General features: G+C 40.2%; 2 protein-coding genes and 1 pseudogene across 2 annotated transcripts in view; 1 reads left to right on the top strand and 2 right to left on the bottom strand.

Annotated features, from left to right (window-relative positions):
• Positions 1–30,618: 30,618 nt before the first annotated feature.
• LOC127213150 (solute carrier organic anion transporter family member 1B2) lies at positions 30,619–82,246 on the bottom strand. Its single transcript, XM_051173427.1, has 15 exons — positions 82,222–82,246; positions 78,139–78,291; positions 63,915–64,056; positions 61,030–61,162; positions 58,049–58,161; positions 56,390–56,536; positions 55,713–55,811; positions 48,435–48,677; positions 45,998–46,162; positions 44,686–44,881; positions 43,514–43,685; positions 41,968–42,149; positions 39,698–39,762; positions 33,580–33,697; positions 30,619–31,744 (listed from the first exon to the last, which is right to left on the bottom strand). The coding sequence occupies exons 2-15, from the start codon at positions 78,220–78,222 to the stop codon at positions 31,528–31,530; spliced, it is 2,076 nt and encodes a 691-aa protein (XP_051029384.1). The 5' UTR covers positions 78,223–78,291; positions 82,222–82,246; the 3' UTR covers positions 30,619–31,527.
• Positions 35,555–36,141, top strand: LOC127213151 (thioredoxin reductase-like selenoprotein T; annotated as a pseudogene).
• Positions 82,247–125,313: 43,067 nt separating the features above from the next.
• Slco1c1 (solute carrier organic anion transporter family member 1C1) overlaps positions 125,314–144,179 on the bottom strand; it is a 36,909-nt gene continuing 18,043 nt past the window's right edge. The window contains exons 9-16 of the mRNA XM_051173361.1: positions 142,283–142,528; positions 141,267–141,431; positions 139,061–139,256; positions 134,924–135,089; positions 131,713–131,897; positions 130,604–130,668; positions 127,395–127,512; positions 125,314–125,620 (exon numbers count right to left, since the gene is read on the bottom strand). Coding sequence (XP_051029318.1) covers positions 125,398–125,620; positions 127,395–127,512; positions 130,604–130,668; positions 131,713–131,897; positions 134,924–135,089; positions 139,061–139,256; positions 141,267–141,431; positions 142,283–142,528 — 1,364 coding nt within the window. The 3' untranslated portion in view covers positions 125,314–125,397. The remainder of the gene's footprint in view (positions 125,621–127,394; positions 127,513–130,603; positions 130,669–131,712; positions 131,898–134,923; positions 135,090–139,060; positions 139,257–141,266; positions 141,432–142,282; positions 142,529–144,179) is intronic.

Here is a 144,179-nt window from a genome sequence, read left to right as displayed (position 1 = left end):
ATTCTGCTTAGTTCCTCAGTCCGTTTTGTGTCTCGCTTCTCCTTTATCTCTTCCTTTTCCTTTCTGACTCTTCTTTCTCCTCCTGTATCTTTCTAAGCCTCTCCTCTTTTTCTTCAGGAGATTCTCTCTTATTGAAATTCCTTTCTGCCTCTCTCATCAGGTCCTGGAGGGTATAGTCTTGCAGCATTTTAACTCTGTCCTGATGTCAGGGGCCGAATGCCCTATTAAAGTCACAATGATCTCCCCTTGGCGTTCTGGACTTGCCTGGGTCAAAACAGTATACATGCAGTATGCCTCCTTCCATCTCTCTAGGTATGCTGCAGGTCCTTCTTCCCCTCCATGGGTAACTGCTCTTACCTTGGCCAAATTGGTTGGGCCTCTCCCGGCGCCTCTGAGACCTGCAAAGAGGACCTGGCCATAAAGACTGAGTTGTTCCCTAACAGCAGGAGTGGTGTAGTCCCAATCAGGTCTATTCAGTGGGAAAGGGGCGTCAATCTCCTTAGGGAGCTGGGTGGGGGGCCCCGTTTGGCCCTGCCACGTTTTTGCATGCCTGTGGGATAACTTTCTATTTCTCCTTCAGAGTAAGGAGAGTCTGGAGGAGCTGTCGGCAATCATCCCATGTTGGCTGATGGGTCATCAGAATGGACTCAATGAGCCCAGTCAAGGCCTGGGGGTCTTGGGAAAAGGAAGGGTTATGGGTTTTCCCGAGAATGGCCAGTATTGTGTTTGGTCACCTAGTGATCATAAAGGGAAAAGCTGAGATGTCCATGAGACGGCTTCCCCGGAGTTTTCCACTAGATCTCTTAGGAGACAAAGGCGGGTTTGCATGGGGGCTGGCTGAGACCCAGTGTCAGTCAGGGTCGTGGAATCCCGGGAAGAGGGATTCCAAGGATGTAGTGGAGGCTGGGGCGCTGTGAGAACATGGGCGGAGGAGGAGCTGGAAGATGAGGAAGAGGAGGATCAAAGGAAAGAAGGGAGAACAGGAGTCTTCTGTTGAGCCTCCTGAAGTCCCTCCAGGAGGTAATGGGAGGCTTTTGGTGGTGGTGGAGCTGAAGGGGGTAGTGTGAGAATGGGAGCTGCAGGAAAGGAAGTGGGGACTCTCCAGGGGGTGACTGAAGGGCAGGGGATTCTGGGTAAGGGTGGGCCAGACCCCCTGAGGTGGATTCTAGGCTAGATCCTCCCAGGGGACGATGTAGGTCACCTCGTCGGCATGCTCCTGAGGTCCAGTGTCATAAACTCTGTCCTTGAGCTGTAGAATTATATAGAGGTTAAAAGTACCATCCCGAGGCCACCCAACGTTGAAGGTGATCCGATCGGAACTGCAAAGTGTCTGCCATTCTTGCTTCTTGACACTGACAGACTGGTAAGTGGCTCGCTCCCTACCATCCTTCCAGTGATCTAAAGTGAGAGTCAAAGGAGTCCTTAGTTGCTGTCCCATAGCAGACTGATGGTATAAGACAAAGAACACGAATAGACTCCCAGTAGTAACAAGAAAAAGACTGACAATCAGGCCAGCAAACAGGCCATGTGGCTGCGAATTGGTGCCAAAAGGAAAGTTAAATGTCAGCTGTTCACGGGGATCGTAATCTGCTGCTCCCTTGGACTAGGGGCTGCCTGTTTGCCCTCAGCAACCAAGATCACTCTTAGAGCGTCCTTGAGGGCCGGATTCAGAGGGGCTTAGACTCCTCATTCTCCCTGAGAGTCTCTAACGAGCCAGATGGACAGACAAACATGAAACATGAATCTAAATGTGCCTGCTGGCCAGACTTACTTCCTTCTGGTTTTGGTAATGGGTCAGGAGGCTCCCTGACCTCCTGGCTGGCTCGCCAAATGTAAGACCCTAATTTCTGGGTCCTGATGCGCCATGGGAGAGCCCCTTTACACAAACACCAAACCAGGAGATGCAACAAGCAAGAGGCATTTATTGAGCGAGTGCACTCAGGTGTCAGCAATCTTGGGGAAAGCTGCACACCCCTCAAAGCTTTCAGGCTCCTTTTTATAGAGACAAACCACAAATCAGCATACATGCATGGAACACAAGGAGATTGATTAGAAAGCATGATCTCATGTTTGAGAGGTTTGTCTTCAAAGGGGGGGGGAACCACAGAGTGTTACTTTGAAAGACCCTAGAGTGTCCTTTGGACAGGAGTGACCCAGAAAGGGCTGCTCATCTGGAACCATTTGTTCCAGGGTTGGGGCCTTTTTCCTTGTTGTTGGCCAAGACCTGTGAGAAACTTTAGTTATTCCACAAAGGTTTGATGATTCAGTAACTACCCCTATTTAATTAATCAGCCGAGCATATAACCACTAGTCTCATCAGCATAGTAAACTTTCTTGTTCTCATATTTCCTGATATCCCCACATGTCAACGTCCATCCTTTGTGATTTTCTGTATTCTGCTCACAAGGACAATACTATTCTTCACCTCCCCATTTCCTTCATCTTTGTTCTGAAAACTAAAGTCATTCACTATGGCTGCCACCATGAGGAGGCATGGTGGCCACATTGTCCATTTTCTTTGAGAGCTGGGCTGTCGGCCTTCTCCAAGGACCCAGCTTTTGAGTCAGGACTCCTTTGGCGATGCCCCCATGCTCATCAACAAACAGGTCAAATGGTTTGGTCACATCTGGGAGTCCCAGCGCCGGGTTGGAACAGGGCTGTCTTAATTTGGTCAAATGCTTTCTGTTGTTCTTCTCCCCATCTGAATTCAGCCCCTTGTCTGGGTAGAGGATACAGTGGGGCAGCCATTTCAGCGAACCCTGGGATCCAGAGTCTGCAGAAGCCGGTGGTGCCCAGAAATTCCTGCATCTGGCAAGGGCTCAATGGCAGGGGAATAGGGCTACTGCCTGCTTTCTGGCCTCAGTTAGCCAACGTTGGCCATTTGGCAGTCCTGCAGCAAGTAGCCGTAATAGGTTAATTTTTGTTGTCAAATCTGTAACTTTTTAGCTGAGATGCAGTACCCCTGGGTTCCCAGTTTCTCCCCAAGGGCTCAGGTACATTGTTCATAGTCCTGTTCAGTAGGAGCCACCAGTAGGAGGTCGCCCACATATTGTAGAAGGATCACAGTAGGATGTTGCATCCAGAATTCAGCCAGGTCTGGGTGGGTGTAGTTCCTCATCAAAGAGGGTCGGGAATTCTTAAAACCCTGTGGCAGCCTGGTCCAGGTTAGCTGCTCCGACAGACCTGACTCAGGATCCTTATATTTGAACTTGAAGAGGGGCTGGCTCTGTGGGCTAAGCCTCAAGCAGAAAACGGTGTCCTTTACATCCAACACAGCATACCAAGTATGGGAGGGAGGTAATGAACTCAGGAGGTTATAGGAGTCGGGCACTGTGGGGTGAACGTACTCAGCCCTCTGTTTGACCTCCTGTAAGTCCTGTACTGGTCTATAATCCCCTGTCCCTGGTTTCTTGACAGGGAGCAAGGGGTGTTCCATGGTGAATGACAGGGCTTTAAAATGCCCAGTTTAAGCAGTCTCTGTATATGAGGTTGAATTCCTTTAAAGGTCTCAGCCAACATTGGATACTGTTTGATGGAGATGGGGGCAGCTGTAGGTTTTAAGTTACTAATGATGGGCAGCTGATTCTTGGCCAGTCCCATTCCCCTAGTTTCTGCCCAGGCTTGGGGGTATGCCTTAAGCCATTTTTGAATGTCCTGTTGGGGAGCCTTAGGTGTCTCTTCTAGTAGTTTATATTTGTCTTCTAGTCTTAAGGTTAGGACATGAAGGGGAGTCCCACGGGGCCGGTGACTGCAGCCCCTTGTGTATGGAACTGAGTCTGGGCTCCCAACTTAGAGAGCAAGTCCCTCCCTTATAGGGGTAGGGACAATCTGGTATATGTTAAAAGGAGTGGGTAATTCCACCTGTAGCCAAACGTCCTTTGCGTTCGGTGGTCCATCTATATAATTTTCCTCCCATGGCTCCTTGTACCCATGAAGTTCTGTAGCTCATAGGTCTGGGGGTTCTGGTCAGCACTGAATGTTGGGTTCCAGTGTCAACCAGAAAAGTCACGGGTTTCCCCTCATCTTGAGAGTTCACCATGGCTCAGAGGGGGTGGGGAGTCCTGGCCCTGATGCCCCTAGTCTTCCAGAGAGAAAACCTGAGTTGGGCGTCTTCTTTGATCTTTTGGTTTCTTTGGGCAATCTTTGACCCAATGGCCTTCTTCCTCACAGTAGGCACATTGGTTGTGATCTACCCGGGGGCGCCTTCAGTCTCCCGGGGGCCTTTCCTGCCTCCCTGTCCCTAGTCTGGCTGCACTATTTTGGCCAAGTTTCTGCTTAGTTCCTTAGTCCGTTTTGTGTCTCGCTTCTCCTTTATCTCTTCCTTTTCCTTTCTGACTCTTCTTTCTCCTCCTGTATCTTTCTAAGCCTCTCCTCTTTTTCTTCAGGAGTTTCTCTCTTATTGAAATTCCTTTCTGCCTCTCTCATCAGGTCCTGGAGGGTATAGTCTTGCAGCATTTTAACTCTGTCCTGATGTCAGGGGCCGAATGCCCTATGAAAGTCACAATGATCTCCCCCTGGCGTTCTGGACTTGCCTGGGTCAAAACAGTATACATGCAGTATGCCTCCTTCCATCTCTCTAGGTATGCTGCAGGTGCTTCTTCCCTTCCCCGGGTAACTGCTCTTACCTTGGCCAAATTGCTTGGGCCTCTCCCGGCGCCCCTGAGACCCGCAAAGGGGACCTGGCCATAAAGACTGAGTTGTTCCCTAACAGCAGGAGTGGTGTAGTCCCAATCAGGTCTATTCAGTGGGAAAGGGGCGTCAATCTCCTTAGGGAGCTGGGTGGGGGCCCCGTTTGGCCCTGCCACGTTTTTGCATGCCTGTGGGATAACTTTCTATTTCTCCTTCAGAGTAAGGAGAGTCTGTAGGAGCTGAGGGCAATCATCCCATGTTGGCTGATGGGTCATCAGAATGGACTCAATGAGCCCAGTCAAGGCCTGGGGGTCTTGGGAAAAGGAAGGGTTATGGGTTTTCCCGAGAATGGCCAGTATTGTGTTTGGTCACCTAGTGATCATAAAGGGAAAAGCTGAGATGTCCATGAACCCGCTTCCCCGGTGTTTTCCGCTGGTTCTCTTAGGAGGCAAAGGCGGGTTTGCATGGGGGCTGGCTGAGACCCAGTGTCAGTCAGGGTCGTGGAATCCCGGGAAGAGGGATTCCAAGGATGTAGTGGAGGCTGCGGCACTGTGAGAACCTGGGCGGAGGAGGAGCTGGAAGATGAGGAGGAGGAGGATCAAAGGAAAGAAGGGAGAACAGGAGTCTTCTGTTGAGCCTCCTGAAGTCCCTCCAGGGGGTAATGGGAGGCTTTTGGTGGTGGTGGAGCTGAAGGGGGTAGTGTGAGAATGGGAGCTGCAGGAAAGGAAGTGGGGACTGTCCGGGGGTGACTGAAGGGCAGGGGATTCTGGGTAAGGAAGGGCCAGACCCAGGGAGGTGGATTCTGGGCTAGATCTTCCCAGGGGCGATGTAGGTCACCTCGTCGGCATGCTCCTGAGGTCCAGTGTCAAAAACTCTGTCCTTGAGCTGTAGAATTATATAGAGGTTAAAAGTACCATCCCGAGGCCACCCAACGTTGAAGGTGATCCGATCGGAACTGCAAAGTGTCTGCCATTCTTGCTTCTTGACAGTGACAGACTGGTAAGTGGCTCGCTCCCTAACATCCTTCCAGTGATCTAAAGTGAGAGTCAAAGGAGTCCTTAGTTGCTGTCCCATAGCAGACTGATGGTATAAGACAAAGAACACGAATAGACTCACAGTAGTATCAACAAAAAGACTGACAATCAGGCCAGCAAACAGGCCGTGTGGCTGCGAATTGGTGCCAAATGGGAAGTAAAATGTCAGTTGGTCACTGGTTGTGTAATCTGCTGCTCCCTCGGACTAACCTGTTTGCCCTCGGCCTCCCAGATCACCCTTGGAGGGTCCTCCAGGGCTGGACTCAGAGGGGCTTAGACTCCTCAGTCTGCCTGAGAGTCTCAATCAAGCCTGTACAGGTATGGATGGACAGACAAACATGAAACACGAATCTAAATGTGCTGGCCGGACTTACCTCCTCCTGGTCTTGGTAATGGATCAGTGGGCTCCCCGACCTCCTGGCTGGTTCGACAATTGTCAGACCCTAATTTCCGGGTCCTTATCGGCCGATGGGAGAACCCCGTTACACAAACACCAAACCAGGAGATGCAACAAGCAAGAGGCATTTATTGAACGAGTGTGTACTCGGGTGTCAGCAATCTCGGGGAAAGCTGCACGCCTCCAAAGGGCTCAGGTTCTTTTTATAGAGAAAAACTGCAAATCAGCATACATGCATGGGACACAAGGTGATTGATTACAAAGTATGATCTCATGTTTGAGAGGTCACCCAGGTATGACCTGTTTTTCTTCAAAGGAAAATCTACCGAATGTACCTTGGAAAGTCCCTAGACTCCGTTGTCCAACTAAAGTCTTTTCAAACTAAAGTCTTTCATGTGAATTATGTTATAAATTTGGAATTAATAATATTGAAGGTACACATTAGTAACACAGTCAAGCTGTGGTGCTTTGGATTAGAAATGGCCTTCCTCGGATCAGCCTTTTGGACATTTGGATTCCAGTTGATAACTCTGCTTGAGGAGGATTTGGGGTTCATCTTCAGTTTATGTGAGTCACTAGGCTGGGCTTTGAGTGTTAAAAAGCCTCACCCCCAATTCCACTCCACTCTCTGCTTTGTGCTTTGGTTGAAGATGTGAAATGCTCAGCTTCACGCTCCAGACACTGTGCCTGCTGTTTGCTGTCAAGCTTCCTTGCCAGGAGGGACATCTGTCCCTCTGGAATCATGAGCAAAAGTGAACCCTTTTTGTAGGGTTTTTATCGCAGCAGTGAAAAGTAACTGATACAGAAATCATCTTATTTTTGTGACTGATAAGAATGAGGAGATTGGAAGGAACAAAGCGGGTCTGTTGTTTTAGAGCTGCGGTTCAAGGTAATAATATGGTCAAAACTATTTCTTTTCTGAAACAAAAATTAATAAAGGACCCAGGTTCAAGGTAATAAAATGGTCAAAACTATTTCTTTCCTGCAACAAAAATTAATAAAGGACCCAGAAATAATTGCTATTAGGGTTCAACTTTCAAACTGAACATCAGAACGTAAAGACCTGGCCACTACCTCTCACTTCTCTTTACCAAGCCTCAAACTGCTGCCTCTCCTCAGTGTGGCTGGAGAACAAATGTCCCTTTCTGAGACCTTGCTTCTGTCTTATGTATTTCCCTAATGTTGGGATTAAAGGTATTAACTATAATTCTCTTGTAGACTGATTTACTCTTGTGTAGATTTGGGTGGCCTTGAACTCACAGAGATCCGTCTGCCTCTTAATTCTGAGTCCTAGAATTAAAGGTATGTACCACTACCTCCTAGCTTCTGGATGCTGGAATTAAAGGTGTGTACCTGGCCTCTAAGGGTTGTGGCTGACTGCTTTTCTGAATCCTCCGTCAATTTTTTAATAAATCACAAACAATATATCACTACACTGTTTTTCATTTCTATTCCCTTCATAATGAAAGTCAATAATAGAAAAATGGCATAAATCCCTAAAGATGGGAAGGATGAAGGGATGGAAGGTGATGGGTGGGAGTCAATATACTGTGGTTTTCAATGCATAGTAAAGTCAGAAAACCTACAAGCTAGAGCTGAGTGAAGGCAGGCACAATCTTGGAAGCTCTTTGAGGGAACTGGATAGCTAAGTTGACAGCTCTCTGTTACTTGAACTGAGGCCAATCCACTCTCAAGAAGGAAAGGCTTGTTTTTTTTCATGCTTCCTGAGGTCTCAGGCCATGACCAACTCAGCCCTTCTGTTTCGGATCTGTGTCTGTGCAGCACATCAGGGAAGAATCCTATAGGAAGAAATTTGCTGAGCTCATATAGGCTGGGAATAAAAATGATGAGGATGGAAGATAGTAGGATAGGGGCCTAGGATCTCTTCCAGGGGCTTACCACCATGGACCCAACATCCTCCCTCTAGGCCCCATGTCTTAATGCTTCAACCACCTTTCAGTTGCATCTTCCGAAGACTGAGATTTTAACACATGGGCTATTGGGGACAGTCCAAACCTCAAACAACAGCCAAGAGAAAGTAGACAGCCTAACTGATGGGTTTGTTGTAATTATCTTCTTGTTATTATGATTGCCTGAGTTAGTGAGTATATCTTGTAAAGGAAAGTTTCATGGGGATGGAGAGAACTCAGGAGTTAAAAGCATGTGCTGCTTTTTCTCAGGATCTGACTTTGCTTCCTACCACCCACATCAAGAGACTCACAGCTTCCTGTGACCCCAGCTCTGGGTGGTCTGATGCCTCCGAGCTACTGAGTCCCTGGGAATCACCCCTTATTAAGGAGGTAATCATTCACTCTAAGAGCACAGGTGTTTTCTTGATTCTTCTTAGTGGAGAAAGCAGTCAGAAAACATAGGCATCCACATGCTTGGGTAATTCCTTGTGGTGGAAACCTGGGCGTATGGGTTATTATTCTAAATTTTATTCTCATCAGGTTTTGATTATAGCACAGCAGACAGGTGTGGAGGAGAGGAGTCAAGGAAGAGGCAGGTAGTCACGCAGGTAAATCGGTTTCCCATTTAGCACTGTTATGACTCTAAACGTAATAGAATACATAATAGTTTGTCACTGGTTTAGCTATAATTCCAATGTGACCTACGTTGCAAGAAGTTAAAAATTCAGCTTCAAAAAATACAGAAGCTGGAAAAATAAGTGGAAAAGAAAGGGAGAGGGAATAATTGTTTCTTGTATTTCATGGCTTGGCATTGAACTTGATAAGTTAATATTCCATAGTATGTGTCTGTTAGCTTGGTTGAGTACACTATTAAAGGATCCAAGGAAATGCTTACTAGCTCTGTTTTGAGGTCTTTTTTATTTGGGACAGATGGAGAGATGCTTTCTTGCTGGGTGTTTGGTCAAAAAGGAAGGTCAGCAGGCTGCTTCTCCACCTGTCTGAAATAGCAGCTTTTCACCCCAACTTCTGATTCTTGAATTTTTATTGGTAAATAGAATGGGAGTGACTTGGTTAAAAACTACGTTTGGAAACAGCAGAAGAACAGGCACTGGGGAGACCAGAAGTCTCACCAGGCTGCACCTGAGTGGAAAAGCACTGGCTGAAGGGTGGCAGTGTCACACCCGGTAGTTAAAACATCAGTGGATTCAGGTGCAGCCCCTCAGCGTACCAGGGACCAACAGTGCTTAGTAGCAATTGCTGCTCTAGGGCAGGGCTCAAGTCTGCCACCCAGTACCCATGTCAGTGACTCACATCCACCTGTAACCCCAGCTCCAGGGACCAAACATCATCTTCTGTATGCTTTGGACACACAGAGACACATAAGTAAAAATTATAAATAAACTTCAAAAGAAAATGCTTTCCATGAATACAATGGCAGGCCCATCTCACCCCACACCACCTCGTGTGGTTTCCCAGCTTATACAAGGTTTTTTGTTGTTTTTTTTTCTGATAATATTTTTATTTGATTTTGAAACAAGCTTATTTTACATGTCAATCCCAGTTCCCTCACCCTCCCTCTGCCCCTGGCCCCTGCCTCAACCTCAATCCCATCCCCTTTCTGCTCCCCAGGGAAGGTGAGGCCTTTCATGGGGATTTTCAAAGTCTGTCACATCATTTGAAGCAGGGACTAGGCCCGGCCCCATGTGTCTAGGCTGAGGGAGCATCCCTCTATGTGGAATGGGCTCCCAAAGTCCATTTGTATACTAGAGATAAATATTAATTCACTACCAGAGGTCCCATAGAGTGCCCAACCCTCCTAACTAACATTCTCATTCAGGGGGCTGGGTCAGTCCTATGCTGGTTTCCCAGCTATCAGACTGGGGTCCATGAGCTCCCCCTTGTTCAGGTCAGCTGCCTCTATGGTTTCTCCAATCTGTTCTTGACCCCTTTGCTCATCGCTCCTCCCTATCTGCAACTGGATTTCAGGAGTTCAGCTCAGTGTTTAGCGGTGGGTGTCTGCTTCTTCTTACATCAGCTACTGGATGAAGGAAGGCTCTAGAATGGCATATAAGGTAATCATCAATCTCATTATCAGGGAAGGACATTTAAGGTAGTCTCTTCACTATTGCTTAGATTGTCAGTTGGGGTCATCCTTGTGGGTCTCTGGACATTTCCCTAGTGCCAGCTTTCTCTTTAATCCTATAATGGCCCCCTCTGTTATGGTATCTCTTTTCTTGCTCTCCTCTATTCTTTCCCTGACTTAATCTACCTGCTCCCTCATGCCCTCCTCTCTCCTCCACCTCTTCCTTTCTCTTTCTCCTAATTCCCTCTCCCCTCCCCCATGCTCCCAATTTACTCAGGATATCTTGTCCTTTCTTTTCCAGGGGACAATGTGTCCCTTTCTCCTTTCCGGGGGACCATGTATGTCTTGCTATATGAGTGAGTACTTACCATGTTTGTCTTTTTGTGACTGGGTTACCTCACTCAGGATGGTTTCTTCTAGTTCCATCCATTTGCCTGTGAATTTCAAGATTCCATTGCCCCCCCACACACACACTGAGTAGTACTCCATTGTGCAAATGTACCACATTTTCTCTATCCACTCTTCAGTTGAGGGGCATCTAGGTTGCTTCCAGTTTATGACTATTACAAATAATGCTGCTACGAACATAGTCAAACAGATGTTCTTGTTATATGAATGTGCATGTTTTGGGTATATGCCTAAGAGTGGAATTGCTGGATCTTGAGGTAAACTGAGTCCCATTTTCCTGAGGAACCACCATACTGATTTCCAAAGTGTCTGTACGAGTTTGCACTCCCAGAAGCAGTGGAGGAGTGTACTCCATTCTCCACATCCTCTCCAGCACAAACTGTCTTTGGTGTTTTTGATTTTGGTCATTCTGACAGGAGTAAGATGGTATGTCAGAACTGTTTTGATTTGCATTTCCCAAATGGCTAAGGTTGTTGAGCCATTTCTTAAGTGTCTTTCAGCCATTTTAGATTCTTCTATTAGGAATATTTACTTCTGTACCCCACTTTTAAATTGGATTATTTGGTGTTTTGGTAACTAGCTTCTTGAGTGCTTTGTATATTTTGTAAATCAGCCTTCTATCAGATGTGGAGTTGGTGAAGATCTTTCCCATTCTGTGGGCTGCCATTTTGTCTTATTGACTATGTCCTTTGCCTTACAGAAGCTTCTCAGTTTCAGCAGGTTCCAGTCATTAATTGTTGATCTCAGTGTCTGTGTTACTGGTGTTGTGTTCAGGAAGTGGCCTCCTATACCAATTCGTTCAAGGGTACCTCCCACTTTCTCTTGTAAGAGGTTCAGTGGGGGCTGGATTTATGTTGGGGTCTTTGATCCATTTGGACTTAGGTTTTGTGTATGGTGATAGATATGGCTCTATCTGCAGTCTTCTACATGTCAGCATCCAGTAATGCCAGCACCATATGTTGAAGATTCTTTCTTTTTTCTATTGTATAATTTTAGCTTCTTTGTCAAAAGTCAGGTGCCTGTAGGTGTGTGGGTTAATTTTTCAATCTGATTCCATTGGTCTACCTGTCTATTTTTGTGCCAATACCAAGCTGTTTTCAGGACTATAGCTCTATAGTAGAGCTTGTAGTCAGGGATGGTGAGGCCTTCGGAAGTTTCTTTATTGTACAAGGTTGTTTTGGCTATCCTGGGGCTTTTGTTTTTCCACATAAAGTTTAGTATTGTCCTTTCAAGGTCAGTGAAGAATTATGCTGGGATTTTGATGAGGATTGCATTGAATCTGTAAATTGCTATTGACGTTTTTACTATGTTGATCCTACCTATCCAAGAGCATGGGAGATCTTTCCATTTTCTGATATCTTCGTTAATTTTTTTTCTTTAAAGACTCAAAGTTCTTATTATAGAACTTTGGTTAGCGTTACTTCAAGATAGGTTGTTTTACATTGTGGCTATTGTAAAGTGTGGCATTTCTCTGATTTCTTTCTCAGGCCCTTTATTGTCTGCATATAGTAGACCTACTGATTTTTTGTTTTGTTTTGGTTTGTTTTTTGGGTTAATCTTGTATCTTGTCTTCATACAAGGTTTTGATAAGCTATTTTTGACATCCAGTTCTGGTGATTCAGCCCACAGCCCCAGCTACAAAAAGGTAGCACTTTTCCACCCCCTACTGGTGGCTCTAAATACAAAACAGAAAAGGGATTTTTGGACTATGACAGGGAACTGACTATTCCTCGGTGATGCATGGAATTCTCTGTGTACCTGACATGTGTGACTGATGTACTTGATGCCATGTTCCTTCTCCACGAAGGTGATGCTAGAACGCCCTCTCTTTCAAAGGAAAGCCTTTTGCAGAAGACTGAGCTATAGGAAGAGAATGAGCGCAGCATCGTAATTGTCAACCTAAAAGATAAAATTATTTGATTATTAGAGCTTCTTTTATTGTCTTATTAAAAATAATAAATATTGGGATTCGGGTACTAGGGAATAAACCTGAAAGAGCCATGGAACAATGGAGAAATGATCACCTCATCCTCTTCTCCATCTGCCCTGATTCAAAAAAGCCATGCATGTCTTTTAGCCGTTCCTTTTGCCACCTGTGTGTCCCCCTATCTTCCTCTGAGTCTGCCAGAAAACTGTATGGTAGACTCCATCCAGCTCAATGTGGACTCTCCAAACCAATGTTCAACTCCACTGTCCATCTTGAAGCAGCATCAATGTTCATGAGGGATATTGGTCTGTAGTTTTCTTTCTTAGTTGTGTCTTTGTGTGGCTTCAGTACCAAGTGATTGTGGCCTCATAAAAAGAGTTTGGTAATTGGGAAAGTTTCCTTCATGATTTTGTTGAATATATTTTCTGCACCTTTTAGCTGTGTTTCTTCACCTTCCTCTATGCCTATTATTCTTAAGTTTGGCCTTTTCACAGTGTCCCACATTTTCTGAATATTTTGTGTTAAGAATTTGTTGGATTTAAGATTTTCTTTGGTCGATGAATATATTTCCTCTAGTTTATCTTCAACGCCTGAGATTCTCTCTTCCATCTCTTGTATTCTGTTGGTTATGCTTGTGTCTGTAGTTCCTGATCATTTGCCCAGTTTTTCTATTTCCAGTGAAAGACCTGCAGAGCGTGGACCTTCACACTCCCACGCAGGAAAGGCAACATCCCAAATCACTCACAAGAAGCCGTCTTGATGTAAAAGCATGAGGACTTTTAATTCCAAGTGCACTGGGGTCCACAGTCATACACCACGCAGGGGTAGAGGACTGAGGACCTCAAGGGCAGAATGAGACAGTTTTTATAGGGTTTATAGCAAAGCCCACACATAGGTCACTGGGGTGGGGGTTTCACAAGCAATTTATGAAGTCAGATAGCTCATTTTCCGTTACCTTAGTAGGCCAGGATTACGTATTCAAGGGCCTGTCTGTGTAAACAGCAAGGAGTATGACCTTGCCTATTTACTGACAGAGGACAGAGTCTGGAATTTGAGGTTTTTTAGAGCTTTTTAGATAGTATTTCTAAACTTTCAGTTTCCCGGGGTCATTGGAAAGTTAGGCTGTATTTTTCCATCCTTTCATTCCCTACTTCTTCTCTTGTTAATAGTTTTAATCTTAGAACTACGGAAATTAAGAGGCAGCCTCCTCTTGGCTCAGGAAGCTCCTGTACTGTTGTCTAAGTACCATAATCTGGACTGCATTCACTCGTTTTATTAAATAAAAGCAACATTTTACAACAGTAAGCAACAAGAGAGGAATACAAATGACTGTTAGAGCAGCTGTAAGAGGCTGTTCCTGGGTCCTATAACCTCGAGTGGCATGGGGGTGGGTCCAGGGGATGAGGAGGACATATTCTGGACCAGCCACAAAGTGGGCCTTTCTACCTGTGCAGTGATGTCTAATGTAGACCAAGTCCCCTACTTGGAAGCAATGTGGGACTTGCAAGTCTTCTTCTGAGTAGATCTCTTGGAGCTGCTTCTACAGTCACTGTCTCACCCACTCGAGCGCCTTGAGCTGGGAGAGCAATGCATTAGCACTATGCACAGAAACAATTTTCATCAGTGGAGGAGGCCCCCCATAGAGAAATTCATAGGGGAACAGCCCAAACAGTCCAAAGGGTGTTTCTAACCCCCAAAAGCACAAAGGGTAGGAGAGCTATCCAATCATCAATGCCAGTCTCTGCAGTCAATTTAGTGAGGGTCTCTTTAATGTTTCTCTTTATTTTCTCTACCTGCCCTGAGCTTTGGGGTTTATATGCACAATTCCAATCAATCCCCAACATCTTGGCCAGACCCTGACTTACCTGGGCAACAAAAGCTGGACCATTGTCTGATCCTAGTACCTTAGGTATTTCAAATCTTGGGAAAATTTTCTTCCCGTATCTTCTTAGCCACCACGATTGAGGTCTCTGTCTTGGTAGGGTAAGCCTGTTCCCATCCTGAAAAAAATGTCTACTTGTTACCATACTTGGCTGGCTTTACCTCTGTGAAGTCCAAGGCAGTATAATAGCCAGTCTTTTTGGCAAATGTAAGGCTTCCAGCAAGCTTAGAATTTCTTCTTTGTTTTTGACTTCCTTCCCTGCTGAAGTAAGCAGCTGCCTTAGTTTATAGATAGTCCCATGCACATGTGCAGTCACAAAAGCATACCTGCTATCCGTGTACATGTTTGTGGATAGGCTTCCGGGGAGACTGAACAGGAACCAGGATGCCTTGCTGGATCAATCTCTACTCATGGGGTCCTGTTTGACTGATGCTGGTGTAGCACTAGCTTTCAGCTGAATAACCTGGGGGGGCACTTGTTTTGCCAGACTCATTCCGGGTAGTTCAGCCCAAGCTAAGGGAGTTTGGGCCAACCACCAGTCCATATTTGAGGCTCCAGTTTCGTCTGAACGGTGTAGGTCAAGCCGGGGCTCCACATAGAGTCTACTCATCTTCTAGTCTGATAGTGAGGACTTGCAACTGATTTCCCTGTTTATCACTTACTGATGGCTGTTTATCTCTTCCTAACAGAGGGTAAGGGCATTCTGGGATAACCGGGAATGAGTGGGATACCTGGCCCACGCCAAGGTCCACTGTTCTTCGGGTACTCCATGAGTACTGCCATTGCCGTGCAGCACCCATTACCCAAGATATTTTGTCTTTTAATTTTCCTAGTGGCTGTATCAGCACGGAATGCGCTGCTCCAGTCTCCACCAAAAATTCGACTGCTTGCCCGTCTGCTTTCAAAGTTACCCTGGGTTAGGGGAGGGAGTCCGAACCCCGTCTCCCCTAATATTTATCTTTCCCCCAGGGCTAGGACCTTTGATCCCTTGTCCTCTTCTTTGGGGTAGTTTTGCCCAGTGTCCTTTCTTTTTATAATATGCACACTGGTCCTGGTCGAGTTGGGTCCTGTTGCCCAGGATCCCTGATTATCTAGGGCCTGTCCTACATTTTTTAACTTTTCTCCTTTTTTCTCTCTCTCTATTTTTTCCTTTAACCACTGCAGCCAAGATTTTAGACAAATTCTTTTCCTGTCTTCTGTCATGTTTTTCTCTTTCCTTCTATTCTCTCTCTCTCTCTCTCTCTCTCTCTCTCTCTCTCTCTCCTCTTTTCTCTGTCTTTTCTCTCCTTCTCTTCTCTGTCCTTTCAATACACTTTCTCTGCCTCTTTCACCAAATCACATAACTCAGCTTCCTGTAATCCTTCCAGTCTCTGGAGTTTCTTTCTAATATCCGGGACCGATTGCCCTATGAAGGCCAGAACCATCGAAGCTCTCTGGGCTTCTGAGATAGGGTCGAAAGGAGTGCTCTCTTTACCTTAGCCAAATTGGTGGGCCGTCACGTGACACCTTGGAGGAGACCCACCACCATAGCCTGGCGATAGACTGTCAAGCTCTCCCTACCTTCACCACTGTTGAAGTCCCAACTGGGGTGAGTCAAGGGGAATCCCAAGTCAATCTCGTTCTGCTGTGGGGCCCCAGGGACATTTTTTTCTAGCCTCTAGCAGCAGCTGTTGATAATCAAATAGGCTGGTGAGAGAACACAAGGGTCCCACATGGATAGGCAGGTCTAGTGTGCTTAGAGCAGCTCCAGGAAGTTCCCAGAAGGTGGCACGGTTGATGGATCAGCTCTCTGTCCCAGTGGGACAGTGGGCAGGGTAGGGCACAGGGTAGGGGGAGGGCAGGCTTTATGGGGGTGGGTGGGGGTGTATCAGAGCACCAGGAGCACTTTCGCTGGGGACAGGACACAGGGGCGTGAGATGAGGGGCTAATAATCCAGGGAGTGCCCAGGGAAGGGTGTGGGAGAATTCAACCCAAATTGGTCCCAGACTCACCTCTAGGAGAGGCCTGGCGATGAGGGTCAAAGATCTGGCAGGCAGGGACTCAGGATGGTCAGGGACTCAGGATGGTGGTGAGGGGGGTAGGGAGAGCTCTGCATATCTGCGAGGGGCCCAGAACTTCAGCAGAGGACCGACCGGCAGTGGGGGTCAGCCACCAGCCAGGCTGGGATTCTGGGTGGTCGGCGTGGATAGGAAGTTCTAGTGTCAGTTCTTTACTAGTGTTATATTAACAACTTATCAGAAGTCTATTGATCAATGTTAAAACTCTGAACTTTTGAGGTCTTAATATAATAAAGGGGGAAGGAATCTGAGACGTTTTTCAAAAATTTTGAATACCTGAAATCGGTCTCTCAGACCCTCACAATTTATATCGGCTTTCATATTCTTAGACCTTAGTAACTTTCATTTATATAACTTGCATTACTTTATTGAACTGTCATAACTTATTTGAGATATCCTTAGAACTTTGCACTTTGCACATTAACTCACCTTTCTAGGCTTCCGTAACCTTTCTAAACTCTAAGTTTTATCCAGTTACTTACTACGGGGCATAGGTGGTTGATTACTGGTTGAAACGCAAGTGTTTTAATTTTTAAGTAAAAGAATAGTAAAATTACATTTAAGCCTGTTTTGTGAGTTGATGTGTTAGTGTGAAGGCTGTCAGCAAGGTAAACAGTCTGAGTCTGACTTTTTTAGAATGAGATCTAGTAGCAGGTAGTAAAGCAAGGCCTGGTTTTTGCTTATGAAATGGATTTTCCAGGCAACTACAGCCATGGTACGGGGCGAGCTGGATACTTGCTGTTTTTAATCTAAAAAGGGCACAGTTAGTCAGAAACATCATCACAGATCTGAGAAAGATAAATTTGATACACGTACACACACATACACACACACACACACACACACACACACACACATCAAATGACCTCTATATCCACTAAAATGACAGATACTTGTTGTCTTGGGGACAGATGTCATCAGTCTTTGGTAGTCATACAAGATATCATTAACTCTTCTGCTGCCATGCATGGTAGCACTAGCCACAGACTTTTCTGTGGACAGGGAACTTGAGAGACTGACTTACCTTGGTGAGGAACAGAGGAGAAGTCAACTATCCATTGTCCTGCTTACCCAGATTTTGGGCTGCATCCTGGTGTGTGTGGGGGTGGGGTGGCAATGAGGCATGGTGGAGTTCTTCACCAAGTGGTTAGCATTACCATAATCCAGGTGTTGTAATTTGTGCCTCATCTTCTTTGAGGAGACCTTAGGACTCCCAATAGGGTCTGGAAATTCTGTCTATCATGAGCAGCTTTTATTACTAACAACTTTAGGTGCTATATTGAGCAGATCTCTGAGGAGTTTGAGGGACAGCATTTATTTTTTTAAGTATAGCTGATTTTAAATAAAACTTCTTATTTTTAGATACTTACTTTAGGCTTAACCTTGTAAGCATAGGTTTTCTGGCCCATCTGGGTCCCACCATCATTGAGAGCCCCAAATAAACACACAAAGACTTATATTAACTATGAAACTGTTGGCCTGTGGCTAGGGCTTCTTATGGGCTAGCCCTGTCTTAATTATTAACCCATTTCTAGTAATCTATGTATTTCCACGTGGTCTTAGCTTACTGGAGAATGTCTGGTGCATCCTTTTCTCCCAGTGGCTATATGGTGATCCCTCTCTGCCTACATTTCCCAGAATCCTCCTCCTCTGGTAGCCCCACCTGTCTCCCTGCCCCTGATGGCCACAGAGTTTTATTCATAAACCAATAAGAGAAACACATATACCCAAGGCCTTCCCCCATCATAACCTTGAAGACATATGCATGGGGTTAAATAAAGTCTGTCCCTGTCAAGGAATTGCATCTGTTCTTAAATGATTGCAAGCTGGGTTTTGAGCAGAGTGAAGAATTTGATCATGTATAAGGTAACTGAGAATTAACTTGAATATTTTAGGTATGCAAATTTTTTCAAGATTAGGACTTTATAGTTTTATCTCAGTTAAATTAAAAGTTAAAATTAAAATCCTCTAGTAGTATAACAAAACTTTGAACTATAAATACAGTCTATAGAGGTATTGAGGACATTTTAAAGCCCTAAATATAGCCCCAGAGAAACTGGAAACTTTATTTTCCTAGTTCTTTTATAGTACTCCATTAAAGAATTTCAGCTTTTTATATTCTCTGTTTATCCAAATAGCTAAAGCTTAACAAAGTTGGAAAATACAAAGGGGCTAGACATATATCCTTAACTTGGGATTTATAAACCTTATTTATCAAATATATTTTGTTTATTAAACATATGTCATTTTTATCTAAAATTTTCATTTTTAAGACAAAGATCACATAAAAATCCTTTGGGAGCATTTTCCCCATGGAGGGATACTCCCTTAACCTAGAGGCAGGTGGGAGGGAGGTCCTAGTCCCTACTCCAAATGACTTGACAGATTTAGATGACCTCTCCAGGAAGGCATCATCCTACATGTGGAGTTGAGGGGGGATGGGATGGGAGGGTGGTCAGGGGGCATGGGATGGTGGAAGAGTGGGAGGAAGGGAGGGAGAGGGAACTGCGATCAATAAGAAAAATAAATAAAGAAAGAAATAATCCATCCTAATCCAAAATCTCTTGGAGACCTGCTGTTGCCTCCCTAGTCTAAATGAGGAGACAATAAGAGACTGGATTTTAGGTTACTTATAAGCACACACTAGCAGACCAAGATTACCTCTGTATAGATTTTAATCATTAAACTATTTTAACAAATGCTAAGATGACTTTTTTTTTATAGTTTTAAAAGTCACCCTCTACCACACATTGGTCTTACAGATCCCCAAGAGAAAGAAAGTTTACATCTTAGCAAGAGTTTTGAACATTCACAACCTCGGATGGCTAAACATTTTTATAAACAAGAATCGAGAAAGGTGGAAGAAACTCTAGAGCTAGACATATGCTGGTTCCATTCAGCTACCCTAACTTTTCCATGAATTATTTTTGTTAAAAACATTTAAGCAATGCGAGGCACAATGGTAACAAATGCATTTCCATTTATTGTAGAAAAATTTACCTAAGAGATTGTTAGACACTATCTGAAGCCTTTACCCAGTATATACAACATTGAGGCATCATGCAAGTAGGCTGAATTGTGTACAACCAGCTGAGAGGGGTGACTGCGTACTTAGATTAAGGTCCAACAACTTTGCTTATCCCCCCTTCCAAGGGTTACTAACCTTTAACAAGACTAGCTCTGACTATTATGAACAGGCATATCTAGAGTTTACTGAGAGATTTTATAACCAGTCTGTGTGTGCCTGGAGATGGAGGCAGATGACCTGAAAAGCATAATAAGATTTTTTTTTCTTATAAAGTTACCAAGGTGCAGAATAATGTAAGTATCTGTAATGTAGAGGCCAATAAACAGAAAACTACAAAGACCAGACATGTACAGGAACTCATTATATGTTGCCATGGGATTGTTGTTGCTTTTGAATTGATTTTGAACCATATTCAATAACCTTATAAACCTGAAGGTACAGAGAGTTTATATTTTAGCCATTTTAAAGCACACAGTATTTTTTCTCTATTTTGTTTGTTTGTCTCTGTCCCACAACAGTGGGTCTCAATCTGCCCAATGCTGGATCTCTTTAACACAGTTCCTCATGTGATGGTCACCACCAACCATAAAATTATTTCATTGCTACTTCATAACTATAACTTTGATACTGTTATGAATCCTAATGTAAATATCTGGTATTCGAGATATCTGGTATGAGAACCCTGTGTGAGGGTCATTCAACTGGAAAAATGGGTTTAAACCACAGTTTGAGAACTGGGGTTCTGGAATCAGATTGCCTTCTGAACTAGAACGGAGATTTTGGAGGAGATTTTTAAATAAACCTGTGTTAGTCAGGAGAGCAGAGCCATAACCCAATGCCAAAGTCAGCTTTATAGTAAAGTAGGACAGCATAAAACAATACTCCAATATTATCCACAACTAACAGACACCTGGATCCTTGCAAAACTGAATGCAGTGATACGAGCAAGCCAAGAACAAGAAGGCTTAGAAATAATAAATTATGGGCATGGGCCAAATACGCAGGAGGAGGAGAAACAGGGCTTTCTGGTTCTTCAGAGGTCGGGGCACTGTGGGGAGCCTGCATCACTTGCTGGGAGATGGAGCAACAGGAACAGTGACCTCCTTCAGCAGCAGAGGATAGAAGACAGGGGGACTCAGAGGTGTCTGGTGTATCTGCAGGACTTAAACAGAAGGCCGAGTTGAGCCACTGAAAGAGACAGAGACAGAGCTGATGGGAGATGTCATTCTGTATATGAGGCAGCCAGGAGCAGTCCGCCTCAAAGAAAGCCTGAAATGTTTGTAGCATTCAGCTCAGTGGCAATATGGCTGTGCTCAGTCGGACTCGCATCTTCACCACAAAACTTGAAAGCACAAATGCGACAGACAACAGAGAACAACGCAGAAAACACAGTGCAACAATGCAATTGGGTAAGTCCAGATGAACTCAGACACGCAGTGGCTGACTTCACACACACACACCCAAATCAGGAGAGTATGATGTTTGCTCTGCCCCAGAGACTGGGTCAATGATTGCCTCTGATATCACCCTCGTCTCTCCAAATGTTCAGACTCCAAAACAGAAGAACACAACTCGTAACTCTGTCTGACCTTCAGAAACATGTAGGCAGGCAATTCTTGTTTTCATTTGGCTTTCCATTTGCAAATTTGGGGTGGTTGCTCCTGGGTTCCCAGGAGCATATCAAGCCTGCCTTGCACTTGCTCCATCTGGGGACTATCGCCTATTACTGACCTTTAATTTATGGTAGCTGTGGCTTTGGCCTCCCCTGACTTCCAAATCACCTGGCTTCCTGTCCTGGACCCCCTGCCCTGTATCTGGGGTCTCCTAGGGATCTCACTAGAGCCTCCACATGTTATAGAGTTTCTGACCTTTGGGAAAATACCATGGATTCCATCCAATTACAACTAAAAGGGCTATTGATTACAGCTGGCAGGACACCAGTGTCTGTGCCGAACTCGAGACTTCCATGAGAAAAAGGACTGAGGGAAGGGTTTTAAAGGTGAAAACCACAAGACCTTGCGTATCTGTACAAACAAGCCAAGAGCTGGTCTGCTCTGCCAAGACTGGGAAGTCAAAGAGATGTTTCTGTCTGCATAAGCAAGACTCGTAAGCCAAAAAGCAATTAGTCACTATAGCATAAGAAGTAGATGAGCCCGCCTCCACCCACAGGAGGAGCCCACCTTCCCGTGCCCTGCCTGGAGCCTCCTGTACACAGGTTAACCCCTCCCAGCAGACCAGGTCATCCAGAGTCTACCAACGTACTAGTATTGCCTCTACCCACTGGAACAGGAGAGCCATCAGAATACTGGACAACCTTCTTGTCCCCACTGGAAGAAAACCTTGCTTCTGTACACACCAAGAGAGGAGAGACCCTACCAGTACACACGGGAAGAAGGGATGGATAGATGACAGTATAAGAACACATTCAACAACAGGAAAATCAATCAATATGACACCATCAGAACCCAAATCAGGAAGGTATGATGTTTGCTCTGCCCCAGAGACTGGGTCAATGATTGCACCTGATACCACTCTTGTCTCTCCAAATGTTCATACTCCAAAACAGAAGAGCACAACTCACAACTCTGTCTGACCTTCAGAAACATGTAGGCAGAAACAAAAGACAAACCAAAAATTGCAAGAAACAATTCAAACAGTACAAGGTTTAAAAGCTGAAATAGAGACAAAACAAAACAAAACAAAAAAAACTATAGTCTGAGGAAATGCTGGAAATAGAAGATCTGGGTAAATGATCGGGAACTACAGATGCAAGCATAACCAACAGAATACAAGAGATGGAAGAGAGAATCTCACAGGTGTTGAAGATACACTAGGAGAAATAGATTCATGTATCAAAGAAAAATCTAAATTCCAACAAATACCTAACACAAAATATCCAGGAAATATGGGACACCTTGAAAAGACCAAACCCAAGAATAGTCAGTATAGAGAAAGGTGAAGAAATCCACCTCAAAGGTTCAGAAAACATATTCAACAAAATCAAAGAAGAAAACTTTCCCAACCTAAAGAAAGACATGCCAATAAAAATACAAGAAGCTTACAGAACACCGAATAGAGTGGACCAAAAAAAGTTCCCTCGCCACATAATACACAAAACATGAAACATACAGAATAAAGAAAGAATATTAAGAGCAGCAAAGGAAAAAGGCCAAGTAACATATAAAGGCAAACCTATTAGAATTATACCTATCTTCTCCATGGAAACTCTGATAGCAAGAAGGTCCTGGATAAATATTCTAAGAGATCATGGATGCCAGTAACATGGATGGGTGTAACAATCCTAATATCTAACAAATTAGACTCTAAGCTAAAATCAATAAAAAGAGATGAAGAAGGTTGCTCTTATTCATCGCAGGAGAAATCCATCAAGATAAAGTCTCAATTCCAATACAAAGCACCCATATTAGTAAAAGAAACATTACTAAAACTCAAAACACACATAAAAGCTCATACATTTACACTAGACAGGTCCACCAAACAGAAACTTAAAAAAAAAAAAAAAAAAAAAAAAAAAACAAAGGAACTAACAGAAGCTATGACCCAATTGGGTTTAACAGACATCTATAGAACATTCTACCCAAACACAAAAGATATAACTTCTTTTCATCGACACATGGAACCTTCTCTAAAATCGACCACATATTTGGCAATTTAGCAAAGCACAATAGGTACAAAAAATTGGAACAACTCCCTGTGTCTTATCAGCCACTATGCTTGAATGTTAGAATTCAACAACACAAACTGAAGAAACCCTACAAACTCATGGGAATTGAACAATGTGCAATTTACCATTCCTGGATCAAAGAAGAAATAAAGAAAGAAATTAAGGGCTTCCTAGAATTCAGTAAGAATAAAGACACAACATACCCAAACTTATGGGACACTTTGAAAGCAGTGCTAAGAGGAAAGTTCATTGCACTAAAGGGCCCACATGAAACTGGAGAATAGTCACACTAGAGAATTAACAGCACAATTGAAAGCTCTAGAGCAAAAAGAAGTAAAATCACCCCAAAGGTATAGACACCAGAAAATAAATAAATTGATGGCTGAAAGCACTAAAATAGAAACTATGAAAGCAATACAATGAATCAATGTAACAAAATCAACAAGAAAACCAATAAGATAAACTGTTATCCAAACGAACTAAAAGGCTTAGAGAAAACATGCAAATAGACAAAATCAGAAATGAAAAGGGAGATAACAATGGACACTGAGGAAATTCAGAGAATCTTTAGGTCATATTTTGAAAACAATACTCCACAAAATTTGAAAATTTAAAGGAAATGGACAGCTTTATGGATAGATATCACTTACCCATATTAAATCAAGAACAGATAAGCAGTTTAAATAGACCTATAACCCCCAATGAAATAGAAGCAGTCATCAAAAGTCTCCTCCCCCCCCCCCCAAAAAAAAAAAACAGGGCCAGATAGTTTTAGTGCAGAATTCTTTTTTGTAATTTTTTTTCTTATTTTACATATCTATCTGAGTTCCCTCCCCCTCACTCCCTCTCTACCTCCCATGACCCCCGACCCCCCTCCCATCCCACCACCCCCTCCACAGGGAGGGTGATGCCTTCCAGGAGGGATCAACAAAATCTGTCAAGTCATTTGGAGTAGGGACTAGGCTCTCCCTCCTGCCTCTAGGTCCTTTCCTGTGCCAGGGATACATCCTAGTTCCACTGTCAGAGGTCCCTTAGACTGCCCAAGCCTTCTAACTGAGACCCATGTTCAGTCTGAGTCAGTCCAATGCTGCTTTACCAGCTATCAGTCTGGGGGTCCATTAGCTCCCCCTTGTTCAGGTCAGCTGTCTCTGTGGGTTTCTGTAGCCTGGTCTTGTCCCCATTTTCTTATCACTCCTCCCTCTCTGCATCTGGATTCCAGGAGTGTGGCTCAGTGTTTAGCTGTGGGTGTCTGCTTCTGTTTCCATCAGCTTTAATGCAGAATTCTACCAGAAATTCAAAGAACAGCTAATACCAATACTCCTCAAATTGTTCCACACAACAGAAGCAGAAGGGTCACTGACAAACTCTTTTCATGAGGCTACAATTATCTTGATACCTAAGCTACACAAAGACACAACTAAGAAAGAGAATTACACATGACTATCCCACATGAATATTGATGCAAAACTTCCCAATAAAATACTGAAAAATAGAATCCAAGTATACATCAGAGAAATCATCCACCATGATCAAGTAGGTTTCATCCCAGAGATGCAGGGATGGTTCAATCTATGAAAATCTGTTGTAATTTACCATATAAACAAGCTGATAAAGAACAAACACATGATCATCTCAATAGATGCTGAAAAAGCCCTAGACGAAATCCAACACCACTACATAATAAAGGTCTTGAAGAGAACGAAAACAGGAACATACCTAATTATAATAAAAGCTATATACAGGAAACCAACAGCGAATGTAAAACTAAATGGAGAGAAACAATGTAATTCCTCAAAAATCAGGAACAAGACAAGGCAGTCCACTCCATATCTCTTCAATATTGTACTTGAAGTTCTAGCTATAGCAATAAGACAACAAAAGGAGATCAAGAGGGTACAAATTGTATAGGAAGAATTCAAATTTCACTACTTGCAGATTATGTTATCCTTTATACATGACCTGAAAAATTCTACCAACAAACTCCTGCAGCTGACAAATACCTTCAGCAAATTGGCAGGATACAAGATTAACTCAAAAAACCAGTGGCCCTATTATATGCATACGATACAGTGCCTGAGAAAGAAATCAGAGAAATACCACCCTTTACAATAGCCACAAACATCATAAAATATTGAAACACCTCTATAATAAAAATTTTGAGTCTTTAAAGAAAGAAAGTGAAGATAATAGAAAATGGAACCATCTCCCATGCTCTTAGATAGGTAGGATAAACAGTAAAAATGGCAATCTTGCCAAAAGCAATCCACAGATTCTTTTCAATCCAAATCCAAATTCCAGCATAATTCTTCACAGACCTTGAAAAAACAATACTCAACTTTATATGGGAAAACAAAAGACCCAGAATAACCAAAACAACCCTGTACAATAAAGGAACTTTCCGAGGCATTACCATCCCTGACTTCAAGCTATATTATAGAGCTATCATCCTGAAAACAGCTTGGTACTGGCACAAAAATAGACAGGTAGACCAATGGAATAGAATTGAAAACACTGATATTAACCCACACACCCATAAACACCTGATTTTTGACAAAGCAGCTAAAATTATACAATGGAAAAAAGAAAGCATCTTCAACAAACGGTGCTGGCATAACTGGATGCTGACTTGTAGAAGACTGCAAATAGAACCATATCTATCACCATGCACAAAACTTAAGTCCAAATGGATCAAAGATCTTAACATAAATCCAGCCACACTGAACCTCTTACGAGAGAAAGTTGGAGATACCCTTGAATGAATTGGTAAAGGAGACCACTTCCTGAACATAACACCAGTATCACAGACACTGAGATTGATAATTAATAAATGGGCTCTCCTGAAATTGAAAAGCTTCTGTAAGGCAAAGGACACAGTCAACAAAACCCCACATTTGACAGAGGGCTGAAATTGCTCAACAACCTTAGCCATCAAGGAAATGCAAATCAAAACAACTTTGAGATACCATCTTATTCCTGTCAGAATGGCTAAAATCAAAAACACCAAAGACAATTTATGCTGGAGAGGATGTGGAGAAAGGGGTACACTCCTCACTGCTGGTGGGAGTGCAAACTTGTACAGACACTTTGGAAATCAGTATAGTGGTTCCTCAGGAAAATGGGAATCAGTCTACCATAAGATCCAGCAAATTCCACTCTTAAGCATATACTCAAAGGATGAACATTCATATAACAAGGAAAGATGTTCAACTATGTTCATAGTAGCATAATTTGTAATAGACAGAACCTGAAAACAATGTAAATGCCACTCAACTGAAGAATGGATGGAGAAAATGTGGTACATTTACACAATGGAGTACTACTCAGAGGAAAATACCACTGGAATCTTGAAATATGCAGGCAAATGGATGGAACTAGAGGAAACCATCCTGAGTAAGATAACGCAGACACAAAAAGATAAACATGGTATGTACTCACTCATATCTGGATTTTAGACACAGAGCAAAAGATTACCAGCCTACAATCCGTACCACCAGAAAAGCCAGGAAACAAATAGGACCCTATGAGAGACATACATGGTCCCCCAGAAAGGAGAAAGGGACACATGGTCCCCTGGAAAAGGGGAAGGGACAAGATATCCTGAGTAAATTGGGAGCATGGGGGAGGGGAGAGGGAATTAAGAAAAAGAGAAGGGGAGAAGAGGAGGGGAGAAGAGGACATGAGGGAACAGGGAGACTGAGTCAAGGAAAGAATAGAGGAGAGCAAGAAAAGAGATGCCATAATAGAGGGAGCCATTATAGGATTAAAGAGAAATATGGCATTGGGAAATGGTCAGAGATCAACAATGATGACCCCCAACTAACAATCTAATCAATAGAGGAGAGGCTACCTTAAATACCCTTCCCAGATAATGAGATTGATGACTACCTTACATGCCATTCTAGAGTCCTCATCTAGTAGCTGATGGAAGCAGACATCCACAGCTAAACACTGAACCGAACTCCTGGAATCCAATTACAGATAGGGAGGAGTGATAAGAAAAAGGGTCAAGACCAGACTGGAGAAACTCCCAGAGACAGCTGATCTGAATAAGGGGGAGCTCATGGACCCCTGTCTGATAGCTGGGAAACCAGCATAGGGCTGACCCAGAACTCTTTAATGTGGGTTTTAGTAAGGAGGGCTGGGAAGTCTACGGGGCCTATGGTAATGGATCAGTATTTATCCCTAGTATATGAATGGACTTTGGGAGCCCATTCCACATAGAGGGACACTCTCTCAGCCTAGACACATAGAGGAAGGCCTAGGCCTTGTTTGAAATGATGTAACAGACTCTGAAGAACCCCAATGGAAGGCCTCACCTTCCTTGGTGATCAGAAAAGGGATAGGATTGGGGTTGGGGTGGGGTGGGGCAGAGGAGGAGGAGAGGGAGAGGGAACTGGGATTGACATGTAAAACAAACTTGTTTCAAATTTAAAAAATAAAAGATAAGAACAATGAAGTAGATGGCCACAGCTATACATTTATGGATAGAAGGATCCACTGAGTCAGCATTACTGGGACTTTTTCTTCCAGGGACTAGGGTCAGAGACAAGTGGCTAGCAGATACCAAGATGGATTCCTAGCATAAAACAGAGGGGTTAATTTTAGCATCACAGTATATTCTCAAATTCTTCAAATTGAGCTTCAAATTCATAATAATGGCAAGATGTCTGTTACAAAAGTGTAATAAAAGGAGACTTCTGCTTTTAGTGAGAATTTCTCAATCATGTCCTAGAACAGCAAAGTTGTTGGATAAATGCAAGTTTTAATTTGTCTTGATCATAGCAATGAGCAGATGTTACTGGGCAGGCAGCTAACTAAAATCTTGATATAGATACATAAGGCAACTAGAACCTCTGCTTAGTTGGGAAGTGCTGTATTTGGATGGAGATTGTGTGGGTGGGTGTCATATATGTTCATACCTTAATTTTCAAGGTTGTGCTGTGGAGAGCTGTGGCTTCATCAAGGTCACCGTGGTTGTTGTTCCTTTTTAGAGAACTGAGTTATTTCCAGGGAGACTGGGCTTGAGACAGATAGCAAGCCTGGCCCCTTGGTTGCTCTAGCTTCCTGACTCATCATGTGATCTCTCCCAAACGTAACCACACCCTTGTGGACTCTTAACAGACATCATACAGGGATAATTTTTCTGAGGCAATGTGGACAAATATCTATTTCCCCAAGATTGGACAACGATCCCACTGTCTATCTTGGTGAACCAACGAGATCAGTGGGCTTTCTTACCTTACGGGAGCATGGATAAAAGGTTGTCCGAACATGGGGTCCCTCAAAAGAACCATGTCATCAAAAGGTTCAGTTTAGAAAGATTGATGATTTCCCAGAGATGATGGATGGAATCTTTCCTTTAGGTAACATTACACCCACTATTGTAGTTCAGCATTTCCCAAGACATTTTGAAACTAAAGCAGAAGTGAAGACAGCTGTGGTAGGCAGGAGGGGCAGACGGAAATTCAAGTGAGAGTCTAATAACCGTCCTGTCCTTATTAGACTTCTGTCAATTGATATTAGCTGGCGATATCTTGCAGACAGAATCTCCATCAAGAAAATGACCCCATTCTTCAGTTGAGGGGCATCTAGGTTGCTTGTAGGTTCTTGCTATTACAAATAAAGCTGCTATAGACATAGTTGAACACATGTCTTTGTTGCATGGATGTGGATCATTTGGGTAGATACCTAAGAGGGGGATTGCCGAGTCCTGCGGTAAACTAATTCCCATTTTCCTGAGGAACCACCATACTGATCTCCAAAATGGCTGTACGAGTTTGCACACCCACCAGCAGTGGAGGAGTGTTCCCCTTTCTCCACATCCTCTCCAGCATAAGTTGTCATTGGTGTTTCTAATTTTAGCTATTCTGGCAGGAGTAAGATGGTATCTCAAAGTTGTTTTGATTTGCATTTCCCTGATAGCTAAGGATGTTGAGCATTTTCTTAAGTGTCTTTCAGCCTTTTTGATTTTCTCTTTTGAGAATTCTCTATTTAGTTCTGTATCCCATTTTTAAATAGGGTTATTTGGTGTTTTGTTGACTAGTTTTTTGAGTTCTTTGTATATTTTGAAGAGCAGCCCTTTGTCGGATGTAGGATTGGTGAAATCTTTTCCCAGTATGTGGGCTGCCATTTGGTCTTGTCCACTGTGTCCTTTGCCTTATAGAAGCTTCTAAGTTTGAAGAGGTCCCATTTATTAATTGTTAGTCCTAGTCCCTACTTCAATCTGTCCCTACTTGACAGATTTACATGACCCCACCTGGATGGCATTGCCCTACATGTGAAATTGGGATGGGGGGATGGGAGGGGAAGGTGAATGTGAGGGGGCAGAGAGGGTAAGAGGGAGGGAGGGGGAACTGGGATCGACATGTAAAATAAGAAAGAAAGGAAGGAAGGAAGGAAGGAAGAAAGAAAGAGACCCAATGAGATTGGACTGTAGGCTAGATGTAGAACACTCCTCTGATTAATGATTGCTATGGGAGGACCAAATCCATTGTGGGTGGTGCCCCAGCTGGGCATGTAGTCCTGCGGCATCCAAGAAAGTAGGGTGAACAAGCCATGGAGATCAAGACCGTTAATAGTGTTTTTCATGGTCTCTGTTTCAGTCCTTGCGTCTAGGTTCTGGCCTGGAGTCCCTGCCATGAATACCCTCAGCTATGGGCTACAGCTTAAAAGCTGAAACAAACTTCTTTTCCCAAGTTACTTTTGGTTAGTGTGTTATCACAGCAGCAGGAAGTGAACTATGGCAGTGTTGTTGTGAGTTCCATGTTCAAGGACAGGCTGGGCCATTTCTTCCTTCCTCTCTAAAGGTTCCCAACATCTCTTTGACCCCCATGTGGCTACTTTTAAACATCCTGTTTATCTCTTTTCCTCTCCCCCATCTTCCTTCTTCAGACAGACACTGAGGTTTACAGCTTTCCTGCCCTCGGTTTACTTTTTAAAACTCTAATAAAATTGTCCTTGACCTAAGAAAACAAATTAAAAAAAAAATTGTTTTTCCTGGAAGAGGGCAAAGCTCCCTGACCTAGCTGGTGGGTTTTCCCCCAAATTTCTGTGTGTGCTTAAGAAATCTGTTCTCGGCCCCACAGTGGAAGGATGAATTACCATGTTTAAAATCCAGTTCTCAGCTACTAGCAAGATTAATGTTGCATGACTTTGGTATACTGGCTTCTGTTAAAATCTCCTGTCACATAATGGATAGCAGACTATGTAAGAGATGTTTTAAATCAAAATCTCTGGAGTAGTATTATAGCTTATCTCATATGTATAAAATATGAGTATATATGCAAATAGTCATACAGTGTGTGTGACTATATGCACTATATGAGTATATATCTATAGAGCTATATATATGCATGCGTGACTGTTTGCTTAAACATTATTTCCCACACCTCATTTGTTTGAACATTTGTAATCCAGTGGTGGGTATTGTGCAGGATTTTGTGGAACTTTTGGAGTTGGGGACTTGCTGGAGGACGTATATCCCTGGGAGAAAACTTTAAGGTTCTATATTATGGCCCCAATTCAGGTTCAATGTGTCTCTTCTTCCCATATTGATGTAATTGTCAATTTTAATGCAAAAAGTGTTTTAACATTTTAAACAATAAAGCAAGTGCAACCTCTACCATCCATCACACTACATCCAATCTCATTTCAAAATTCAATATCACAAGTTGTTTGTCTTATTCAGTCTAGGGCATATCTTCATTTCAGTGATTATTTACATGAATATACATGTGTATGTATTACATCCAAAACAAGAAAACCAGGCAAATACAGCATTGGTAAATAGTAGAACTCTGATGTTCTCTGATACACATTTTGGCTGACATACACTCATCTCAGAGAGCTGACATGAGAAGTAAAGGCTCATTTATTCAATGGTCTTTCTTTCCTTTAGTCACTGTGGAATTTTCCAAACATTTCCATGGCTCTTAAAATGCATTCTGTGTTAGGTTTTCTGAATACCACGGTTTGTAATTTTTTAATATCTCCGTTTTGAAGATGAGTATGCTGTGAAATGCAATTACAAATTAATTATTCTGCAAAGTACACAAGTTAACATGGATAACAGAAGAGGTTATGTTGTGAAGTCCATCAGCGGGCTTCAGGCATGAATAGAACTATTCAGACTTTTATTTTCAAAGCTATCAGGTATTTCTCCTTATACTGTCAACCAGTTTATCTCCTTCCTTTACCCTTCTGCAAATCCTAGCCATTTGTTTTACGAGTTATGAATGTTTAAGCGAATACTTGCTTTTCTATTGTAAACTAACTCACTCTGATGCTTTAAATTTGTACAGATTATACATTCCAATCCTAGCCTCAAATACACAGCTTTGTCCAGAAAAGGATGCTCCTATTCATTTTGATTTATAGCTTCTTTTTATTACAAAGTCATAGATCATCCATTATTCATTGTATGTAAAGCGTGGATATCTTCAATGAAAGAACCAGGAAACTGTTTGGAAGATGTATGTTTTTCTTTCTTTAAAAAGGTGTTTCATTGTGTGATGTACCAAGAGGTACAGAATGGTATCCATTTTTATTTAAGGGTTCTTGGTTTCCTTCATCTGTAACTTTTCCATCATTTTCCAATGTCTTGCTATCTTTTCTTTCATATTTTTTCTTCATGACATAAATTAATACAAGATATAAAAGAAGTGCTGGAGTTTTTAAAGATGTGTTCAAACCCAAGTAGACAGTTCTAGGGAAAAATGGGACAAATATTATTTTATAGTATGTGATATAGCATTTATCTCCAATATGCAGACCTTGAATGCAACAAGTGAAATTATATATAAAAACAAAAAAATTATAAAAGCATAAAACAAATATTTCCAGGGAATTTTTTTCCATTGGGCCATAAAGAGTTTGAAACTATTTCTAAAGAATTTTCAAGACATAGAAAATAAACTCAAGCTGATTGAAGAGGGGAATATTCAGATCCCTCCCACAAGCCATCACATCCCACTCAATAAAAGGAGAAAGTACCAAGAAATACATTTGGGTTTCACAGTCCAGATATCCAGGACCACTGACACTGAGACTTAAGCATCGGATAACAGAAAAGCATACTCCCACCCTAAAAACTAGAGTAGTCTCTTTACCATAGAACTTCATGTCTAATTCTCAAGAAAAGAACAAGAAACACTTAACGTGAGAGGAAATACTAACCGTAGTTTGAAGAGAATGAATAGTCTTTAACCCTCGTCATTGGTGTGTCAGAATGTTGAGATTATCTGAATGGAGACATGATACTAGTACCATTCTTCTACTCACTGTGGCACCAACTCCATCATGACTCCAGGTCTACCTTGGCAACACCACCACCATGACACCAATACCATCATATATCAACACCATCATGATACCAACTCCACCCATGACACCAATACTATTGGCAATGATTTGCAACAGGAACTCTCATTTGTGGTTGGTGGCAAAAGGGTTTGGGAGACAAACTGATGGTGTCTTAGGAACTAGAATAAGGGAGACATACAATCCTCCAGTGTGCACCGTTTTAGATCCATTTGCAAGGGAAGGTAGCCTCTGTGGTTCTGCATCTTTAAAGTGTGCATTTGTATTTTGCTCTTTTGGGGAGCTCAATAGATCTAGAAAACTTCCTGGTGACTGTTAGATTCGGTTTCTTCTTTCAATTTGTAATTTGTCTTTAGGTGTTACCTAAATTAATTTTTTTTTGTTATGTAGAGTTCTAAAAGTACTTTAACATTTTCTCTTACTTTTGAGGAGTTGGGTCATTACACAAATATATTCACATATCCAAAATCGATTTTTAAAAAAAAATCTACTTTGAGTAATATCTATTTTACAATTAATCAATATTTAAATTTGCAACTTATTCTTTTCTAAAGAATATTGATTCAATTTGTTCTTTCAAATTATCATTAAGTTGTCTTCTCTCCCCATGAATAGAACATGAATATTCTCCCTTTTCACACTTTATGTCCTGCTTAAGAATGCAAAGCCAATGATATTTGGGGTATGAGCACAGGTTTTAGAAATAAAACCATAATTGAGCAAAAATATATCTCTTTTACTTCAAACTGCATGACTTTGGACACATCATTCATTATCCTTGAACCTTCCTATCTTTGTCCTTAAGGTAAAGGTATAAATATAAATTTATTATTGCTTCTACTAGCATTAAAATTAGATTGCCTGATACAATACTGAATGTGAAGTAAGGGTTGCTTAGTGATAACATTGTTAATTTATTATTGCAATGAAAATAATACTATGTGGGGCTAAAGAGATTACTTAGAGATCAAGAGCACTGACTACTCTGGCAGAGAACATACTGGAACATGCATGTGAATAGCATTCACATGCTGGCTCACAAACATCTACAATTTCAGTTCTAGAGAATCCAACTTCATGTAACCTCTACTGGCACTACACACAGGTAAACACAGGTTAAAGAAAACTAAAAATAAATAAATAAATAAAGTGACACCATTTATCAATTAGCATAGTCAAAAGATAAAAATCAATTAATGAAGTATATTTATGACAACTCACCCAAACAATGTAGAGTTATATACCCTACAAGCACCTCGTGTTCCACAGCTGGTGACAGACCACTTCATACATGTTTTGTCAATGAATGCCCCATAATAGATGGGAGCTAGAATTCCTCCTACAACATGAGAAGAAAAGCTATCAAGCCAAGATACATACTTCTATTTTATGTAGGAGGTGTATCACATTGATACAATATGAAATAAGTAACAGTTGTAAACCTTCTAGGACAAACTTGTTGTTTCTGTTTTGATACATGCAAGAATTAATATTAGTATATTTTTCAAAATATCATACTGGGTTATAATATCATAAACATCTTTTGTCTATCTCTACCCTTCCAACACACATAAGAAAGAAGGATGTCTAAATGTCTGTAAACTCTGCTCTTACAACACCAATTAGCTGAAATCTAGTTAGTGAAAAAGAGTATTGTATGGTCACATCATTTTTTTAAATCAGAATTATCTGCAACAATTAGAGTAGAATTTTAACTTTATGACTAGTGGAAATAGCACTTACCAAAATCCTATAGAGGCAGGAGCTTATTCATGTTTTTAAAAAACTAAAAGTCTGGAATGAGGGAGGCTGGAGAGATGGGTCAATGGTTTAGAGTGCTTACTGCTTTTGAAAGTATCTCTGTTCAGTTCCCAGCATCTACAGCAGGGAAGCCACTGCCTGTAATTCCAATTTCAGGGGATCTGATTCCCTCTTCTGAGCTCTACATGCAAGTGGTGCATATGCAAAAAACCATGCATGCACACTTGCACGTAAATAAAACTAATAAGCCAAACTAATAGGTAAAATTTAAAATGTTCAAAGGTGAAAAAATAAAACTAAAAGTGGAATTGTTGTACCAGGACCCTTTTGCCGGAGAAGTGGAGGTCCAACATTATGGACCACTCATCTCCTACCATGGGATGTTGAGCTTCTAGGTTCAGACTCTATCTGCTCTTTTTGCTGGCATCTGATTCCTTGATCTGGTATTTTCCCACTGGTTTTATACATGTTTAAATATCTTTTGAAGTTTTCTGAACAGTTCAATGTAGGCCATTGCAGATAAATTTTATTTTTGTGTCTTCTGATTGCAAGACTTTAGTAGTCGGATAGATGGGATCATTTAAGAAGAGCCAGGAAAGCTAAGGCTGGGCATTTATAAATGAGAATGAGCCTCTGGGTGTATTTATTTGGGAACTGGGTGGTGGCAGCTACCCAAAAGAGACAAAGAATAAAAAGAGTAAAACATACAACCAAAAACATTTTGGCATACCAGTGTGTGCTCAAATTTCCATGTAGGGACTAAGAAAGCTGACAGAAGAAAGGAAGGAAGGAAGGAAAGAAGGAAGGAAGGAAGGAAGGAAGGAAGGAAGGAAGGAAGGAAGGAAGAGGGGGAAGGAAGAGAAAATGGCTCCTTTAAGAGGTACTACTGTTCAGCTGCCAATGCTGAATAGAAACTAGAAATTACGAGCTAAGTAAAAACTGTTACTATCTTGCTTATACAAATAAAGCCTGTCTGAAGGTCAGAGGATGGAGCTTGCCATTAGCTAACCATAGAGGTCTGAAGGTCTGTACCGACCAACAGGAAGGAGAATGGCTGGGTGGAAGGATGTAAGCAGGCAGACAGGAACTCACTCTCTTGTCTGCTGGAGTGCTAAGGAGGTAAGGTGTGGCAGCGGCTCTGCTGGAGTGCTAAGGAGGTAAGGTGTGGCAGTGGCTCTGCTGGAGATGCTAAGGAGGTAAGGTGTGGCAGTGGCTTGCGCCTTCTTCCCTCTGATCTCTCAGCATTTGCCTCTATATCTGATTCTGGGTTTTTATTTATCAGGCCAATTTTAAGAACTCCATTTACATTTTGGTGCCCAATGTGGGGGATGAACCCATGTATCTGAGATTAAGAGTCTAATGCTCTACCTACTGAGTTAGGTGAGCCAGCTGTCAGCTTGGAGTGAAGGCAGCCAGAGCAGACATCTTGACTAAGATGAGGCTTCTACTGCTTCTTCTGGCACCAGCATTGGCAGTGGCCTACAGGAAGGATGTCACCACCCTGGGCAGCATGCCTAGCAAGATGTTAAAGATTCAGTACGCCATGGGACCACTGCTCAAGTTTCAGATTTATGTACCCTGAGGGTACAGGCAGGTGTTTGAGTACATGGGGTTATTAGCCAGTGGTATCCAGACATCCACATTGAAGGAGAGAATTACCTTCCTCAACCAATTTGTAGATGTGTGGCACCTTTCCTGTAAATCTTCAAACTACTCTCAACAGGCTTATTAATTGTTGGCAAGGGTCCTGTTTTTTTTTTTTTTTTTTTCTTTCTTTTTTGGCATCTGGCAATGGGGCCAAGAAAATGACATTTATGCATATATGATGGTTTCTTCTTGACCACCATGATTGAGAACCAGTGTATGTCAACAGGTACAGTTGAAATAATGTTAAATGATGTGCGGATATGGTATAAGCTGAAATCTGGTCATCTCCCATCCATGCAACAACTTGCTTAAATTCTTGGCAATGAATTGAAACTCAATATGCATATGGATTCAATCCCACATCACCAATCATAGCCCTACCTGTCAGTGCTGAATGTGACTGACATCATGAAGGCCTGTATTGAAGACAGCAAGCTGTTGGTACAGACCAGATGTTTTTGGGCAGGTTCCCCATACCTCTTGGAAAACCTCAGTCCTAGATGCTGTTGTGATTGCTGGCACAGCTGAATTTTGCACATATGTAGAGTGCAATGATACTGTGTAGCTTTTCTGAGCTTTCCCTTAATAGTTTTTTTCCTGTTGATGGGGCATTTCTCCTTGTAACTCTTTTCTTGGTCATGTTTGAGAAAGTACAGAATTTAATTACAACTTGAGTTTATTTTCAAGATGTTTGTTAAGCTTGCTGTGTCTTTATATGAATTTTCATATTTTATAGTTTAATGTCAGTTTTCTTTAGGGACCACCTGACATTCCCAAATAGTTTATAAAAAGTGTATCACATAGCTCTAATTTGGGCAGATTGTGAACAGTAAATTATACAGGATTATGGGAGAATCCAATATTCAGACTACTGGTGTGTGTGTGTGTGTGTGTGTGTGTGTGTGTGTGTGTGTGTGTAAGAGAGAGAGAGAGAGAGAGAGAGAGAGAGAGAGAGAGAGAGAGAATCAGGAACAACAAAACCAACTGCTTATAAAATCCTATTGTGTAATTCAAATGAACAAAATGACCAATCTAATGAATTGATTAATGGGCCTTTATACTAAACTAAACTAATAAAAACACTGAGCAGATGCAAGTTAAAGTTTATTGCGCAGTGTGTGCCTGTCATTATTTTTAATAACCATCTGCCTAATGTTTTGTTTTTGACTTAGAGATAATCTCATAACATATGTTTCTAATATTGTTCAATGTATTGCACCTATACAGCACATTTAATAATGTAATACTGATTTCTAATTCTTGAAAGTTATTATTATCAACTATATAGGATAATAAGGAAATATAGTTTAGTATTAAATCAACTGTTACATTAGAATCCATAGTCACATTAGGTATATTTATAAGGTCAAACATACTTTATAAAGACAGATCATCTTTAAACACTTCAGAGATCTATAGAATATGGCATTTAACATGTTTTAATAACATAGGTTCTATTTTTATGACAATGAGACATGTCTGCTCCTGGCAGTAACAATCTACATAGGAGAAGATGATGGGCATTAAAAAAAAAAAACCTCCACATGGAGTTTACTTTATTTATGGCAAAAGTAAGGCACCAGGCAAGAAAGTTACCTTGCCTCAACTGCTGACAGTATACTGTCCAAATGAACAAACAGGACACCAAAAAGGCGACTTCAAAACTTGCCAAGACAAAGCTGTCCAGTCCTTCAGAATATCCTAGTTCACAGACATGTCTGTCAGATATGCTAGGCCTATGGGCCAGTGATGGATGCACAACAATCTTGGGTGACTATCCAGGCAGTCAGCTGTTTCTGTCATTTTTCACATTTGGAAGTCCCTTGTTCAAAATTCCTGTTTCCTCAGTTAATATTATTTCTTTCTTAGGTCTCTGAGGAAGTTGAAGACTAGCTAGTGTAGTTATAATTTCCCATGTTTACAAGACTCAGTAAAGAGACTCAATAAAGATGTGCTAAGGGTAATAGGTTTGAAAGACAATAAGAGATAATTTGACAATGCAAATTAGAATAGAAAGTAAATTAGATACGAGACTTTGGATTCATCAAGAAGGAATAGATAATGGAGTATTTTCTCTGAATTTGTCAAATGCTAATGGAATAGACATTGTTAATGTACTTATTGCCTGTATATATTATATATACTTATTGCATATAGTTTTTCTGGTATTAGTTACAACCTTTTTATTTTTAGACAAAATGGGGAATATACGTTGTGATATCTTGCCTGTACAAATAAAGCTTTTCTGAAGGTCAGAAAATGGAGCTTGCTACCAGCTAACCATAAAGGTCTGGAGGTCCATACAGACAGAGAGGAAGGAGATGGCTGGATGGAGAGAGGATATAAGCAGGGAGCAACAGGGACTTGCTCTCTTGTCTGCTGAGGAGGAAAGGCTGATTGTGGCTTCTTCTTTCTTTTCTCCAATCTCTCGGCATTTTTCTCTATATCTGACTTTAGGTTTTTATTAACTAGACAAATGGCAAACTCCATTTACAAAAACAAAACGAGCAAAAATGAATGGTTGCAGCAACATAGGTACCAGCTTCCATAGTTAGGAAGGCTTAATGCACTTTTTGGTCATGAACCTCCTACCATCAGCAAGCTTTAGGCTTGGATTTCCTGACCTGAGCCCAAGCCAGCTACCAAAGCTGCAGGGGGGTCCTAGTCTCACTGCTTAACATGTTTTTTGCTCATGCAGACAAAAAGGCTAAAAGTAAGCAGAAAAAAAAATACAAACAGAAAAACCTGTAAACAGGTTCCAGTGCATTTCACAGTGTGTGTAGGCTTAAGGAAGAAAAGAAAATGGGTACAGAAACCCACAGAAAGAAATAAAAGTTTAAAAAGAAATTTCTTTAGAGACTGTAAAGATGGAAATACACAGGGATCCTATAGAGTGTTGTGTTGATTCTGATTTTTTTTAATGCTTTTGAGCAAAAGGCATTTGCTGAGAGACATGAGATTATGAACTGGACTTCAAAATTGAACCCATCAAGATAATTTAGAGCTATCATAGCTTTTTAAAAGAAGTAAAAAATGTATTTGTCAAGTGGAAGTTAAAAACACTTTGGAGTTTTGTTCACACAGGAGATAAGAGGCTGTGAATTACTTCAGGAATAATAAGGATTAGGATTAATCAAGGGAGACCTCCTGAAACTTGACAGGTTACCTCTGATCTTCACAAGACTTGGCCATCAGTTTTTCTCAGGGACCTTAAAAAATGCCTTTGTGTCCAGACAACAGAAAATAGTCTAGAGAAAATGGTGCCAACATTACCAAGAGTTGGGAGATTTGGGTGATCTTTGGTTATTTGATGGCTTATGGATGTTTGTTATCACTAAGGAGAATATAGTATATTGATGCAAAATTTAAAGTTTACGTATGTATCTGTGTGTGTGTGTGTGTGTGCATGCATGCGTGCGTGTGTGTTTCTACTCTTGTCTAAGGTATTACACCTATGCAGTTCATTTAAAAATGTAAGGTAAAATTCTAGATTTTGAAAGCTATTATTTTAAACTATTTAGGATAACCAAGAAATATAGGTTAATGGTCATTTATAACAAAGTTATAGAGATACTAGCTATGCTTTCAAGATCATATAGAGATATGTTTAGATAGATAAACGTCTTCAAACACTTCAAAGACCTTTAGAATATGCCATTTGAAATGTTTTGTTAACATCATTCTGCCTGCCCGAAAGAAGCACCCCTCAGTGCAATGGAAAGAACTCTATAGGAACTCCAATCCCTGTGCTAACATCCTACAGACAGGAAGAGTCCTTGCTCTTGCTTCAACTTTGCTGTTGCCTACTCAAATTCTAGAAATAGAAATTATTTTTAAATCTTTAAAGTTTCCTTGAAACAGGAACTTTTATGTTCAGTTTTTAAGCTTAGCATGAATATTTATTACCTAAAATTGACATTATTTACCATACCTAGTGCACGGATAACCAGTGAATGGAAACCCATTGCAAGTGATTTCAATTCAGGTTGGACAGTCCTGCAATAAGACAAAAGCAAAGAAACATTTAAATGTCTTCAAAATGCTGAGTCAAATTTAACCTTGAAATGCTTGTTGGTGTTATTTTTTTTTTTATTGTTAGATGAAAACCCCCAAAGGAATGACACATGTGTTATAAATGTATCATCCCAATCTTTAGGAGACACAACTAGCGCTATGATAATAATTACTCGAATTCACTGATTTACTGTGCTATGAGTCCAGTAAACATTTTACTTAATTAAAAAAATTATTTTTGAGACTTTGTAGCCCAGGCTGGTCTTGAACTCACAGCAACCCTCCTGCTTCAGCCTCTTAAAATACTGAAATTTCAGATGTGACTAACCAAACTAGGTTGCATTTTTATGTTTTATGTTGTAAAAATGCTGTGAGAATATCTGCAGTAAGGTTTATTATGTCTACAAAGACATTGATTTTTCTATGGACCATTCAGCCCAGGCTCTGGGAAAAGACCTGATGCATACATCTAGACATAGGTCTTAGCATACACTCTGCTTCCTTATTTCTGTTATTGATGCTAACAGAGAAGTTTACTAATGTGGTACCCAAATTGCTTAACATAGACAGGAGACTTGAGAAAGTTGTGTATTCTGGACTCTCCTGTGTAAATTGTTACATTAAAGGTAGAGAACATGTTATCACCATGCTCGGTAACACACTCATTCAGGGCTTAAGAAGTGACATAGAATTAAGAGTCCTTGCTCTTCCTGAGGAAGACCAGCTCTCAGTTCCCAGCATCCACACTGCATAGCTCACAACCACTTGTAATTTTAGCTTCAAGGAATGCAACACCCTCTTCTGACCTCTTCAGGCATCTTCATTCACACAAAGATATCTACACACAGAAACACAAATATACATAAGTAAAATGTAAAATAAATCTTAAACAACATGTTTATGAAAAAGAAATATGTTCTTATATCTACAAAGTCATTTCCATAATTCCAACTCTCTGTGTTTATTGAGCTTGTGACACTCCTACATCTGGTAAAATCTAATCCATATTGAGGACAATGAAATTACGTGGAACAATGTGTGTGTATAATGTAACTTCTGATTAAATATTTTTACTAAAATACTGAATCAATGATTGAGTTTTCCATTGCCTTATACTACTTGATGCTTATTTATTCAGAGGGCTAAGTAGGTATGTCATTCAGCCAAGTGGAAGAAACCGCTTAACTTATCTTGCCTCCATTTCCTTGTTTGCTAAGTGATTACAGGTCTTCACATGATGTGTTGTTAGGATCCAAAATGTATTATCACTTTGAACCCCAGCTTTCTTGATATGTGACTGATCCTTAATCTTTGTAGAACAGATACCAGTTATTGAGGTTTAAGAGCCCTATTCCAAAGACATGGTTGCTCTTTCTCAATCCCGGGGATTATGGAAACTCAGATAGGAAGATCACTTGAGCAGTAGGGTGTATAACAAGGCAGGGAAACATAGTGAAACTCTGTCTCAAAAATAAAGAAGTAAATGAAGTCTTCAAGACATCTTCTACAGTTAAAAGTGTTCTTTCATTAAGATCACTAAGTGATTCTTAGGACATAATGGAACTGAGCACAAAAGTTCTTGTGAAATCAAACACACACTCTTGCGATTGGGGCAATTGCCAGTAATTCTGTATTTTAAGTGTCAGCAAGATGAGAGTTCATGAAATCTAGATTTCGTAATGAAAGAAGCATATGAAACATTATTATTACATACAGTATTGAACTAATAAAATAATCATGAGAACATCTGCTCTTAGGTAGTTAAAGTAGGACAATATCTGAGCTTAGGTCTCAAATATAAGATCATAGACATCACTAAGCATATTTATAGTCCAACATACATGACTAATATAGATGCCATAACAATCCATTCTCAGACAGGAACAGAAGGCCCAGTCAGTAAATCTCTTGCCTTAAAAACGTAAGCATCTGAGTTTGGGTCCCCAGAACTCATCCTGTGTTCCCAACTGTGATAGGAGAGGTGGCCAGCAAGATCATGAAAGGTCAGAGGCAGTTTACCTGATCATCATGGTAGAAGTAAAAGGCACTTGAGGACAGATGCCAGAGATAATTATCTGAGCTATAAATTGACACACACACATATACCTCTAACATATGTGCACAAAAATAGAAATGCACACACACACACACACACACACACACACACAAATAACAAAGTATACTCACTTCAACACAATCATGATAAAAGAGGTGCTTCCCATTGCAACAAAGAAAGAACTCACAACTTGAAAAGTTATATAAAAGTAATATTTTTTTTGGCACTTGTTTTTCTGGCATTCACCCAAATGGGCTGAGTGATTGGTGGTCTGGAAACCGGAGTCTCTGATACAGCTGCAGTCATAGAATACCTAAAAGACAGATTTGAAATGTTACAGAATGTGTTTGAGAAACATGAAAATGTTATAAATATTTTTCACTATACTTTAAAAGGTTTCTTCCATTCTTGAAAAAAGTGTTTACAGTTTCAAAACTTCTGAAAGTACAGTTGTTTAATAACTGAAAGACAACATATTCTCTGTATTTATTTTTGAACAAGAAAATTTAATTTGCTCCTAATAATTCATTTCTAGTGTCAAAGTTATGTAAGAATTGAAGAAAAGTGTTTAAAACTGTTCGTAATTCCTGCTCCATAGTTGTCTTTCTCTGATTTTTATGTTCTGGGCTACATTTACTTACTCTATTTAAAACCTCTTGCTCCATGTCAGTCACATGTATTGTGGAAGGGTTGCCCAGAGACTAAAGGCATTTGACATTTTCAGGGTCAAACTCTGAAATGGGAGCTACCTATGCAAATGAGTTGAGCCTCAGGGTGTGGGAAGCAAAAATCATGCCAGATATGGCAGTGTATGTCTGTAATTCCAGCACTTAAGAAGTTGAGGAAAGAGGATCCTGTGTGTAATGGTAACCCTTGGCCAGATACCAAGATCCTGTCTCAAAAACATAAAACCATAACTGGTTGTGTAACCAATGTTTGAGTTGGAGAAGGGTAAAAGGACATAATTGCCCATCTTTCTAAGATATGGAATAGATTAGCAGTACCATAAATAATTTTAGTACTTGGGAGTCACTCATAGTTCATAGGAAATGGATGTTTTGAAGAAAAGAAAATATATGATGGTATGGGATACACTAAACATATGTGCAAAGGATGTTAGATTATCTGGGCAGAAATGCTAGCATGGAGGGAATTCAGAACTGACAGGTGGAACTCGGACAATCAGGTTAAGTCTGAAGCCAGCACTGTTTCTTAGAGAGTAAAAAGGGAAGAGAGCCCAGAGTTAGATTCATGAAAGTCTGCAAAACATTGTATGGTTTGTCTTTTTGTTGATTTAAGAGTCTTCCTTAGTATCTGAGGTTTAAGTAATTCCCACAGATGAGAATTAGACACTTGAGTCAGAAAAGTGCTTTCAGAAACCAGATATATATATATATATATATATATCCAGGTTCCAAAAAGGCAATGTTCTCACTTTTGAAAATGAAAAACTGAAAAATAATTAATCTCATATTAGAATTCAAGGAACAGAAACATCTGATGGTGTTCCAAGTAAGATTTCATGTGGAGATTTGCTAATCTCCCAGCTTTCACAACAGAAGATCATATAGGAACCTATTCTTCTTTCTATGGAGAGCTTAGCTCTAGACCAATTTGATAAGTAACTGTGAAATCTATAGTGTGGTTATACACAAGGAAATAAATACTGATACTCACTGTACCATTAAGGTTCTTATCAGCACTAGAAGATTTGCATCCTGCCAGACAAGGTGAAATGTATGTCACTCCATTTTTTCCACAGATGGGCTCCCATTGATTTTGATCACAACTGCAGTCTGAATTGCAATAGGAACGTGGTACATCTATGTGCGAGTCCACTGAGTTCATTCTGGAGATATATGACGAGAGACATTTCAGAGAGAGACAGAGATGGAGGGAGAAAGACAGAGGGAAGGAAGGAAGGAAAGAAAAAATACAATACAGAAGGGAAAGGGGGGAGGAAGAAGAAAGGGTATCAAGGGGAAAGGGTAGAAAATGCGGAAGCCAGCGCAGAGGGGAGGGAAATAAGATTAGGGTAAGGGAATGGAATACAGACGAAGAAAAAGGTTAACAAGTCTGAAAACTCCTACCCAAGAAGGAACTGATGAAAAATCTGTGAGTGTTACTGGTGTGTGAGACCACTTAGGCTGCTTGATAAAGTTAGATAATAAGCTACACACGAGACTCCAGGTCCTGCTCTTAGGGCAGCTAAAGTGCCAGGAAAACTTTTCATAATGTGGTAACAGTGGGGAAACATAGGTTTGGTTATGCTTGGAATATACAGATGTCTAATTCCAATGGGGACAGTAGTATATTGGCAGTTCATAGAACATGAAAATCCAGTTTGGTATGAGAAACCGGTCTCTTATATAGGTATCTGCTAAAATGAATGCTAGGTAAAATTTGTACAACCATGGCTATGAAAGTTACCTAAATCTACACTCACAACCTAACCAAGATGCACTGGGAAGACCAAGAATTTTGGGGTCTAAAACCATAACCCGAGGCCAAGAGAGACAGTGAGGCAATGTGCAAGCATTGCTGGCTGTATAAACTATACATCTGTTCAAGGGGAACAAAAGAACCTATGACACACTGCAAATACTCTAAAAATGTCATGATTACCACGACCTTGTCTTTCTTTAAAGGAGAAATAAAAACTGATTTTGTAAGATCTCAAAAATGATTGTTTCAGGAATTTGAAAATTGTTAATTCTTATTAACTTACTTTTAAACTAAATTCTTACTAGTTTTCTAAACAGTGGAACCTGTTTTCAACCCTATTTTTCTCACACACAGTCTTTCAAGTGGAGTCAACACAGTTTGTTGATAAAATGGAATATACAAACCCATCGTAGGTCAAGGTCAGGCCAGCATATGGGTTGTTTTCACAGATTAGAAGAAAATTTAATAGCAGAAAGACATAGGATATTGAGGAGGTGAATAACGCAAACTTGGCGATTCCAATCAGGGTCAATCTGAATCTTTTAATGATATATCCTCCTAAAAACATCCCAAGTGCCATAGTAGGTAAAGTTATAATTCCTATAAAAAAAAAAAGAAAGAAAAATGTTGTCATTATGTAAGGTTTACCTGTGGTCTTTACATATGAAATACAGTGTATCTATATAAACCCTTCAACTTCGTTGTTTCTTACACAGAAATGAATGATCAGAATGGAGAGGGAAGACCATGCCCTATGTAGAAAACTAAAAAAAAAAAAAAAAGTCTTCCTTCCTCATTTACTAGTAACAGAAGTCAGATGTTGTCTTTGTAAAGGTGAATTTTATGAGGGATACCCCACCCTAGAAATCAATAAGGACAATATTTTTAAACTTCACCATCTGAAATCTTTTGCGAAGTTTGTGATTATTTCATTATTTTTTTATAAAGTGTGTATATATGTGTGTCTGCATGGGTGGGGTGGATGTGGATACAGATGTCCAGGGGTCAGCTTCCTTCGTCACTGCACTACCTGTCAGGTCCAAAGGGAACTGTAATTCCCCATGCTCCAAACGACTTTCCAAATGTCCAGAAATAGGCTCAGCCTGGATTATAGGAGGTTTTCTATAGATAAAAGCGAGCAATCCGAAGAAACTTGTGCTGGCTCCCCTCTATGAAGAGGAGTCATTTCCTTTATCACTGACAGACATATGGGGGACATATCACTGAGGGACATATATGACTGGCTACATGAGGTGCTCATTAGCATACCAAGGTCTTACTAGCCTCCACGTTCCCCAGTATCACAGCCTTCCCTTATACATTCAAAGTCCATGCTAGTTAGTTCTAGCCGTTCTCACCCCATCCCCTACGCTAAACTTCTGGAGAGTGGTCTTGCGTCACAAAGCTACTCATGCTCCTTGTTTTTGATATAACCTTACCCCGTCCTTCTCCTTGCTTCCTCTTTGTGCTATTTCCCCATTTCTCTCCTTTCCCCCCTTTATTCTCTATCCCCTGGCATTTTTCACCTCTCCATAGATATCTCTGGCCAAGTCCAGTCACCTGGCTTTCTCTCTCTTCTCTGGACTCGGCCAGATGCCTCTGGCTGTTCTCTCCCACATCTAGAGTAAACACCTTCTGCTTAACTATACCATGGAGCAGTCATATCACCAGTTTCTATGTCGTCTATGACACAAACCAGGGAAAAGTCTGCCTTACCTAATGCAAAGTTGGCCTGTGATGCCGACTTGCTGAACTGTTGCTCTACAAACTTGAAGATGTAAGTAAAGGAGCCAATAAAGCTGCTGATTTGTAGCAATGTCAGCACCAAGAATATGACATATAGCTTGTTGGTAAGGATGCTTTTCAGAGAGTATAGGAAACCTTTAAGTAACAAGATTTAAGAAAACATTGTAATACAATTAAAACATTACTTACATCTCAATCTAGTTACCATAGGTGTGATTTAAAATTATAAATACATAGAACAGGAAGTTAGGGAGTGTCCTTAAGTCTTGTTCTAAACAAATTTGTGAATGTATTTCTTCAATAATTTCCATATTCATATCATGTATGTTGTAAGTTTTTTCTGTTGAAACTAATTTTTTGTCTCTTCTCTTTTGTGATTTGCTTTGTCCAATGGATATTTGACAGTTCTTCACATTTTTAGTCTTTCATGCCTTTCAATCAATTCAACTGTCCATTCAAAAAAATTTTGGTTTCGAATTGTGTTCCAGGACATATCCTGAAATATGAATCTCTTGTGTGATGTTTCCTATTTGTCAGCATGTCGTAATGTGATTTTTATGTAAATGAAGCAATTTGCTAAACAGAAAGTTAAGTAATCTGTGACCACAGGAATAAGAACACTGATGTTCAAAACTGTAAACCAAAAATTTACTATGTGGGTTCCGATAATTTGTTCCCTAGAATGCAACTTTTTCTGTAAGGCACTATCCCAACAAACAAGGTAGCATTGAAACCACATACCATAGAATAAAAATAACATGAAGCAGAGGATAGCAATGAGTACCAGGCCACATTAACACAGGAACATTAAGAAACTCACCTATACCTTCCGTATGCTGGGGTTTGAGCCATGTGTCACTATGCCTGGTTTAAAATTTCTTGATATACTTTAAAGAACAAAAAACAATTTTGCTTATGTATGCATATGTATATATGTTTATGTATGAAAGGGCATTGGAGCCCCTTGAGCTAGAGTTACAGATAGTTATGAACCAGAATGAAGGCGCTGAGAAGCTAATTTGGGACCTCTACAAGAGCAGCAAGTGCTCTAAGTCACTGAGCTGTCCCAGCAGTGCCCAGCAACATGCTCTTTTTAATATCTGTGCTAAGTGTCAAAACCTTTGGGCTTAGAACCCTTACCTAGCATGCACAAAAATATGAATTAAATTCTTTACCAAAAAATAACAACAAAACAATACCATTATTTTTGTTTTCTAACAACTTACTCTTGGAAAACCAATCAAACTTGGTTATCCAGTATTTCCCAATTTTCATAGCTAAAAAAAGAAAATGGTGATAATTCTCATATCATGGGCAGTATCAAGTCACATTTAATCTGAGTATCCAGAATCTAGTAGTAGGTGGTGGTGCACACCATTAATGCTAGAACTCAGGACTAAGATATAGACAGTTCTCTGTGATCCAAGGTCACCCAGATCTCCAAGGTCACCCAGATCTACACAAGAGTGAATCAATCAGTCAAAAAGAAAATTATAGCTCACACCTTTATCCCAACATTAGGGAAGTATATAAGACAGAAGCAAGGTCTCAATAGAGGCATTCATTCTCCAGCCATGTTGAGGAAAGGCAGCAGTTTGAGGCTTGGTGAAAAGTTCATGGGTGGATCAGCCCTTTCAGCCTGAGCTAGAGGTGAGAGCTAGTATTGGACTGCTTTGCTTTTTTTGATATTCAGCTTGAATTTTGAACCCAAATATTCTCTGGGTCTTTTACTTTATATGTTACAAATAGATAGGTACGTAGGTCGGTGGATGGATGGATGGATGGATGGATGGATGAGAGATCATTTGAAAGAAATACATACCTTTTTGTTTAAAGTCACATGAAAGAAATATATACCTTCTTGTGCATGCCTTTTATCCCAGCATTCAGGAAGCAGAGGCAGGTGGATCTCAGAGAGTTCAAGGCCACTCTGGTCTACAGAGAAAGTTCCAGGACAGCCAGGGATGTTATACATAGAAACCCTATCTCAAAATCAAAGTAAACGAAAAAGAAAAAAACAATAAATGTAATTGTTTCTGTGATTGTTTTCTTTTATTTATTTGGTGTGTGCCTGTGTGTTATATGAGTACACACACACACACACACACACACACACACACACACACACAAACACACACACCTGTGCAAAGGTTAGCATGACTGTTTTCTGCTCCGTGCTCAGGGAGACCAGGGGAAGACAAGAGTGAGTGTCTTTATCACTTCCCACATGGTGTCTATTCATAGCAATAGAAAAGTCAGGAAATATTAATTTTAATAGGAAATTTAGAATGAGTTAAGCAAAGTTTAGTGCAAAAGAAAGTGAGATAGATAATTTGGACACTTTGTTTTCAAATATTCTTAGCTTTCAGTGGGATTAACATCTTCACATTGATGGTGAAATCCTTACCGGTCATGTCGACAGCAGCTTTTTTCTCCTGTTTCACCAAATTAGTCATGTGATTCTTTCCTTCATCTGTCTTGAGTACATTCAGAGATGCTGAATTTTTCCTTTCTCTCTGTGATGTATTTGGAATTTTGGGTAGAAAAAAGAAGGGTATAGAAGAAATAATGGAAAATATTCCAGACACAATGAAACTGAGCCACCAGGCACCGACCCAACGAGCATCCAAGGGAGTTATTCTGATATTTCCTGGAATTAATAATTAGAACAGGGAAGTCATAAATCATACTAAAAGACAATATTGATAATGACTACTGGCATCCACATATGAAGAAAACAAACTATATTTCATCAATCTTAAAATCTCTTTTTAGTATTTTTTCAACTTAGAACCATTTGATGACATCTTACAGCTTCTGTTGCCAGGAACCTGCCAAAGTATTACAGCTTGTCACAATGCAGACTCAGTTGTAATTGGAGAATTAAGTGTTTAATCCCTTTTTTGTTTGTTTGTTTGTTTGGTTGGTTGGTTGGCTTGTTGTTGTTGTTTTCCTTTGTTTGATTTGGTTTGGTTTAGTTTGTTTTTTTCAAGACAGAGTTTCTCTGAGGTTTTGGAGGCTGTCCTGGAACTCCCACTGTAGACCAGGCTATCCTCAAACTCACAGAGATCTGTCTGCCTCTGCCTCCTCAGTGCTGGGATTTAAGGTGTGCGCCACCAACGCCTGGCTTCTGTTTTGCTCTTGTTAAGTATCTGATCTCAAAGATGACTTGAAAACAAAGGCAGGACGGCAGGGCATGAAAACAAATTGTCATCTGAAAACAGATGTTGGTACCATCTGCTGAGAACTGGATAGCACCAGAGAGCTTAATATTTCCAAGGAATGGAAGGCTCCGTTCTGGTATGTCTAATTGCTGCATATGCAGCCCTATTGACAACAAAAAAAAATGTGATGAGAAAGTAAGGCAGTGAAAAATCTGAGTTTCAGAAGAACCCAGAAAAGATGTATTACAAACATGAGGCACCATTTATCCATGTTATTTCAATTGTGCTTCTGTGCAGTGTGAAGTAGAGTGATGTGTTAATGCTAGTCATCGGCTGACACCCCTGTGAATGATGAATGTCAGTCAGCTGATGTCTTAGTTAGGGGCTTATTGCTGTAAAGACACACCACAAACATATAACCTCTTATTTAAAAAAAAATCATTGGGGCTGGCTAATAGCTTCTGACATTTAGTCACTGTCATAATGGTGGGAGCCTTACAGCATGCATGCAGACATGGCGCTGGAGAAGCTAAGAGTCCCACATCCCGGCCAGCAGGCAGCAGGAAAAAATGATGGTGAGCCACTAGGCCTGTTTTTGAGTTTCTGAGATCTCAAGGCCCATCCCCTACTGATGTACTTCCTCCAACAAAGCTACACCTACTCTAACAAGGCCACAACTCCCAACAGTGCCACTCCCAATGGGCTCATGGGAGCCATTTACTTTCAAATCACCACAGTTGATGTCATTAAGAGATGAGGAACCTAAAGACATACAACCTGCAAAAGCAGGATCTTGAGTCGATGGAAACTCTATAAACATTTGTGTGGCTAGGGAGAACATTGGAGCAAAGGCACAGGGAAAAGAAAAGAGCCCAGGGACAGAAGACTTCACTGGAGTACTCTAGCTCTCAGAAAAACTGAACTACTACTTCTCAAAATCTTTCTAAGCACTCATGAGGAGGAGATATCCCCAGACTCATTCAACATGACCAGCACTACACTACACTGGCACAGACACCAAGAAGCAATACTCTTGGTCACACTAGCTGTGGTGTCATTTTTGTTGTGAAGTTGTTATATACAAAGTTACAAGGAAAAAAAGCTTTCTATACTACCAAAGAACTACCAGAAAACAAAAGGATTAAAATAGTCTTACTTTTAATGCATCAAAAGTTAACCACAGAGGCAAAAACATGTAAAATTTATTTCTCTCATTACTGAAAGAATGGAGATGCAGGAATCTGAATTCATTTGTAGCCGTTTAATTCCCAAGAATTCTAATACAATACCTTGGGTTCTCTGTGTTGAGAGACATCTGTTGGGACCTGATGACTTGCCTAGTCCATACTAAGAGGGGGAATATGGATTGAGTAAAGAAACAGGCTAGAGACAGAAGGAGTTGGGAGGACATCCCAGTGAATACTGAAAACCACCTTAAGTTTATTGCTCAAAATGCTTATAAACCCCAACCCAAAGCAAGAGTAGGCATGGTATCTCATAATCATTTTGATTTGCATTTCCCTGATGATTAAGGATGTTGAGTACTTCCTTAAATGTCTTTTGACCATTTGAGATTCTTCTGGTAAGAATTCTCTGTTTAGTTCTGTACCCTATTTTTCAGTTTTGTTAGTTTTTATTTTGATGTCTACTTTCTTGAGTAATTGGTAAATTTTGGAGATCAACCCTCTGTCAAATGTGGAGTTGGTGAAGGTCTCTTCCCATTCTGTAGTCTGACATTTTGTCTTATTGACAGTGTCCTTTGACTTACAGAAGGTTTTCAGTTTCAGGAGGTCCCATTTATTGATTGCTGCTTTCAGTGTCTGTGCTACTAGTATTAAATTTAGGAAGTAGTCTCCTGTCCCAATGTATTCCAGTCTACTTTCAAAATTCTGTTCTATTAGGTCCAATGACACTAGTTTTATATTCAGGTCCTTAGATTTTACTTTTATGCATGATGATGCATATGAATCTATTTACAATCTTCTGCATGTTAAAATCCAGTTATACCAGCACCATTTGTTAAAGAGGTTTTTCTTTTTTCATTATACAATTTTTACTTCTTCATCAAAAATCAGGTGTTCTAGTAACTTTAGATCATGTACTCTGTGATCTAGGTAGATATTCACACCTTAGGGCAAACATCATTAAGTAGCCACACCTTATACCTTTCCATCTTAGGCCTTTACCCTTGAAAGAGCAAGGATAGTCTTTAATTCTTTGGCCTTAAGTTGGTATGGAATGGAGCCACCTCTATGGACCTGACAATTTCTCCTACTTAATTTAATTAATTAATGCTTGTCTTTCTGACACAGGATAGATTATATTATTTTATCTTTAAAAGAAAGATAGCTTACATGCTTTAAATGATTTTCAAAAATTATTGGGATATATTCAGTCAGTTGATACAACCATATTTAAAGTTGTCTATCAGGGATCTCGAGCCCCTTAGTGAAATTCTTAAATAAAGTATTAATCCCAGTTTCCCTAGGCAACTCACAGATGCTACCCAATGTTGAGGCCTAACAGATGACACTGCCATGTGGGTCTGAGCATGAGGCATAGAAATTGTGGACACAGCAAGATGAAAAAAGATGAAATATGTTAGCACTTGGATATAAGTAAAGTGAATGTGCAGTGATCAAAGTCAAAGTTGTTGAGTCTTTTGACATAACATTGAGGCTTAGGTGGAAGTGATCTCCAAAGGTATGAGGAAACATCAAACTATTAAATATTTTAATTGTGGTAGGATAGGCTATCTGAGAAGAAATTGTAAATAAGACATTCCTAAAAAATAATTCTTCTTCTGAGAATAACCCAAATAGATTATGTATTGGAACAAAAATGTAGATCGACAAGAGACAAACAAGGCAACACTTTACCATCGGGAAACACTGTGGGAGGCCTCTTGAAGGGCCCCATGTCAAAATTGGTCCAGACACTCCAAGTTACTGTGGAGGGCAATCCTCCCCAGAATAATTAGGAAATCCTGTGTTTATTGTAAAAACTCATGTTGCTCTGAATGGTAGAATAGCTTTATAGGATGAATCAAAAATTCATAGAGGAAAAAGAAAACATATATTTTGGCAGACTTCTATAAATTACCAAAGACCAAAACTAAGAGTGCAAATGAATAATGTCATACTGGTACAGACATCGCCATTATCACACTAGAATCTTGGCATCAAAGTTAGCCTCTTCATGATGTAAATGCTCAGTTCTTAGGAATTAGAACACTATCGCAGATAAAAACAAAGGACAAGATGGATTGAATGTATATGGCCAAAAGAGCAAAGAGGAGGGCTGAGACCATATGTGGCTAACATAGCAGTAAATCTATGGGGTTGTGATCTGTTGCAGCAATAGAATAACCAGATTAACAGCCCTCCAGTATCAAAAATGAACCATAAACCAACTTATGTTTATGGGAAAAATGTTATAAAACATCCAGGCTGTACACAAACAGAATAAAACAAATTTTAAACTCATAGAGGGACTAAAAGCCCTACCCTTAAAGAGGTTAAATGACAATCCTGTCAGTGTAGGGCAATGGCCTATGACTTCAGAGAAGTTACAGACTCTAGAACTGCTGGTTCAGGAACAGACAAGTTCTGGACATATTGAAGAATCTACTACTTGGAATTCTTCTGTATTTGTTAGTAAAAGAAATCAGGAAAGTAGAGAATACTTACAGACTTGAGAGTCATTAATAAAGTAATTCAGCCAATGGACTCTCTACAGCATGAATACCTTTGCCTTCTCTGTTATTTAAAGAATGGCCTATTACAGTTATTGACTTAAAATACTGCTTATTCACTGTAGCTTTACAAAAAAAAGACAGGGAAAAATTTCCCTCCTAGCATCCGGCTGCCGATTTTAAAGGTGTGCCTGAATTCTATGAGTTTTGTCTGACTTTGCTTTCTGAATCCTAAGGCAAGCTTTAATAAAACCACAAACAAAATATCACCACATAGCTCATTTAACAATTCATTACAAATATCTAGTCCTTGAAAATTATTATTATCAACTATATGGAATAACAAGGAAATATGGTTTGGTAGTCAACTATTACAATCGAACTTAGGTATGTTTACAACGTCAAAAAGATATTTAGAAAGACAGGTCATCTTCAAACACTTCAGAGATCTATAGATATAGCATTTAACATGTATTAATAACATAATCTCTTTTTGTTATGACATTGAGACGTGTCTTCTCCTCACAGTACAAATCTATGTCAGAGAACATGATGGCTATCAAAGAAACTCCATGTGGAATTTACTTTGTTTGTGGCAAATATAAGCCACTGGGTAAAAAAAGTGCCCTTGCCTCAATTTCTGACAGTATGTTATGCAAATTGGACAAACAGGATACCAAAAAGAGTAGATGCAAACCTTGCCAAGACAAAGCAGTCTAGTCCTTCAGATTATCCTGCTTCACAGAAATGACTGTTAGATATTCTAGGCCTGTAGGCCAAAGATGGATGCCCCAACATTGTAAAGCAACCTTGGGTGTCTGTTCAGGCAGCAAGCTGTATCTGTCATTACTTGATCTTTTTGGAAGTCGCTTGCTCATACTTCCTGTTTACTCAGTTAATATTATTACCTTCTCTGGTTTCTGAGAGAGAGGAAGACTACTAGGTAGTATAGTTATAGACTTCTTTGTTTACCAAACTCAGTAAAGAAATTCAATAAAGATGTGTTAAGTATAATAGGTTTGAAAAACACTAAAAGGAAATTTGATAATGCAAATTGGGATAGAAAGTAAATTAGGTACAAGACTTTGGACTCATCAAGAAAGAATATATATGGAATATTTCCTCTGAATTTTTAAAATGCTAATGGATTAGACGTTGTTAATGTACTTTTTGCCTGTATATATTGCATATAGTTATTATACTGATTGTATTGTATATAGTTTTCTTATATTAGAATGGCTTGCCCTGAGGTAAGGCCAAGAGGAAAGAAGATGATGTGATGATTCAGTGAATAACAAAGTTAAGGTTAAGGTATTCATAAAGAGAAGGAATAGGGGAAACAATATAAGATTTAAGAATGGGTTGTGGACACAGCATTTCCTAGATTGAAGTTTAGGTGTTTATTTAGACATGTAAAAATAGAAAAAGTGAAAAAAAAATGTTAGTTGATTCTGTCTCATGAGCCAGAGGAATCAGATTGCATCTGAGAAGTGGATGGGGAGATAAGTGAGAAATCTTCCAAAGTCAGATTTTTCTTTTTCGAGATCTTGACTATGAAGAGGAAGTTAAACAGAAAACTATCTTCAAAGTTGTTTGAAGGCATGAAAACAGCACATTTGTAAAAGACTGTATAGAGTGGGGAGCATTTTGTGACAAAGACAGAATTGAGGTGGAGGATTAAAGATAGCCAGGGAGGAATCTAGTGGAAGGTCATGGGACAAGACCTTGAAGATGCAGGGTGGAGAAATCAAATATGAGCTCAAGGTAGATAAAGTTTTTATTGACTTTTAGGGGGAAAGATGAGAAATGTGAAGAAGATAGATGTGATATTTCATTGTGGGTTTTCCTGTCCGGTTCTGCAGCTGCCTTTCCCCAAAGAAGCACATGAGACTATATTAATTATGAAACTGATGCCAGTGAGTAGCATTTCTTATTGGCTAGCTCTGACTTAATTATTAAGCCATAATTACTAATCCATGTATTTCCACGTGGTCTTGGCTTTCCAGACCTGTAATTTATTCACCTGCTAAATGGCTGGCTCAGCATCTCCACAGAGAAGAGAAGACAGCAATTTCCTGTCTGATTCTGCCCAGTTACATCAGTTCCTGGGATCATAGGACAACTCCTCTCTGCCTATGCTTCCCAGAATCCTCCTTGTTTCCTAGTCCTACCTATCATCCTGCCTGGCCAATCAGTGTTTTATTTATCAACCAATAAGATAAACATAGATACAGAAGAGCATTCCCCATCAATATTTACTGGAAGGAGGGTTTTGAGAGATTTTCTACACTTTGGCCAGTTTCTCTGAATTGTGAAGGAAAGCTTGCTTTGAGAGAGGAGAATGGCTATAGGGATTACATAGTGTGCATTCCTTCATCCTCTAATTGAAAGGGACCATATGCCAAATCCTATGCCAGGACCAGGGAGAGCAAAGACACATGATGGAGATGCTGAATGCCCTCCAAACATTCACAAAAAACTCAACCACACAGGATCTTCTGAAGCTTTAATCTGTAATCCCTGTGTTTCTAAACCCAATCTTCCACCAAGTAAAAGTGTACCTGATTTGACTGTTTAACCGGTTTGCTTTTGATCTAGCTGCCTAAAATACGATAGTTCCAAATGTTCTATTTTATACTGACTTGCAGAAGAATCTTGGCATAGGCAAGGGGGTAAACTTTATTTTAAAATATGAATGTATCCTCTCCACTTACAATATCTAAAACATAAAATCAAAGATCTATTGAAAAAGTTAAACATTTACTTGGAAGCATGGTGGCTGGTATTTGAAAGACACTCTTCTGGTCCACTTATTGATTCTACTTACTCATGTCTACGTATCCAATGTCAACATACATCCGAGCAAACACAGATGTCATGAGAAAGCCAATGATTGGACCAATCATTGCTACTGTATTCAGAATACCTGCAAACATTTCCAAATCATTCAGTCAGAGTCCAAGTACACATGGTGATTTTTTTTCCCTCACCCAAAAAATGTTTGTTCATGTTCACTGTTTCTTCTACTCAGGCCATTTCCTTGCTCATCCAAATTTGTGCCTTTTCCTTTTGTAAATTTCATCAAATATAGCTTGTGCCCCTGTATGTTCATGGCTGTGGCCTCCATCACACCATGGTCAATCCATCTCAGGCCACAGTATTTAAAGAATAATTTCTGTACCTATCATCCACAATAGATCCTTAGACAGGGAAGAGACATTTGCCCACCTCCTGTCTCCATACTTGGATTTTGCCCACCTTGAACTTATATTTGTTTCTTTATACATGAGGTTTTAAAATCTAATGCTACACAATGCTTTTCTCCAATCTGTTTTAGGGTTATGGATTTATTTAGGGAACTGGAAAGATAGCTCAATGGTGAAGAGTGTTGGCTGCTCTTTTAAAGGAAGAGAAAAGAACTGAAAAAATTAACGTAGTATGCTACCATTTCAGAGTTAGACCTAGGGAAATTAAGGAGTGAATGTCTTATGTTCTATACATTACCTAAATACACAGAAGAGTGCCCTTCTGTTGCAAAGTCATCAATAAAGGAAACTCCCAGGGGCACTATTGGTGTTTCCCCTATCCCACGAAGCATGTTTGCCATCAACACAAAAATCCACATGCGTGACTTGGATACCTTTTCACAGTCTGTGTAGACAAAATATGTGATGTATTTTAAACATTGATTACAGTACCAATACCAGAAACTCCACAAATTCAGACTATTAATTGTTCCCGGGGTATGGCAGTCCCTTGTGCTTTCTTTTTAAAATTTTAATTGATTCCTACTCAATCTGCAATGTTTTAAAATGCAAAAAAGACAAAAAGTAAATAATGAGAAACATACAGAAAGCCAGCATTATTTGAAATCTCTCTGCACAAAGAAACTCATGTAATGTTAATAATAATTCATGATCCATATTTTGGACATACACAATTATATATATATATATATATATATATATATATATATATATATAATAAAGAATTAAGTATCTGGTTTGTCTATATCACTTTTATACCTAACACTGTGATAGGACAATTTCCCTGTTTATTTTCCCTTTGTTGTGTTTTGTGTCAAGATTTTAATAATGTTTTATACACACACACACACATACATACACACATATGTATATTTTGCCTGCATGTGTATGTGCACCACATTTATTCAGTGCCCTCAGAGACCATAAGAAGATGTTGTTTCCCTTAGCATAGGATTGCAAGATGCCATGTGGCTGCTGGGAATTGAACCAATGCTCTTAATGGCTCAGCCAACTTTTCAGTCCCTAATATCATATTTATAATTCTAAAATACTTCAGATTTTTCCTTCTGTCACCAAGAGATGTCTTAGATACCATTATAAATAAGTCCTTAATCATCTCATCAATTATAACTCCTTAAAGCAGTGATGAATTTACATATCTCAACAATACAAAATAATGAAAAAGAATTGACTTCTCATTCATTTTAGTTTTAATCTTTCCATATCTGATATAATATATAGAATGATCTAGAGTGATATATATATATTTGTGTGTGTGTGTATGCATGTATATATAAATATATATATAGTCTTATATAGAGAGGGTGAGATGTATATATATGCATACATACATACATATATATGTCATATCAGAATACTTTGAGAAATCTTCAATTGGAGTAATTACAGTTGTCATGAACCACTTCTCCCTTATTTCCATATTTATGGTTTCTTGCTTGGGTTGTTTGTTGAGACAGGGTCATACTATATGGCTCAGGTTTACCTCAAAGCCACAGTCCTCCTGGTTCAACTGTGTTCTCTAAATACAAACATTTACGTAGTCAATCCTTGAGGATTTTATTTGCTGCAAATGTTCTTTCCCAATTTCCAAATAAAACAGATCTTAGTCACTCCTCTGACACTTCTAAAGGCTCATTCTGTATTACATGTTCACACTTTGATTATGTCTGTATATCCAGGTCAATTCAATTGGTTTTTGGTTTTAGTCAATTTTTATGCTGATATATTTTATAGGAATTTGTATAGAATATATATATATATATATTATAGGAATTTGTATAGAATATATATATGCATGTGTGCATATATCTATCTATCTATTTAGATAAATAGATATATGGTTTCAATGGTATCTACTGTTATTATTAATTCTTACCTTTCCCCACTATCTCAGGTGAGGCTCCAGTGAGTGATGTAGTTTGATTTGCTAAACATATCCATGTGGAGTTTCTTAGAGAGTTGATGTCATCCTCTGATGAGTACCTGTAACTATAGGGGCACCACTAGAGTTAACATTTTATTTACCAACTATTTCCACTTTTTTAAGAAACTATTTCCATTTTAATTATATATATATATATATGTATATATATGTAAATATATATATTTCTCTTCTCCAGGTTAAAGAGAACTCCCCGATAACTTTCTAGCTTCAATTTTAGGATAAATGATTGGTAATATTAAAATGGGGGTGAACCCAGTAAGTAATTTCCTTAGTGTCACTCAAGTAAGGTGGATGACCATTTTGATGCAGCCTAGGACAGAGAATACTTTGGCTATGATGGAAAAAATCCTGGATTCCCCATTTTGTTTTTTAAACTGCTGAGTGTAATAGTGTTTCTGAATTATCTTTAAAGATGACAGTAATATAAACTTCCTCATGAATTATATTTAATAAGCTAGAGAAACACGTTTTTACATCAGTCTTTAGTACATGCTAATCCATCAACCTTTTCTATCAAGACATGCAATTTTCTGTTATGGATGTACATGCACACATGAGCTAAATGTCTGACTCTGAAACTTTAGTAAAATTAATTCACTTCAACTTGACCAGGGACTATGTAATAGCACCAAAGAGCATGGAGTCAGAATAGGGGCATATGCTGGAATTCAGGAAATACATATGCATCCTGTACCTCTATGCTGGAAAGCCCAGTGCATGCCAAGCATTCTACTCCACTTTAAACCTAGACTCAAAATGCACAGTGTTTGTACATAAGGACTTTCATCCTCTCTAACATGTAAATTCAGTGTCCAAGGTCCGAGTTGTCGTGAAGGAAAAATAGATCATTAGCTTTTGCTTCAAGGTTGGGAATAGGGTGAATATTTGGAGACTTTGCTGTGTATAGAATGTGTGAGATGAAACTAGTGATGAGAAAGAGTTTAAGAGACAGACTCCAGAGGACAGTACACAGGGCTGTAGATCCACTTCATATGACTGTGAAGCATTTTCACGTGTGGAGAATTGCACTTTTAGCATTTGGCAACTGGAGGGAACAGTGGAAATTGAGTCTAGGACAGGAAAGGACATAGTCAGTGAACATGGATTGACATGCAAGTTTAGATATGATTAATGCACAGGTGAGAGCTTTCAATATTTTTGATTGTTACTTGTAATTATTGCATTTTGTATACCTACTACCATCTATATGCACACTTACAAATATCTGTATAGCTTGGAATGATGCATTGAAGGACAGAATTTGTCCCTGCAACTGTTTTATATTGTTCAAGTCTATCTAACAATACATGGTGGTCTCAATAACCCGAAGGTGTTTTATTTGCTGTTCTACTGATAAACTGGGATCTGTATTTTGAAAATCTGTTCTAAAAAAACTGTTCTAAAAAATTTTTAAAGCAAAATTGGGGAAGTTATATTTGTATTTTAGAAGTGTATTATTGCACAGAATGTGAGTTAAAATAGAGTGGAGGGGCTGAAGAGATGGGTCAGCAGTGAAGAACACAGATGGATCTTCCTAAGGATCCCAGTCCGGTTTCCAGCACCCACATCAGCAGACTCCAGTTCCAGAGGATCCAATGCCTCCTTCTGTCTTCCACAAGCCCCATGTGTGTATGGTGCACACACATGCACAGACACGTAACACTTATACACATGAAATAAAAATAATAAATAAGTCTTTACAAAATAGCAGGACTGAAACTGAAGGCAAGACTTCCAGATTATTGGCTTCAGCTAAGATAAGGACATTGATGTCCACCTTGACAAAAGAATGTAAAATAAGTAAGGTCTTGGGAAATGCTGGTTATCTGTATTGCAGTAAATCTGGGTCTTAGGATTAATTCCCTGACTTTGACCTGAATTCCTTTGCAATCATAAGTACAATGGCTGAATAAACAGATATGAAAATAAGCAGGAACAGGCAAAAAAAAAAAAATGGAAAGCTCGGGTTGTGATACATGGATGGAAAAGCCTTTGAAATGCTCCGTGGAGATATGGACATGGTGAACAGGTAAGTAAACACCAAATATGAGGAATAGTCACCCAATGGGAATAGTGACTAGATTTAAAGCATATTTCATACGAATTATTACAGGGATTGTAGACTAATGATGGGGCAACAGACATGTGGATATTTCAGTACTAGACCAGAAAGTCGAGTGTGGGAATAATGAAGAGGCCACACATAGACAAATAAGTTGAAAGAGTAAAATGCTGAAAATCAGAAAGGGTCAAATGTATGAATATGGTGTTAATATGGTGACATGTGAATGTCACGTGTGACAAAGATTAAATAATTGTGTGTGTGTGCACATGCACACGTGTGTGTGTGTGTGTGTGTGTGTGTGTGTGTGTGTGTGTGTGTGTGTAATGGATCCTGGTATCCCAGCATCCACTGTTCTCTCTTTAGTCCCTTTTTGGGCTGAGCAATCAGTCTCTACTCAGCACAAGATCAAGCCAGTTATAATTCCTTCATGGATTGGCTAAATGACCTCCAGGCCCCAGCTGTTACCAGGGAGAGAGCAACCATGGAGAGCTTCTGGGGAAGAGAGAATTATTCCACTTTGATATTGTGGCCATTACTAATGAGACCATGCTGCAGTGGAAGGCCCTGTGCCCATGTACTAATTATAACCATGTACTAATTGAACGTAGAGGGTTATAAAACCAAGCTTAGAATGAGGATGAGAAGAAGCATGGAGATGAGTAAGGAGACACACAGGGGAAGGGTGTATGAGGATGCAGAAAGAGCTGGTGGGAAATGTGAGTACATGTGTTTATATTTCATTGTGCACATGCATGAAGTCCTTTACATTTCTCTAAAGGGAAAGAGACATGAAACCCCATCATCACGTTACAAGTCAGTGGGAAAGTCGCATGTGTCCCATACTTACTATTCCATGAAGAAATGTGGCATGGCAGTAAAAATACTTCCAAGGCCCATGATGAAACAACCAATTCCAATCAACTTTGGTCTGTGTAGTTTGGATCCAAAGTAACTCACAAATATAATAACCAGCAAATTCCCTATAATGAAACCAAGTTATGTCAGTTTGATTCATCACAGCAAATGCTGATGGTCGATGTATCTGGTAGAATGGAAGGACCCAGACAGTATAAACAGAGAAAACACTTAGCCCTTTGTTAGGTTGATTGATGAGTAAAGATACAACACAAAATTACAAAAAAAGAACCAGCAAAAAAAAAAAATGCATGAAGTAAAACAGAATTAACTGGAAAGAGGACAGACTGGGAAAACAGTGTCCTTACAGGTATAATATTATTGATTCAGAAGATCAAAAATGGCAAACTAAGAATAAAAATAGAAAATGTATACATTTTAATTATATAAAATGAAAGACAAGAGAAGATAGAACAGGAAACAGCCAACAGAGGAGACCTACATAGCCACCCAAGGGTGTTGATGCCAGGAGGTTACAGGGTGAGGCCACCTGCCAGTACTGGGCTTTCAGTGCTCACAGCTAAGAACAACAACCTGTAAACTGAACATTTAGAGCAATGATTCCTTAGTTCTCAAGGCTCAGAGCTGCCTTGTATGGGGGCTCATACAGTTCTTAATGGTCAGAAATATAATAAAAAAATAAATATTATATTTTGGAATCACAGATTCAAGAATCCTGTAGGTGAAGAAACATGTGTAAAGAAAATTGAAAATCAATGTCATTCTAATTGTGAAACTGTAGCTGCTTCCATGGAGACATTGAAGTGGGGGCTGGAGATATGGCTGACTGCCTGAGAGCACTTGCTGTCTTGTAGAGGACCTGTGTTTGGTTCCCAGTAACCATGTTGAATAGCTCATGAATGCCTGTAACTCCAGCTCCAGCATATAACATCCTGCCTTCTAACCTCTGAGAACATCTTCACAAATGTACGTATGTATGTATGTAGAAACACACATATGCAAGGATTTCTAAGAGACAGGCAAGTGGAATACTGAAAGATACATACTATTCAAACATATTTTACATCACAAAACTTCAGAATTCATAAGGAAAAACAGATAGATGTCCCTTCATGTAATAACTTTTAAAACACTGTTAAATATGTCCTAGGTCAAGATTTTTTAAATGGCCATCAAATTTATAGGAAATAGACATAGTTGTCTAGCTCCCTCAAAAAATTAAATAGTTAAAAAAAAAAACACTCAGCTGTTAAAAACAATGGCATCGAGAAATTGGAAGGTAAATGGATGGGTTTAGGAAAAAAAAATCCTTATTAAGGTAACCTAGACCCAGACAGACAAACATGGAATGCATTCACTGATAAGCGGATATTAGCCGTAAAGGAAAGGGTAACTAGACTACAATCCACAGCTCCAGAGAGGGTGGATAACAGGGAGGGACCAAAGAGAAATGGGTGGATTTGTCTGGGAAAGGACAATAAAACACATCACCTGAGTAAGCTGGGGACCGGTGGGGATGGGAAAATGAGGGACCAGGTTGGTGATGAGTGAGAGGAGAGTCATGAAAGAGCTGTCTTGATGGGGGTGCATTTCGGGGCCTTGTAGAAACCTGGTGCAAAGGAAACTCCCATGAATCTACAAGGATGACCCCAGTTAAGACTCTTAGCAATAGTAGATATGTAGTTTGTACTATCCATCTCCTGTAATCAGAATGTTGACTACCTATTGTCATCAAAGAGCCTTCATCCAGTAACTGACAAAAGCAGATATCCACAGCCAAACCCTAGGCCAAACTTGGGGAATCTGTTGCAGGTGGGAGGAAGGATTATACAAGCCAGGAGGTCAAGGCCATCACAAGAGATCCCACATGGACAACTAACCTGGGATCATAGGGGCTCACAGACACTGGACTGACAGCTAAGGGGCCTGCATGGGACTCACCTAAGCCCTCTGCATGAGACCCTCTGAACCCTCTACATCTGTGCAACAGTATATAACTTGGTCCACTTGTGGGACTCCTAGCAGTCAGAGCAGGGCCTGTCCCTGACTCTCTGGCAGACTTTTGGAAACCTATTCCTCATACTGGGTTGTGCTAACAAACCTTAATGTGAGGGGAGGATCTTAGTCCTACCTCAACTTGATACTCCATGCTTTGTTGACATCCATGGGAGGATTGCCCCTTTCTGAACAGAAGTAGAGAAGGAATGGATTTGAGAGGGGGGTACAGAGAGGAGGTGGCAGGATGTGAGGAGATGAAGGAGAAACTGTGGTTGGGGTGTAAAATAAATTAATATATTTAATTAATAAAAGGAGAGGCACAGAGGCATAACCTTCTGCTGCTTCATAACAGAAGAATGCCTCTGGGTAATTGCATGGAGCTTGGTGTCGAAGAAGAAGACAACAGAGTAACGTCTTCCATGCTGTAGAACCACCCCCCTCAAGTGTTAAAGAACACCATTCCAACACATTAGTCCCGAGATGTTCTGTGCTCCTTAAATCAAAGGAGCTCTAACTCTGCCAACTTTTCTTCATGTGTGGTTCTCTTGAGAAAGGGAAGGTGAAGTCTCACAAGAGTTAGTGTGAAAGCAATGGGTTTGTGTAAAATCATTCTCCCCAAATCTTCTTTTCAAGGTGGCTATCAATCAGTTTGTACTGTATTCAGTGGTATCACTGACTTCAACTCCTACACATCAGTGGCACCATTTTCCCAAGATAGGACAACAAAAAACACTCCGGATATTGCTATATTTTACAAGAAGGACAGAGTTATTCATGGTTAAGAAACATGGGATAGAACATGTCTGAACTGTATTTTTCCTCTATAAGTCTGGTTAGTAAAACAGAAATAAACATTACCAATTTCAAATGCTCCATCAATCAAACCAGCAAAGGAAGATGGGATGTCAAATCTCCTTTCTATTTGCGTGATGGAACTTTTCATAATGACTCCAGCTAGTGCCTTGCTTATATAGGCAAAGGAGAGGGCTGCCAAAAACATCTAAGGGAAAACAAAGGGGTGAGAGGTAAATCAAAGGAGTATATAGGACACAGTTAAAATACATTTTATTTTTGGTTTTCATTTTTGTTTTTAATTGAAGACAGCATTTCAGTCTTTCCTTGGTAGCATTTGGTATTCCGTTAGTGATACATTGAACAACTTCCCCTTTTAATGTCATCATCATCTTACAGGTAAGGCACAACTTCCTAAATTGGTTATAATTATAGTAGTAAAATTAGCACTGTAGATCATAAACCAATTTCTAATCTCTGTTGGCCAATTACGATAATTGTGTAATCACTGTAGCCTAATCTTCGTTTTGACAGGTGCCAAATCTAGGGACTGGCAGGCTGTTTTCAAGGGCAGTACTTTGGGGAAATACAGCTAAGGACAGACATCAGGTAGGAACAAAGCATTTGGGAAAGTTGTTTTATATGTAGATGAAGACCCAAAGAATGCAGAGTTGGTCATCCATCCAACAAAAGCTATCTCAACATTCAAAACATAAAAACAGCAAGTCCATGTACCGTGGAGTCACAATAGCCGTAATACATATGCGCTTGACATTAAAACTCCCAAGCCCACAAAGTGAAGGGTGTGAGCACAGAAAGAAAAATAGCAGCACAGTAGCATCAGTCCATTACTGCCATCGACTCATCAAGCAGAGGGAAAGTGAGTGAAGAAACAGCAGCCGTACAGCACTACAGAGACCAATTAGAGCCATGGGAGGACTACAGAGTGCTTGCTTGAGTGACAGCAGCATCCATAATCTCCAAAATAATCTCAGTCATGCCAAATAACATGACTTTACAACCCCACCACACACACACACGCGCACACACACACACACGCACATGCACACACACGCATGCACTCACATGCGCACACACACAGACACAGAGGGGGCGTGAAGAGGGACATTTGAGTGTTATTCCTTTCTGTGAGTGTGAAACAGGTTCTCACACAGGCCTTGAGTTCATCACTATTCTAGAAAGATTGGCAAGAAAGCACCAAGGAAACCTGCCTCAACCTCCTGCTCCAGGGTTAGGAGGGCATGCTGCCACACTGTTCTCTTTATGTGAGTTCTGGAGTTCAAACACACGTTTTATGCTTGCAAGAAAAATTGCTTTACTTACTGACTTGTCTCCCAGCTAAAATCGATTTTTAAAAGATTTAAAAATTGAACTATGTTCCCTACCATAATAGATTTAAAAACAAAAAACAGCAGAATAAAAACAAAAGTTTACACACACACACACACACACACACAACACACACACACACATATGACTTAAACCACACATTCTTGAACAACTGGTGGATAATGAAGAAATTTCAGAGTAGTTTAGAAAACACCTGGAAGTAAATGGAAGTTAAAAGCACAACAGTTCAGAATTAATGGGATGCAGTGAAAATAAGAAAAAAGGAAAAGGGACTGTTTCTCAAAAGAATAAAGGTCTCAAACAACATCATTTTCCCCCTGAATGGTCTAGGAAAAGAGGAATCAACAAAATGCAAAATTATAAAAATGAAGGAAGGAGTAAAAAACAGAGAGAAAACTTAAACATCTTAAATTAGAAATGAAGGAGGAAACATATAATGTATGGCTTAAACATTAAAAAAACAATGTAAAAGGTACTATGACAGACTAGATTGCAACAAACTGAAATAAATCCCTAGAGGCACACAATCTGCAAAACTGACCCAGGAAACAATAGCAAGTTTGAGCACACAGGTAACTAGCGACGGGGGTGGAGACTTAACGAGAATGCCCCCCAAGAAGAACCCGTACCGCATGGCTTTACCGAGAATTGTAGCAAACGGTTAGAAGTGAATTAAATTATTTCCAAAGTCTCTCAAAGGAGCACAGAGAAAAGGATACTCCCACACTCAGTGCCCTCACCATCACCCTGATGTGTACATGAGATGATGACACAAGAGAAGAAGACCGTGGTCCAGCGTCCCTGATGAATACTGAAGCATAAATGCTTAACCACTGTGCTAGCAAGGAGAATGCAACAGCACCCTGAGAACATGGCAGCGAGGCCAACTTTACTTCCATGTGTTTGACTCCATTGCATTCGTTCATTTCAAATACTGTGTTTTTACTTCCATTTTCTTTTAAAGAACAAACTATTACAAAAACATTCCTACCTTTATTTTTCTATTGGTTTCTCATTTAATTCTATCATGGTGGGTGGGGGAGATAATTGGAATCTTTTTAATCTTTTAAAATTGCTTGCCGGGGAGATTCTCAAACCAAGAATGAACGGAATGATCCATCCTATAAATTTCAGGCAGTCTAAATCTCCACATTAACAAATAAATGATGGAAACCTTGAGATTATCTCAATAAATGCAGGAAAAAAGAAATCACACAAAGTACTACACCTTTTCACCGTAGAAACAGAGTAAGGTGCTTTGAATGAGAATGAGTATGATAGGCTCAAATATTTGAATACTTTGTTCCCATTTGGTGGAACTTCTATGGAAGGATTAGGAAGTGTGGCCTTGTTGGATGAAGTGTGTCACTGGGGGTTGGGCTTGAGGTTTCACAAGCCCAGTCCTTTCCCAGTTAGCTCTGTCTGTCTCATGGTATGTCTCAATATGTAAACTCCTAGCTACTTCTCCAGCTGTGCCTGTCAGGTTTCTGCCATGCTTCTTGCCACGATAGTCATAGGCGCTGACCCTCTGGACCTGTACGCTCTAAATACGTTCTTTTCCCTAATAGTTTATCTGATCATGATGTTTTAGCACAGCGATAGGAAAGTAACTAATACACACACACTAACTAGAAAAAGGAAGGGGCTAATTCAATATAGAAACCATATGTGTAAGCCCATAAGGAGCATTGTTCTCAACAGGGAACTTCTGACACTCTGTAGAAGATAAGAAGCAAGGTGAAGATCTGTGCTCTCATCATGAATATCATCATATTGTTACACACTGCAGGCAGGGATGGGGAGGAGGCTGAGGGAAGGAGAGAAAGGTACAGAATCCTCTCAAATTTGTATGAACCCAAAGCCTAAAGCAGTATTGAGTAGAAAGTCATACCTCACATTTTCTGACTTCAATATAGTCCATGAAACAGCATTGCTTACAGTAGCCAAGAAAAGAAAATCAATCCATATCTGACTATCAGATGAATAAGTAAAATGGATATATATGCATACATAATTCACATTAGACTTTTGTTCACGGTTTTATAAAGAAGTCTTAGCACATGCTATCTTGTGGATGAAAGTTGAGGTCATTGTGCTAAAGTAAAGAAGAAGAGTCAGCGAAGGACTGATAATGTGCATACTCTTGGGAAGTGTCTCCAGTAGGAGGGTTACATGGGGGAGGAAGAGGAATTATAGAGGGAAGGGTGAGAGAGGGAAATGGGAAGTTAAAGCGTGCCCCAGGCTCAATAAATGTATTTATGAAGTTGTCAAAGAATCAAATAAAATCTGACTGGAGAGATGGTTGAGTGGTTAAGTCAACTTTTTCTTGCAGAGGACCATTTATCATTCCAAGGTCATGCTTCAGTCACGTGGTAGTGACAAACAGTGAACACTTGCACAGATTTTGTATCACTTCTTCTCAGATGTAAATTTATTTAATTCTCATATCTTTTGAGGCCAGTTGCACTGTCTCCCTCCCTCCCTCTCTTTCTTTCTTTCTTTCTTTCTTTCTTTCTTTCTTTCTTTCTTTCTTTCTTTCTTTCTTTTCTTCCTTTCTTACCTGAAATGGGATCTCACCACACTACCCATTGGCCTCAAATTCCATGGTTCCTGTAATTCTCTAGCATCAGCCTTTTAAACTGGGACCATGTATGCCTTACTTTTCCATAGTCTTCATTATTTTAAATACAGAATGACCTACTAGATTTATCAGTGGAAACAGTTATCTTAATAAAAAAATAATACTTTTAATCAATTTCTTAATTCACATGTGGCTTTACCATTATTGGCCCTCCCACTGATATATAGACTTGTTTGTGCATCTCTTTAAAGTACAACCTCCAATTTCCTTTTCTTCTTTCTCTCTACCATCTTCTTTTTCTCCCATTTTTTCCCCTGAGTTAAGGTGGTAATGGTTCCTCCAAACTATTCTTATTATTTCATAATGTTTATTAGGCATCTACTCATACAGGTTTGTGTTCATGCTGTTTATTCATCTTCTCTAGTATAGTTTAACAGAACATCACAGCTTGAATCCCCATTGTAAATAACAGACTTTTCAAAGTAATAAACATTGGATGGGGAGGTTACTCAAAAGAGCACTTGGTGTTCTTTCTAATGACTGCGATTTGGTTCCCAACACCTACACTGCTGCATATGATCTTCAGGAACCCCTCTTCCAGGGGATCTTACGGCCCTCCTGGACACCTGCAGGGACATGAAGCACACACATACACTTACTTATACATACACATGCACATAAAATAAATAAATATATCTTTAAATGTGTATTTTGCTCATCTCTCTAGAAAATACAGGACTTAAGTCCAGGCAAAGGATAATATATAATACCATTCTCAGAACTTAACCAAAATATGTAACTTAATGAGTGACTTTAAAGGTTTGATCTTTCTCTACCCTCATCTTTTAATTTTTTCTATAGTTGAAATCTCTGCTATTAGTTCATTGATATAAAAACACAATTGTTCTGCTAGAGTTAAACCCATTTCTATGCAAGATACTACAAAAGACATCTACACTAATGAATCATTAGTGTAATAATAGGATAATGTGTTGATTATGAAAGAAACACAGAATATTCTCATCTAAACCCTAACTATGAGAGCTTCTGGTTCGATGAAAACAATAGAAATACTTCCAGTAATCCAGGGAATCTTAGTAATGAAGACAGAAGTATACCCAAGGACAAGTCTTGATCCAAAACTTCAGAGAAAGGTTTTGTGTCGTTCATGATTCCAATCTTAAAAGAAACATTCAGCACCCTGAATTTCACAGAAAACCCTAAATTATTTTTATAAGGAGAAATAGGTAGCAGACATAAACTTACCAGGCACAGGGGTCTCCAATCCCTGGGATATTATGAGGGTATAGGATATTGCATATAGATAGCAAATTTCTTTAGATTGAGAATATGCATACTCTTGTGCTTACTATATTGTTCTGAAATGGTCACTCCAGCCCCGTTCTTAATGAGAAGCTGAAGTTTAGAGAAAGAATAATGGAAGTTCACCAAGTGTCAAAGAAAAGAGTTGAAGCCTCTCATAAAAATACCCTGAAAGACAGGCATGGGGGTACATTTCGGTGTGTGAGGCTTCAAACAGAGAAAAGTGTTCACTGTCACACAGCAGATTTGAACTCGTTTAACAATCGTTTCACTCTGTGTGTCAGTGCTTTCTTTGCCTGTGTGTCAGTGTGTCAAGTGCATGCAGTGCCCGTGGGGACCAAAAGAGGGCATCGCATCCCTTGGAACTAGAGTAACAAATAGTTATAAATGAACTTGTGGATGCTGAGAACTGAACGTGGGTCCTCTCGAAGAGCAGCCAGTGTTTTTAGACACCTAGTCACAGTTCCAGCTCAGTAGGTCTTAAACTAGAATTGACAGGACTAAGAGGAGGTAAAGTCTATATTTACCCACAATTCTGGCAGGGGTTTATTTATTTATTTTGGCCAGAGATCTAGGCTTGAAGTCCGGTGACTGTTCCATGTTGTACTGAGTCCCTGTATGCAGTTTTGATGGACTCGGGAGCCTCCTCTGTATCGCAACTTATTTGCTCAACAAACATTAGCCACAATTATAGTAAGGTACTTGCTTTTCTCGACATTAGTGTCGAGAATGGAGCAAAAGGTCATGGACAGAAAAATAAGCCACGAATATCCCTAAGAAAACCAAAGTCACATGGGGACAAAGAGCCAGAGGCAAACAGTGTGGCATGGACTGAGTCCTATCACCAACGTAAGTCTATGTTACGAAATACCAAGCAAAAAGTGACCGAGCCCCTCAAAGGTGAAGTTTTATAGATATAGCTGTTAATAACCGAGTTAAATCTTTAGGGCTCAAAGAAATTTACACATTAAAGAAGAAACAGTATTTAGAGAGAAACAGGAAGCAGTGAAAGCTTCAGGGCCACTGAAGAGCCTGAGACATTTTGAAAAGCAGATAGAAAGGGGAGGGAGGGAAGGATGACAGAGAGAGAGAGAGAGACAGAGAGACAGAGACAGAGACAGAGAGAGAGAGAGAACCTGGGAAGGTACAAAGAGGCCCAGCATCGGGAAGCCAGTTCACATTTTAAATACAACATAAAGATGTCACATGCTCAGCAGATACACGATGCTCTGAGTTGATCATCCCAGGATCCGCGTGATGGAAGGCAAGAACCAACTCCTTCATGTTTTCCTTTAGTCTCCACGTGTACCACAACATGCATCCCTGAGCACGCATGCGTCCTATGTGTGTGCACACATGCGCGCGAGCACATGCACACGCACACACACACACACACCTCTCATACATGCACACATGATAAATAAAATCAAAACTTTTCAAAAAATATTTCCTAGGAGATGAAATGTAGTGGGTCAATTCTGACAGACACAATGAAGATGAAAGAAAGAAAATGTTAACAAAACTGAGCTCATGGTTAAGCAGAATAAATAACTAGAGATGGACTGTAAGAAAGAAGGCTACAGACACCTGAAATTCCAGAGGGTACAAAGGTGATTCGTGGACAAGGACAAGGGCAGATTTTGTTCTGTAGTTTCTGTTCTGTGGTGCTGTTTGTGGAATGTTGGTATTAGAGGTCAGAGAAACAGAGGGGTCTTGCGGACAGAACTCACTCTGCAGGCAGTTTGGATAGGAGTGGTTTTGTGAGTAGCCAAATAAAGATCTTTAATTCTTGGAGCATTTCCCACATATTTGTAACTTTTGCTTTCTGGGCGTTTTATTTGTTGTGTTTACGTTGGTGCCTATGTGCCACAGTGATTGTAGAAGTCAGAGGACAACTTGCTGGAGTCTCTCCTCCTGTATGTATGCAGTTCCTATAATTTAACTCAGGTCTTCAGACATGGTAGGAATATTTTCACTCAGTAGAGCCTTTCTTGATAAGCTGTTTCCCTGCCCTCCTATAGTTAAGAGCTTTACTTTTACTTATGCTGTGAAATTTGGTCATAATTTTTTTTGCTTAATAGAATCATTTTAATACAATGTTAAAATTATACTAGAATTGCAGAGGATTTGGAACACACACACACCGATAGTGACAAGGTCTTAGTGTACAGACTACATGGACCACGTATCTAGAATTGTTGCACCTCTGTCTGCCAATTGCTAAGATTTCAAGTGGGTACTCTGAGCATGATTTACTATTTTCAGGACTCATTAATGAGCACTGTGCTTTAAGAAATATGGAAACTCTTAGGACCCAGAGATCTGATCAATTAAATAGACATAAGCCTATATTCACATTTCCCTTTATCCCTAGACTACAAGCCTGTGAATTTAGTCTTGGCTTTCTCTTCAAATGTCTTCCTACTTCCTCCATTAAGATGCATGGCTCCATAGTATTTTAAGTTGTATTCATACAGTCTGTCTCTACTACTAAGTGTGAGGTTAGTAGCAACTACTGGGCTACTCAGATTTCAGTGGCAGAGCCTTATAGGGTAAAATGCCAACATCTTAGGGTCCTGCCCAGCAGAGAACCTGGAGAAAGACTTCTGTTTATGAGGTTTTGGGTTTCTCTTCTAGAAGCAACACCCTCAACAAGCCTATACTCCAAGAGAAGCTTCTTTCTCTTGAAGGCAGGAAACTCTAACTTAAGCATGTTTGACAAAGTGTGGAAAGACCAGGGGATGACTGCCTGGTGACTACAGTTCTTCATTCTCAGGCTCCTCGCCTTACATGAAATCTTTGGTCTTCACCCTGAAAAATAGTCCCTAGTAAATTTATACAAAAACTGAACTTACTTTACTAGCCTATAAAGTAAGTAAAAGTAGAATATCATGCTTTAGATGACAGAGCTGAAAGACAAGTTTTCCCATGAGATACTCAGAGTAAGAAAATAGAACTGCCAAAAATCTACTGCAGGGGACTTGAGAGACGGCTCAGTGGTTAAGAGCAGTAGCTGCTCTACCAGGAAATCTCAGTTCATTGTCCAGTATCTGCATGGTGGCTCACAACTGAAGGGGGATGTAATTCTGTAAATATGTTTCTCTGATTGGTTAATGAATAAAACCCTGGTGGCCAATAGGAAAGCAAGATAGGTGGGACTAGGAGACAAGGAGGATTCCAGGAGATGTAGTGGAGGAGAGTCAAGATGTAGGGACTTGAGAGAAGTCTGGACCCTCTCTCTGGTAAGCCAAGATCACATGGAAACATTTAGATGAATAGAAATGGGTTAATATTTAAGACTGAGCTAGGCAATAAGAAATGCTAGTAACAGGCCAACAACTCTGTATCTGATACAGCATCTCTGTATGTTATTTGGGGGGCTGACACAACTCCGGGACCAGGCTGGTGGGAAAACTGCTTGTAACACACATCATGTAACACACAATATGTAACTACAGTCAACTAGGGATTTTGAGCAATCATATATGCCAAGACATATGCATCTGTTTTAAAATAAGTACTAACCTAGTAGGATTGGTAGAGGAAAGCTACATATGTCCTGTGGAAAGAATAAGGACATGACTTGCATCCTTCACTCACACTGGTCTAGAACTGGAATTGGGAAAGGCAAATTTTCCCTCTGTTTTCTTTTGGTTTGAGGTGATAACACAATAGTTTTGTACTATTGAAGAATGTATATTGTCGTATAGAGGAACAAGAATCTAAAGAGATGAGAAGTGGTAGGCTCTTTGTAACCTAGGTAGCTCAGTACAAAGACTGATAGCATCATCATGTATCAAAACACATTGCTATGTGACTTCATTATCTTCTTCACTCTTAGTCATTTGTACCCACTAGATCTGTGGGTGCCATCCTGAGTGTGGGTTGGTACATGGGTCTGATTAAGTGTGACCACCTGAAGAGTGATTCAAGTAGAGTGACAAATTCAAAACTTTCCATAGAACCTGGCAGGTACTAGCATTATATAAACCCAGTTACTTTGGTAATATGGGACATAGTTACGAAGATGCCTCAGGCCAGGCTTTGCTCCCAACTATGATGATTTAGATGAGAATGTTCCCCATAGCCTTGTATAGTTAATGCTTTGTGCTCTGTCAGTGAAACTGCTAAGGAAATATTAAGAGGTGTGGCTTTGCTGGAGTAGGTGACACCAGGAGTGGGCTTTGAAGTTGCAAAAGCCCATGCCACGCCCAGCCTCTCTATAAATCATTTTTCCCACCTCTCTCTCTTAGCCCCACTGCCTGAAAAGCACTCAGGTTCTGCCAGAGTGCCATGCCTGTCTTCCACTATGCTGATCACAGACGAACTCCCTAAAACCGCAAGCAAGTTTCCAATGAAATGCTTTGCTTTATAAGACTTTGCTCGGTAATGATGCCTTTTCAGAATACTAGAACATTAACTAAGATAACTAACTACAACAGTTGAGTCCTAGGATGGATAGTTTTGGTCAACTCAGCATACGTTAGAGCTAGTGGGAAGAGGAACCTCATTTGAGAAAATGCTTCTATCGGATTTCTTGTAAGAATGTCCATAGGAAATTTTCTTGATTGATGATTGACAGACAAGGGACTGGCAAGCCCATGGGGAATGGTGCAATCCTTGGGCAGACTGAGTAAACCATGTGGAGCAAGCCAGTGAGAGCATGGTCCCTGCTTTAGTTACGCCCCTGGATTGCTGCCCTGCTAAAGTCTGCCCTGTCTCCCCTCAGTGGCAGACTGTAACCTGGAAATGCAAGGTGAAATAAACCCCTTTCTCCTCCAACTGCTTTGGCCACGGTCTTTATCACAGCAATGGAAACCCAAGTAAACAAGATGTAAGGAAAGCCATTTTCTCTTGGTACACCTAAGGCTTCTCTCCACTGCTATAAAATGGAGATGATTATATCTGATTAATAGAACTATAATAAAGAAAAAGTCCATTTGCAGAATAAAAGAGGAGACTAGCACCTGACATACAGTAAGAGTTTAATAAATGTTAGCTATTATTACTATTGCCTTCTCTATCTTCTGAGTTAGGCTACAGGTAATGTGCTATACATTAACATCTAATGCTTGACTCTGAGCCTCTTTTCCTGACATTCTATGGGAGATATTACTTCACTATATACACAGAAGTGACATCACCAACCATAACACAACGCAACACCCAGAACTTCCATTGTCCCTGCATCATGGCAGTATGGTAATCAGTGGTGTCTCTGAACTTTCCTTCAGCTTAAACCTTATTCAGATATTTCATCAGAGCAGACTTTGCCAGAAGCTACTGAAAACAAATAGACTTTGTGTTCTCTGGACAAAGTTAAAGGGAATTTTTTAGTTTTTACAACATCCTTGCCATTAATTATTACCTTTGTTATCTGCACTCAGCTACTTAAGACATCAAGTTTATCTAGGTCAAGGGTTTAACATGCTGGAGAAGGGCACCCATGGTTGATATCTTGTCCTTTACAAGGTTTTGAGACTTTGTCTTGTGTCCATAGGTTGTTTTTATTTTATGAGGTGGGTGATTTGGGTCAGACATTTCCCCTTTGCTGACTTGGATCCTTCATGTCACACTGCTAAGAAAATTCTTTTTTTCTGTGTTTGAAGTTGACTATATCATCAATTTCCCATAGTTTTGTCCCAAGAATCAAGATCAGAATCAGTATGCTTTCAGATGAGAAAAATTAAAGGACTATTAAGTTTTCAATTAGGTCTTGGTACAAAGTCCATTTTGTTAATAGCAAATTCTCTTATCAGATTATGTTCTTTGGTTACAAGAATTAAAAAAAAAATACTAAGGAAAGATAACTTATAGATACTAATTTATTTTCATTTTAAGACTATTTTATATATCTCTCTCACACACACAGTTTTTTAACTACATTTATAGTTATGTCAAGAACCAGAGGGGACACAAAATATTTCTAACTTTCCAATATTAATGAATATGCAAATATGAAGATCACCCCAGTGCTACAGGTTCAATATGTGAGGACACTGGCAGTGGGTCCAAGATCTAACGGTAATGCACAAACTGACCCAGCGGAGCCCATTCTGTATGGAGAGATAGCATGCCCAGCCAGACACAGGGGCTTGGGAGGCCTTGGTCCTGCCTCAGCAAGATGATGGGGCAGACTTATTAGACTTCCTAGGGAAGGCCTTACCCTCTCTGAGAAGCAAATGGGAGGTGGGGGAGAGTGGGGGAGGGAGAGAAGAGGGGGGATGGAAACTGGGCTTGGAATATAAAAATAAATTATTCAAAAATATTTCATATGAAAAATCACCAAAGGGGGATCTTGTTGCTTTCCCCTTTTCCAGAGCCCCATGCATGTCTTAGGGTTCTGCTTGTTCCCTAGCTTTTCTGCTGGCATGAAATATAGGCTGGAGATCCTTTGCTCTATATCTAAAATTCGTATATGAGTGAGTACATACCGTGTTTGTCTTTTTGGGAGTGGGTTACATCACTCAGGATTGTTTCTTCAAGTTTCATTCATTTCCCTGCAAATTTCAGGATTCAATTGTGTTTTTCCACTGAGCAGTACTCCCATGTGTAAATGTACCAAACTTTTCCATGCATTCTTTAGTTGAGGGGCATTTAGGTTGAGTCCAGTTTCTGGCTATTACAAATAATGCTGCTATAAACATAGTTGAACAGATGTCCTTGTATGAATGCACATCTTTTGCGTATATGCCTAGGAGTGGGATTACTGGATCTTCATGTAGACTAATTTCCATTTTGCTGAGGAACCCCTATACTAATTTCCAAAGTGGCTGTATGAGTTTACACTTCCACCAGCAGTGTAGGAGTGTGCCCCTTATTCCACATCCTCTCCAGCATAAACTGTCTTTGGTGTTTTTGATTTTAGCCAATCTGACAGGAGTAAGATGGTATCTCACAGTTGTTTTGATTTGCATTTCCCTGATGGCTAAGGATGTTGAGCAATTTCTTAAGGGTCTTTCAGCCATTTGAGATTCCTCTATTGAGAATTCTCCATTTAGTTCTGTACCCCACTTTTTAATTGGATTATTTTCCTGAGTTCTTTGTATATTTTGGAAATCAGCCCTTTGTCAGATGTGGGGTTGGTGAATATGTTTTCCCATTCTGTGGGCTGCCCTTTTGTTTTGTTGACTGTGCCCTTTGCCTTATAGAAGCTTCTCAGTTTCAGGAGGTCCCATTTATTAATTGTCAATCTCAGTGTCTGTGATACTGTCTTATGTTCAGGAAGTGATCTCCTGTACCAATTCCTTCAAGGGTACCTCCTCCTTTTTTCTTGTAAGAGGTTCAGTGTGGACGGATTTATGTTGAGGTCTTTGATCCATTTGGACTTAAGTTTTGTGCATGGTGATAGATATGGATCTATCTTCAGTCTTCTATAGGCCAGCATCCATTTGTGCCATGGCTATTTGTTGAAGATGCTTCCTTTTTCCAATGTATAGTTTTAGTTGCTTTATCAAAAACCATGTGTTTATAGGTGTGTGGATGAATATCAGTGTTTTCTATTAGATTCCATCATCTACCTGTCTATTTTTGTGCCGGTACCAACTGTTCTCAGGACTGTAGCACTGTAATAGACTTTGAAGTCAGGGATGGTGATGTCCCCAGAAGTTCCTTTATTGTACAGGGAAGTTTTGGCTATCCTGTGTCTTTTGTTTTTCCATATAAAGTTGAGTATTATTCTTTCAAGGTCTGTGAAGAATTGTGAAGATCTTGATGGGGATTGCATTGAATCTGTAGATTGCTTTTGGCATGATTGCCAGTTTTACTATGTTGACCGTACCTATCCAAGCGCATGGGAGATCTTTCCATTTTCTGGTATTGTCTTTAAAGACTCAGAGTTCTTATTATGTAGTTCTTTCACTTGCTTGGTAAGTGTTACCCCAAGATATTTTATGTTGTCTGTGTCTATTGTAAAGAGTGATGCTTCTCTGATTTCTTTCTCAGCCCCTTTACTGTCTGTATATACATGTCCCCCTGGAGAAAGGGACAAGATCTCCTGAGCAAACTGGGAGCATAGAGGGAGGGAAGAGGGAGTTAGAAGAAAGGGAAAGGGAGAAAGGGAGGGGAGAGGTGAGCATGAGGGAACAGGAAGATTGAGACAAGGAAATAATAGAATAATAAAAGAGATACCATAATAGAAGTAGCCATTATAGATTTAAGGAGAAATTGGCACTAGGGGAATGACCAGAGATCAACAAGGATGAACCCAACTAACAATCTAAGAAATAGTGGAGAGGCTACCTTTAATGCCCTTCCCCTATAATGAGATTGACAACTACCTTATATGCCATCCTAGAGACTTCATCTAGTAGCTGATGGAAGCAGAAGCAGACACCCACAGCCAAACACTTGCTGAACTCATGGGATCCAATTACAGAGAGGGAGGAGTGATGAGCAAAGGGGTCAAGACCAGGCTGGAGAAATCCACAAAAACTACTGACCTAAACAAAGGGGAGCTCATGGACCCTGATCTGACAGCTGGGAAACCAGCATAGGATGGACCTAGACACCCTGAATGTGGGTGTTAGGAGATCTGGACAGTCTATGGGCCCTCTAGTAATGGATCAGAATTTATCCCTAGTATACGAATGGACTTTGGGAGCCCATCCCACTTAAAGCGAGACTTTCTCAGCCTAGACACATGTGGGAGGGCTAGGCCCTGCCCCCAATGATATGACAGAATTTGAAGACTCCCCATGGAAGGCCTCACCTTCCCTGGGGATCAGAAAGAGGACAAGCTGGGGTTTGGTGGGGTTGCTATGGGAGGGTGGGAGGGTGAGGGAACTGGGATTAACATGTAAAACAACCCTGTTTCAAATTTAAAATAAAAAAGGAAAAAAAAATCACCAAAGGAAAAACTTACCTGAATTTAAAATAGATCATGCTGTTCAAGTTTTATACTTCAATGAAAATTCTAACTTGAAACATGATTTCTTTTGAATTACTGTTTCCTTTTCTATAAGTAAAAACTCCCTCTGCACCTATCTTTGTTTGGCACTATGGCACTCATCCTACCTTGAAGCCATCACATCGCCTTGTTTTCTTTGTTCTGGAAGGTTGGTCCTCTACTATTTTGCTTGAATACAGAGTTTGGTCCATGATGGAATCGTGGATGTGATGGGACTATCTGCAATCACTGTTGGTAAATGCTTCCGTTGAAATGATCCCCTACAGAGGGAGAGACGGTGTCGTTTATTGGACTTTAACAATATATAATTTAGAAATGAGAAAAAGTCATGCCCAAACCAACCTTTCTAACAGTGATGTCTACAAAGATTTGGGCTCTCAACCACTGGACTAGGTAAATTCTGGATACAAAATTAAGAAAGAAAAATACAAAGTTCTAACCTGAGGGAGATTTTTAAATTTAAGTTGGTAAATTTATGAAGGAAAATGTAAAACCAGTGAGGTCAATATGGTTTGTTTATATTTGCAATGAATGAAAACATTAAATTTTAGACACTAGGATTTTGACCTTATTTGATTTATCTTGAGATGTTATTTATACCCCAAGAGAAAAGATGATTGAAAACGCATGAGGTTAAGAACAGTCAGAATCCTTCTTTATGCTTTACTACTGTAAACCACATTCCTACAAGTGTTTGGTATAAGAGAAACTATATTTTAAGTGTTTTATAGTTCCTATTCCTTTTTCCATTTTTTCAAGATATGGTTTCTCTGTGCATCTCTAGCCCTGCTGGAACTTGCTCTGTAGACCAGGCTGGTCTCGAACCCACAGAGACCAGCCTGCCTCTGTCTTCCTAGTGCTGGGATTAAAGGCATGCACAACCAATCAACCATCTTGAGTCTCTATTCTTAATAGGAAATAAACAATTTTCTTCCTTCAGTTCATTTATGTCAACTAATGTATTTTTCATAAGATTTAGGAAGCATACACTTGTTTATACATGTATGCAGAAAGGCATATTTGTGTGTCTTAAATACAAACATTATCTGGGGGAATGTGCCCATTATATAGCATGTTTACTACATGGTAAGTATACAGTTGATTGTAACTATTCATGCTGGTTATAGGCTGTAAAATTGATTAGAACATGCAATTAGTAAACATCTAAACACTGATTCTAGAAAACATATCAGGGCATGTTTATGGGTACCTTGTGTCACAGCAGTTTAATCAATTAACTAATAAGTAATTGTTTGTGTATATTGCTGTTGAAAATTACTTTCTTGAGCATATTCTCACATCATTAACATTGGAGTAGTAGTGCATAAAATGCTTGGTCAAGCCAGCCTAAAGCTTATTTCACACACACACACACACACACACACACACACGTTCAAATTATAGTTTTGCTCTCTGTCAGACACTTTTTCATGAAAGAACCCTTGACTGGGCTTTGCCTTATGGCACAAAAATGCAGAGTATTTACAAGATACACTGTGAACAGGTCAGGCATTGACACTCAAATGGCAAAGTGTTGTCGAACCTCCTATGACTTCCACCAACAATCCACCGATGCCCTCCACTAAAAGCCTGGTTTGGTTTCCATCACTTGGCTCATGTTGGCCATTGGCCACGAAGCACCTGCAGTCATGATTTTTGTGTCATGAGTAGGAAGTTTGCTGAAATACAGTCTACAAATAGAGAGGGTCAACTGTATGTATTACCCATTAATGCTTATCGCTTTCCTTTCCTTGCGTGTGTGTGTGTGTGCACAGTCATCTGTGTGCAAGTGCATGTGTCTGCATTTAGGTGTATATATTGTATGTGTGTATATCCAGGTACACAGACGCATGTGCATGTAAGTTTATATGTGGGGGATATGCATGTGGAGATCAGAGATCAACCTCAGCTGTAATTTTGTTATGTTGTTCTTTTCATTTTTTGACAGAGTCTCTTACCAGCCTAGAACTCACCTAGGTTAGCTGGCCAGTGAGTCCCACAGTTCTACCTGTCTCCACCATGAAGTTCTGGGACTGCATACCACCACATCCAGATTCTTTTTTATGTAGGTTCTGTGCGATGAAGTCACGTCTTTGTACTTTCAGACTTCCTTATTTACCAATTGAGCTAGCTCCCTACTGCCCATATATTTTAAAAATTTATTCCTACCGCATTAATTTGTAACACATGGCTATTGCTGGACTTGGCGGTATATGCCTGTAATCCTAGCAGTTGTGAGGTGGAGGAGTAGGATTTGCAATTCAAGTCCAGCTTTGACAAATACAAACATATGCAGATCATGGGAATGCATGCTTATTTACACATAACTGAACTCCAGTCACACCATTTTCTTCGCTTGGTCTAGCCAAACTAACGCCTGCTTCTGCTCAGCTCCTGGGTGCAGAGGCAGAAGCAAAAAAATCAACCTTGTAATGCTAGGCTCATAAGAAATCCCCTTATAAGTTTCCCAGCGTTGTGCCGTGCTTTCACAAGGTAATTTTATGTTGGCTTGGCTCGTATAGTGGGTTGCCTTGCTTTGCTTTAAATCTATGTTTGCATGTATTCTCAAACCCCTGAAAGGCTGCTTTCTCAACCCTTCCATCCAGGTTCATCCTACATTGAATGAACCTCTTATCATCCTTGCCTGTCTTCCCATGCACACTCCATCTGGCCTAAGAATCTTTCAGAGATCCATATACCATGCAAAATACAATTTGCGTTTCCCATTTGGTGGCCTCACAACCCTAAGTTCAGCTCTTATTTAAACTTTTATTTTCAGTCCACTCTACACGTGAAGCCAACATTTCAGGAAGATGGCTCTCTGCCCTTTTGAAGTCTCTTGTAAAGGAAATCTTCATTTACAGGTTGTATATCTTCCCCAGTGGTCTCTCTTCACTATTTTTATTATCTCCACTGAAACGATCACTGCTGGTCTGATATTCCAGGGATGAGTGCCTCATTCAAGCATCCCATTCTGTACTCCTCTCCTTCCACAGACATACTAACTTCTGCATACATCTAGACTTTGAGGGGAAATACACAGCAAGATGGTGGAAAGATAACCCTTTGCTCCTGGTTTCTCATAAACACTGTGCTGATTAAAAGTAATCAGTATAAGTAAACTGATTTATAAGTAACATGGAGGTAAGAGGATCAGTCTGGTTAGAATCATATGGCATCTGTTTTCTGAGTCTTGAAATTTAAAGTCTCATTTGGAGGTGTGGAATGTACTTTTACCTGAATGTGTTGTTTCTGGTTTCTAAATGACTGAGTATTTCAAAGTGTTCACATATGACCATAGACCATGCCAATCTATCCTGGGGTGAACAGTCTTTCCAGGTGGATTGAGGGGAAGCAGGATCAGAATCTCACAGCCTCTGCTGCTGTGTGTGTGCATTAATGATTCCTGGGTCACAGGAATATAACATAGACAAGGAGCCATCTGCCCAGGGAACTGAGGAAGAGAAGGAAAAGCTCCCCTACACCTTCCCTGGGGATCTGGAAATCCCTATCACCCATTGTACTTTGACAGTAACGATTTTCTCATAATCTTCATAACCTGAGGAAGGAAAGTAGTATTCCTGGATGTCTTCTTTGTGCTAGGCACTATGCTAGTCAGAATTTGAAAGTCTTTGAGTTGGAAATAAAACCACCAGGAAAATCTCTTCCCATTCCTTCCTTCTGAATCACACAGAATATGTCATCTGGCAGGAAACAGAGACCAAAGCAGCTCAGGGGCATTGCCTGTTCCTGTTTACTATCTAGTTCTGCAGCTTATTTTTCCAGGTCAGAGAAAATTAAAACAAAAAAACAAAAAAAAAAAAAAAAAAAAAGAAGAAGGTTGGGGGGGTGAGAATCAACTCATCACCCCATAGGGTTGGTTAAATAACTGTCCACAGTGCACATTAAGGAAGAAACCCGAGGCTCCCTGTCCCAGACTTGAAATTCGAATTATCTAGACAGAACTGGGAAATGATTTACCAACTCTATTTGTAAATTGTCTTTTATTCGCTATAAGTTGAGTCTGTGGAACCCTGAGCCACATCTGTCTCCTGAATGGATTGGTGATAGGTTTTGTACTAAAGACACAAGCCATACAATTTGAATCATGCAGCATGAATCCCCCCTTTGTATTGTGTAGAAATATTGTACACTAAAGAAAGGTTGAAAGCAGTCTCAAATCGTCTTACCTGAACTCAGGTGTCTACGGCACTTGTGGCATGTCCAACATTAATCCTCCTAGAAAGTTCCTCTTTAAAGCCACTTGGCTTCTTTCCTTCCCTTGGTCCAATGATGATTAACTATCTTGTCAGGTCACCATCCCCCATAAATTGCAAAAAACAAACAAAGATCTAGCTACAAATTCACCCCTGCATCCTGCATTTCAAGGCTGTACTAAAAATGTCTCAGAATTTATACATTATCTTATGCTGATGCTAAAATAATAAGTTTTGTTTTTAGAAGGACCTTGCAGTTTATATTCAGTTGAATTCATTGCACATTATTGAGATTATAAATACAACATGTTATCTGAGGTATATAAATTCTTCCCAATAAAAAACAAAAAAAACATGTGATTCTGAAAAATGAAGCCAGGTTGTTTTATTTTCGAAAGAAAATAGTTTTACAGCATTTTATGGTTCTTGGATAGAATTCTTAAAATATTTTTATGTGATTATAAGATCATTTTATCATAATGAACTCAAAAACAAGGCTATAGTAATTAGAAAATAAGACATCATTAATGTGAAGAAAATAGGAAGGAAAATTATTTCTATTTGCAAATGGTGTGATTTCTACACTTTTAACATGCTACTGAGTCTACTAGCTAACTCTTAGATCTAATCAGCATCTAAATTGGAGATTCAGGATATAAAATCAATATAAAAGCCTTAATATATGCCTTTCTCTTTTCCTGAAATTAGGGGATATATTCCCAGTTTGTCTCCATTTAATTTAATGTTGACTCTATGTTTGTTGTATATAACCTTTATTGTTCTGAGACATGGTTGGTGTATTCCTAATGGCCCTAGTACACTCATCATGGGGACACTTGGAACACTGAAAAATGTCTATTCAGCAATTGAAATTATTGTGCTTTCTGTCCTTAAGTTATTCATATTATGTACTACTTTTATTAGTTTACATACGTAGAACTAATCTAACCTTCCTGGAGTGAAACCACTTGGTCATAATGTATGATCTTAATATATACCTGAGTTCAATTTCAAGTATTTCAGAGAGAACTTTTGTATCTCTGTTCATTACACTTAGACTTTATTTTTCTTTTCCATGGTATCATTTCTTGGTTTTGGTATCTGGATAACACTAGCTTCGTAGGATAAATTTGTCAGTGTAAAATATTCTGAATATTAATCTTTATATCTGTATAAATGGCACATTTTCTCTCTATTTCTGTGGGCTTCCTTGTCACCTGGTTGATTATGCAGAATTTTTTAGTTTTATAAAGTCCTATTTGCCTGTGCTTGATCTAAATTTTTGGGCAAATTGAGTCCTATTCAGGAAGTTCCTTTTTTAATGCCTGTATCATGTAAATGTACTACCTGTGCTTTCTTCTATCAATTTCAATATTAAAGATTCATGTTTAGACCTTTATCTATTGGGAGTTAGTTTTGTGCAAGATGATAGATATGAATCTAATTTCATTCTTTTATATGTGGACATCTAGTTTCTCCAGCACGATTTGTTGGAGATTTATTAATCAAGTTAATGTTTTTGCTCTTTGTCAAATATTAAACAAAGAACCATGCCAAGCTTCAAGAATCCAGGAAAAAGAGAGGGAAGAGAGAAAATATGAGCAAGGAAGGTCAAAATTATAATGGAGAAACCTACAGAGACAGCTGAACCATGCTCCCGGAAACTCATGAATTCTACACCTACAACTGTGATGACTCCAGGGGACCAAACTAGACCCTCCATATGTGGGAGACAGTTGTGAAGCTTGCACTATCAGAGGGGGCCCTGGCATTAGGACCACGACACAAACATGGTACATGAGCTAACTTGTTGGAGTCCATTCCCTATGGTGTGATGCCATGCTCAGTCTTAATGCATGGGAGAGGAGCCTGGCCCTGCCCCAACCTATTGTGCCAGACTATGTTAACTCCTCATGTAGAGTGGAGTGGACTGGGCATGGGCTAGCAGAGAGGTGAGGGAGGGTGGGAGGTCTCCGAGTGGGTGGGAGAACTGTGGTTGGAATGTAAAATTAAATAATTTTTTTTAAGTATCTGAAGTTACATGTACTCATGTTTGAACCTGTTTTATTCTATTGATCTATATATCTGTTTTTGTGTCAATACTATATTGTCTTTATTACTATGGCTCTGTAATATATCTTAAAATGTGGAAAGGCAAACCCTTAAGCATTATTCTTTTTGCTCAGGATGATTTTGGCTATCTGGGGTCTTTTGTGGTCCTGTATGAATTTTAGGATTTTTTTTTTCTATTTCTGTGAAGAATGAGATACTGATTTCTAAAATATAGTACATGTCATCTGCAAATAGATAGTTTAACTTTTCCCCCCATTTGTAGCCCTTTAATTTCCTTCTTTTGTTTTGTTTCTCTAGTTAGCGTTTCAAAACAACTTGTAACTGGTGTGGGAACAGTGGACATCCCCGCCTCCTTGCTTCAAGCTTTCGTCCATTTAGGATTATGTTGGCTGAGTGCTTTCTGTACACAGCTTTTATTATGTTGAACTTTGTTTCTTCTAGTCCTATATTCTCCAGAACTTTTATCAGGAAGGCACGTTGGATTTTATTAAAGAGTTTTTTTTTTTTCTGTTTCTATTGAAATGATCATGGGATTTTTATCTTTAAGTCCATGTATGTGGTTTGTTACATTTATTGACTAATGAATATTGAACCACCTTAGCATTTCAGGGCTAAAGCCAAGTTGGTCTTGGTGTATAATCTTTTTTAAATGTATGTCTGCATTTTGGTAATAAATGTTTTATAGAGCATTTTTTGAGTCTATGTTCATCAGAAATATCGGCCTGTAGTTTTATTTTTTGACTGTGCCTACTTTCTTTGGTATTAAAGTGATGCTAGATTCATGGAGCAACATAAACAAACAAAAGTCCACACCAAGTTAATGGTAAGAAATAATAGAAAATTCAGAATTCAAAGCTGAGATTAACAAAATAGAAACAAAGAAAATAATGCAATAGAAGAATTAAATAGTCTAAGACTTGGCGCTTTGAGATGATAAACAAGATTGCCTGACCTTCAGCCCAACTAACAAAAGAAAAGGAGGACTCAATTTAACATAATAAAACTAGGAAAAATTTGCAACAGACACCAAAGAAATTTTTAATATTAGAAGGTTTAAAAACCTGTATTTCATTAATCTGGAAATCAAAAAAAAAAGGATAGATTCAGCCAAACCACCAAAATTAAGTCAACTCTAAGCCAATTTAAACAAACTCATAACAAACAAGGAGGCTGAAATAATAATAAAAACCTTACAGCTATAAAAACGTGCCGAGTCAGTGGCCTCATGGCAGAATTCTGCCATATTTTCAAAGTTCTATACCCGTCTATCTGAAACTATCAGACTGCGGTCCATGAGCTCCTTCTTGTTCAGATCAGCTGTTTTTGTGGGTTTCTCCAGTCTGGTCTTGACCCCTTTGCTCATGATCCTCCCTCTCTGCAACTGGATTCAAGGAATTCTGTTCAATGTTAAGCAGTGGGTGTCTGATTCTGCTTCCATCAGCTACTAGATGAGGGCTCTAGGATGGCATATAAGGTAGTCATCAATCTCATTATCAGGGAAGGCCTCTCCACTATTGCTTAGATTGTAAGTTGGGGTCATCCTTGTTGGTCTCTGGACATTTTCTTAGTGCCAGACTTCTCTTTAAACCTATATTGGCTCCCTCTTTTGTGGTATCTCTTTTCTTGTTCTTTTCTATTCTCCCCCTGACTCAAATTTCCTGCTCCCTCATGTTCGCCTCTCCCCTCCTCTTCTCCCCTTCCCTTTCATCTAACTCCCTCTCCTCTCCATCCCTGCTCCCAATTTGCTCAGGAGATATTGTCCATTCCACTTCTGAGAGGGACCATGTGTGTATCTCTTAGGGTCTTCCTTGTTTCCCAGCTTCTCCGGCAGTGTGGACTGTAGGCTGAGGATCCTTTATTCTATGTCTAAAATCTGTATATGGGTGAGTACATATCATGTTCTTCTTTCTGTGACTGGGTCACCTCACTCAGGATGGTTTCTTCTATTTCCATCTATTTGCCTGTGAATTTCAAGATCCCCTTGTTTGGAGCTTTTTTGTTTGTTTTTTGTTTTTTGCTTTTTATTTTCCCCCTGCTAAGTAGTACTCCATTGGGTAAATGTACCACATTTGCTTTATCCATTCTTCAGTTGAGGGGCATCTAAGTTGCTTGCAGGTTCTGGCTACTACAAATTATGCTGCTATGAACATAGTTGAACATATGTCCTAGTTATATGAATGTGCACATTTTGGGTATATGCCTAAGAGTGGAATTGCTGGATCTTGTGGTAGACTGATTCCCATTTTCCTGAGGACCTGCCATACCGATTTCCTAAGTGGCTGCAAGAGTTTGCACTCCAACTAGCAATGGCATTCCCCTTTCTCCACATCCTCTCCAGCATAAGTTGTCATTGGTATATTTTATTTTAGTCATTCTGACAGGAGTAAGATGGTATCTCAGAGTTGTTTTGATTTTTATTTCCCTGATGACTAAGGGTGTTAAGCCCTTTCTTAAGTGTCCTTCACTTAACCTTTATTGAGAGTTCTCTACTTAATTCTGTACCCCACTTTTTAATTGGATTATTTGGTGTTTTGGTGACTAGCTTCTTGAGTTCATTGTATATTTTGGAGATCAGCCCTCTATCAGATGTGGGGTTGGTGAAGATATTTTCCCTTTCTGTGGACTGACATTTTGTCTTGTTGACTATGTCCTTTAACTTACAGAACCTTCTCAGTTTCAGGAGGTCCCATTTATTAATTGTCAATCTCAATGTCTGTGCTACTGGGCTTATGTTCAGGAAGCAGTCTCCAGCACCAATTCCTTCAAGGGTACCTCCCACTGTCTCTTATAAAAGATTCAGTGTGGATGGGTTTATGTTGAAATCTTTGATTCATTTGGACTTAAGTTTTGTGCATGGTGATAGATATGGATCTATCTTCAGTCTTCTACACGACAGCATCCATTTGGGCCAACACTATTTGTTGAAGATGCTTCCTTTTCCCATTGTAAATTTTTAGTTACTTTATCAAAAACCAGGTGTTCATAGGTGTGTGGGTTAATATCAGGGTTTTCAACTCAATTCCATTGGTTTACCTGTATACTTTTGTGCCAATACCAAGTTGTTTTCAGGACTACAGATCTATAGTAGAGCTTGCCAAAGTTCCATTATTGTACAGGGTTGTTTAAGCTATCCTAAGTCTTTTGTTTTCCATGTAAAGTTGAGGATTGTTCTTTCAAGATCTGTGGAGAATTGTGCTGGGATTTTGCTTGGGATTGCATTGAATCTGTAGATTGCTTTTGGCAAGATTGCCATTTTCACTATGTTGACCCTACCTATCCAAGAGCATTGGAGATCTTTCCATTTTCTGGTATCTTCTTTAATTTCTTTCCTTAAAGACCCAGAGTTCTTGATATATAGGTCTTTCACTTTTTTGGTGAAATGAATGAAAGATGTTTTTTAAATATTGTTTGTGGCTATTGCAAAGGATAATGTGTTTCTGACTTCTTTCTCAGCCCATTATCATTTGCATATAGTAGGGGTACTGATTTTTTTTTTTTAGTTAATCTTGTATCCTGCCATTTTGCAGAAGGTGTTTATCAGCTGTAGAAGTTCCCCGGTAGATTTTTTTGGGTCACATATGTAAACTATCATATCATCTGCAAATAGTGAAAGTTTGACTTCTTCCTTTCCAATTTGTATCCTCTTGATCTCCTTCTGTTGTCTTATTGCTCTAACTAGAACTTCAAGTATAATACTGGAGAGATATGGAGAGAGTGGACAGCCTTGTCTTGTTCTTGATTTTTAAGGAATCCTATTGAGTTTCTCTCCATTTAGTTTGGTGTTGGCTGTTGGTTTACTGTATATTGCTTTTATTATATTTAGGTGTGTTTCTGTTATCCCTGATCTCTTCAAGACCTTTATCATGAAGTGGTGTTGGATTTTGTCAAAAGCTTTTTCAGCATCTAGTGAAATTATCATATGTTTTTTCTTTTTCAATTTGTTTATATGGTGGATTACATTGATGGATTTTCATATATTGAACCATCACTGTGGATGCCTATTTGGTCATGGTGGATGATTTCTCTGATGTGTTCTTTGATTCTATTTGCCAGTATTTTATTGAGTATTTTTGCATCAATGTTCATGAGGGATATTGGTCTGTAGTTCTCTTTCTTAGTTGTGTCTTTGTGTGGCTTGGGAAACAAGGTAATTGTAGCCCTGTAAAAAGAATTTGGCAATGGTCCTTCAGCTTCTATTTTGTGAAACAATTTGAGGAATATTGGTATTAGCTCTTCTTTGAATTCCTGGTAGATTTCTGCACTGAAGCCATTTGGCCCTGGGCTTTTATTGTTGTTGGTGGTGGTGGTCGACTTTTGATTTCTGCTTCTATTTCATTAAGGTTTATAGGTCTATTTATATTGCTTATCTGTTCTTGATTTAATTTTGGCAAGTGATCTATCCAAAAAATTATCCATTCCCTTTAAATTTTCAAATTTTGTGGAGTACAGGTTTTCAAAGTAAGACATGAAGAGTCTGGATCTCCTCAGTGTTCATTGTTATGTCCTCCTTTTCATTTCTGATTGTGTTAGTTTGTGTGTTCTCTCTCTTTTCTTTGGTTAGTTTGGATAAAGTTTTGTCTACCTTGTTGATTTTCTTGAAGAACCAACTCTTTGTTACATTGATTCTTTGTATTGTTTTCTTTGCTTCTACTTTATTGATTTCAGCCCTCAGTTTTATTATATCCTGGTGTCTACTCCTCTGGGTGGGTTTCCTTCTTTCTAGAGCTTTCAGTTGTGCTGTTAATTCTCTAATGTAACTATCCTCCAGTTTCTTAATGTGGGCTCTTAGTGCTATGAACTTTCCTTTTAGTATTGCTTTCAAAGTGTCCCATAAGTTTGGGTATGTTGTGTCTTCATTTCTATTGAATTCTATGAATTCTTTAATTTCTTTATTTCTTCCTTCTTCCTTGACCCAGGAATTATGCAATTGCACATTGTTCAGTTTCCACGTGTTTGTAGGGTTTCTGCAATTTGTGTTATAGTTGAATTCTAACTTTAAAGCACGATGGTCTGATAAGATATGGGGGCAGGGGTTAGGACTGTTCCATTTTTTTTTTTTTTTTTTTTTTTTTTTGTATCTGTTGAAGTTTGCTCTATTGTCTAGTTTGTGGTTGATTTTACAGAAGATTCCATGTAGAACTGACAAGAAGGTTTGTGTGTGTGTGTGTGTTTGGATGGAATGTTCTGTAGATGTCTGTTAAACCCAATTGGGACATAACTTCTTTTAGTTTTAGTTTTTTTTTTTTTCTTTCTTTTTAATTTTCTGTTTGGTGGTCCTGTCTAGTGGTGAGAGTGGGGTGTTGAGGTCTCCCACTATAAGTGTGTGAGATTTTATGTGAGATTTAAATTTAGTAATGTTTCTTTTATGAATGTGGGTGCCTTTGTGTTTGGGGCATAGATGTTCAGAATTAAGACTTTGTCCTGATAAATTTTTCCTATGAGGAATATGAAATGACCTTCTTCATCTCTTTTGATTGATTTTAGTTTGAAGTCTAATTTGTTAGATGTTAGGATAGGTACACAAGCTTTTTTCTTGGGTCCCTTTGATTAGAAAAATCTTTCCCAACCCTTTACTCTGAAGTAACGTCTGCTTTTGGAGTTGAGGTGTGTTTCTTGTATGCAGCAGAAGGATGGATTCTGTCTTTGTATCCATTCTTTTAGCCTGTACCTTTTTATAAATAAGTTAAGACCATTAATATAGAAGGGAATTAAGGACCATTGTTAATTCTTGTGTATTTTCAATTTGGTGGTGGCAGTGGTATTTTGAGTAGATTTACTGTGCTTTTTCTTTTGGATTCTAGTAAAGTGGGATTATCTATTGCCTATGTTTTTGTGAATGTAGTTAACTTCTGTGGATTGGAGTTTTCCTTCTAGGACTTTCCATAGTGCTGGATTTGTGGATATGTATTGTGTTAGTCTGGTCTTATCATGTAATATCTTGTTTTCTCCATCTACAGTGATTGAGAGTTTGTTGTGTGTAGTAGTCTGGGCTGGCATCCATGGTCTTTTAGTGTTTGTAGAATATCTATCCAGGACCTTCTGGTTTTCAGGATTTCCATGGAAAAGTCAGTTGTGATTCTGATAGGCCTTCCTTTATATGTCACTTGACCTTTATCATTTGCTGCTCTTAATATTTTTTTTTATTCTGTATGTTTGATGTTTTGAGTATTATGTGGCGAGGGGACTTTTTGTTGTTGTTGGTCAGTCTATTTTGTGTTCTGTAAGCTTCTTGTACTTTTATAGGCACTTCAGATTGGGTCCTTCAGATTGGGAAAGTTTTCTTCTATGATTGTTGAATATGTTTTCTGCACCTTTGAGTTGGGCTTCTTCGCCTTCTTCTATGCCTACTATTCTTAGGTTTGGCCTTTTCACTGTGTCCCATACTTCATGGATATTTTGTGTTAAGGATTAGTTGGAGTTAAGATTTTCTTTGGTTGATGAATCTATTTCTCCTAGTTTATCTTCGGCATCTCAGATTCTTTCTCCCATCTCGCTTATTCTGTTGGTTATGCTTGCATCTGTAGTTCCTAATCATTTACTCAGTTCCCTCAGTTTGTGTTTTCTTTATTGTCTCTATTTCAGTTTTCAGGTAATGAAGTGTTTAAAACATTTCCTTCATCTGTTTACATGCCCCCCCCTTCTTGGCTTTTCTTTGTTTTCTTTAAGAGATTTGTTGATTTCTTGCAAATTTTGGCTTGTTTTTTCTTCCATTTCTTTAAGGGATATTCTCATATACTCTTTGAGAGCCTCTATCATATTCATAAACCTGATTATAAGGTTATTTTCTTCTGCTTCATCTGTGTTGGGATGTTCAGGCCTTGCTGGCATTGAATCCCTAGACTGTGGTGGTGTCATGTAAGTCTTGTTGCTGTTGGATGTGTTCTTATACTGTCATCTTCCCATCTCTTCTTCCAGTGGGTACAGTGGGGTCTCTCCCTCTCCTCTCTTCCAGAGGGTGGAGGGGCAGGACAGGAATAGTGGCCAATGCTGGGTGCTTTGTTCTGCCTCCAAGTCCCTCTGGGGGATTCGGTGGCAGGAAGGGTCTGGCAGCCTCAGGTCAGGGGACTCTTGGGGACCACTGATATTAAAAGTTATGATCAAATGTGCTGTTGATTGATGTCATCATGCTGTTGCTTTTTGGTATAAATGCTTCTCTGTGGTACTTTGAATTTTAATAATTCTGAGTTCATATTTCTTACCACAACATTTGTCATGGCTGTTTTTATGCTGTGCTATATTCTCTCTGTTTGTTTGGTTGGTTTGGTTTGGTTTGGTTTTTGTCATGTTTAGCAAATCTACTAGTATGAGGTCATCTTTCAAGTTTGACTTACCCTTCTTCTGACTCTACTTGGACTTCTTGTTTTCTGTGAATCTTCCTATAGGAATGTATGCATGAAGTTAAGCTATAAGGACCAGTAAACTTTGCTGTTAATAATCAGATGGAGTTGCTGAAGTGGTCTAGTTTTTGTTATGTGGCAACAAGAATAAGGTTATTACTATATTCTCAATGCTAAATCCACATGATGGAGTTTTAAAAACCTGGTAATTCTTAGGATTATGTGAACCCACTGAGGGCAAGATGTAAAATGTGCATTGCTTAGAGCTGTGCTGAAAGCCACAGACCCAACCTTCGGCCTCTGGGACAAATATATAGATGTTGGGAGACTCTATACACAAGTAAGTATGGACTCTGCCCTGTAATGACCACTGGGACCTCAGAAGTCAAAGCCCTCAACTCACATTGACCTTTGAGCCTGAGTGAGCCAACATTTCAGTTTCTCAGGGGACTTTGGGTCCTCTGCAGCTAAAGCTCCAGCTGATCTTTGGGGACACAGGGAATGTAGAGTATATTGCTTTCTGTGACTCTGGTCTCATAAGAGTCGGAGGTCTGCTCTTACAGTACTGGTTGTGTGAGATATTCTCTGGTCTAGAGCTAGAGGCCTGGTCTCCTACTGTTCTCTCCCATGTGGAATTTTTAAGTTCCCCCAGATTACAAGCATCTTCTTCAAGACAAAAATCAATACTAGTTTGCTCAAATTGAATTCCTACATCAAAACCAGGAAAGGAATGGTCACTCACTTGTAAGGGTTGTTTTATTTTTGAGTAAGGATGAAGTTGGTAGATTGAGTAACATAAACATGTTTGTTTTTTTACAAATAGCTTAAGTCTGGATTTCTGTTTTAGACTCCTGCCTTCCCTCTCCCCTCTCTTGTCTGTGTGTATGTGAACATGTAATATTATTACCTAGGATCATTCTTGCATGGCACTTGATGAAACTGTAATAACAAATATTTATTCTGTTTCTCAGTCATTTGACATATTGTTAGTATTCCTTGTTAATTTTTTTTTGAAGCATAGGAACATTAGAAGGAGGCAACGAGTGGGGAATAGTAAGGATTAGGGAGTGTGTGAGGAATCTACAAAGGCTGTAAAACTGGCTCCAAATACACATCTCTGAGTCCTGAACTTCTGTGTGGCCTTTACTAAAATATGGTCCACACAGGAGATTCAGATCGAACAAACCATAGGGCAAGCTTTATTTGTTCTAGACAAGATCCTCCTATGTATTCCAGGTAGCTCTTACATGTGTAATTCTCCTACATCAGCCTTCCAAATGCTGGGATCACAAAGCATACACCACCACATGGAAAAAGATAGACATTCTAAATAGACACACAGCTGCTTCGGCATCATGTTGCCTTCTAAGAGAATTGATGCTAAGTCACAGAACCTGTTTCAACTTTTCAATGACTGTGCTTTCATTCAGCCTGGGGAGATGGCTTGAGCAAATTCATTATGGCATTCATTGAGGGCATACAAACATGTTTTGAAAAATATATGTGCACAGAATGAAGATCAATTCAGGCAAATTAACCAAAAAATCTTTCCAACTCCAGACAAAAGCTGTCCTGATGAACCACCAGAATGTTTGCTGAGGCCAAACAGCATTTTCTTCTGTCTCTCTCTTGTCAAGTCTTTAAGTCACAAGACTGTTCCTGAGAAAGCAATAGTGGTGAGTGGACAACTATTACACAGGTCCCTTTGATAATCAATATCATGGGAATAGTCGAAGATCAAAGTATTGCAAAAACTTGTTTTTTTTAAGTCTACCAATATTTATTTCAGAGTAGTCCAGCAGCAGTGATGAAATATCAGACTTTGAAAACTGATTGGAACTGGTATCTGTTGCTGACAGTCTGTACTGGGTAACCTGTTTCTTGCTGAGCATTTCCATGTCTTCCAAGTAACAAGTCAATATCTGGAGTAAGAAACTGGCTCACTTGGCACATTCTACAATGGACACTGTCACATGTATTTCGTTACATTCGTGTATGACAAAATGAATATATAAAAATGCCCCAAGCATGTTTCTTTTCAGTAGTATTTGAATTCAGTGTCTTGGGCAGCTAACTTCACACATCACAAGAGAAAGCTTCCAGGTACCGAGCAATCTTGCTACTGCCTAACTCAACACACCTCCTTTGCAATAAGCCTCAGAAAGCTACCTCCTTCTGCATGTGCCCTGTACCTCTATCCACCACTGATGCATCACTGAGACTAAGATAATTGTCAGGAATTATCTCTTGTAGTAATCACCACCATAGCAAGGAACCCCTGGTCACTGTCTTTTCTAATCTCCCTAGGGGCTGTATAGTTCTGGTTCTGTCTCTCATCTTCATGGGTAATTACAAGTAAAAGCCCTTTTATCTTCAACTTCTTTTCAGAAATTTTCCACATCCTCTTCTTGCTGGTACTTAAAGTTGACCCTTCCCTGAAAATGGCAGCTTTTTCACACTGTGCCCATTGTGGGTGGATGTCTTATTACTATTCTTCCATGCAATGTTCAAGACTAAACCTAATTTTCAAACTTACTTCACTCTCCTACTGTCTTTACATTTTTCCTTTACATCCCTGGGAATCCAGGTTTGAATCTCATATCAAAAGAATTCTGTTGAAGAGAGGGAGGATGGATTTTAGGAGTCAAAGGGGTCAAGGACATTACAACAAAACCCATGGAAACATCTAGCCTGGTTCATAGGAATTCACAGAGTCTGAACCAACAACCAGGAATCCTATACATATATGTGACAGATTTTCAGCTTGGTCTATTTGTGGAACTCCTAACAGTGGGAAAAGGGGCTGTCCCTAAGACTTTGGCTGGCTCTTCGAAACTCATTTCTCATACTGAGTTGCCTTGAGGAACCTCAATACAAGGGGGGGGGGCTTATAGGGACTTGATATGCCATGCTTTGTTGATATCCAGGGGATGTCTACCACTTTCTGAAAAACAGAGGAGGGATAGATTTGTGGCAGTGAATGAAGGGGGGTGGGAGATGAAATGGGAGGGAGAGAGGAGGGGAAATTTTGGTCAGTACTTTACATTAATTAATTAATTGATAGTGTCCATTTCTCCTTTGTTGAAATAATTTGCCAAGCTTTAAGCCACTCCCATCCACATGACAAATATTACTTGATATAAAGTTAATGTACAAAAGTGTGATTTATAGGACATCTGTGGTGATATATTATTTATGATTTAATTATTATTGCCTGAAGTATCAGAAAGCAAAGCTAACTACACTAGTTAGATCTAGAATTTATGCAGTGATGGTACACACCATTGATCCCAGGACTCAGAAGACAGAGGTAGATGGATCTCTCTATGAGTCCAAGGCCACCCAGGGCTATACAAGAGTGAATCAGTCTAAAAGATTAACAGAGGTGGCGCCTTTAATCCCAGCCCTAGAGAGGTATATAACAGACAGGAGCCCAGTATCTCAAGCTGCGTTCTGAGATTTATTCTCTAGCCATGCTGATGAGAGGCAGCAGTCTGAGACTTGAAGGAGAGAGCATTAACCCTTTCAGCCTGAGGTAGAAGTAAAAGCTAGTGGATGGCTGCTTTACTTCTCTGATGTTCATCTTGAATCTTGAACCCCAATAACTGTCTCTGGTTTTTTGTTTTTTGTGTTACATTTTGTCACCCAATGTTGAGGTACAAATTCATGAAAAAAGTTGCTTTGAGGTCAGGAGCTTAGGCCCAGGCCTGACCTGCAGGCAGAACTCCCACCTGAGCCCTTGCCCAGCTGGCTAGGTTTTCTTTTGTTTTTCTCTGGGTCCTTGAGCGACTGTGGGATTTTTCAGTTGTCACTTTTCTAAACAGCCTTCAGCTGCCACCCAAACTCATGAGTCTTTTGGAGTTTGAGGCCAGATTGGTCTATAAAATGGGTTTCAGGATAGCCAGGACTGTAAACACAGAGAAACCCTGTCTTGGAGAAGGAAGAAGAGAAAGAGGAGGAAGAGGAGGAAGAAGAAGAGAGGAGGAGGACAGGGAGGAGGAGAAAGAGAAGGAGAAGGAACCCCACAACAACAATTGCACCGGAAGTGTGACAATATTATTAAGCTGAACAACTCCAACTAGAGATAAGCTTTGGAACACAGAAACTGCTCCGAACAATTCCAAGGAGGCTAAGATGAGGATAAGGCGAGGATGAGATGATCCAACTTTACCGACTACTCTAGCAAGAACTTGAGACAAGACCTGCATTTTTCCATTATACAGAGACTGAACAAAAATGATACAGCTTGATAGTTAATCCAAAATTTTCTTTTTGGGATTCTCTAAAGATACTGTCACCCCCCCCCCCCAGGCAAGAAGAAGCAAATGTAAGAACACACGGTGATCACATTCCCAAAGGAGAGGTGGGTGGGTTTTGGTAATTCAATCATTTATGGATATTTGTCATTATTTAGGAAGATTAGTTACAAAATGTTGGTTACAGTCAGGAGGAAAGATGAAGAAAGGGGATTAGATTCAAAGTTCTTGTTTTGAAAAAAAAGAGGGATGCAGATATGATCGGATAAAAGGGTAGATCATTGAAACTGCTCCGAAAGGAAAAAAAGAGAGGACATAGATATGATAAGATAAAAGGTAAATTATTGAATCCACTCTTAGAAACCAACTACTAATTCTAAGTATTTCACATTTGATTGGAATTTTGTATAATATATACAAATATTGTATATTGAGATTAATCTTGTTAAAACAAATATACTGTGCAATTGGATTTAACAGACATCAATTGAAGATTCCATCCAAACACACACACACACACACAAGATGTACCATTGTCTCAGCACCAATGGACCTTCTCTAAAATTGACCACATACTCAGCAACATAGCAAACTTCAACAGATACAAAATAAAAGAAATGGAATAGACCCCCCATCTTATCAGAACACCATGCTTTAAAGTTAGAATTCAACAACAACACAAACAAAAGAAAGCCTACAAACTCATGGAAATTGAATAATGCTTAACTCCAACATTCCTGGGTCAAGGAAGAAATAAAAAAGAAAAAGAAATTAAAGACTTCTTGAATTTAATGAAACTGAAAGCACAACATACCCAAACTTATGGGACACTTTGAAAGCAATGTGAAGAGGAAAGTTCATAGCACTAAGTGCCCACATAAGGACACTGGAGAATAGTCACACTAGAGACTTAATAGCACACCTGATAGCTCTAGAACAAAAAGAAGCAAACTCACCCAGGAGGAGTAGATGCCAAGGAATAATCAAATTTAGGTCTTGAAATCAATCAAGTAGAAACTAAGAAAACAATACAAAGAATCAATGAAACAAAGAATTTGTTCTTCAAGAAAATTAACAAGATAGACAAATCTTTATTCAAACTAACCAAAAGGCAGAGAAAGAATATACAAATTAACAAAATCAGAAATGAAATGGAGGACATAACAATGGATACTGAGGAAATTCAGAGAATCATCAGGTCAAACTTTGAAAACCTGTACTCCAAAAAACTGGAAAATTTAAAGGAAATGGACAATTTTCTGGATGGGTGTCACCAAAATTAAATCAAGAACAGACAAGTGATGGGAGATGTCATTCTGTAAGTAGGTTTCTCTTATTGGTTAATGAATAAAGCACTGTTGGCCAATAGGAAAGCAAGATAGGCAGGAGTAGGAGACAAGGAGGTTTTGTGGAGAGGGAGGAGGAGATTCAACATGTAGGACTTGAGAGAACAGAGGTCCAGATCCTCTCACTGGTAAGATAAAGCACATGGACATACTTAGATTAATAGAAATCGGTTAACATTGAAGACAGAGCTAGCCAATAAGTAATGCTAGTAACAGGCCAACAACATTATATCTAATACAGTATTATTTGGGGCTGGCGCAGCTCTGGGACCAGGCTGGTGGGAAAACCTGCCTGTAACAGACAAACAATATAAATAGACATATAACCCCTAATGAAATGGAAGCAGTCATCAAAATTCTCAAAATAAATAAATGAATAAATAAATAAATAAATAAATAAATAAAAGAGACCCAGGACAGGATAAATAGTTTCAGTGAAGAATTCTACCAGAAATTCAAAGAACAGCTAATACCAATACTCCTCAAGTTGTTTCACACAACAGAAGCAGAAGGCTCAATGTCATATTCTTTATATGGGGCTACAATTACACTGATGCCCAAACCACACAAAGACAATAAAATACTGGCAAATTGAATCCAAGAACATATCAGAAAATCATACACCATGATCAAGGAGGCTTCATCCCAGAAGGATGCTTCAACATATGAAATTCTGTCAATATAATTCACCATATAAACAAACTGAAAAAGAAAAATCACATGATCATCTCACTAGATGCTGAAAAGTCCTAGAGAAAATCCAACACCACTGCAAAATAAAGGTCATAGAGAGATTCTGGATAACAAGAACATACCTAAACATAATAAAGGCAATATACAGCAAGCCAACAGCCAACATCAGACTAAATGGAGAGAAACTTAATGTTATTCCTCTAAAATCAGGAACAAGAAAAAATACTGAGGGATACTTCCTCGGCCTAAACACATGGGAGAGGCCCTGGTCCCTGATTCAAATGATATGATGGACTTTGAAGACTTCCCATGGAAGGCCTCACCCTCCCTGGGAAGCAGAAAGAGGATGGGATGGAGGTTGGTGGGGCGAACAGGAGAGGACAGGAGGGTGTGGGAACTAGAATTTACATGTAAAACAAGATTGTTTCAAATTTAAATAAAAATTAACCCCCCCGAAAGACTGTCCATTCTCTCCATATCTCTTCAGTATTGTACTTGAAGTTCTAGACAGAGCAATAAGACAACCAAAGGAGATCATGGGGATACAAATTGGAAAGGAAGAATGTAAACTTTCACTATTTGCAGATGATATAGTTTATATAACTGACCTTAAAAAGTCTACCAGGGAACTCCTAATAAACACCTTCAATAAAGTAGCAGGATACAAGATTAACTCAAAAAAGAAAAAAGTCAGCAGCCCCACTATATATATATAGACGATAGAGGGGTTGAGAAAGAAATCAGAGAAACATCACCTTTCACAATAGCCACAAACATCAAAAAATATCTTGGGATAATGCTAAACAAACAAGTGAAAGACCTAGACCATAAAAACTTTGGGTCTTTAAAGAAATAAATTAAAGAAGGTACCAGAAATTGGAAAGCTCTCCCATGCTCTTAGATAGGTAGGATCAGCATAGTAAAAAATGGCAATCTTGCCAAGAGCAATCTACAGATTCAACCCCCATCAAAATCCTAGCACAGTTCTTCACAGACCTTGAAAGAACAATACTCAACTTTATATGCAAAAACAAAAGACCCAGGATAGCCAAAAACAACCCTGTACAATATAGAAACTTCTGGGGACAACACTATCCCTGACTTCAAGCTCTTCTATAGAGCTATAGTCCCAAAAACAGCTTGGTATCGGTGCAAAAATAAACAGGAAGACCAATGGAATTGAATTGAAAACCCTGTTATTAACCCACACACCTATGAACACCTGATTTTTGACAAAGAAGCTAAAATTATACAATGGAAAAAAGAAAGCATCTTCAACAAATGGTGCTGACATAACTGGATGCTGACATGTTGAAGACTGCAGATAGATTCATATCTATCCCCACGTACAACACTGAAGTCCAAATGAATCAAAGGCCTCAACATAAATTCAGCCACACTGAATCTCTTAGAAGAGAAAGTGGGAAATACCCTTGAATGATTTGGCACAGGACACCAAACATAGCACCATAAGCACATATAATGAGATCAACAGCTAATAAATGGGACCTCCTAAAACTGAGAAGCTTCTGTAAGTCAAAGGACACAGACAGCAAAGGACAAAACAGAAGCCCACAGAATGGGAAAAGATCTTCACCAACCCATCTGACAGAGGACTGATCTCAAAATATGCAAAGAACTCAAGAAGCTAGGCACCAAAACACCAAAAATCCAATTAAAAAGTGGGGTACATAACTAAATAGAAAATTCTCAATAGAGGAATTTAAAACGGCTGAAAGACTCTTAAGAAATTTATCAACAATCTTAGCCATCAGGGAAATGTAAATAAAACAGCTCTGAAATACCATCTTACTCCTGTCAGAATGGCTAAAATCAAAAACACCAAAGATAGTTTATGCTAGAAAGGATGTGGAGAAAAGAGAACACTTCTCCATTGCTGGTGGAAATGCTAACTTGTACAGCCACATTGGAAATCATGTGGCAGTTTCTCAGGCAAATGGGAATTTGTTTACCTCAAGATCCAGCAATTCTACTCTTAGACATTTACCCAATGCATGCATATTCATACAACAAGGACATCTGCTCAACTATGTCCACAGCAGCATTATTTGTAATAGCCAGAACTTGAGAGCAACCTAGATGCCCCTCAACTGAAGAAAGGATAAAGAAAACATGGTATATTTACACAATGAAGCTTTTTTTCTCAGCAGGAGAAAAAAACACACACACATAACAATGAAATCTTGAAATTCTCAGGCAAATGGAACTAGAAGAAACAATCCTCAGTGAGGTACCCCATTCACAGAAATACAAGCATGGCAAGTACTCACTCATATGTGAATATTAGACATAAGTAAGGCAAAGGATAACCAGCCTACTATCACAACCCCAGAGAAGCTAGGAAACAAGAACTCTAAGAGAGACATATGTGGACCCCTGGAGAATGGGAAAGGGGCAAGAGCTCATGAGCAAATTGGGAGCATCAGGGAAGGAGGAGGGAGGGAGGAAGGGTGGGAGGGAGTGAGGGAGGGAGGGAGGGAGGGAGGGAGAAGGAAGAGCAGGATAGAAGGTCATGGGAGAAAAGAACATGAAGGATCAGGAAGGGAGAGTTGAGGGAAGAATAGAGGAGAGTAAGAAAAAGAGATACCTTAATAGAGGGAGCCATTATGGGTTGAATGAGAAATCTGGTACTATGGAAATCCCCAGGGACCCACAAGGATAACCCCAACTAAGAATCTAAGCAATAGTGAGAAGCTACCTTAAATGTCCTTCTTCAATAATGAGATTGATGACTACCTTAAATGCCATCCTAGAGCCTTCACCAAGTAGCTGATGGGAACAGAAGCAGAGATTCACAGCTAAGCACCTACCTGAACTCTTGGAAACCAGTTGTAGAGAGGGAAGAGTGATGAGCAAAGGGGTCAAGATCAAACTGGGGAAACCCACAGAAACAGGTGACCTGAGCAAGTGGGAGCTCAAGGACCCCAATCTGACAGCTGGGGAACCAGCATAGGACTGAACCAGGCTCCCTGAATGTGGATGTCGGTTGGGGGCTTGAACAGTCTATGGGGCCTCTGGTAGTGGAATCAGTATTTATCCCTAGTGCGTGAATGGACTTTGGGAGCCTATTCTCCATGGAGGGATACTCTCTCAGCCTAGATACACAGGGGAGAGCCTAGGTCCTGCCCCAAATGATGTCACAGACTTTAATGATCCCCCTTTGGAGGCCCCTCTCTCCCTGGTGAGTGGATAAGGGCTAGGATGGGGGGTTGTTAGGGAGGGATGGGAGGACAGAAGAGAGAGGAAATTGGGATTGGTATGTAAAATAAGATTGTTTTTAATTTTAAAAAATGAATAAAAATATCATAGTACCACAAAAATGTAGATAAGGAAAAAGATAGCCTTTCCTGGAAAGTGGATATTCACCTGCAGAAGAATGATACTAGTTCTGCACAAAAGAACTCAATCAAAAGGTTCTGCAAACAATTTTCAGTCTTTGTGATAGTAAACAGACTGAATATGTCTACAAATTTGAAAGTGACTAATGCATGATATCAAGGTAAGATCTAAAACTTGGGAACTGCTGGAGGAAAAAAAAATCAAGCTATTTAAGACAGGCAGAAAAAGCACTCCTGAAAAAGAGCTCCAGCATCACAAGGCATAATCCCAAGAACTGACAGATGGAGTTAAAGGCAATCAAAGGACCCCTGAACTGCAAAGGAAAGACTCAGCAATGAAGACACTGACTTCAGAATGAGAAACATTCTTTGCCCATCATCCTTTGAGTAGGGCATTACTTGCTATTCTATTTCTCAATGAACTTTTTGAAGGCTTTCTTATAACTATTGTTTTAATTTTTTTTTTTTTTCAAATCCTATCTTGAATACAGCCTAATCTTCCCCACCCCTACCCCATCTTTGCACCTCAACCACGCTGGCCTAGATTATACCTTGTATAAATGGTAGGTGTGGTTTTCCTTGTCTGATGTGAATGAAATGTTGCCAGCCAGAGATCGACAACTTTAGAAGTCCAGCTTCTAAACTTTTTGCCTGGAGTCGAAATAAAGGAACTACAAATAAGCTAAGAAACCAAAATCTGAGGGGAAGGGACTGACTCGCACACAATTGCCCCTCTGCATGTTCTTTATTCTTCTGCTGCTCTCTTTCCCTCTTATCTCCTCTGTTTCTCTGCCCCTCCCCCCCAGTTCTTGGGGGTAATTCTTTTTACAATACAATTGTGAGTCTTGAGTTTCTCAGAGCCAGCAAGGCAGATAAGATTTACACACAGAAAGATAAACTAAAGCTGCTAGCAGAAACTTTTAGAGTCAATTGCTTAGGGCTGTAGGTCGAAGAGGGTGTCTAAGTTTAATTTGCACAAGAAAAAAACCCGGGGCTTTCCAGTGCTCTGGCCTCAGTGGCAACAGGGACCTTCAGGAAAGTTTTCTTTTCCCTGAGGATGAACAAATGGGCTGATTGCCTTTGTTGTTGTCTCAGGGGAAACAGGAGGGAGCGTAAATCTTCAAGCTAAAATCTTGAGTTAATATAACAAGAAGCTTAAGAATCTTTTAGTGCAGGGTTACGTTAGTTTATTGCTTCTCTATCTGCCAGTGAGGTAAAGCTAGGGCATGATTTTTTTTAATACATCTAGGCAGCTATAAATCAACAACTTTGGGCATGTGGTAAATTCTATGGATATCTGGGACTGTCTTAGATGGGATGCTTTTGCCTGGGTCTTAAACAATGATCAAATGTCTGTCAATAAAGGTAATTGCAGAAAGGCAGATCTCTGCAATTTCAATGAAGAGAGAAAAAAAGAACCTGATAGCGGGGAGGCAGGCCAGTAAACTAGGACCTGTTAATTGGGGACCGGTTTACACATAGCTAGGGAGTGTAATCAATAAAGTCCAAATGCACGGGAGAAATTGTTCCCAGTAAAACATCAAAAGTGCTGAACTGTGGGAAGTAAATCCCAAGTTTGTTATAGAAAGGAATAAGCTACAGAAAGAATCCACAGTAAGAAACAGCCAGTTCATTCACAAAATCATAAAGCTACGTACACCTTTTGTATTGTTTTATCCATCAGAAGAATCAGAATCCTTAATTCACCTGAGTTATCATGATACGATAGCTGTATAATTACTGTGTGATCTTGCAACTTGTAGCAGCCAACATCTTCAGAGTTGATTAGCATCCCTATTGAGAATATTTTCCAGGACACATCCCTCTTAATTTTCCTTCTGGTTCACCGCCTGTCTCTTTTTACATGGTCTTTTCTGTATCTTCACTATATTAGTCACTAGATTTTGGTGGCTACAATAATTTTCATGTCTGACAATGCTATGTACATTAGTTTAAAATTTTAACCACTGATTCGGATTTACTTCTAAATACTACATTTCACTGTTATTTTGTCAGGTGCCCCTCTCTTGTGCTAAGTTAGTAGGCTTCTCATACTTAGCCCTTTCTATACTGGTTTCCGTATCTTCTACCCCAAACCTCTCCTCTTACAGCAGTTTTCACTGAATTGAACTGTACTTCTATCCTGATATTTGCACAAAAATGCAACACATTGGAATTAGTCCTAATGCCTCATTTCTTCACATGTATATTCAAAATTAAGAATCTATTTCTCAATAGTTCCACATCTACCACACTAGTTTCTAATTACTGCAATGCCCTCAATTGTACATTCCAGATGGTTTCCTTACCACCTACCACTCTTTTTCCCCATCCTAGGGTCTTCATGTACAATTCTACAGAATAGCCAGTCATCATAACGTGAAGCAGGCCAACTGATGTGGCCACAAGGAGTCAAACCTGAATGGAAAGGTCACAACAAGGCTGAGGCTGTGATGTTTTTATTGGGAGCTATCAGAGTTTTTAAAAACCTTTGTCAGAAACAGAATATAATGGCAATTGCCAGGATCAGTACAGGTGTAGTTGCAAGCTTTACAGGGAACACAAGACTGATGTCTAAGACCAATTGTCTGTCAAGTTTCCATGCTTCATTGACTTCCAAGAAAATATGCAGAGAAGCACAAAGTGAACTGAATGTTTCACTGCCTGAGGAGTGTGTCAGTCTCTCTGGAACTGAAAGGCATAGAGTGTCCCAGGAGCCATGGACTCTAACCTGAAAAACCCTAGGACACATCCATCTCTCTCTCAACGCACCTAAGTGACTTGAGAGAGGCCAATTCCATGATTTTTTTCCAGGATCTGCTCTTATACCAAGCCCTTAAAGCCAAGTCATTGATTTCTCCATATGCCTCAGGAGGATGTCATTGAGCATCACCATACATGCCTTCTCCTATTAACATTTCGAAAGTTATGGGGACATTACTTTGTTGATTTCTACGATTTCAGTCCTGGCATCTTTATGAATAATCAGTATACCACAATAAATATTGACCCCAGTAAGACAAGCTTTGCCAAGATCCACCAGTCAGAGGGAGGGAAAGATTTCCCTGAAATAGAATTGGGGGAAGACAATGTAAAAGTGGTTGGTCCATATTGAGCACAAGCATGGTTAATATTCTTGATGGTCTCAAATGAAATGGGTATATAATTTCTAACACTCTGCACCAGGTTATTAGGATCAGGTGTTTTACTCACCAGGAAAAGAAAAAAAAATATCCCCTATGTCTTCTCCCAACTCTTGGGCACAATTGAGAGCCTTTTGCTTCAGAGTCAGATTGTACCCTGACTTAGAAGGAATTATTATATTTTTTTTTTATCAGAGGATAAGAAACCTCTTTAGTAACCTCAGTTAGAGATTAAGTGGAGCATCAAAAGAAGTTTAAATGCTATCAGGAACTGTGCTTGATGGATAGGTTGTTAGGGGCAGAAGAAATTGGAGCTAGAGGTTGATGCAAGGTGGTGGTGGGGGACAAAATCAGCACAGGGAGGAAGAAAAACCTCAGTCTCATCACAGGGAGAAACACTAGATAATATATGTTCAAGTTCTAACTTTTCTTCTATTCCCAGTGTTATTATTGCTTTTCCATGATCATTTTCATTTTCAATTTAAATGTGTCTTTCCAAAGCTGAAAAGCATCATTAGGAATTTTTCCTGGTCCCCTTGCATCTAATTCTCTCTGAATAACTCTTCATAAAGAGGACCTAGAGCTGGGACCCTGAGAAGCCTCTTCAGGAAAAGAAGGGGGAAGCTCACTAATCAACCCCCAGAATTTCATCAACGATGATAGCCTGCTTTTAACACTTCCTTGCAGCTGCAAAATTTGCTGAACTTCTGCAAAAAAAAAAAAAGTCATTCTTTCAACTCTGCCTGTTCCATCCTTAAACCTCCAGTGAATGCTCCTGTGTAGTGATATATTATTTATGAATTATTAAAGATTGTCTGAGGATTCAGAAAGCAAAATCAGCCACAAGCTACAGAAGCCAGGCACACACCTTTAATCCCAGCAGCCAGAAGCTAGGGGGTGGTAATGTACACCTTTAATTCTAGGACTCAGGATTAAGTCCAGCATCTGGACTTGAAATTACAACAACCTTTGAGCTCTCCCCAAGCTCTGGACTTGAAATCCAACCAATTTCCACCCAGGAAACCTCCATCCTGGAAAGCTCTGCCTCACAAAATATCCGATATAAACCCTGTCTTCTGCACAGCTCTCTGTTGCATCTCACCTGAGCAGAGACAATGACTTGTGTGAGATGTGTTGAGTGTTGTGACTTTGTGTCAGTCCTTGGATTCAGATGACTAAGATACATTTCCTCTCAGAGCTGTGACACTTACATTGGCTCTGTGACTTGGTTAGGCTCTGCTGGCACCTGTGCTCCTCCATGGGGGGGAGGGCACTGTTCAAGCTGAACTGGGACCCTATTCCTCATCCCTTCATCTACTTGCAACAGACTCATCTCCAAGCTTACCAATCAATCAACACCCCATCCACCAGTGGCAATTAAGTAAGTTTTTGCTTTGGTTACTGTAAATGCTTCTCTGAGTCAAAGGAAGTCACCACTGAGTGTCCAGCACACCTCTGATAGTCTTGGTACTCTTGGTACCATAATGCTACAGCTATAGCAAGCTACGTTGTGAACACCTTTGTCAGGGTACATGTCCCCTTCTCATTAAGTGAACTATCTCAAATAGAAAAGAGGCTCCTACACTGTAGTCCTACCCTGCTACTTCTTTCAACTTTATTGAAGAATTCCAGTATATTACCCAATCTTACAACTTCACCTTCCATGATATTGATGTGATTAACACCAACAATCTTTGAAAGAGTGCAGGCATATCCGGGGCCAGGCTATAGCACCTGCAGACAAAATTCCACTAAAGTAGCACCACCCATCCAGTCAGGGCTAAGGCAGTTCCTGACTGGGACCTTGAGTGGAATTATAATACTGCCGGGAGCATTTTTGCTAGTGGTCAAATTATAGTTTCCCTCCTGGTAAGTCACTATAAGGCCTACCTTAAAGCAGTAAATATGAAAAATCTAAGAGGTCATCCAGAACAAGCAGGAAAACATAGACCATCTTACAAAGGACTTCTCACAATATAACAATTCAGATCATGAGAGTCCAGATGGAAAACAACTCATGATCTACTTCTCGGAGAATCTCCCGATATGAGGGCCAAACTTAAATGTCTATAGAAAGGACTCCTATCTCCACAGGCAGAAGTCTTAGCTGTGGCCTTCAAGGTGTACCATGGGAGAGATGAAAAAGCCTCAAAAATTTTATAAAGTTGAGGCTTTGGAAGAGCCAAGTGAAAATGATGGCTGTTAACTGGAGAGGATATTTTGTTATAACCATGGCCATGGATAGATCCTTAAAGATGAAGTTTTTATAGTAGAGGGGCATCAAATTGAAATAGGCAACACTGAGCTAAAAATGTATCAACACACTTTTACAACACACTTTTACAACTTTATAGAATTCTTGATGTGTTCAGCTCTGAGACCTGCACTGTTTCTTACATTCGATCCCATTTTGTCTACATCCTATATACTTTATGGCCTCCATGCTTTACATCATAAGCCATAAACTTTAGTACTCATACCTCTGATGCTCATGTTGATCCTCAGATTATACCATTCCTTATTTCCACTCTACTTGTTCTCTGATCTCAGAATAATCTATATTCCTTATCAGTTTCTAAATTTACTACTTCTGCCTTAAATTTCTGTATTTTATATTATATAACACAAAATATAATCACACCTAAATGATGTCTTTAATACCTTTATCGTGCAGGTGTGAGTTAACTACAAATGTCCTAACAAACAATTGTCAGCTTTTCTGTTTTCATGAACATTGTTGGAGGACACCCAGGGTGCAAGAAGATGTGGTTCTGTATCCTTACAATCTCTACTCAGATAATTCCACAACAGTCCATTCATGTGGTTGAGTATATAGTATTCCTTCTATTACTGGTTCACTTTTAACACCAATAACTTTTCTCTAATTCTACCACAGGTTTCTTTATTCTCATCTGCCTCGACCCACGAGACTTCAACCTAGAACCCAAAACTCAAGAAGGGGATGTGGGGGGGGGGGTCAAGAAATGCTGGGGAATTGACCACAAGACAGGATTCTGATCAAGTGGCAAATTTTATTTTTCTACATGGAGCTTATATAATCAGCAGAGCAAGGATGTAGGAAAAAAGGCAGGGGAGGTAAGAGAATGGTTGAGGACCAGGTATTCTTGCAAGCAGAAAATCACAAAGAATGGATGTTGGCATGGGAGGAAAGATCAGGAATTATGAGAACAAGAAAGGTTACTATGGTGATGGGGCTAGTGGTTATATGCTAGGCTGATATTGCTAAATTGGGCTAGTTACTAAATCATCAAGTCTTTGTGATATAACTGAAGGCTCTACTTGTACAGCCAAGAGAAAGCCAGAGTTCAGCCAAGGTTCATTTCATAACTGAGCATAGATCCAGCCTCAGGTTCTAACACTCATCAGACCATATTCTCAAAGAGGGGAAAAGGGTACAGTTTAAATAAATCATTTTTAGCTTCACATTACCAATCAATCAACTAGGAATAGTATTTAAGGCCATTGCTTAGAAGTTAGTAATTTTTACTAAATAATATTTGTATTATTTAGAGAGAGAGAATAGGTGTATATGTTTGTATGTTGGGTAGGTATATATGCATATGAGTAGTAAATCTTGGGCATTGTTATTTAGGAATCCGTAGGTGTGTTAATTTGAATGAGAATGGCCCCGTAGGCTCATATATTTGAATGTTTTGTCCCTAGTCAGTGTAACTGGGATGAACTGGGAGGTGTTGTCTTGTTAGAGGAGGTATTCCACAGGGGTGTTGTTTTAAAAGCCCATGCCACTCCCAGTTCCCTCTCTCTCCCTCTTCCTCTCTCTCTCTCTCTGTCTCTCTCTCTCTCACACACACACACACATACACACATACACACACACATACACACACACACACACACACATACACATACACATACACATATGCATATACATATACCCTTCCCCACCTCTCTCTCTATCTGACTCATGCTTGTTGGTCAGATTGAAGCTCTCGGCTACTTCTCCAGGACCATGGGCACCTTCCTGCTGCTATGCTCCCAGTCATAGATCCTAACTTTCTAGAACCCTGAACACCAAATTAAATGCTTTCTTTTGAGGAAAAAAGAAAAGGAAAGAAAGGAAGAAAGAAAGAAAGAGCCTTAAAAAAAAAAACACACCCCAACACCATGTCCGATGGAGTCTTGGGTAGTCATCACAGAATTAAGGCAATCCATCTCCTTCCTTATGGAGACTAGGGCTACCTTTTTGGTCCTAATGAAATTTTGGGGACCCACCGCTCCTTCTCATGTCTCTATTTTCAGAGTAAGGGGACAGCCTTACCAACCTCACCCAAGGCTATCACTTAGTTGTATTTCAGGGCTACCCTCTTACCTTACTCAAAGTGCTATATGTACAGAACAAAGAAAGGTAATTGAAAGGAATGGGAGTGAAAGGCAGGCCTATCAGAATAGCAGTTGACTTTTCAATGGAGACCATAAAGGCAGAAGGACTTGGACAGATGTAATTCATCTTAAAGATTTTACTGTGATGCCATCCCAGAACACTATAGCCAGCAAAACTACCTGTAATACATGAAGGAAAAAGAAAAAGAAAAAAAAAACTTGCTGGTGGTGCTGAATGGACAGAAGGTCCTACTGTGTGATAACACTTCAGCACCCAAGGTCGCTCAGATGAATGAAGAGGAGATAGAATGATGGAGAAGCAAGGCGAGGATTGTTTGTTTTGTTTTTAATTGATTGGGAGGGAGGATTCTCTTGGGGAGGGATGCCACAGGGGTGAAGGGAGATGTGGAGGGACTGGGAGATGAGTAAGATTGGGTTATATAGCATAACGTTCCAGAAGAATCGATACAGAATTATGCAATTTATAAAATGGAGAACCTGAATGAATAACTTAAGTACATACTACACGGTCTTGGTAAACAAGGACAAAACAGGCACGTATGTCAGTAGCCAGGGGGAGGTGAGCAAGAATAAGGCTGAAAATAGAGAAATAGAAATAAAATGTCAATTAAATAACGTGCTGTTTCTTTTGAAAGGATAAAAAGCCTATTAATCCCTTAACTAAATTTATAAAAAGAAGAGAGAAGATTCAAATTAACAAAATTAGACATGAAAATAGAGGAATTGGAACAGAAACCAGTGAAATTCAGAAAAGCATGAGGAAATACCTTAGAAATCAATATTTGCTATAATTTAAAAATCTGGAAAAAAATGGATGAATTTCCAAGAGCATATATATATATATATATATATATATATATATATATATATATATTATAATGACATAAATAGTTCAAACATATCATATGCCACAATGACATTGAAACAATAATACAAATAATTCTTTCAACTAACAAAGGCCCAGAACCGAATAAGTTCACTACAGAATTCTCTCAGAGCTTTAGAGAATACTCAAATTATTCCATAAGACAGAAAAGGAAGGAGAGCTTTGAAAATCTTTGTAAAAAGCCAGATTGCAAGAAGCAAGAATTGCCCCGGGAGGTCCAAACTCTAATGCCAGGAAGCAAAGAGATTCATGGGTAGGGGTAGGAGGGAAGGTTGAAGAAGCTTCAAGGAATCACAGGCTTTAAGACATAGATTATTGGCTTTTTCCACAGCACCCACTAGTCTGTCAGCTGTGTCAATGTGAAGCTGAATATCTCCTTCCCAGAAAACAGCTGTCAGAAACTCAGTGGAGTGGGCAGTGAACACAAACATTCCATGAAAAGCATGTGGCCACAGCAGCTGCTACTGTTGTTCTGCTGTGGGTTATCTGGTCAGTGGTGGGAAGGACAAACAAGGTCTTCCCATGAAGCAAGGGATCATGACCCACGGCAGAGTGTACCTGTTGCTGAGTAAGGAGTATTCTTGTTACAGGACAAGGAGAACTGGAGAGAAAATGTGCAAGTCTATTTGTAGATGCACCATAGATGCTACTCCTTCGTGTTATCAACTCTGTTGTTGCAAAAGAGGAGAGAAATATATTGAAGGGCTCTCTAACAGGCCAAGCTTGGCAGACATGGAACTGACTTGTTTTGCCTCCCCATCCCCTCCCTTTCCATCTCCCTTGTTAAAAAGCCCTTAGATTACATTCCTAAACATAGCCTCTAAAGCTTGGCTACTGACTCATTCCTGAGACAAAGCAAGGTCCAAAAATTAAAACTCACTCCTGAAAAAAACACCTGCTTGTTGCTTGCTGCTTGCTATCTGCCTCTGCCAAATTCGGAGGTAGCACCCTCCCCTGCTTCCCCCACAGAGGTAATAAACCTTCTGGCTGAGAATTTGGTGTCTGGGTGTGTCCTATACCAACTCTTGGGGGGAATCATTCCTCCTTTACATTTGTTTTGTAACTCAGATCATGAAGGGGGGCATAACTCGAATAGTTCTATAGGACCCCAACTCAGTTCTTGCACTTTCTGGGCCAGCTCACGCCCATTGACTTCATCAAACAGTGGCTGATCTGTGAGTTCTTCCAAGTTTTTCTGTCCTAAACATTCCTCCAAGACATTAGGTGACAATTGTTGAGTGCCTTTCATCCCTACTCTATCTTTTGGAGATCTGGAGAATGTACCCCACCAGGGCCTTCAGCAACCATGGTAGACTCCTTAGGACAGCCATTAAGCCATTAGGCAAGCTGGGCTTAGTTGGGTGTTCGATTTTGGTAGCTTCTACCAGAATCCCATGTCCACTCCTAATAATCTGAAAATTGTGTGGACGGGTCCTGGATTTCTCCTCAGATCCACTGTGTCCCTCTAGTGGTGATGGAACTTGGGTGATGACCCTCCCTCTCTATTGGCTACTTGAGACCCCTGGGGGGTGCCCTTCGTTTTCAATCTTGGCTTGCAGCCACCACTGGCAATGGGAATCAGCTATCTTCCTCTGGACTGAAACTTTCAACTCACACCCAACTTTACTGATGTAACTTAGCGCTCAAAAGGAGCCCATATACTCCCCAAACAAACAAAGTGACAACTTTCACAATTTTGTGGGCACAAGGGCTGGAGGAAAAAGATAGCCCTCTCCCTGCCCACCCCTGCTCTCACAGTCCTCCTGGGCCTCTGCCTGCCAATGCCGCTTCTCTGCCACTCAAGCTTCTCCCTTGTACTGTGTTGTCCTATCAGCCTTTGGAACCCTGTGACTGACAGATAGCATGGCCCACCCCTGAACCCATACTGCTCCCCTCTGATGCCCTCCAACCTGAAAGCAAAGCTGTTGCTTGACTACTACTACCACTGTCCTTGCCCATCCTCCACTCCCAGCCTCTCCCATGCCAGCCCAGCCTCCTCCATTGCTCACACCTCCCACCACTTCTTAACTGAACCCATTCCTGCCCTGAAAACTACAGCCCAACCTATAGACTTCACTACCCCTTAGATCTCTCCTGAAACCTCACAGCTTCTGCTCTCAGCTATCTGCTGAGGTTATCTCCCCACCCCCCCAAGGTACCGCCTGCCCTAATTTTCCTTCTAATGGCTTCTTCTGCAGCTTACAAAAACACAGGATCCCCAAATCTCTTATATCTTACTCTGTTCCATACTTCCCAAGTCTCTTGTCTCTACTTCCCTTCAGAAGAGTTTCATTTTTCCATTCTCTCTTGTCCTTGAACTACACACATTTGATTTTTGTTTTCAGATGTAAGCCTAAAACCAGACATAGTAGATATATGGTTCTCAAATTCCAGAGATCTGCTGAGTATGGCATTTAAGATGTTTAAACTGTCCATTATAGAAACACACCGTCGTCTCCAAAAAAAGATAAGACAGGATGATGACAGGATTATGGTAATGCTAACCACTTGACTTAACTGTACCATTCTTCACCTACTTCCAGGACTCTGCTCAAACCATAAACACTTTGGGGTTAATTTCTCTGCTTTGCCTGGTCAAAGCAAGGTCAATTTTCCCAAGTTCTTTTATTAGAAAAACAAATCTCAGTCCTGGGTCCACTGCCCTGTGTCCACAGCCAAAGGCATGCCTCTACTGCCCAGCCATCAGAAGCATGGGGAAATTGCTTAGGTAATGGAAAAACTCTACCATGTTAGTTGACACAGAGGCCATTTGGATTATACCTCCAGCTATAATTTATCCTTCTCAGATCTCTGATGATATTGACTGACCAGGCCAAACACTGCCCAGCAGTCTGGGTTCTCGCTTTTATGTCAGGTTGTCCCATCATCTTTCTTTCTCATCCCACTCAGTCCTCTTCCTCACCCATAAAGTACACAGCCAGTCCTCCAGACCCCTCCCAACCCCAGCCGTATCTTGCTCCTTCAAAGGCTTTTCCCTTTGTCGTGTCTTTCTCCTCATTCCCTTCTCCCTTATTAGAACGAGATATTCTTTCCAAATTGACATAAATTTTGCCTTCTACCCTGACAACAGCTCCCCAGTCACCTCTCCACCCCCTCTTCCTTTCCTCAGCTTCCATTTGTACATTCTCTCTCCTTCCCCTGCTACGCATAAACCATTCTCTATCTAATTAAATACCCTTCAGCTTACGCCTCCCAACCCCATTAGCCCCTACTCTTGAGCAGCCTCAAAGGCCTTAAACACACCGTTCAGTCCATGTTGTCGGCTTCCACACCACACCTTTTGCCCTACGATACTCCCATATTGACAGTCAACATAAACTAACAGAGCCTTCTGCCTCGTCCAAGAACTTTGCTCCATAAACACTGCTATCTCCCCTCTATCCCCTCCCTTATGGTTGCCTTACAGGCCCCACAGGCCCGGCCTGTCTTCCCTCTTTTCCTTTGTACCTGGTTTAGTATGAAGATGACTTCCTCCTTTATAGTCCTTTGCACTCCGATAGCCAATCTGACGCTGTCTCTCCCACTCAGTTTCAGGGTCTTACCTTTCAAAGCTCAACTAGCCTCTCCCCAAATAACCTGTCTTGGATTCTCTCTTACTCCATCCCATAAACACCTCACTTTAGACCTCCTGCCGACTCTTCATCTCTGTCCTCAGCAAAATCCAAACTGCTTTCTCTTGGGCGGATAATCAGTCTCTCTCAACTCCTATCTACAGGGGACTCCAATCCCTTCCACTGTCTTTTTCCTATCCCTCCAAACTGCTTTTATCAAAAACTCAGCACTCACATGTCTCACCTGTAACATGAGAGGGCATGTACCTTCCCTTTCGTCCTTTATGACTCATCCCATTTCCCTCCATGCTACCCTTCTACATAACCCAGGTAACAACATGCCTAACCCTGCTTCAACACAGGACGTCATTCCCTATCTACAACAAATATTTCCCTCTAATACTAAATCCCTTCTCTCCTCTCTCTAACTCACCTGAGTCTCCTCCCAGCAGATAAAACTTTTTTTACAGAACTAAATCCAAACCTACAGTGTATGTCAGTAAACTAACCTCACCTCTGCTATACAAGCCCTACCTTTCCACTCACGAGGTTGTATAGGTCTGAAGGTCTGACGGGCTAAGGAAATGTTTTAAGGTATATAAATGTAACTTGTAAAGGTTTCAGGATGTAAATGATTAATTGTAAAAGTCTATTAATGCAAATTATAAGAAAATGGTTTAAAGTTCTAGGATATAAAGGCTTAAGTATGTTTTTGAGGATCTGAGAAAGTGATTTAAGGTATATAAAAAGTTGTTTCAGACGTCCATCCCTCCCTCTATTCTGTTGTTATACTAAAACTTCAAAAGTTCATAATTTTAAGATTAATCAATAGAATTCTAATAATCTCTTAATCTAATCCTAATAAAACATTGCTACTGTTATTACAGTCACAAACCAGATTTTAAATTTCCTTTGGTTGACTTCTAAAAATAGACTTAAAAATATTTTTATCATGCTACAAATATCTCTGTCCAGTCTATATACACAGTCCTGTAAAAATGTTAATGATTATAGCTCACAAACATTTTTTGGGACTCCAAACTTTTCCTATGATTCAAAGACATGAGTCTGCTGCATTATTTTTTTTTTTACAATGTAGATTTCAGTACAGAAAATTGTGGTAAAATTAACAAACCTAAAACTTTTATAACTATAAACTTAAAAAATTCCTATAAGCTTCAAAAAAAATAAGCTTGATTCCAACTGTCATAGCAGAAACGGACTCCAGGTAAGTATTCCTGTCAATCAACAGGCTAAATTTCCCTACCTGTCTGTTCATGAAGATGGGTTTTTTTTCCCACTTTTGCTGGTCCTGTGACAGCCTTTCCCCCAATTACCAGGATCACAAACCTAGAAATTTCAAATGTATACCCAAGATTAATTTCTTTTCCCTAAGCTCCTCAATTTACCTTCTGTCTCTAGTCTCTCTGTCCCAGAAGATTTCAAATTGACTACCAACTGCTCCAGCAACTTTCTACCCCCACCCCCCAGATGATCCCTTTGAATTTGCATCCTAGACGGCTCCAAAGAAACTAACCACAAATGGTCCAACCTCACGAACTACTCTAATGCTGCCTGAATTTCCCTAGTTCCAAGTAGCCCTGCAGAGCCTGGACATCGAGTAAAACACTGCTCCTCCTGATCTTGACCAAAATTCCAAGACTTTGTTTTTGGGTGTAGAGGGTGGGGTGGGGGGAGCCTTGTCCTTAACATGATGCCTGAGTGTCAGCAGGAAGTAGCCAAAGAGAACATTGTCCATTTACCCAACACTCAGAAATCTAATAATACAGCAAAAAGGTAGGAATGAAGGGCTCTCTAATAGCACTGAGCATGGCAAACATGGTACTGACAGGGTTTGTTCTCCACCCCTCCTTACCTCTGGAGGAGGAGGAGGAGGGGGAAGAGGAGAAGGAGGAGGAGAAGGAGGAGGAGGGGGAAGAAGAGGAGGAGGAGAAGAAGAAGATGAGCATAAATGGCATCCCCAAAGCTAACCTCCCAAGTTCCAAGGTCCATTCCATTCCCTTATTTGGCCACTGACTCATCCCTGAGACAAACACCAGGGTCCAACAATCAAAATGTATTTTTTGGCTAACATGTCCAATCAGGATTTACCAACTCACGCTAGCACAGATTCCCCCTTTTCTCCTTAAAAACCCAATTTTGAAAAAAAAAAAATCTGTTTACTGCTGCTGCTGCACACTGTCCTCCTTCCTCTATTGCATCCTCCCCCACCTTGCCTCTCTGAGGTAATAAATATCATTTGTGCTGATAATTTGGTGTAACAACTGGGTGGGGGAGGGTATAGTGTTCATCCCTTACAGATATTGCTGGTCTAACAGATAATTCTGTGTCTTGGGATTGGGGACCCAGAATACAGGAAAAAAAAATCCCAAACTTTTCATTCTCTCTAAAGAAGAGGATTTATGTCTATATGTTGCCAGAAGGCCCTTAACACAGAAAGAAAGAAAGAAAGAAAGAAAGAAAGAAAGAAAGAAAGAAAGAAAGAAAGAAACCCAGGTCCAAAACACCCAGCAGTCAACATCTTGATACTCATAGTATATTGCAATGCAACCCAAATGCCAGTATATTGTCCCAAAGAAACAACACACTTAAAGAAACAAGGTAAAGAGCATGAAGGAACAATGATAGGAATGGATACCAATGTTGGCTGCCCTCACTGAGAATTTCTGCTTCTAAATCTGAGTACACTCAAAGTAAGTCTAAGAGTAACAAATAAATACAAAAGATAATACAAAAAATAAAAAAGACATAGGTAGCTGTCTTAGTTTGCTTTTTATTGCTGGGAAGAGACATCATGGCCCCAGCAACTCTTATAAAGAAAACATTTAATTGAGGTGCCTTACTTACGGTTTCAGAGGTTCATTCTATTACCATGACAGGGTGCAGGCAGACACGGCGCTGGCTACATCTTGACCAGAAGGCAGGGAGGGAATCAACTTGAGGGAAGCTTGAGAAAAAGAGACCTCAAAGTCCACCCCTACAGTGGCACGCTTCCCCCAACAAGGCCACACCTCCTAATAGTGCCACTCACTTTGGGGGTCATTTTCTTTCAAACCATCATAGTAATTTAGTCTGAGTTAAGAATATTAGGCAAGCATCCGCCAACTGTGCAGGCACCAAGAAGTATTCTGGCACATACTGACAACATACATATAGGTACAAACACACCTATGGATCAGCATACAACATTGAATAAGGCAGAGAGATCAACAGACAGACACTCACAGGAAGGCTCACATGGTCAAAGCCTCGAGTGAGCCTCTGACCTCAAGATCGAGGTCACTTGGGCACTCTGTCTAAGAGAATGACATCACAGATCACATCATTTACTTTTGGAGTTCCTGGACATCAGGTTTCAGTCATTTTTCTGAACTCATGGCCTTTCAGGTTATCTCTCTGCTTGGTATTTGTGGATAGGATGTAAGTTCTCAGCTACTACCACAGTGTCATTCCTGCCTGTCATGCTCTCTGCCATAATGTCCATAGACTCCAACCCTTTGGAACTCAGCCTAAAACCTTTTCTTTTAGTAGCTGTCTTAGTTATGGTGGTTTAGATGGCAATAGAAAAGTAACTAAGGTACCATCCATTTTAGACAACTGGTACTTTATAGAGGTAATCCATAATCGATAGTAGAGGCTTAGAGAACAACACTTATACAAAATATTCTATCGGCCTTTAGGTTTTGAATGTCATCTAGACATCTTGATCTTATAAGCTCTTAGGCCCATGACCAACTTTCTCAGTTATGTAGGTTTTCCAGCTCTAAGATCCCTGGGTTCTCAGGCTCTATAGGCTTCCAGGCCTATAGTGTCAAGGTGATGTAGGCTCTTAGCCTTTGTGGGTTCTTAGGGGTTTCCCACATGGGATGTCCCCACAAAGCCTACTCCTCAATCCAATACATACACAGAGTAGGGAGGGCTTATTTATTACCCTCAGTCACATAGGCCTTAACCCATCCCAGGGGCTGCTTCATCCAACCTGGGATTTTCCTAAATAATGTTGGTGGACATTTGTACTATCACTGCCTTTTATGTGACTGGAGGCCCTCTGTGGTACTGTTATTGGCCCCCATAGAGACCGGCACTTTTAGGAAATGTAGCTTTTTTTGGAATGGGTATGGCCTTGTTGGAGGAATTGTGTCACTGAGGGCACGCTTTGAGGTTACCTATGCTCAGGATTATCACCCAGTGTCTCGGGTACTACTCCAGCACCAGGTCTGCCTGCACACCGCCAAGCTCCCTGTCATGATAATAATGGGATAAACCTCGGAAACTGTAAGTGAGCCACTCAATTAAATGTTGCCTTTATAAGTGTCTCTTCACAGTGACAGAAACCCAAACTCAGATACCCTCTACTGGAAGTGGCAATAAGTCAGGAGCTATGCTGTGAACTATTACATATATTTTATTCAACTGAAAGCCTTCTGGAACTGAGCTGTTAGGAAATTACTACATTGATGGGAGATGTCATTCTGTATATGTTTCTCATACTGGTTAATAATAAAGCACTGTTGGCCAATAGGAAAGGAAGATAGGAGGGAATAGGAGACAAGGAGGAAGAGGAAGTAGTAAGGAGGAGCCAAGATGGAGAGTCTGGAGAGAGCAGTACGTGGCAGCCGGCTCCGGGTAAGAAGACCACATGGAAATACATAGATTAACACAAATGGGTTAATACTTAAGACAGAGCTAGCCAATAAGAAAGTAGTAACTGGCCAACAGTATAATATCAAATACAGAGTCTCTGTGCATTATTTGGGGCTGGCGGCGTGGCGGCGAGACAAGACCAGGCGGCGGGTGGAAAAACCATACTCCGTACATCTTACACTACATAATGCCCTTATTTCCCCCTTGATACAGACAAACCTGGCCCTTAAATGCTGGGGCTGTTCATCATCCATTTCCAAGATTTTAGAGCAACTATAAAACTCACAGCCATGGATTCTATGTCTGTAAGAGAACCAGAGGTTGACAGGGTGCCATCAACATAATACAAAATGGTTGCCTCAGCCCACTGCCAGGATCACCAAGCCATGATAATTGGGTAAGGTTAAACAAATATCCCTGGCATTGCGATAGCACGTGAGAAAAACTTCTTGGTCCACTACATGCTGCTACCAATCAAAAGTTAGTATCCGTGATGTTTATGATGGATGGCATAGCAGCATGTAGTGACGGAGCCCTCTTATTCAGCTTGTGGGTAGGTCATGGTTACTTTTAAGCTTATTTTATTTAATTTCATTTTGCATTCCAACCACAGTTGTCCTTCCCACCCCTCCTTCCTCCTTTCTTGACAACCCCCTCAACCCATCCCCCACCCACTCCTCCCACAATAGTTGTGTAGATGGAGCTAACCAAGGGTCCTCTGACTGCAGGACTAGTATCTATCCCTGGTTCATCCCTCGTTGGAGCCCATTCCCTAGGGTGAGATGCCATGCTCAGCCTTAATGCAGGGGTGAGGGGCTTAGTCATGCCTCAACTTAATGGGTCATACTTGTTGATACCCCCATAGTTATTTTTTCAGAGTCCATCTGGTTTTCCCATTGGCCCATTGTAGGACTATTATAGTACATTGACATGTCACCGTGCCATCACCCCAGGCAACCAGGACTGGTAGAGGCAGACCATTCATTTTGGGCCTGATCGCCTGGATTGGTGACAGCACCGGCTGTCTCCTTGGCTATATATTCATGGATGCCAAGACAGAAGTTAATATAGAAACTTTTTTCCTTTCTTTGAATGAAAAAACATGGAGTGTTCGAAATAAAGGCTAAGTTCCATGTACCGAATTTGATACTTTAGTATCTGGAAGGCAGATTACTTCAGGTCCAATAGAATAGACTATACTATACGGGTGTGTTGTTCCTAGAACAGCATTAAGTCAATGGTCTCAAAAACAATGAGCAGTAGAGTTGTGTAGCTTGTTTCTGTAAATCGAAACATTTTCTGGTGGAGGGAGGATTAAGACATTTAAGACTGGCCTAGCTGAGTAACCTTTGGAATAGAGAACTCAAGAAATGGTTGAGGTTGTGGAGACTTAGAAGACTCACCCAGAGAGTCTGGTGGAGCCATCTGCTGGTCATGTAAAGAGCTCCAAGACTACAACTTCCTTAAGTACTTGCCCAGAGTGGGTGAGATTTAAAGGGATGCAGGGATGCAGGTGCCTTTGAGTTTTTCAAGGTAGAGTTGGGTGCAATCATTTCATCAGTCTGTTGTTAGTAACCTATCTGGGGTCAACAGACAATTGTTCATGCCTTACCAGGAAAAGTCATACAACAAATGGGAAGCTGAATTCCATGTCTGCAATTCCATGGAATTATACAACCACTTCGAGCCTTAGAACCCGGCGAGTAACATGTACAGGGATTGTGTACCTAACTATAGGGACAATCAAATATGATGAGGCTGCATACAGTGTTTCAAACACAGTGCTTGTCAATATTCTATGGAAATGTTTTTGGAAGCCTGTTATGATAAAATCAGAAAGACAAAACACACTAGGTGGCACTCTAAGACCAAAAGTCATTTGTCTTTCATTACTTTTTCTTTCTTTCTTTCTTCTTTCCTTCCTTTCTTTCTTTCTTTCTTTTTTTTTTTTTTTAATTCCTGTCTGCTTTCATGTAGGTTACCATGAGATGGGAATTCACTAGTGTGTATGAGATATCTGGAGAACTGAAAAACTAAATAATTTTTATTGCATATTTAGGACATTATTTAAAAAAAAAAAAAAAAGGCCAACACTTCCTCTGCAGAAAGGACTAGTGGCTGGAAGTACATTGAACCTGCAAGTTGGGAAAGGAGACAAAAACATTGCAAGGTAGAGAGGTCCTCGGGATGAGGGTAGATTTACGGATTCCCAGTGTCTCTGGGAAGCTTGGCAACTCCTAGAGACCCAGAATGTTGTAATTAAAGCAACAAATCAAGGAACAATGTCCTGAGTGGAATTCTTGTTCATAGTGAGGGGAGCTTGTGCCATGTCCAGGCCCAACCTTTTGCCAGATCACAGGAAACCCAGTTCCGGACTTAGAACACCGAGAGTTGCATCCGAAAACGCAAAATAAAAAGCATGCAGTAATAAACACTCCACACAGGCAGACGCACGGACCATGCCCGCTTGCAAATGGCCAGGGTTCTGCCACGCTTTTAAATGTGCTTCTGAATAAAGGCAATCATGTACTTGGCAGGCTCCCAAGTCCCGGTCTGTCCTAGAGTTAGAGGGCTCCGTTCTTTGCATCATACTTAGGAGACAGTGGCACTAGCCTTAGTCAGGAAATAAATCTATGTGTGGATTTTCAAAGATGCATTTACTCCAAACCAGAGCTGGAGAGATGCTGATCACACACGGAAGGTTGGAAAATGCCACTTATAAAGGGATCTAATGAGTAGGGGTCCCAGGTTACCTCGGCAATTAATTGTAAATGAAACACAAAGCAAGTCTATTTGTGTGTGTGAATAGCCAGTTCTGTAAAAATTTGGGGTTAGCTGGTAGTGTCCATGTGTGAGTTTCATTCAGGGAAGGCAGAAGCTTCTGTAATGAAGAAGACTCCCGGGTCCCAGAGTTCTCCTCACTGGATCGCCTCTCCCATCCTCAGTGTTTCATTCAGTCATCCACTGGTTCCCAGTGTATTCATCTCAACCCAGTGAAGCTTATGCTTCAGCTGTCTTGATCTTCAACTCTAGTGAATACATTGTGGCAGTCCTTGGTGGGCAGACCTTGAGCAGGACACCGGGGGACCCGGTCAGTAATGACAGCTCTGTCCCCACGTTCTCAATCACCCTTCACTGGGTTCCAGCTCCTCTATAGTTCACCACTTCTTAGCATTACCAAAGAAAGAGCATGAGTTTTAGCATCCCTACTTTGGAGGATGCTCCAAGTCACCTCCAAATTGTAGCACGTATAATTATTGTCAATGATACTGAACCAAAAAGCACAGCTATGATATTTGAGACATTTGCAACATTAACACCATTGTACAGACTATACAGAACACAGGATATGCAAGTGACTTCCGTCTTAATCTGCCAGTAGGTGTCACTCTAAGTAAGTAACATAACATGCTGTTTAAGAATGGAAAGTAGAGGCTGGAGAGAGGTCTTAGTGGTTAGGAGCACTGGTTGCTCTTCCAGAAGATGTGAGTTCAATTCCCAACACCCCAATGTTGGCTCACTACTGTATGTCCTTTCAGTGGTAGTGAAGCTGACCCTCTCTTCTGGTCCCACCTTAGCAGACATACATGGGCTCACAACACCCAGACACAGAAGAAAGGAAAGGATAGGAATATGGCCATCAGAAAAATACAGTAGCCTGGTTAGATGCTTTTACCTCCAAGGAGAAGAAATGCCATTGAGCCAAAAGACAGACTTCTTATTTCAAACAATCTTATCCCACCCTTACTAACTAACCTTGTACAGGTTTCAGTTTGCTTAAACTTTTCTAGTTTGGTCACATAAAACTGATGTTGTATGGAGTTATAGAATGCTAGTGGCTGGAGAGGGAGCGAGGAGAAAGAGAAGGGGAGGAAAGGAAAGCACGTGGGACTAGGAAGGTTGAGGCAGGGGAGGAAGAGATGAAAGAGAGAGAGAGAGATGCCATTAAAAAGGGAGCCATTATAGGTTTGACGAGAAAACTGACTCTAGAGAAATGTCCAGAGACCAAAAGGATGACCCCAACTAACAATCTGAGCAACAATGGAAAGGCCACCTTGAATGCCCTTCTCTGATGATGAGATTGATGACTAAATTATTTACCATCATGGAGTCCTCATCTAGTAGCTGATGGAAACAGAAGCAGACACCCACAGCTAAACACTGAGCCGAACTCCTGGAATCCAGATGCAGAGAGGGAGGAGTGATAAGAAAATGGGGACAAGACCAGGCTACAGAAACCCAAAGAGACAGCTGACCTGAACAAGGGGGAGCTCATGAACCCCCAGACTGACAGCTGGGAAACCAGCATTGGACTGACTCAGGCCCCCTGAACATGGGTCTCAGTTAGAAGGCCTGGGCAGTCTAAGGGACCTCTGACAGTGGAACCAGGATGTATCCCTGGTGCATGAAAGGACTTTGGGAGCACGTTCCCCATGGAGGGATACTCCCTTAACCTAGAGACAAGGAGGAAGCAGTCCCTACTCCAAATGACTTGACAGACTTTGTTGATCCCTCCTAGAAGGCATCACCCTCTCTGTGGAATGTGTGGCAGGGGCAGAATGGGATGAGAGGGTGGTTGGGGGGGTGGAACATGGGAGGGAGGGAGGAAGGGAGGGAGGGAGAGGGAACTGGGATCGATATGTAAAATAAGAAAAATAAATAAATATAAAGAATGCTAGTGGCTTAGGCTATGGGTTAATGCAGAAGCAAGATTACCAATTCTGGTGAACCTTAGTTTAAATCTTGCCTCTGTCAACTGATGAAACCTATTGATTTGGATCAAATCAATAAAATACTCTCCTTGTTTCTTGATTTTTGAGTCAGGGTTTAATGTAGCTCAGGCTGGTCCAGAACTCAACAGGTAGTGGAGAATGATCTTGAGTGTTGGGATTACACATGTAAGCCACCATGTCTAGTTATGCTGTGCTGGGGACCCAAGCTAGGGCTTCATGCATGCTATAGCTCCTACCCTTCAGGTTCTTGTGGAAATATCAGCAACAACACAGAACAGAAACTATTATTTTGACCCTTCAAGGTGAGGATGTCTAAAGACCTTGGCACACAGAGTACTTAAAGTAATAATTATACCCACAGTTATTATCCACTTTATGAACATTGATAATAACTCTCAAGTATAAGTAGGCATTAGCTCACTCCCTAGTCTCCTTTATATATGGGTTTAAGCAGACAACCTTAAATGTTAAATGCTCTCCTTGTGGCCTCAATCATTTCTTTAATCTGCTTTTGGGGTCTCTTGATGTCATAAGCAGGCTGGCTTTAGTTTGCCTGCCTCTACCTTTGGGAAATCATTCCATCTGATATAAGTCACTGCGTCTATAAAATAGCAGTCTTGGCTCCAACCTGTATCTAGAGAATCAGGTATTCACTGGAGGAACTGGGCACCTCTAAAGCCCATGGCTATGGAATAAAAGAATAATGTGGACCACAGTCAATGTGAACACAGTCAAAAGTGAATCCCCACATATCAATCAAGGCCTTGAAGTTTGGGTTTGGGGACAGGGGGATGTTTGTGACATCTGAAATGGAATTTTGTTGTTGGTTGTGTTTACTCTTTGCTCTCTACTCTGTTGGGACCCCCACCACCCAGCTCCCAAATAAATACACAGAAGTTTATGCTTTCTTATGAAGGCCTGTCCTTACCTTGGCTTGTTTTTAGCTAGCCTTCCTTTACTTCTTCGCCACAGCTTGCTGTGTAGCTGGGTGTCTGGTCCCTGGTGTTCTCTCTCCTTCTCCTTTTTCTTACTCCCCAGTCTGCTCTTCCCATATTTCTACTCCCATTTCTTGTCTCTGCCTTCCATCCCCACCTATCCTTTCTCCTACCTAGTTATTGGATGTTCAGATCTTTATTGGGCCAATAAGCTATTTTAGACAGGCAAAGCAACACAGCTTCACAGAGTTAAACAAATGCAACATAAAAGAATGAGACACATCTTTTCATTATTAAACAAATATTCCACAGCATAAACAACTGTAAACCATCTTAAAATAATATCCCACAACATTACTCCTTCTTGCCTAAATAAAAATAAAAGGTTTTATCTTTAGTATAGTAAAACTATCTATAACAAAAATAGTTATCAAGTAAGAATTACATTTATAATATTCAGTCTATTTGTATTTAGCATTACCTATCTTATCTTAGAGATTTCAACATTTTGTACCTAATTTACTTGCTATCATAACTAAGAAAGTCCATGGCTTTAACTATTTAGTCTTTAACTCCCTCAATGACCCTAGAGGGATATAAAATTACCTTATAACAGAAACATTTGGCTGCCAGGGAAGTCACCCAAAGTTCCTCTGCAATGTTGGGGCATATCTGGCAGGAATTTTGAAGGCCTAACCTGCCTTGTTTTGGCAAAGTTCAACTGTCTTTTTCCTGTGTCCCTGTCTATACAATGCATACAACATACTTTCAGAAGCCAAGGCAAGAACAGTTTCATTCCAAATAGCTAGACTTGCCACATTAAATGCAAATTCAACAAGGACTCTCTTAGATGACCATCACCCGTTTGTGAAAAAAATTAATGCTGCCAGGAGTAGGTGTGCCTCATTGTCATGAAAAAAAAAAAAACTGAGGTTATTAAACATCTTAAATGCCATATTCTGCAGGTTTTTGAAGTGCTTGAAAATCAGCTGTCTAAAATACACATTTCACTTTGAAAACATACCTAATATTACTACATGTTTGATTGTTATAGATTAACTACTAATCTTATTTCTTAATTATACATTGCATGTTTAAATGACCTGCATAAGCACAATACGCCAAACAATAGCAGAAACATATATACAGTGTAACAAAAATAACTCTAAACTTGTGTCAATACAACAAAATGCACGCCATTGCAAAATATCTAAGATCAATGGTTGTCTTTTTAACCTGTGCTCGTTTATTCCCCTAAATGATAACAAACATCCACAACCCATGAAATATCCAAAAGCCACCCACCTCATCTCTTGGGAAGGTGTGTGTTGTGTTTTCCAGACTGCTTCCTGTTGTCTGTGGGGGAAAGGCATCTGATAATGATAACTGAAGTAATGGCCAAGTCCTTGAAAGACCAGCTGTAATCTTTGTTGATATACATCACCTGTCGAAATTCAGGAGTTCTTCCCTGCTCAAACCTGATCCAAATCAATGCTGAAGGAAATCTTCAGCCTCTCATCTCCAGTGGGAACAAAAGCAAAACCTCTTCTAATAATGTAATGCTTCTATGTTTAGTGATATTTATTAGAGGTCTATAATCTAATACTTAGAGTAAAAAAGCAAAAATAAAAAATAAAAAAAAAACATACTTCTGAAAGGAGAGAGAAATTACATGTTGAAGCCCTTTTGGTTATAATTTTATTTGTTTACAGAATTTTCATATATTGGATAAAATGACCTCCATGTTTGTTTGCTTTCCACGATTTCTCTAAAGTCGTGTCTCCTTGCCTGGCCAGTACTTGGGCTGTGGCACATGAACCCTTGCCACACATGTTTCCTTCCTGAAGCTTGAAGACACCACTGCTTTGTCTCTTGTGGTTATGAAGCTGCTGTGTTTTGAAACACACTTTCTCTTTAAAACAAAAAGCAAAGCCATGCTTAGGAAAATGGACACCGTTCCAAGGAGTGTAGTTAATCCCAGGTATATGTGTCTGAAAGAGAAGAGAATCTCAGTTATAAGGACTGCAGCTACTCAACTTGAAATAAAACCCAAAGGTTCCAACAGTGTGACGGTGACTCTTGAAGCACACAGAGTTAGGTTGGACTGGTGGCTCTGAATACCTGTGAATTACTTTGAGCAGTTTGCCGCCGTTCTTAGTAGTATTGCAACTCCTACTTACTGCAAATGATATAATAAGCTTCAGTTCCTCTGTAAGGAGCCCTGAAAACAGGTAGCCATTTCCCTGTTTGCCCAGGGAAGTCCCTAGGTAGACTTTTGCTGTCCTGAGTATAATTTTAAAAGTGTCTCTTTCACTTCCCAAAGTGTCTGGGTTTCACTGAGTCACATGGTGACCCTGCCTCAAATATTTCCCCCACACATTCTAAGGAAAAGCTGCAGCAAGCAATTTGAAGGAGGGGGTGGGAATTCTTAGTGGAGCAGAACTGCCTGGAAATGAACTTGATGTTCAGTTTACTCTTGTGAGAAGCATTTAGTACCAGAAGGACACACATAGCAGGACAGACTTTGAGCTTTGTCCCGGTCATTTGGTAAATATTCTCACAGTATTTGTATCTTACAACTGCCACATTGCATTAGCAGATGAGAGCAGATACCCAATCATACTCCCTGAACTGGCCCTGGTCATGGACCAAACACCCTTCACATGTCACATCAAAGCCTATTAAAGCTATTTTATTTGAGATGGTCTGCCTAACTCACATTCAACTTAGATGCTGGAGACCCAGCTTCACTTCTCTGAAACAAAGTGTTGAGCTTGTAAGTCTTTGAAGAAAAGGAAGTCCCTGCCCTTAAGCCATTGGGGTATGGGTTTCAGCATTAAGGAGAATAAAGGTCTAATGAACAGGACTGAATGATACCGTAGTGAGAAAATCCTGCTCTCCACCCCAGACACACTCATACACACAGAAAGCTTTTTACTTTTATGCATTTCAAGTACGGGAATAATTGAGCATCAGCTTGGCAATAAGATCCGGACGGATTGAGAGCCAAATCCAGATCTTGCCCAGGGGATTAGCACTGACGTAAATGGTACAGTTTGGCTCACTTTAAAAAAGAAAAGAATTAAACCCAGAATGTGACCTAAATTTAAATGCATCTGAGTTTCAGGGAATGTCTTGCCATTTGTGTGCATGAACTTTCAAAAATATTAGTGTATTCTAGAAATTTTCATCATTTGTCATATGTGTGTGCTCAAATGAGTGTGTGTGTGTGTGTGTGTGTGTGTGTGTGTGTGTGTGTGTGTGTGTTATGAGTCAGGGTTGCTAGAACATATTATTTAGCCCAGGCTGAACTCAAGTGAGCATTAGTTCTCTTCTGTTATCCTCCTAAATTCTGCGACTACAGGTGTGAGGCATTTTTCCCAACTAATTTTCTTCATACTTAAAAAAAAAAAAAAAAAAAAAAAAAGGTGACTATTTGGGAGGGAGGTAAATTAGAACAAAGTATAATGATACATATATTTGAAAGTATCATAATTAAATAAATTCATGAAACCTATTAACTTTGTATGATAAATTTTAGGAATAAAATAAAATAATGACATTTAAAATGAAATTCAGTGTTAACAGTGGCAAATATATATGAAGTTAAATACCAAATAATAGAATTGGTATATGAACCAGCTCCCAGTTTTTAAGTGATTTTTCTTATAAACATGGAAACTACACAGGGAACTCTAGGTTTCAGGGATGTTGCATGAACTGCAATGGAGCAGCATGGAGATCTGGGAATGTTTGACATGGTACCTGAAAGCATGTGAGTCATACAGTCTGCAGGAGCCTCTGCTTCCACATTTTTTAAATCCCCATTTGAGGCATGAAGTGTCAATCAAAACACCAAAATACACAGGAGCTGGGATTCCTGCTGCAAGAAACACAAATGATTGCGACTAAGTTTTTGGTCACAGAATGGTGACCCAGAACCACTTACCTTGAATGGAGTAATCACTGTTTGGGAGATAAAAAGGCACAGTCACTCACTGAGACCTCTTTCTCCGGCTCAGTACTCCTGCAGGAACTCACTGGTTTACCTCCAGGTCCACATCTCCCGATGTATTACACTCAACCTGAACACATGCTCTCCCTTGACTGACTTAGCAAGTGGCCGGGGTCATGGGCTTGGATGCCATCTTTGAGCCCCTCCTCTCATTTTTAAGACATCCCAAGTCGGGTAACATCTCTACTTTAGGTGTATGTTCTCTCTCCAATTCTGGTGCAATGTAAAGCCTAGCAAGGGTATGTGTACACGGCTCACTGCTGAGAATCTGCCTAGCATACATCAAGGCCCAAGGTCCAATTCCCAGGAACCCCACCCTCAATAAAAGCAATAGCTAAGGATTCTTTTTGCCAATTTCCATAGCACTCTCTGACCTATTTACTATGCAAATAAACACACAGATAATTGCCTACGGTATTTATTTGTTCCAGAACCAAACACTACATTTCTGGCCTCATTGCCTTATATTTTGGATCTCACCTTCACTGAGTGTCTTTCAATTCTTCAAATGCTCTGTCCTCTTGCCCAATACCTTGAGTACCTTTCTTCCTAGAACACAAATTTACTTTTCTTGCCTCCCTCTTCTTCTTCTTCTTTTTTTTTTTTTTCTTTGCTTTCTTTATTTTTGGTCTGGGGGGGATTTTTTTTTGAGACACGGTTTCTCTGTGTAGCTTTGGAGCCTGTCCTAGAACTCACTCTGTAAACGCAGGCTGGCCTCCAACTCACAGCTAGCATCCTTCCTTTGATTAAAGACTTGCACCACCTCCGCCCTGCCTCCCTCTTCATAATGCACACACCCCCTTTGTATCTCAGTTTAAACGATTCCCTTCATAAAGGGCCCTTTCAACGACCGAAAAATGCATTATTCTGCTCACCAATCCATAGTACCTATTACCTTTCACAAGCCCTTCACGCTCTTGGAACAACTTGTCTAATGGTGTTTTCTGCTAGGACACAAACTATGCGGGCACAGGAAGTTCCTTTCCTACTCATGCTACAGTGCTCATCATTTCTCAGTAACTGATTACCAAGGACACAGTCCTTTCTATGGAGGAAAAGGTAAATGCTCACAACCAAGCTTCAACTAAAGCATTCAGGGAGGATTAAGGTATGTTCATGGCCTCAGTTCTATTTTATGTATTACAAACAGATGGTCCATTAACATCTATTTTGCACCATTGCTGTTCTTGTTTGTGAGCTGCCACCATTTTTACATTTAACAAAGGAAGGGTTTATTTTGGCTCACAGTTCAAGCCGTTTGAATCAGCCTTGGTGGGGAAATCATGTCAAAGGGCTTGGCCCACACAGCAGGGACATACTTGGTAAGTGGCTGTAGCAGGGGACACAGAAAACTCCAGCTAGCAGTTGTCAAGGTATAGATATCAAGCCCCAAGCCTCGCATCAGAGATACCTTCCTCTAGATAGGTCTCACCTTCTAAAGGTACCCAAACCTTCCAAATGGTGACACCATCTGGGTAGCTGCACTCAACAAACGGAACATGTGGGACACATTTCATATTCAAACCGCAGCATATGGTAATATAAAATACTGTGCTCTGACGAAAGCCATCCTATGCATATATGATACCATCAAGACAGACAGGCCTTTGATAACAAACAGGAATTATTTTGAAAATATCGCCTGCTTAAAATTCCACTGGAGTTTTATAAATAATCGTGATGTAATTGATGTAATTTAGAATCATTTATAGTCATTTCAGCTTCAGGCAAAACGCATGCCAGGAATGGAATAATGACCTTATCGCCTCACGGACCATTTATTATTGACAAATGGTCTTTACAGTAGAGATGGGTATGGCCTCATCACCCAGAGGGCATTATCCAGTGATGGTCTATACTAAAGTCAGGTCTTCATGGCAGAATGGGCAAAATGGCATACTGTGTCAACCATACAGTTCTCACCTGAAAAAAACATTTGGAGGTTTACAAAAAACAATCAGGTGAATGCAAATGAAGGGCTAGCCACAGGATGACAGATTTGCCTAATTACAAAAAGGAAGGGTTGTTAGAAGCAGAAAAAGGCAGCTAAATGAGTTATGTGGGCCTCCATTTGCTCTGGAATGAGAGTGCATAAGAGAATTAAACTTGGTTATGTAACATACAGAAGACCTAGTAGCACCCTGGTACCAAATTTCTTGACTGTGGTAATGTATTGTGGTCACACATAATGATGGCATTTGTACCTGCAGCACAGGACAAGCTATGGTCCTTAAAGAGTGAAGTGCCAGGAGGTGCACACTCATTCAGAATTGGGCTTCAATATAAACCGTAGGAGGTTCAGCTGAGAGACAGCATTGGAGGAACCAGACTTCTTAAACATATGGACCTATTTCCTTCAAGGGCAGAGAACAGATGCCTTTTCACGTGGAAGGCTGGAGTGGATATTGTCTAATAACCTGGTAATCTTTTTGCTATTATTATATGGAGCCAACCTTCCTGAATCTCCCCCCCCCCCAAATTCTGAGCATTGTTTAGGCTCTTATCCTGAGCTTTGTCTCAGACTAAATGGAACCCTTCCTTACGAAAGAGGTTGCATGTACTTTGCATCCTATTCGCATGCTTGTTACAAATCAGCTTATCAGCCCATAGAAGGTATCTTTATTTGAAAGGTTACAGGTGCTTTGCTAATTTGCAAGGGAATTTCAATGTAGCCATCCCTACAGCTTTACTGTGATAACTGTGGAGATGCCTCCCCACTCCCAGGTTTGTGCTTAAATGAGTGGGAAAAATAAACCATGATGTCAGACTCCAGAAGCTGTGACCAAATGCTGCTAAAGTAGGGCTGACCTGAGTTTCATTCCTCACCTTTCATGGATTATTTCCCTGCTGCCCATGACACTTCCAGGGTCCCTGACGATAAACCAATATAAAAACACACGCACTTACACACAATGTTTTAGAAAGAGAAGAAAAACATTGTCCTTTTGATTATACTTACCAAGAACTCTTACCGCTAAGGTGTATATACCCAGAGCAAAGGACTTAAGTTGTGGTTGAATGCACCTGAAATAGGCAAAGCACCATTTAGATGATATGGCCTGAGAGATTTCTCAGTGGCTAAAGTACTTATTGCACAAAAATGAAGCCTCAAGTTCTGACACTCAGACCCCACATAAACATTGAGTGGGCTGTTTGTTATTCCAGCCTTAAAAAGCAGAGGCAGGCAAACATCACAGCACGATGGCTGGTAAAAACTGACCTCAGCTCTTACTTGGAGATGCTGCCTCGGTGAATCACGTGAAAGGGCACTGGAAGAGCATTTGAGGGGCTGCTCATGAGTACACACGTGTGAGCACTATACTCATGCAAGCAAGTACACACCACACACACACCTTTCATACAACTTTTACTCTAGTCTTGATTATCTAATTATTCTTTAATCTAAACAGTTTTATTTAAAACATTGATACAAAATTTAAAAGCCTCCCATTTTTAATTGCATGATTTATATCAGAAACCAACTTCCTATTTAAATTATCCTTTAAAATGTATATTCTAATTAAAATATGCAAAGGAGTACATATTTTAGAGTCCTTTAGATAAAATTGTTGTAAGTCATTCACATAATATTCGTAGATCAGAATCTTCAATCGATTAAAAGAAAATACCCATCCTTGAAAATTCCAGTATTAGCAAAAATATGTAGAAAATAATAACCTATAGATCAAAGTGATCAATTCAAAACACTCTGTTATGAAACATACCTTAAAGTATTTCACAATTGTTTATTGTATACATTTGAGGGAAGCATATTTGCTGGGAGGTAGATTTCATCTGTGTTACTAATGCTGTCTCTAACATCAGAAGACCCACATGGTATTTACTGCAAAAATTCAATGATGGAGGTTTTAACACTGCTCTAGGTTTAACACACTGAATTAAGAAAACTCTCTTTGGCTAGGTTTTTATAATAAAAACTTAAGGTGGATTTATGTGACAGTGGAATCAGAGGCTGGGGCCAATCATTTCAAAGAGCTATCATGACCACAGAGAAGAGTATATGTTGCTTTAGACAATGACGTTGGAATGGGGAGACTCAGCACTCACCTCAGGAGCAAGATATACCCAGGTATGCCACCTAGAGATAACGTATATGATGTGATGACTGAAATCACAAGGAAATACAGAAACATTTGGGGACATCCATTATCTTTCTGACACCTGCCCATCATGCCTGACCAGTTTCCTGACGTAGGGGCTGCAAGGCCCACACAAGTGCAGTTAGAAAATATCTGTAACAAAGTAGAGAAAAATCCAATTATTGAGGTATATTTAGTGAAATCAGAAGTCGCTTTTTAAAAAAGATACTTTTAGTATAATATACATGTATTACATGAGCAATGAGAAAATACTTTTTGCTGTTTTAACATGCATTAAGGTGAAATCTAATAGGGTATTTCATTGTTTAAACCATGACCTATGGTCTACACATGACTTCTATTTCATGCTTTGATTACTGTAATGGTCATCTTTTTGCTCAGCCTACTTCCTCTTGCACCAGCCATGGCTGGTAAACATTCAAATTCTCTCACTGCCCTCAACCCTGAAATTAGTATCCATTACATATGTGTAAGAATCCCAAATCACTCTAAGAAATTATCCATTCTCTATCATGTAGCTCCCAGATCCCAGCCTGATGGCATTGGTCAACAATCTCCCCTAATGCCCTTTGTTTGGGTAATACAAATGACTCTAACAAGGGCAAATTTGCAGGTCTTATTTGTCCTAGAACAACCATCACCCCCAGCTTGAACTCAGTAACTTCACCCGTATCTCTTGGTCTTGCTACTCCCCGTTTGGAAGAGTTCCCTCTTGCCTGCCCTGTTCCCTTTGTCTGCTTGTAAAATTCATTAGAGAGACATCCCATGGCCTCCCCTTCTAACCCACAGCCCATCTGTCTGCCCTTGAACCCCAACTTCGTCCCTGTCACTATGTATAGGGCTATTCATCTTTAAGCTGTATCCCTGTACTAGAATATAACCTCTGTGAAAGAAAGACCACCCTACTTTGTCACTACCACACACAAGCCCAAAATTTACCTCACTGTAAGTAACTAAGAAAAGGCTCATTAAATAAAAGGCAAAATTAGAAAATGTGGAAGAACTCCCATTGTCCTTTAGGGAAAATAATCCCTGTGGATAAAGGTCAACTAAACCTTGAGTATGAAGAAGTAACTCTTATTTTGTGTGGTTATTTATGAAATGGGAATCTCACGCTATTTATTATCCATCCATACCATACATTAAAAGATTTCTCATTCTTGTTTTGTTTGTTTTTTCAACTTGACAGAAGCCCAAGTGATGTAAGGAAATTGTAACTGAGAATTTGCCTCCACAAGGTTGGCCTGCAGAGCATGTCCTTAATTAGTCATGGATGTGGGACCGTCCAGCCCACTGTGGGTGGAGGAGGAGTCTCTGTATGGTATGAGAAAGGAGTATGAGCATGCCACAGGGAACACACCAGTGAGCAGCCATCTTTCAGGCCCGCGCTTCAGTTCCTGACTCTAGGTTCCTGCCATGGATTCCTACTCTGGCTCCCTTGGATGGTGGACTGTGATGTGAAAGTGTAAGTGAAATAAACCCTTTCTTCTCCAAGTCATGGCAATTTATCATAGCGATGGAGGTCTAACTAAGAGAAGTTGCCATTTTTATCACTCAAGAAAGAATTTGCGAAAAAGGAATGAAATAAAGTTGGCATACTTCCATATATATTTATATATGACTAAATATATGGACAAATATTTTCAATCCTAATCCTGATTTTGTTTTATGGTTGTTGCTTGGTCCTGTGTCTCACTATCATCTAGGATGTCCTCAAATGTCTAGGGCTAAGCATTCACAACTAGCCAACAAGTATATTTAAATATATATGTGTTGATCAATTTTTAAGAAGGACAGTGTTTGGCCTGAAATGCCAAGGTGTTATCAGAAGGAGAGTCTGCTAATGACGGAAGAACATCAAGTCCTTCACAGCTTGTTTCAGTTATACACTGAATGCTCATTCCTACTTTACTTATTGAAATATTGAGCTTCTGTGCAATGAAATATGGACGTAAGGACTTTGGAAGGTTATGGAGATACCATGTTTAGGAATTAGTATCCATATAAGAAGAAACACTTTAAAGTTTAGGCAGGAATTATCCCCCATAGTAGTAGGGATTGGGTTCCCAGTTGACAGGATTTGTGAAAAGTCTAGACTGTGAGGGTCCTGAATTAATCAGTAGGCTAATTCTTTGATAAGTTCATATTATGATGGTATTATTGGGGGATCGAAAGTGGGAGAAGGGGCTAGGTGGAGGAAGTTCTCTCTGGGGCTAGGGGAGGGCCTTGGAAAGATCTAGCCTGTCTTCTGATATCCTTTCCCTTGCAGTTTGCCTTGAGGTTAATGGCCACCATCAACAGTCTGCTGCAAGGTAAACTGCAGCACCACAGGCCCAGAAACAGCAAGCCTAAGGCTGAAGACAATGAAAAATTAAGCTGGAACAACACTTTCCTCTCTTTAAATATTTCCTCTCAGGTAATTGTGAGAGTGAGTGACAAAAACCTGACTGCTACAAATACACACCCTGGCCTTCCATTCTGCCCTCTGCTCCAAGGACATCTGTAAACCAGGTAGCCAGTCCTCAGCTCACAATGGGCCCACTGGTACTTTCAATTGGACTTCATTTCTACGACTGTGCAGTTCACACCATTCACCTCAAATACATGTGTAATTACACCTGGACAGCAGGCTTCCCACCCGGAGTTCTGACTCCATTCTACTCTAGATATGCCCTGCAGCCCACACCATCTACTCCTCTTGATGAAACGGAGCTGCCTCAGCACCACCAACTTCCCCGGAGTCTGTTCTGGGCTCCTGGATTCACATCTTTAGATACAGATCTCTTAACCTCCCAATTTGTGCTGTTCCTAAAACCTTCTATGTGTACTGCACTTAAACTGAAGGGACATAGACCCTGAAGCAGACCTTAAAAGTGATATGATAGGATGTTTGGGACTTTCTTATCCTACGCTAAAATTTTTCACAATAAAATGAGAGATGTAGACTAAACAATTATGAAAGTTGTTAAACCTGTTTCATGACTAATTCTTTCCTTAATTCTTTCAACTTTAGTTCCATACGGATATTTTAAATTGCCTGTACTTATATACAAATCCAAGGGTTGGATCAGAACCAGAGCTTCTGTATGGGTGACCTCCCAAGACCCCAGTGGAGCAACATGGGTCTACATGATAGTACATTAGGAGAGATTTCTTACAATGTTCTTTCCACTCTGACTGGACGACTGACAACCAGCAAGACAAGCGGACACATAGGTGATCCCATTGTCTCCACACATGGGTTCCCATTTTGACTCTGAGCATTTACATCTCGAGTTGCAATCTGAAAAGAGAGCTCGTTCATGATAAGAGACAGGTTTGGTTCTGAAAAGAAACGTAACAGCATGAAATATTACCTCTTAGCAGGCAAGATCCTAATTTTACATGTCAACGCTCTTGAGTCATATAAATGCTGTGATAATGGTAATTGTTTGTCTTTTGAAAATACAATTGTTGCGCTAAAGATCTCAGCATCTAAGTGTTAAATATGAGCCAACTGTTAACTGACTTTCCCTTCAACCCTGTCTTAAGAGGTTTACCCATTCTAGCCATACCCACCCACTGCTTAGCATAAAGGTATTATCGAAGCCCTCTGCTTCCATGGTCCTGTAATGAATTTCTGAGCACAGGTGGTTCTTTCCATGATTACAAGACAGAAAAGTAAAATTCAAGGTCTATTTCTGACATTACGCATGTTATCGCTTGTAACTGTGTGGACATCAGTATGATGGGTGTTACTTATAGTTATGAATGTGAACACCCTTCTTGCCTTCATTGCGAGCACATATCTACTTGCATATATCTTTCCAATAATGCTCCATGAATCCTTTGTCTCTCTACTTTCCCCAGGTACAGAGATCTTCTGCACACATCAATTATTATCTTCGCTTAATAGTCCAAAATTAGTCAATGAATTACCAACCCATTCAGCCACAAAAACTTATTGGAACACTATGAAGTGCTAGCTTTGGGAGGATGAAAGATGTTTATGAACACTAATGAATAATCCCTATCTTCCTAGTGTTGGCTTTCTTGAACTTTTTTCTTTTTCTCTAGTCTCTCCTCATGACACTTAGCCACTGATGTGTCATTTGGCTTCATATTATGTGTAATGCCCATAGACTTTACATAAGTCAGTTTCCTCCCTCACTTTATCTTCTTTTTTATAAAGTTGCACTCTTACCTTGATGAATTTTATGCAGATATTTTAGAGACTTAAACGAACAAACAATATTTTGAAATGTACACTCAGTGGAGGCCACATCAGTAAACAGTTGTTTACTAATTCTTATAATGCTAGTGTCAAGTGTAACTCTTAACACATAGTAGAATAAGAAACATGGTTCATAGGAACTGAATCGCCAGAGGGGAAAAAATGTCTTTTCATTTGAATCTGGATCTTGCTATGCAGCCTGGCTTGAACACTCAGACCCCTGATTCAGCCTCCTTAGTGTTATAGTATTGAAATCACATTCATTAAAAGGTGATATTTAGAGAAAGAGCCAGTACTTTGGGCCCTTGCCTCTAACATGTATTTCCTATATGATTAGAGCAGTAATTTCTTAACTGAATTAATAGTCCATCTAGTTGGGCTTCTGTGAATTGGGCCATCTCAAAGGTCACCCCAAACAAAACAAAAGGGAGGTTAACTAGGTCTCTGGGAATATTTAATATTCTCTTCCAAGAAGTGTTAACTGCTGGCTAACATGAGTGCTTCCGTCTGAAGCTTAATAACAATAATGTCTTTGGAAGCCAAGCATCAGTCCTCTAGAGGTCTTCTGAGGTCAAAGTCACAGATGATTGCACCTCCAGTGAACCTTGGTGTGATGGAGACCAACACTCCCATTTAAATCAGGAAGGTCCGGTTAGGCAGGGTACCTGCTCAAACTCACACCATTTCTTAGTGACAACCCTGGGAGTGAACCCTCCCAGGCCTCTTGCATCTAAATTCTTGTTCTCATATCAACATTATTATCCTCCCTGCAGAAGAGATGGTCCCTCAGTTGTCATATTTCAAGCTCATCAGTAGAGGACCTCTTGGGTGTCTAGAATCAAAATAACCTTTTCAAACAAAGCAACACAGGACAATCCCAGGGGAAGCATTTTCATGAAAGTTAATTATTTTACATTACTGGAGATCTGTTTACTTTGCCATCTAAGGACAGACTTTAATTGCAAACACATCTTGTGAAGGATGTGTTTGACAGTAGGGTTGAGGCTTAAATTTTTAATTATAAGAAGAGTTTCAACAAACATGTTAGGGTGTTTATTCCTCAATGAGACTTTTCTGTCACAGAGCTGCTGAGAGGTGAGGCACTTTCCTAGTGGCGTTGCCCTTCTTTGACTGCTTTCAATGGCACAGCTGTCCTCAGAGGTTAAATCTGTGCCATTGTGGGAGATGCTTTTAAAAGTATGGAAAGCAACTTTGAAAGCGACGTTTCAGAACGCGCCAAACAATGACAGCATGACTGCAATTCAGCTACAATCTCTCAAGGTGACTCTGTCAAGCAGGCTAGTATTCATGGTTAGATCATCTCTAAAATATTTCATCTTTCATCATGGCTGTATTCATAATATGAACCTCAAAAGTTTTCAGCTATTGTCTATGTATTTGCTTTTGCCTTAGAAACCACATAATGTAGAAAGAATAGTATATTTTGAGTAACGCCTGTGTGCAAGGTCAAGATCTACCTTTGATAGTCAAGTTTGGGAAGCAAATTGACTTTTTAAACCTCACTCCCCTTCAAAGAAGGTTAGCCAGACTAACTTGTGTAAGAGTATAGAGGAAATGCATTAGGAAATGAGAGTTGTGATGTTTTATAAATTGAACACTATAAATGATTCCACCATGCTGGTCTACAATGAATATGAAAGGTACAGTCAAAGATAGCACAAGGCTGCTGTTCTCTGCAATTCATAGTGACCATTAACACTCTTAATGTCCACTGATGACCACATCATACTCTTCAGCCTCCCAACCTGCTAGGCATACAATTCTATTTAACTTTGTACTCACTGTTCTCATTTGAAAAGGAAGAAGTTAGAGTGCATGGTTGGTTACAATCAGAAGAAATCATGTTGGTGAAGAAAATGGAGTCTAGAGTATTGAGACAAGACAGAGGATCAGGAAGAGTGAGCCACCCTCAAGTACAATAGAGGAGAGATACAGAGAAGTAAAAATGTCTTCTAGGAGCTTATGTGCCTGAATAGACTCTACCATGAGATGGTGGTGTTTTGGGAGACTGTGAAAACTTGGAAGAGTTGAGGTCTCCAGGTCACTGTATCAGAAGGCTTTGAGGTTTGTAACATGGCCTTTCTGTTCCATCTCTTGCCTTCTGGTCTGATATGATGTGAGCAAGCAGTCTCTATGCACTCACAAAGTCATGGGGTCATCTGCTGCTATGGCTTCCTCTCCAAGATGGGATGTACATGTTCCTTCAAATTGCAAGTCCAAGTAAACACCATGTTTCTTGAATTGCTTCTTGTTAGGTTATCTGGTAGCAAGTATTGAGAACAAGAAACTAAAGGACACAAGATCTGAGAGTTTGCCTTTCCTCCTCTACAGGGATTGAAACTAGACCTTCTGGTACATGGTAGAGGGCCAATAACAATGAACAATGTGGACAGAACAACTGAAAGGGTACAGACACTCCCTCTGTAGAGTGATAAGAAGGACTCATGAACAGTATAGTGAAATAGGTCTTTCAAGATCCAGCCTTATTAAGAAAGAAGTTAGAAATGACAGAATCACATCACCTACCACATATGGAATGAGAAACGGGAAACCAGCTATTTTATGCCAGGCAAGACCTAACCACTATCATGTATATGACATTACTTCCTCGATCTCAAAAGACAGTTGTTATTCTAGATTCAAAAAGAAATTATCGCCAAATTGGTTCAACCCATAAATTATCACTTTACTAAGAATTCAAACTCTGCATTTCCATGATTACATTGTTTCGTTTGTCAGGTCATGCTAATTTTCTAACGTAAGATGTAGATTTAGCAATTTCATGTTTCTATATTTTTGGTTGTGAGCATAGCCTTTAATGGCTGAGCCATCTCTCCAGCCCATTTTCTGTAAGATGTTCAAACTCAAATTTAAAATAAACTACAAGTTTGGGTGACAATAACAGATCCTAAGTTTTAAGTAGTATCAGTTATTCCATTAAAAAACTCCCTTTCTATGAAAGTTGTGAGACTAAAAACATGAATTAATCTTATTGGAAAACTCTATTGACAATTGAATTACACTATCCCATCTCCTCAAATGATATAACAAGGGAACATACCCTTGGTAGGATACAGTCAGTCCAGCCACACCAGGATTTTCACATCCCAGGGCAAACAGAGAGAGGAAGAGGAGGTAGCCAAAGACAGATGATCCCAAGTAGAGTTTTGTAGCTTCTAACACACCCAGCCTGAATTTCTTCATAACTATTCCCCCAGAGAATATTCCAAGGGCCACTGCAGGAATGTTGATGAGCCCTGAGGATAAGAAGAACAGGTCATTCAGTGACTGGCTGCAAGAGATCTCTGAGCATCAGACATAGGTTCTTAGTGAATGCCCACCAGTGGTTTTGATGTATTCAACTGTGCTGTCCTTTTAACTTATAGAAACAAAGTTGTTATAGCTAGTAAACATATACGGAGAGTTTGTGATAAGAATGAATGTCATGAGCTAACAATAGCTCAAGTCTAGTCTCGGGGGTCTAACATTCCAGATGATACAATGTACAACTCCATTAATACTGAATGAATTGATGCAGTGATATCTTTTCTGGCAGATGCCCAGAACTAACATTGTCCATCAGGCAGCAGCTGGGTAGACAATGTTCTCTAACACCATCTATAGTATAATAGGCACAGAGAACAAAGGGAAGTTCACTGTTGTTGTTTACATTTGTTTTCTACTTTTCAGCTCAAACAAAATCTTGATTGATCCAGCTCCTTGGTTTCTTTCGTTGAAACTCTCCTTACAGCTTTAACTAAAGTGGTGAAGGTCATCATTTGTTCATGTGCCAGGTACCCAATTAAGCATTTGACACACTATTCATCACATTTAGTCTTCACTGCAATCTAAAGAGTGGGCATATTATTATCTTCTACTTAGGAATTTCTTCATGATTATGGTTAGTAATGGCTAAGACTCAATCAAAATGCAGGGAGGTTAAAGCCAAGTCCTCTTTCTTCCAGCATTTGGAACTCGTCACATCTTCTTCTGGAACTGGAACATGGAATACTAGACTTAAGAATCACGCAGCCTCACAAGTCATCAAGGAAACATGATTTTAAACCTGCACAGGGAGTGGTCCCACCAGGTGATGGAGAGTATGTACTCAGAGACCTTGGTACCTGGGTTGAGGTATCATCAGTCCAGCCACTTAACAGCTATAAAACTGCAGGCAATTCTCTAAATGTCTCCAAAGCTGCCCACTCACAACTATGCATTAGAGCCTGAGTATTCATTACCTAAATGCTTGGAACTAATGTGTTTTGGAATTTTAAACAATTTTAGAGTATAGACACAAAATGAGATGTCCTGGAGATGACATCCATATCTCAACAAAACATTTAATTTTATGTATCATATAAATAACACTGTAAGACAGTCTGGAAATTTTTGGTGTGCTCTAACACTGTAAGACAGTCTGGATAGTTTTGATGTGCTCTTATTCTGAATGAGCTCAGTTATTCAGGGTTAGGAGTTTACTTTCACTTCTGTAGAATCATGTTGACAATTTTGATTTCTGGTTTGGAATGTTGAACCTGAAATGGTGCTGAGGTGATAACATGATATTATTCATGAATGGCTCCTAGAACAATGTATTCATTTCTGCAAGATTGCCAAAGATAAAAATAATGTATGGGAGAGGGAGGTGCACCCTCTGTATTAAAGAGGACCAGGCCTAGAATATGGGTATGTGATCGCAACTATGCAAGAGAGAGATACAGGGAGGTTATGAAGCCTGGGTAGGCTAGAGAGAGAGTTCAAGGCCAACCTGAGCACTTCAGTTAAGTTAAAGAGAAGGATTGGGGCCGTTGCTCATTGGCAGAATGCTCGGCTCCCTTGTGCAAGTGCCTGTATCCAAACATTACACATATTACAATTAAATAAAGCTATCATTCCTTCTCTATGCTTTCTTTAATTTTGTAATTTATATACTTAAATCTTTTAAGTGATCTTCATGGTATTAAAAGAAATTGCCTTTCTGGCTACATTCATTTCTTTGTATTTCTTAAAGAACTGCGGGGAATGTTCTCAAAGCCAAGCAGTCACAGTTACAAATAATTCCTGTTGTTAAAGTTAGAATACACACCCACTATGTACATACATATCCACACTTCTAGAGTTTTTTAAAACTTGCTATTTTACCTCATTCAAAACACTTCAATTACTTTAGGTTAAAAATTGGAGCAATCTAATATTACTAAGAGTGTACACAATTCATCAAGGACAGTCTCTATGGAAAACACATGACAGACAGGTGTGCATACCAATGAAGAAGTTGGCCTTGGAGGATGACTGTCCATACTGTTGCTCAATGTATTTTGGTTTATATGTCACCATGCCAAACAGAGAGTTGAACTGAACAGTACTTGCACACAGGTATAAGATGTACACTGGATTTCTAAGAAGAGTCTTCAGTGATGGAAGAAAATCTGTAAGACAAAATCAATATAGAGTCCTAAGATAGGGTCCCAGGTGGTAGACAGAACAACCTTCAGAGCACAGTCTGCCTAGGTTTGAACCCAGGCACACACTCTCCTTCAGGAAGACTATACAGGACCCATAAGTGAGACAGGCATAGATCCCAACACCTGATGTGCCAGGAACCAAGGGGCAGAGCATTTCTCCTCATTCTCCCTCTAGGACCCACGCCTAGGCTAGGCATCAAGAACTACCAGTGTGAGACTCTTTCTCCCAATGTAAGTCACAGCTGTGTCTTTAGTGAGTGAACCTTGATATTTAAAAAAAGGATCTTTCTCCTACTACTCGATTCGGCCCATGATTCAGGCAATTAATTTCAACAAGTTGAAGACTGTCTATAAACGTAAATACTGGATTGCTCGAAAAGAAAGAGAAGGGGACAATTTCTCAGCCACCAGCTTCCCTGAGGAGAACTCCTGAGAACATGCCTGGCCTTCTCCTGCCTCCCCCACACACTTCTCTATACTGTTCAATCAGGTGGGTCTGTGTGTGAAAGGCTCCCGGACACGGAGTCATAGCCTCTTCTTTTCTGTCCTCCCAGACTTAGGCTGATTGGCTACTATGGAGAGGAACCGCAGTGTGTGAGAAGGTGGGGCCACCCAAAGGAAAATATGCAAGACTCTTGCTCAACTACCTGCATAACTTTTTCACTAAGAAAGACTTGCCCTCTCCATTTCTGCTTCCTGTGTGGTTTCTTACCTTTTCTTTCAGACAGGGAAGCCAAGTGCTATTATTCGTACACTCCCCCAAGTCCCACTAGGAAGATGGACAGTCACCGGTGGCCAAAGAGAATCTGACTTACTTCTGGCCATTTCCATGATTTTCATTTCTTCTCCGGGGGCCATTTGGTAACTGATAGGGTCATCTACAATGAACTTGGACTTCTCCGATGAGGATCCAGGGTCCTCTCTACCATGGGATCTTGGTAGGGTCTTGGGTAAGCACCAGAAAGGCACGGCTGCAAGGAGACTTAGGAACCCTGCTATTAGGTAACCAAGCCACCAGGCCCCCACCCACTGGGGATCCTTTGGGCTGATGGTGATGTGGTCTGGAAGACAGAGGTTAAGTAGCAAGTTTTTCAGTGTTAGGCTGTTGAAATGAGATGCCACAGAAAAACAAGTTCTAGCAACTGCTCTACTGCTCATAAAATCACAAAAAAAAAAAAAAAAAACTACCAAACAGGGTCAGGAAGATGTCTCGGAGCATAAAGATCCAAGTTCAGATTTCCCCAGAACATGCATGCATGCATGCATACATACATACATGCATGAATATATATATGCTAGCCTTTATTCTAGCCTCCAAGGGAAATGACAGAGTCACAAAGCAGGCTCGACAGCCAATTAGCTATATTGTTGATCTTTGGGTTTGGTTGAATAAGGTAGGAGACAAATGTTTCCCCCATCATAAGTTTCGCCCCCCCCCGGGCCGCCCCCCCACACACACACACACACACATACATACACCCACTCCCAGGAAAAGAAAATGTTAAAATATCACACATGACAGACACACACACACACACACACACCCAGTCTCCAGGAAAAGTGTTTCTGGAGGAATTTAGTTTCTGTTTGAATCGTGGGTTAAAAAGTCTAGGGGCTAAAGAGATTGCTCAGTGCTTAAGAACACTAGGTCGTCTTCCAGAGGTCCTGAATTTAATTCCCAGCAACCACATGGTGGCTCACAATCATCTGCAATGAAATCTGGTGCCTTCTTATGGCCTGCAGAGATACATGCAGACAGAACTTTGTATACATAATAAATAGATCAAAGAAGAAGAAAGGAGGAAGGAGGAGAAGAAGAAGAAGCTACATTCTGTGCTCTGGGGCTGAGCCTTGAGCACAAGGGAGAGTATAGAGTGTGAAAAACTTTACAGTCAGATGCTCAAGTTCAGATTTACACACACACGCACATGCACACATGCATATACACACACCACAAAGAAGCCCTTGCATCTGTTTTTTTTTCATACATTTTACTATGTTAAAGTTAAAACCCTTTTTACTTAGACAGAAAAGAGGAGATGATGGGAGATATCGTTCTGAAAATATATATTTCTGTTATTGGTTAATGAATAAAGCACTGTTGGCCAATAAGAAAGCAAGATAGGTGGAAAAGTGCACATAACACATCTGATTTACTCACTGAATGTCTAAAATTGTCCTCAAAGAATAATGGCTTCCAGTCCCCCAAATTATTGCCCACTTGGGGAAATAAGGCGGGGGAGAAAGGCTAAGACTAGGAGAGAGGGAACTGTGGTCATTAGGGACTTTTGCTCCTATGTGTTTGCTTTAACTGTTGACACATCCGAGTCAGCAGAGACAGGAGGAGCCACAGCTTTGAGCCTGAACTGTGCTATGTGCATTTGAACTGGCGGCTGCAGTAGAGGATCTGCCTTAATAACGGACCACAGGTCACCCTGTTCTCAGCACTACCTGTCTACCCTGCTGTACCCATTAAAGCCTGCATCTTCAACATCAATGTGTAGTCCAAGGACTGCGTTTTTCTTTACAAAAGAATGCCACCTTGACACTGTATTAAAAGCAAACTTTTGGGGCTGGAGAGATATCTGGCTCCGTGCTTGAGAACACTTGGTGGTCTTGCAGAGGGCTGGGGTTGTATTACCAGCACCCACATGGTGGCTCATAATTGTCTATAATCTGGTTATGGGGGATCTGACTCCCTTTTCTGCAGTC

Source organism: Phodopus roborovskii, unplaced genomic scaffold, assembly GCF_943737965.1.
Source record: "Phodopus roborovskii unplaced genomic scaffold, PHOROB, whole genome shotgun sequence".
NCBI classification, from domain to species: Eukaryota; Metazoa; Chordata; class Mammalia; order Rodentia; family Cricetidae; genus Phodopus; species Phodopus roborovskii.
The sequence above is the reverse complement of the archived record's forward strand: the minus strand, read 5'-3'. Positions and strand labels throughout refer to the sequence as shown.

Bases quoted from the DNA above. Each gene is read 5' to 3' on its own strand.
- LOC127213150 (XM_051173427.1), bottom strand. From the start codon at position 78,222: ATGGACCAAACTCTGTATTCAAGCAAAATAGTAGAGGACCAACCTTCC. The intron at 56,537-58,048 runs GTAAGAATTAAT...TTGTCTACACAG, and splicing joins ACCTGAGATAGTGGGGAAAG to ACTGTGAAAAGGTATCCAAG. The intron at 31,745-33,579 runs GTGAGTTGTCAT...ATTTTTCCCTAG, and splicing joins TATAACTCTACATTGTTTGG to AACTGTCTACTTGGGTTTGA.